The 127,079-nt window shown below is 39.2% G+C and overlaps 1 protein-coding gene and 1 long non-coding RNA gene across 2 annotated transcripts; one reads left to right on the forward strand and one right to left on the reverse strand.

Annotated features, from left to right (window-relative positions):
- Window positions 1-17,238: 17,238 nt before the first annotated feature.
- LOC124798233 (mediator of RNA polymerase II transcription subunit 18) lies at window positions 17,239-70,468 on the reverse strand. Its single transcript, XM_047261548.1, has 5 exons — window positions 70,247-70,468; window positions 69,941-70,145; window positions 31,529-31,627; window positions 31,286-31,452; window positions 17,239-18,375 (listed from the first exon to the last, which is right to left on the reverse strand). Exons 2-5 carry the CDS (start codon window positions 70,140-70,142, stop codon window positions 18,190-18,192), a joined length of 654 nt encoding a protein of 217 aa, XP_047117504.1. The 5' UTR covers window positions 70,143-70,145; window positions 70,247-70,468; the 3' UTR covers window positions 17,239-18,189.
- A 479-nt stretch (window positions 70,469-70,947) lies between these two features.
- On the forward strand, window positions 70,948-71,429 carry LOC124797900. The gene is made up of 3 exons (XR_007016900.1): window positions 70,948-71,001; window positions 71,126-71,263; window positions 71,370-71,429. It is a non-coding gene; the product is annotated as an uncharacterized LOC124797900 (long non-coding RNA).
- The last annotated feature ends 55,650 nt before the right edge of the window (window positions 71,430-127,079 follow it).

Here is a 127,079-nt window from a genome sequence, read left to right on the forward strand (position 1 = left end):
ACACAGCAGATGACACAGTAAATGCAAGTCACACAACTTTGCCATGCTTTTGTTCACTGACGAAAAACTACAAATTCGAGACAAAACTTCTCTCAACTAGTTGTTCAGGCTCGTGACTTAAAACAACTGTTCACAACAGTTGAAAACTAAGTCTAACTTTGAGTTGAAAACAGTTGTCAACTGAGTTTTTGGAGTTGGTTTTCAGGGTGAAGGTACCTTTAGAATGAGGAAAGAGAAGAAACAGGGACATCACACAAATTATACAGAAGAATATGACGATTCCAGATTTATATAAAAATTTCGTACGACTACTACTACTATTTTTCGATCTCTTACTTGAGAAATGGAGCATATGAATGAAATGTGGAACTATTTCCTAACATAAAACTTTTTGCTTTTTAGTAGGCCTAACTGGTATTTGATATTGGTACTTCATGATCTATATTCTGTTGTGATATCAATGTAAATGTGGTAGATAAAAATGACCATTTGTGCAAAACAGTCAAACTTATTTCGCGTGTCTTACAATTGCTACAATATTAGAAAGGCCTGTTTCGTTTTATCTAGCAGACGGACAAAATATACACAATCAACCACACGTCTTAGGTACTATTCGTATTAAAAGCTCTTTCACTATTAAGACAACTACATTTTTATTCTTTCGTAGAAACGAAGCACGCCATATAGACCTGTAGCAAGATTAGAGAGAAAAAGCTGCTGGGATCTAAGTATTGGAGAAATGTGTACTGTTTTTTGCCTTTACTAGTTTTATATTTCCCATATTTACGTTGCGTAAAAGAGAAAGTTATTAGCCAATAGGGAATAAAGAGTGCAAATTTTCTGTGGAGCTATTCTCCCAGTCACAAATAATCCCTCCTAGTATTTTATCTTAATTTAATTTTTTTAAGGGAGTGTAGGACATCAAACTAGCCGAATGGGAGCAGAAGGAGAACCACAGGGTATTTTAATTTCCGCTGAATACCGGTATGCCTGCTTTCATTTCAAAATATACACGTTTCACAGTGCGAAATACAGTGACGTGCGATACAAGAATGTTATGAGTAGAGGCGTGGCACTGGACATTGGCACACTAAATCAGTATCAAATAACCATATCAAATAACATGCCTTACATTTCCTCGAACATAAATGTTTTATATATCAACCTCTTCAGAAAGATGGGTGCTGCAAAATGATCAAATTTTTGAAAAATCGATTTTTACAAAATTTTTGACGTCCCACCTCAAATGCACGAGGGGGGTGGGGGGCGCCACTACCAAGTTTTTGCCCCGATTCGGAAATATCGTAGATACGGGGCTTCACGTGACCCGCATTTACGTTTCGTGTTTTTGCTGTTCTCTCTTTCGTTAACATCTCTAACGTAAGATGAAAACAAAACGAATTTCTGTGGCTAGGAGCTATCATGTGGATTAAAATACATTCTCGTACTTATGGAATACTAAAATATGTTGTTAGCTTCATTTTTTTTTACAGGATATTGACAATCATGCATTAACCACTTTGCAAATCAATGAATTTATTTTTGTCGGTTTGCTAAGGAAATTTGGCTTTTATTCACCTTTTCCGCACAGGCAGTCAATGAAATCTGCACTGGCAGCAGAAAAAAAGTTATTTTCTAGAGTTTGTAACGTCTCTACAGGCGCATACTTTTGCCAGCCAATTCTAACATAAAATTATTATTACCTCCTCCAACGAATTACAATAGCCTGAAATCAGGCCATCCTCTGAAATCTTTCAGAGTGTCGCGGAAGATGGTTTCATACACCTCTCATGATCCTTTAAAGCCGTTTTTGCATGATCAAAATTCATTTGTACGATGACGTTGGCAACACTGCGCCGACGCGGACTCTTCGAGTATTTGCTGCACTAAATAATTATAAAAAGCGTTGTTATTAAGCTATTTTTAAACGTCTACAGGTGTTATAAATATAATATAAGTGTTGTTAAATTAGTGGAAGTATTAGTGAAGTATAAAATAAGATTAAACGGTGTAAGAAGCGTATTTTTCTTCTCGCGTCTGTAGCACGAATCCTAGGCCTAATTTCACGCGCGCGAATCTTAAGTAAGCAGTGAATTAAACTTATAGGTAAACGTTTCCAGTTGGTATAAATATATTGTAAGTGTTGTTACACTAGTGTGTTAGTGAAGTGTTAAATAAGATTAAACGGGGTAAGAAATTTATTTTCTTTCTCGCGCCTATAGCACAGATTTTAAGCTTAATTTCACGCGCGCGTATCGTAAGTAAACAGTGACTTAAACTTATATGTAATCACCAGTTTTTTTATCATTACTCTTTCAATTTATTTATATCTGCCTGAATAGTTTCTAGGGTCCTTTGTTTACGTATTAGTCAGTACTTAAATCAGTTTATACGATTTCTGTTTATGCCATGAGTGAGAAGTGTGTGACATGCCGTAGGATCGTTAGTTCCGGGGTATGGTGTGATGGGTGTTGTAGTTTCTTTCATTGGGGCGAATGTAGTGGCGTGGGAAATGGGGACATAAATGAGACTCACCAGTGGTATTGTAGGATCTGCATTAGAGATAGGAAAATACTGGAACAGGAAGGGAAAATTGCAGCTCTTCAAGCTGACCTAGACAAGGCAAGGGAGGATCTGGAGAGGTTAAAGAGAGAGAAGGGAGAGAGAAGTGGCAACAGGTAATAGGGGGTACAGGCAAAGGAGAGCATCAGATAGCTTTGTGATAAATCTTGAAAATAGATTTGACCTGTTGCCTCAGTCAGATTCGGATGAGCCTATGTAGCTGAAGCTGCAGAAAGGGCACAACAAGCTTTCAAGGACTTGAAAAAGGTAGGGAAATTTGTAAAGAGAAAGAAAGTTCTGTTGTTAGGTAGTTCCCAAGGTAGAGGTGTTGGCCAACTACTGCAGGAAAATCTAGTTCCAGAGTACCAGGTCACAAACTTTTTCAAGCTTACTGCAGATCTGGGTCAGGTAACAGAGGATATAGTATAGGTTCTTTATGCAAGGATTTCACGAAGGAGGATGCCATGGTTATAGTGGGTGGTCCGGGAAACAGCATTGACAGAGACTCTGAATATTCCATAGAGAGTGACCTGGTGAAGATAGCAACAGCAACGAAGGATACGAGTGTGGAATTTGTGTCTGTGTTGAGACGCCATGATCGGCCTCATTTGAACTCTTCTGTAGGGAGGGTGAACTTGGAGTTGGAGTGGCTGCTTAGGACAGATATAGGGTCCCATATTGGTTTGATTCCTGTGGATGCTATTGATAGGTGGGACTACACTAGGCATGGCTTTCACCTCAATAGCAAAGGGAAGGGAAAACTGTCTGGGTTGATTGCAGAAAACTTAAGGGGGGGACACTGTCACAAGTGGTAAAATACCAGTGGTCACAGGTGTCAGGGGGATGCCTTTTTTAGGATAGGGAAGGGAGATAGAAAACGAGTTTTAAGAGAGACTGACAGACACACTCAGTTTGAGAAAACAGATGAACAGGAGTCAGATTTTAGCATACAGCTTCCATTTAAACAATGTTTAACAGAAAGTAAACAGAAACTGCCAGTTCATCTTCAGCTAAGCAGTTATAATCCCATTAGTATGCAGTATCAGTTATCTTTATTACACCAGAACATTCCGGGACTCAGAAATAAAGTTGATGAACTACTCATTTGTATCGATGAAATGAATTCATCTAACCAAATTGACATAATCTGCCTCTCTGAACATCAAGTGACCACTGGTATAGATATGTTAGACATTTCAGGATTTAAGTTAGCTTCCTATTTCTGCAGAGTAGATATGGATGGAGAAGGAGTTGCCGCATTTATTAAAAACTGCCATAAATTCAAGAACATTGACATTAATAAGTTCTGTTTAGAGCAGCATCTAGAAGCATGTGCAACAGAAGTAGAGTTCCATAACAGATCCTATATAATAGTAACTATTTACCGAGCCCACCTGCAGGAAATTATAATCTATTCATAAATCATCTAAAATCTCTTTTGGGTTATTTAACAGGAAGAAACAAAGAAATTTTGATTGCTGGTGACTTTAATACAGATTTTGTAATTCAATCTTCCAGTAAACATTTACTGAAGTTAGTAATGTTGTCTTTCAATCTAACTCACACTGTAAACTTTTCAACTGGGATCACTAAATCCTGAAGGACAGCCATTGATAACATTTTTATAGACAAATAAAAGGAACAAAATCATGTCATAAAACCTGTAATAAATGGACTATCAGATCATGACATGTAGCTCCTTGCTTTAGATGTAAATTCTAAGCAGATTATCAAGACTGCTAAATCTGAGTACAGGAGAGTATTCAATCAACCAAAAATTGAGTGTTTTAGAAAACTGTTCAAAGATTTGAACTGGAAAGATGTTTATAGTGCTCATGACATGAATGAAAAATATAACACATTCATGAACAATGTCAGTACCATGTTTGAAAACTGTTTTCCTCTAAAAGTTACTCAAATTAAACAGAAGTCTATAATAAAACCATGGATCACACAAGGAATAAAGATTTCCTGTAAGACAAAAAGGAAAATGTATCTGTCGACCAAGAATAGCTCCAATGCTGATGATTTAGCTACATACAAGGAATACTGTAAAATATTAAAAAAAAGTAATTCAGACATCTGAACAAATGCACTACGAGAAGAAGATAACAATGTCAGGGAACAAAATAACAACGATATGGGATATAATGAAAGAGGAGACTGGTAGAACCAGAAAGGAACAGGAGCAAATAGCACTAAAGGTAGATTACACATTAGTAACTGATGGGCATAGTGTGGCAAATCTATTTAACAAGTACTTTATATCCGTTACTGATAGAATGGGATTTGTAAATAATGCCCTTGAATATCTGAAATTAGCCTTTACAAATAGCTTCTGGTACCTGAATATGTCGCTCACTTCACCAAAAGAAATAACTTCCATAATAAAATCTTTAAAAACAAAGCATTCTAGTGGTTATGAAGAAATATCAACAAAGTTAATTAAGGCATGTTCTTGTGAGTTTAGTACAATTCTAAGTTACTTGTGTAACCAGTCAATTATAACTGGGACGTTTCCTGACTGGCTGAAATACGCAGATGTTAAGCCTCTATTCAAGAAAGGGGATAAAGTGATGCCATCAAACTACAGACCGATTTCTCTTTTGCCAGCATTCTCAAAAATTTTAGAAAAAGTAATGTACAGGCAGCTTCTCAACCATCTGACCGCAAATAACATATTATCAAGAACACAGTTTGGATTTCTGAAGGGTTCTGATATCGAAAACGCTATTTACATCTACAGTGAAAATGTACTTAATTCATTAAATAACAAGTTACAAGCAGCAGGTATTTTCTGTGATTTGTCAAAGGCATTCGATTGTGTAAACCACAACATCCTTTTAAATAAATTAGAATTCTATGGTGTCACGGGCAGTGCTGCAAAATGGTTCAAGTTATACCTAGCTAACAGGAAACAAAGTGTGTCAGTGCAAGGGACTAGTGAATTAAGTCATCTGTCATCATCAGAATGGGAAGAAATAACATGTGGTGTCCCACAAGGATCCATCTTAGGGCCATTGCTTTTTCTTGTGTACATTAATGATCTCCCATCAGTTACACTGTCAGAAGCAGAGTTCGTTTTGTTTGCAGATGACACAAGTATTGCAATAAATAGTATGCCGAGTGTAGTTCTAGAAAGATCTGCTAATGATATTTTCATGGATATTAATAAATGGTTTAAAGCCAACTCACTGACATTAAACTTTGAAAAGACTCACTATATGCAATTCAGAACCTGTAAGAGGTTTCCACCCAGCATATGCATAAAGTACGAAGAAGAGCAGGTAGAAGAGATTGACAGTCTTAAATTCCTGGGATTACAACTTGATAATAAATTAAGTTGGGAGCAGCATACCACAGAACTGCAGAAACTCCTTAACAAATCTGTATTTGCAATTTGTGTGTTAGCAGACATAGGCGACATAAAGCTTGCATACTTTCATTCCATAATGTCATATGGTATAATATTTTGGGGTAACTCTTCAAGTCAAACAAAAGTTTTCAGAGTCCAAAAGTGTGTAATACGTATTATTTGTGGAGTAAACTCACGGACGCCTTGTAGAAACCTCTTCATAGAACTGGGTATACTAACTACTGCCTCTCATTATATTTACTCCTTAATGAAATTTGTCCTAAATAATATATCTCTTTTTCCAACAAACAGCTCAGTTCATACATACAATACCAGGAACAAAAATGATCTGCACAAGGACTTAAAAGCACTTACTTTAGTTCAAAAAGGGGTCCACTACTCAGGAACACTCATCTTCAACAATTTGCCAGCAAACATAAAAAATTTAGTTACAAATAAAGATCAGTTTAAAAGGAGCCTGAAAGACTTACTAGTGGCCAACTCCTTCTACTCCATTGACGAATTTTTTAATAGAAACAAATTATGTATTGTATATATTCATACTATTAGTATTATTTCAGCTTAAAATAAAAAAAAGTGACATCTTCCACATCCACGAGGATCTCCTCAACACGGATCTATGGAACGAAAAACTAATCTAATTTAATCTAATCTAATCATAGAAACCATTATTAATTTACAAGATTAGAAGCTGTCCTGTGTGTAGCCAAACAACCACCATTTAAATGTATAACAAAGGCTGCTTCTTTTGAAAAGTTGTTTAATAATTAACTGAGAAGACTGCAAAAGGCATTGACTTCCTGTGAGGCATAATCTAGAAAACACATATATTTTTAGCACAAGTAACAGCTCTTGATAAACCAATATGTTATTATAACTGCACTGGCATCATACGTATCTCAGGAAATAAAAATTATTGGCCTTAGCACGACACTATTCTTAACAGTTTCTTTTTTTCCCCTAGTATGAGCTGTGTAATCGACAGCAAATGCTATTTCTTGTACACAATGGCAATGTTTAGCTTCTCTCTACGGTTATACATCATGGTTTACGGAATGTATTATGGAAATACTGCATTTATTGTTTAGGTGTATTCGTGACGCACACCTTTTATGCTACCTATCTGGTCCTCGACTGAATAAACAGATCAGTCATCATAAACCATCATGCATAACTGTTGAGAGAAGCTAAACATTGCCATTGCTTACGAGAAATAGCATTTGTTGTCGAGTACGCAGCTCATACTGGGGGAAAAAACAAACTGTTAAGAATAGTGTCGTGATAAGGCTATAAATTTTCGTTTCCTGGGATACGTAAGATTCCAGTGCAGTTATAATGAAATATTGGTTTACCAAGAGCTGTTACTTGTGTTAAAAAATAGATATGTTTTCTAAATTATGCCTCATAGGAAGTTAATGCCTTTTGCCGTCTTCTCAGTTAATTGTGAAAAAAACTTTTCAGAAGAAGCAGGCTTTGTTATACATTTAAGGGGTAGTTGTTTGGCTATACATAGGACAACTAATCTTTTATATTAATAATAGTTTCTATGATCATACAAATGAATTTTGATCATGCAAAAGCGGCCTTAAAGGATCATGAAAGAAACCTCCAAGGGCAACATAAAATTCTTTAAAAAACTACTTCCTGTGTTCATTATACCACAGTTAAATTAGTAAGAATACTTGTGTGTTGTGCCATGCAGTGTCACACAAAAACTATATATGATTTAAGAAGAATGGGTAAATAACTTGACTGCATAAGAAACAAGGCAGTTTGCTATGGGGTGCATAGCTCACTCAGCAAGAAAGAAGAGTAAATGACAGGCTGTGTTACAAAGAGTGTTGTCTTAAACCTTTCACATTATTTCCACTTTCATGGCAATGTAACTATGCACAATTTATAGCTGAATGAAATATTTCATTTTGTATATGAATCCAGGTCATGTGGACTTTCTTCTCATGTGGCTGTGACTTCAGTTTTGGAAAATTTTACTAAAAATTTACAAACAACAGAACGCTATGAAGCTTTACATAAAGCATTCTTGTAACCAGTCTTACTGTGAGAGCATATAAAAATTAGTTCTGCACCCCTCCAGTATCACAGTACATTTACATTTTGCACCACATAATGCAGAGTAACTGTAGATTTGATTCAGATGTTTTTACTAATGCATCTGGTATCGTGTAAATAATAAGATAATCTGATACACTACAGTCTGACAAAACGACCAAATTTAAAGAGACTACAGTAACAGCTATGTTACATTAACTGTGATTAGGAAGACAGGCTACTGTTTGCCTTACAGATAACACTGAAAGAAATTCATTTCTGCTGCCATCTGTAAATTAAGTAGCAGTCTGACTTCCTATTGAGATAAAGCCATGTGTTATTTAAACTTGTTGTTGATGCTGTGATACATACAGGTTCTGAATTTTGAAAATTCCAGTAACACTTCAAAATTCCAGTAACACTTCAAATTAAAGTAAATGAGACATTGGTAACAAATGCATGTAGTGTTGCAAACTTCTTAAATAGGTACAGTACTTTGTATCTGTTACTGACAGCTTCAATTTATCAGGTTCAGTTAACAGTGCAATTGAACATCTGAAACCACTCCCTACAAATAACTTCAGTAAAATGGAAATGACACTCACTTCTCCCTAAGTAGCAGCATCCATCATAAAATCCTTAAAGTATTCTAGTGAAGTTTTTCAAAGTGTATTCATGTGAGTTGAGTTGTACCTCAAATTATTTGTGTAATCAATCTCTTATCAGTGGAATATTTCCAGGCTGGCTAAAATATGCCTAAGTTAAGCCTCTGTACAAGAAGAGCGTTAAAGAGATACTATCAAATTATTGATCGTTTTCAGTTTTGCTGGCGTCTTCAAAAATATTTGAAAAGGTTGTGTCTAAGCATCTTCTTAAGCATCCGACTGCAAACAATATATCATCCAAGTCACAGTTTGGGTTCCTTATGCTTACTGATATAGAGAAGGGTATTTGCACATACAGTGGGAATAATTCATAAGAAAACAAGTTAGAGGCTACTGGCATTCTCTGTGACCTGTCAAAAGCCCTTGACTATGAATCACAGCTTTCTCTCAAGAGAATTAGAATATTGTGATGTCACTGGCAGTGCTGCAAAATGGTTAGAGTCTGACCTAACTAAAAGGAAACAAGGGTGTCACTGCAAATACATGCAGAGTAAGCAAATATTCTTCGTCTGATTGGGAAGCAATTACATGTGGTGCTCCTCAAGGTTCCATCTTGACTCTGTTGTTTATTCCTGTCTACAGTAATGACCTCATCTGTTAAATTGCCAGATGCTAAGTTTGTTTTGTTGGCACATGACACAAACATTGCAACAAATAGCAAGTCAAGTACAGATTTAGAAATTGCTACTAATCAAATTTTCACTTACAATAAATGGTTTAGAAGTAATTTACTGTCATTAAACTTTTGGAAAGACCCACTATATGCAGATAAGAACCTGTAAGAAAGAAGCAGTTGACAGTGTTAAATTTCTCGGGTTACAACTCAGTAATAAATTCAGTTAGGAAGGGTGTGTACCACAAAATTGCTGAAGCACCTAAACAAGTTTGTATTTGCAATGGGAATGATGTCAGATGTAGGAGATAGAAAAAAAAAAAACTTGCTTACTTCATTTGCTTTCATATTTTGAGGTACCTCGTCAAACCGAGCAAAAGTTTTTAGACTGCAGAAGCATGTAATAAGACTCAATTGTGTTGTAAATTCCATATAATCATGTACAAATCTGAGCAAGGAAGTGGGTATTCTAACCAATGCTTCAGTATATTTATCCCTTAAAGAAATTGGTTGCAAATAACATGTTTAGTTCCAGACAATAGCTCAGCACATAGTAAAATACTAGGAACAATAAGACCTAAAATTGCTTACCTTGGTCCAAAGAGGAGTCCAGTTTACGGGAACACACATTTTCAATAAATTGCCAGCTACCATTAAAAAGTTTGTTTCAGAAACAGCACAGTTTAAACAGAGTTTGAAAGATTTTTAGGCAGGCAGCTCCTCTATAAATGAATATCTTAGCAGGGACTGTTAGACCAGCTTAAGTAAAAATGTCTTAGATTTGGTTTTACAACAGTTAAGATTAGGTGTTGTGTGTATGATAAATTTGTTAAAAGTGCATAACTGTTTCATTCTGAGTGTATTAATTCTGTAAACGTTGGCAGTCCCAGTTTATCTGTTATGTATTCACATATCTTTAAAGTATCCTGACGTGATCAGGGAAGTGTTATATTCAGATGGTCTTTGTTTTTTTATGTTGTACTTTGACATATTCCATATCCAAGAAACCTGTCTATAGAATGAGAACTGAATCTAATGTAGTAAAATCCATCTGAAGATGTTAAACATGGCTTCCATTATCAGCATAGATGTGTAGCCGTTTCAGTTGCTAAGATGAGTACTTAAAGATACCAGTGATATTTATTATGGGTTTATTATGCTAATCATACCTGTGTACACCCAATTCAATTGATAATCAACTCGTATGGCTATAATTTATATGTAAAATATTGTCAGGATAGAGCAATTGTCATATCCAATCGCTCAATGAACATTACTTTTATGTCAGGTCTTTCACTCCACTGTTGAATCTTCGAATTGTGTGTAATGAACTGGCAAGAGCTACAGACAGTGCCATGATATACAGCCAAGCATTTTAAATGCACGTTGAATCAGAGCTTGAAGATGATACTCATTAGTTAAAAACCTTTGTTGAATTTGTATACCGTTACTTTAATATTTCCATTCCCCTCAAAACATTGGTAATACAAATCACAGTAAGGATTGTACACTAAATTAATTCCTCTGCAACAGGAACAACACCCCTTTAAACATACATCTGCAAGTCGTGGTTTCACCTTCTACAATACTTCACTCCCGGTCTCACTCCCTTCCCAAGGACTGCACACTTTTCATGTCTTTACACATTACTGTTACATCAGTGTGCAAATTTTAGTCTTTGTATTTTATCCTTGCTACCTTCAGAATTTCCTAGTGTATAGTCCAGCCAACAGTGTCAAAAGCTTTCTCTATATCCTCTTGTAAGATTTTTCATAGGACCAATACTGCCTCATGTGTTGCTACTTTTTCCCAGATACCAAAGTAATGTTTCCTGAGGTCAGTTGGCACCTACCAGTTTGTCCACTATTCTTTACTTAATTTGTGTCAAACTACAACCATGACTTGCCACACTGATAGTTCTGTAATATTTCCAACTTTCAGTGCCTGGTTTTCGTGGAATAGGAATTATTTCTTCCTTCTGAAATGTGAAGGTTTTTCACTTGTCTCTTATCTTGCATACCACAAGAAATAGTTCGACTTGGCTGTCTGTCTGAAGGATCTCCACAAATGTGAGGGAATGTCTACTCCAGGTGCCTTGTTTGGGTGCAGGTCTTTCATCACCATGTGAAATTATTCTCTTAGTCTATCTCCCACCTAGTCTTCATCTGTCTCTTATAATATTGTACTCTAATTTCTCTTGTTATAGTAAACAGTTTAAGTAAGAGCCCGTATTTACTCTTTTGATGAATTTTATACACAATCTAATGTACCTTAGGTTAAAGGTAAGTTAAACAATCCCCATTCTTCCTGCTACAATAAAAATATTCAGAAAGAATATGTACAATCTGAATGCCTTGACACAGTGTATTTTTTGGAAAGTGGTCCATACATGAAGGTAGTTACCAGTCCTTTGTGCATTTAATAAAGTTTTTTCTGCTCTGTTCATACAACACTAAGGTTTTTGGTTAGTCTATCTCTACAATAGGATGCAGCTGGCTGAAATATCCAGAAAGGATATGGAAATAACTTAATCCAACAAAAGTGACTGCTTATGGCAACCTTTATACTTTTGGGGAACCCTGCCTCCTTTTCACGAGTTTGTAAATGACTTTTTTCTTAATCTTTCTTAATGTGGCACAAATCAACTCTTCCATCATAACAGTTACCAGCAACAACAGAGTGAAACTGAAATAAGGTTGTGATACATAAGGAATAGCAGTCACATGTTACCTATGTGGATTGCTAGTGTTTGTAACAGAAGCCTCTTTAAGAAATTTAATAAATCTAAAAGGAAAACTTAGCAGCAGAGTGCAAAATCACATGACATTCAAGGCAAAGGTTTCTTAGTTGCATGTGAAACATACCTTGAAGAATATACTTTCCTCCTGCTGATCTAAACCACTTAAAGGGTTCAAAGTTGTACTGAAGTATCACCATTATGTAGTACTACTACTGAATGCAGCCTGTTTTGTCGGCTTTGGTGAATAATAGTCAGTAAAAACCTTACTAATTTATATGAAGCTGGTATCTGTACAGATACCATTGGTGATCTTGCAGCTCTCTAAGAATGAAATTATAATGAAATCCAGACCTTTAGCCACTTACAGGTGTTGATAATTAGGTATATTCTGCACACAATTTCTGATCTGTTATTGCCACATTTCCCATGAAATGATAATATCTTACACACACACACACACACAACTCAGGTCACCAAGCTACAGAATTATTATACAGAAACAAAAAATATAAATATCAATCTATTTTATTGGGCATTTACATATTATTACACCTTACTACAATCAATGTTAAAAATATTACATGGACATAAATCCATCTGCCACACAGCAAAAAATAAGCTTAAATGGATAATTCAGAATTTAACTTGACACAGAATAGCCTTAAAAATTGAAATTGTATCAAGTGTCATCAGTGAAGAACTAAACATTTTTAATTGTTGACACATGAACTGCAATCCACCATAATGGGTTACAAATACTCAGTTTAAGAATATAAAACATTTCTCCAACCACAGTTTTACTTCACTTGGCTCATACTGGAAGGAAATCCTAGGTTTACCACCTGACAGTGGATCAATATTGTGGCTATGGCAATCTCTTCCACAATCACCAACTGAGGAACTGTTTATAGTTTGTACAGAAAATTTGAAAACTGTTTTTCATATCAATCAGGACACTCATTTCTAAACCACTTCCTTTAACTGTCTCAAAGATAGCTGAAACACTATCTCTCTGCTTCTCCAGCAAATCAGCACACACACATGCTAACAACAGCTTGTAAAGGAAATACAAATTCAGGTGCACAATGGAATGACATCATACAGCCAATAATTTGGCTCTAGATACATTTATTGATAATTTCACTGGGACACACATACCAGGTCTAATGAATACTACATTTTACCCCACTGAAAAAAATTATATTAACACATATTGGACCTTGTAATGTACAAATAAAGCATTGTTTGACGAGACTAGATTGCAGAATCATGCTGACGAGTGGCACAAGGAATAAAGCAATCACATGATTTATTACAAACATGGTATAGGTGCCAATGGAGGAGTGAAACCATCACTTTTTCTATCAGAGCTGTTAGCAAAGAGATCTTTCGAAGAAGTACAGGGATAGTTGTTATATGCAACATACAAAACCACAACACATGATATGCCTTTATTTTTTTATAGCTGTAAAGAGTAATGTGGGTTATTTGGTTTTCTTTTTCATTCAAGTTGAAAATGCGAGATCCATTCATGAAGCACTAGCCATTTTCAAGGATTGGAATCCCACCTACTGTGTTACTGATTTCTTATAGTCTGAGATAAACGCAACTGATCAAGCATTTCCTCAGACAAAAGTTTACTTGTGCCTTTTCAGTCAAACAGGTTTGAGGAAGATGGCTGAATAAATACCAAATGACATGAAGAGATTTCTGGGCATGTGGCAAGAAATTTGAGAATCACCATTTACAGATCATACAGAAGAGATAGTGAGGCTTCTCAGAGAAACGAAAAGTGAGTGGAAGCTTATGAGGACAAGGGCAATTTTGATACCATTGACATTACAAGTGGAGTTGACGCCATGAACAAGATTGTAAACATTTTTTTTTCCTAAAATGGAACACAGATGGGACCTTCAATGGGGCTACTAGGGATATAAGAAATCAATTTCTTCCAAGCCTAATTAGAAAGTACTGTCTGTAGAATTCTGCCATCAAATCATAACAGACATGTTCCACTGTTTTTTCATTAAAAAAAAAAAAAAAAAAAAAAAAAAAAAAAAAAAAAAAGCAAGTTTGTGAAACATGTCATGCAGTGATATGCACCGGGGAAAGTTGAATTAACTGCAAGATTAGTGAATGTGAAGTTGGACAATGTTTTGTATGGAGAGTACAATGTTCAAAGACTAATTATGTTGTAAGCTTTGCTCTGCCAAACTGCGCATGTGAAGATTTTGAGATATATAAATACCCATGCAAGCATTTCTGTGCAATCTTTATTTTCTATCCAGAGTGGGGTTTTGATAAAATACCAGAAAGCTGCAGGAATAGCCCATTAATCTGTCTTCACGAGATGTACAGATTTGGTTTCAGAAGTGTGTGTGCAGTAATTCCACATGAAGACAGTAGCAATGAGGACACAGTTGAGGAGACACATATAGAGCATCACACCGATACCTTAACCATTTCTTTGCAGCAATTTGAAGTGAAGGTGTTGTTCAAACAGGTTTATAATCTCACATACAACTGTATCAATAGTGAAACATTATGAAAAGTACTTGAATCACTCAGCAACTGTGTGCCAGATTTGCAGTTAGCAAACCCTGAAATTTGTGGTCTCCCCACAGCTGTGCCATCAAATTCCCAACAATAATATTAAGTAAGATGCCATTACTTTTACAGGGCCTGGCATAAAGACCCCTCTCATTGTCATGTTCATATATTTGTGCCTTAATGGATAATTAACTACTAAGGAATAGATCACATGGAGGTCATAGCATTCCATTTGAAGGATCAAACAATAAGAGCTACCTAAAAAATACAAATAAGGGAGATCTTTATGCCAAGTTCTGTCAGCAAACTTTGTCACACATTTGAATTTTTAAGTAGCAGTAGTGAAAAATGCAGCGTCTGACCCGGAGCGGGCGGCTGCAAAAGGCGTCTGTATCCCATGTTAGGGGCGGCCTCCAGAACTGCGGAAGGCAACGGAATACCACCGCAGATTATCTTCCCTGCATAATGCAGTCTCCATTTTATGCACAAAAAATGGCTTCCTCTCATGTTAAATCAGTGTCCGGAGGTAAATTAGTCCCCCATTCGGATCTCCGGGGGGGGGACAACTTGAAAGGAGGCAAAAAATCAAAACGAGAATTGGTACCTGGAATGTCAGAACTCTGCTACAAGCAGGAAAACTTGAAAACCTTAAAAGAGAGATGGAAAAGAATCGTATGGATCTCGTAGGAGTTGCTGAAGTAAGATGGAATGGACATGGAGAGTTGCAGTCAGATGAATATGTATTCTACTACTCAGGAGGAGAAGTAAAAGGAATTAATGGAGTAGGAATGATTATGACAAAGGAATTGGCTAAATGTGTGGAATATGTAGACTATGCAAATGACCGGGTTATTGGTGTAAGGCTGAAAGGAGCACAAAAAGATTTACTGATTGTCCAGGTGTATATGCCAACTTCAGAACATGATGACCAAATTGTAGAGGAAACATACAATGTAATAGAGAGAATAATGGACGAAAATAAAAAATGCTGCAAAATAGTAATGGGAGACTGGAACGCCATTGGGAGACTGGAACGCCATTGTGGGAGAAGGGAAAGAGGGAAACATAGTAGGCAGTCATGGTATTGGAAAGAGAAATGACAGAGGTGAATGGTTAATTGACTTCTGCAGGGAAAGGCAGCTGATAGTGGCAAACACATGGTTCAAGAACCATAAGAGGAGGCTCTACACTTGGAAATCACCAGGGGATAAATATAGAAACCAAATCGATTTTATACTGGTAGAAGAAAGATACAGGAATGGAATCAAGAAGGTGCACACATTACCAGGTGCAGATATTAATAGTGACCACAACTTACTTATGGCAGAAATAGAAATAAGAATGAAAAAACTGAAAAAGGCGACAATGGTGAAGAAATGGGATCTAGAGAAGATAAGGTCCAACAAAGAACAAATTACAGAAATGCTGTCTCGGGACTTTCTAATCACATTACGAGACAAAGAAGCACCTGATAATGCCAATGAGTACTGGAATATGCTGAAAGAAGGAATCATTAAAGCAGGACAGCAAAATATAGGATATGTAAAAGGGAAAAGGTCAAAAAAAACCATGGGTCACCCGAGGAGAAAGGCAGTTCCTCAGAAACCACCTGGCCGACTCATACCAATTTCACCAGCCGAAACGCCTTTCCAGTGTGTTGGAATTTACCTCCTCAGATGATTTCCAATGTCTGCTAAAGGCAATAGATAGATTATTGTTTGCACTTATTATCTGCCACGCTATGCCATTACAAAAGCCATGAGAACAGCCGAAGCATCTGAGGTAGCCAAATTCATCATGGACGACATTGTATTAAAACACGATGCCCCAAGGTCATTAATTATGGATCGAGGGAAAGTTTTTCAATCAAATCTTGTGACAGAGAAACTGTCGTTGCAACATTACTCATCACATGATGACTGCCTACCAGCCGCAAACTAATGAGCTTAATGAATGCCTTAATAAGACCTTGGCCAACATGCTATCAATGTTCGTCAATGTTGAGCAGAGCAACTGGGATGAGGTGCTACCTTTCGTGACGTTTGCCTACAACTCTGCCAAACAAGACACACCAGGATTTACGCCATTTTTCCTGGTGCATGGGCGTGAGGTGACTACAATGATGGACACTGTGTTTCCGTTACATCCTGATGACGTGGACGACAACTACTTTGGCCATGTGTTAACCAGAGCTGAGGAAGCTCAGCAGTTAGCTCGACTCCGCACACTGCAGGCTCAAGAAAATGATCACTGAAGGTATGATGCGAGCCACCATCCTGTTATCTACCAGCGTGGTGACCTCGTCTGGATCTTCACTCCTTTTCAGAAGGTTGGTCTCTCAGAAAGCTCCTCAGGCACTACTTTGGACCTTATAAGGTTGTAAGACAGTTGACTGATGTTACTTATGAAGTTGAAGATTTCACGCCCGACACAAGATAACGAAAGATCAGAGATACGGTCCATGTCCTTCAAATGAAGCCCTATAAGGATCCTGCAACCCAGGTTAAATTTGAAGTTCCAGTGACAGGCAACAAGTGGAAAGGTGACAAAGAGCGTAGCGGCGAAAAAAGTTCTAAGAAGATCACCGCCAGGGCGAGAATCGTCATCAGGAATTGGAGTATGCAGGACTGATGACTCGTTCCCGGACTAGGAGGACGTAACACCGAGATGCTGTTCACTTAAGGAGGGAGCAATGTCGCAGAAGAAGCTGAGTAGCACCGTGGTTTAGTAGTTATGATACTAAACTGTCGTATGGAGGGACGTGAGTTCAAAACTCACCTAGACTGTACAATTTTAATTTCTATATTCAGCCTGAGTGCATTCTAGAAGTGTTCACAAATGTCAAGAATCATTGTACTGGAATGTTCTGTAGCTGTATATATACTGTGTGTTCTGATCAGAGGCAGTTCGCTCCGCACTGTTGTATGTGCAATGCTGAATAAACCTTCATTCGGTGAAGTTAAGTGTTCATCTTTCATCTATCTAATCACACCTTCTTCTACATGACAATATCACCTGCAGTTACATTTTACCAAAGAAATGTATGGAAATTTCCAGCCGGACATACAGATGAAACCTATCACTACACACGCAGTAAGGTAAACTTTCAAAAGCACTACAATTCAACTGAATCATCAGTTTAAAAATTACCCAATTGTGATAAACACAACAAAGCATTACAGTAAAATGAACCATGGAAAACAAGGGCTGGTTACAGACCTGAAAAAACTATGAATTTAGTGTTTGGAAATTAAGCACCGAGCAAGCATGTGGATATAAAGGTCGCACACATTTTGCTGGGGAGTGAAAAAAGTCATTTTGGAAATAATCCCCTAAGCTGATGCTAAGTCATCATTTCAGAGTATCCTTTCTTCCAGTAGTGCTAATCCTGCAAGGTACACAAGAGAACTTCAGTGAATTTTGGAAGATAGAAGAGAACTTGCAGGACATCACACATGTTAAAAACCTTCCACACAAGCTTGAAGACTACTAAGTCAAAAAAAAAGTATAGTGATACATTATCATCACAAATATTATGGCACACCATTTTTCAGGAGACAAATTAGACAGTCAATTAACATCATTTTATCAACATATCTTACTGTGATAACCCTGTAACCAAAAGTAAACCACTTCATGGTAAATGCTGTAGTCTTTTGTAATCCAGTTTCTCAAGCTGAACAAGGGGCCGTAACTGTTCAGCAAAACTCCGCATATCTTCTGCAATGGCTTCTTGTCCAGCAGGAGCCAAAACACTAAGCTCTACAAGATATGATTGTGACATAGGTTCTACACTTTCTAACGTCTTCCCTTGGCCAACCTAAAGTAAAGAAGGAAAAACATACTGTTACATTTATGTTCCAAAGATTTCTGAAAGTGACAAGTAAATGAGACAAAATGTAATAAATATAAGTAATATGTCTTTCTGATACACAGGGGTAGGTGGTTACACTCAGTATCACAATTTATCAGAAATTTTGTCATTCGTGATATATATTTCTTATTCTATAACTCTCAACAAAAAAGATGCCACCAGACACTGATAATGTAATATCCAAAGATCCTATCATCAAAACATCCATTTCACACACACAAAAATATCCTCCTTGAAATATGAGATAGCCATCACTCACTGAAGTAATGAATCTTGAATACTTAAGAATACAAGGAATGTTCAGAATTTAGAAAAAGCATATCTGAAAACATTACAGGATATTGTTGATACACTTTTTGACTATAGTGCATGTGGTGCAGCATGGCACAAGCTTCTTTAGGCCCTCCTTGAAGAACTCTGCAGCCAGCTCCTTCCCCCACTTCTGGATCTCTTTCTGCATCTGCTCATTGGTTGAAAATTTAATTCGACTCATGTGTGCCTGCACAAAGGTGCCATATCAGGGGAATGGATAGGTCATTCACAACATTCCTATCAAATGAGTCTAAGAGTACCTTGGTGGTTAAGGCTGTGTGGGGACACACATTTTCATGCAAAAAGCACTCTCTCTTCTCATCAGCATAAATCTCCTTTTGTTTTGAACACTTCTTTTGAGATTTTTTTTGGATCTCACAATATCATTGTGCATTAACGGTCTCCCCCTGAGCCATAAATTCAACCAAAATGATGCCTTTTCAGTCCCAAAACACTGAGGATACTTTTTTTGCCCAAAATTGTGGCTTTTAATGTTTTGGCAGATGGGTGAATTTTTTGGCTGAAGGGGAATTCGGGTGATGCCACTGTGACGACTGGATTGCAGAATTAAAACAAGAGCAACATTGGCTTAAGCTGAAACTAAGTGTTTTAATAATGGAATTCTTTAAAGATATTTATTATGGACACGTAAAAGTTCATCAGTTAATAGCACAAAAAATCCACGGATTAAAAAAACCACAAATATTCTTCATACAATAAATAATTATGCTGGTGATGATTTGGGAAAGGATGCACAAGATTTGAATCTTTGGAGTCTAGGAACTACTGTAGTTAAAATAAACAAAAATGAAAGCCAAAAAATGGCATGATAAATGAAGACATTAACCAGTGCTTTTAAAGGAGTGTATATTAAAAGAAATAATCATCACATAACCAAATGGGTAACATAATAACATACATGCATAGTCAATGAAACAAAAAAATTGAAAAAGACACTCTGACTCACATTACAATCTACTTGCAGACAATTTGAACAGTGTTGTGGATTACACAGAGAACTTTAAAACCCTTTACATATTCATTTCATAAGCAACTAAAAAAGAGGGCACGTCTCTAACTCTGCAGCTGCTCTACTGCACTCACATCCTGTTAAATCGTGGTACACTTGATACTGTCATTCAAGCATCACATGCAAATGGGTTCTCCACCAATAAAAGATGCCAAAATTTATGTCCTATGCAAAGCCTAATTAATACTATCAGAATGCTGAAATGACATTTTATATAGTCAGGTATCTGGATTTATTAAAATGATCATTGTAGATCTATGCAAATAGCAAACATAAAAAGTACTTGCCAAAAGATTCAAAACACTTTTTTAATTCATGTTAAAGTTTTTAGCATAGTTTTCCAGTAATTTTCTTCAAAAGGTATAGGTTGAATTATGTTGGCATTAAAAGCTTAATGAGGACCAGTATAGATAACAGAAAATACTGGTATTCACATGGATGAAAGGTCCAGACTGTAAACAAGATCTCACATAACTCTCCTGAGGAATCCAGCAAATGAGCTATGAGTTAACAGTTTTTATAATCCTGTTGGATGAATTGATGGAAGATGTCTACATCTTGTGAGGATGCTGCCAGCAAAGCAACACGGCATCTCTGGCTGACCAGTCACGTGAGACTAGCTAGGAAGCAGATTTAAGCACAAGTGACTGTGAGCTCGCTCTCATTCTGTGCAAGTCAGCTGAAGCCACGTTCTGATCCAACCAATGCTTCCCTAGATGGCAATGCATTTACAGATTCTGTCAGATGGCAAAGCAGACTTTTCTTATTGTTGTGCAAGTCGACTTCGCCTGTGTGTGAGATTGCTAGAGCAAAGTTACTTTTCAGTGCCTATCGACTAGTACTCTTCTTCGGTCAGGTGAACAAACTAGTTTCCACCACTGTGTAGAATATCGCCACGCTCCTGTTACAACGCTGCAAAGTGGCCTGTACTCAGTTGTTGTGTGCTTATGAACATGTAATAAATAACTGGTGCCACAACAGAGTGAGTCACAAAAGCAGTGTGTACAGGTGCAATGCTATGAAGCTTTTCATCAGGAAAGATCCACATTGTCCACTGCCCTGTAAATTCTCTATTCAATCGAGAGATTTTGTTTTATCGCCAGTGACAATCTTACAAACATGTGCAGCAGTATCTTTACGGAACCTGCCCAGCATTTATTCACACCATTCTCCAGACATACTGTATTATCTGACTGTCAAAGAGTGAGGCACCATTGACGATGAAACTGTTCTGGCTTGAAGACAGACATTGAGTATTCAGTACATAACATCACTTTGATGTCCTTGAGTGATATCACCATTACAATAATTTTCTTCACAACTATTTTTCCTGCATCACTGCAACTGGAAGTTCATCACCAGTCAATGAACTCCCTGCACCTGTAATAATCCCAAAACCCACAGTAAAGAGAAAAAAATACTTGAAGCTTCTAGGTTCATTTAATCCAGTTTTAAAATCACCAAACAAGTTTTCCCTGTTTCATAATGATGGTGAATGGAACATATCACAGACCACCATTATCAGCCACATTCATAGGAACTGAAATAATAGAACAAATCATAGCTTGTCAAAAATTTCATATTCTTCCTCACACCTCTTATCTCACATTACACAACAATGGCCAGACAACTGGAGACAGAGAAACATCAATTTTCATGGCATGCACATGTCTGACTTCTCTGATGATGAAGCTACCAATCATTTTCTTTCATTCCAGCATGTGCTGACTCCCAGTAGAATGACAAGGGCTTTCTTTGATTCCCTCCCATATGTTGGGCATAATGGTTTGGGGCCCAAAACTGTAGTAATTACTTGGAAACAACTAACAGCATTAGCGGCAAGTTTATTTTCTCACACCAAAACCAGATTTATCCACTAAGACCATTTTCAAGTGGTTGCTGATAAGTCTGCCTATGTACCCCCCCCATGAACCATGGACCTTGCCGTTGGTGGGGAGGCTTGCGTGCCTCAGCGATACAGATAGCCGTACCGTAGGTGCAACCACAACGGAGGGGTATCTGTTGAGAGGCCAGACAAACGTGTGGTTCCTGAAGAGGGGCAGCAGCCTTTTCAGTAGTTGCAAGGGCAACAGTCTGGATGATTGACTGATCTGGCCTTGTAACAATAACCAAAACGGCCTTGCTGTGCTGGTACTGCAAACGGCTGAAAGCAAGGGGAAACTACAGCCGTAATTTTTCCCGAGGGCATGCAGCTTTACTGTATGATTACATGATGATGGCGTCCTCTTGGGTAAAATATTCCGGAGGTAAAATAGTCCCCCATTCGGATCTCCGGGCGGGGACTACTCAAGAGGATGTAGTTATCAGGAGAAAGAAAACTGGCGTTCTACGGATCGGAGCGTGGAATGTCAGATCCCTTAATCGGGCAGGTAGGTTAGAAAATTTAAAAAGGGAAATGGATAGGTTGAAGTTAGATATAGTGGGAATTAGTGAAGTTCGGTGGCAGGAGGAACAAGACTTCTGGTCAGGTGACTACAGGGTTATAAACACAAAATCAAATAGGGGGAATGCAGGAGTAGGTTTAATAATGAATAGGAAAATAGGAATGCGGGTAAGCTACTACAAACAGCATAGTGAACGCATTATTGTGGCCAAGATAGATACGAAGCCCACACCTACTACAGTAGTACAAGTTTATATGCCAACTAGCTCTGCAGATGATGAAGAAATTGAAGAAATGTATGATGAAATAAAAGAAATTATTCAGATTGTGAAGGGAGACGAAAATTTAATAGTCATGGGTGACTGGAATTCGAGTGTAGGAAAAGGGAGAGAAGGAAACACAGTAGGTGAATATGGATTGGGGGACAGAAATGAAAGAGGAAGCCGCCTGGTAGAATTTTGCACAGAGCACAACATAATCATAACTAACACTTGGTTTAAGAATCATGAAAGAAGGTTGTATACATGGAAGAACCCTGGAGATACTAAAAGGTATCAGATAGATTATATAATGGTAAGACAGAGATTTAGGAACCAGGTTTTAAATTGTAAGACATTTCCAGGGGCAGATGTGGACTCTGACCACAATCTATTGGTTATGACCTGTAGATTAAAACTGAAGAAACTGCAAAAAGGTGGGAATTTAAGGAGATGGGACCTGGATAAACTAAAAGAACCAGAGGTTGTACAGAGATTCAGGGAGAGCATAAGGGAGCAATTGACAGGAATGGGGGAAAGAAATACAGTAGAAGAAGAATGGGTAGCTTTGAGGGATGAAGTAGTGAAGGCAGCAGAGGATCAAGTAGGTAAAAAGACGAGGGCTAGTAGAAATCCTTGGGTAACAGAAGAAATATTGAATTTAATTGATGAAAGGAGAAAATATAAAAATGCAGTAAGTGAAACAGGCAAAAAGGAATTCAAACGTCTCAAAAATGAGATCGACAGGAAGTGCAAAATGGCTAAGCAGAGATGGCTAGAAGACAAATGTAAGGATGTAGAGGCCTATCTCACTAGGGGTAAGATAGATACCGCCTACAGGAAAATTAAAGAGACTTTTGGAGATAAGAGAACGACTTGTATGAATATCAAGAGCTCAGATGGAAACCCAGTTCTAAGCAAAGAAGGGAAAGCAGAAAGGTGGAAGGAGTATATAGAGGGTCTATACAAGGGCGATGGACTTGAGGAAAATATTATGGAAATGGAAGAGGATGTAGATGAAGATGAAATGGGAGATACGATACTGCGTGAAGAGTTTGACAGAGCACTGAAAGACCTGAGTCGAAACAAGGCCCCAGGAGTAGACAATATTCCATTGGAACTACTGACGGCCGTGGGAGAGCCAGTCCTGACAAAACTCTACCATCTGGTGAGCAAGATGTATGAAACAGGCGAAATACCCTCAGACTTCAAGAAGAATATAATAATTCCAATCCCAAAGAAAGCAGGTGTTGACAGATGTGAAAATTACCGAACTATCAGCTTAATAGGTCACAGCTGCAAAATACTAACACGAATTCTTTACAGACGAATGGAAAAACTAGTAGAAGCCAACCTCGGGGAAGATCAGTTTGGATTCCGTAGAAACACTGGAACACGTGAGGCAATACTGACCTTACGACTTATCTTAGAAGAAAGATTAAGGAAAGGCAAACCTACGTTTCTAGCATTTGTAGACTTAGAGAAAGCTTTTGACAATGTTAACTGGAATACTCTCTTTCAAATTCTAAAGGTGGCAGGGGTAAAATACAGGGAGCGAAAGGCTATTTACAATTTGTACAGAAGCCAGATGGCAGTTATAAGAGTCGAGGGACATGAAAGGGAAGCAGCGGTTGGGAAGGGAGTGAGACAGGGTTGTAGCCTCTCCCCAATGCTATTCAATCTGTATATTGAGCAAGCAGTAAAGGAAACAAAAGAAAAATTCGGAGTAAGTATTAAAATCCATGGAGAAGAAATAAAAACTTTGAGGTTCGCCGATGACATTGTAATTCTGTCAGAGACAGCAAAGGACTTGGAAGAGCAGTTGAATGGAATGGACAGTGTCTTGAAAGGAGGATATAAGATGAACATCAACAAAAGCAAAACAAGGATAATGGAATGTAGTCTAATTAAGTCGGGTGATGCTGAGGGAATTAGATTAGGAAATGAGGCGCTTAAAGTAGTAAAGGAGTTTTGCTATTTGGGGAGCAAAATAACTGATGATGGTCGAAGTAGAGAGGATATAAAATGTAGGCTGGCAATGGCAAGGAAAGCGTTTCTGAAGAAGAGAAATTTGTTAACATCCAGTATTGATTTAAGTGTCAGGAAGTCATTTCTGAAAGTATTCGTATGGAGTGTAGCCATGTATGGAAGTGAAACATGGACGATAACCAGTTTGGACAAGAAGAGAATAGAAGCTTTCGAAATGTGGTGCTACAGAAGAATGCTGAAGATTAGATGGGTATATCACGTAACTAATGAGGAAGTATTGAATAGGATTGGGGAGAAGAGAAGTTTTTGGTACAACTTGACCAGAAGAAGGGATCGGTTGGTAGGACATGTTCTGAGGCATCAAGGGATCACCAATTTAGTATTGGAGGGCAGCGTGGATGGTAAAAATCGTAGAGGGAGACCAAGAGATGAATACACTAAGCAGATTCAGAAGGATGTAGGTTGCAGTAGGTACTGGGAGATGAAAAAGCTTGCACAGGATAGAGTAGCATGGAGAGCTGCATCAAACCAGTCTCAGGACTGAAGACCACAACAACAACAACATGTACCTCAATGACATTAGGCTCATAACCATTTAAAAATGGGCTTGGTGGCTGAAACCAGCCTCATGTCAGAAAATATACTTGCAATTGGTGCTGTTATTTGTTATCCAGAGCTTTCTTTGAATCTGTAAGTACTGTATTCTGTACAATTCTGTATGCTTGAAAGGAACAAAGGTTAGGCCTCAATCTGCAGGGCCTAGCAGGGATCTGAACCCCATCTACGATGGTGGTTTGGAAAGTAGCTGCCATTCTGGCCTGGTACCACTATTTGGCACAGAGTGGCACCATTGTCACATCTGCAAGTTCTCTTATTCAGTAAGCATCCAGCTGTGAAAGTATGAATCTCATTCTTTGGCACATTTTTGTTACAACCTCAAAACATGAACACTGTAATAAAAAGTCTCTCAAAATGTGTAGTTTGAGTAGAGTAGTAATAAGATTTCTTTCAGGGCCAAACATTTCACCAGCAGACATTCATCACTAACTGTGTACTGTACATGGTTCAAACCTTATGAGTGAAGTTGTGCTGCAATGGGTAGTGGTTAATAAACATACAAGATGAAGAGAGGAGTGGTAAGCTTTCTGTTCTGATTAATGATCTTGCTCACAGAATTGATGAACAGTTTATGAAAATTGAATCATCATATCTGATTGATGAACAATTCCCTGAAATTTTTGTACAGTTGTGTATGAGGCCATCACCAATAATTTAGGATACTGAAGTTTCAGTGTTCAGTGATTACCTAAATTGCTCAAGAGGCCCACAAAACCAAACAAATGGGCTCTGCATTACACTACACTATGATGGGGAAGGGGAAGGATGTTTGAAGAGGATTGAAATTGGTGATGAAACTTGGGCGGCACATGTAAACACCGAAACAAAACAGGGAAGGAGAAGGATTTTTGAAGACGATTGAGATTGGTGACGAAATTAGGATGGCACAAGTAAACACAGAAATGAAACCACTGTCGATAGCTGGGGGCCATGCCAATTCTCCATGCAAGCTGAACAAAGTTCATCAAACTTTATCATCGAGGAAGATTATGGCTACAGTTTCTTGGGATGCTAAGGGAGCTTTCCTGGTTGAATTTATGGCGCATGGAACAACTATCACTTCAGAAGTCTACTGTGAAATTTCGAAGAAACTTAAGCGAGCCATTCAATACAAACATCACAGTAAGTTGATTTTCAGTGTCGTGCTTTTGGAACACTGGCTACACACAAAAGCATTAGAATTTTATGAAAAAGGAATTTGTAAATTAGTGAAATGCTATGACAGATGCTTAAATTTAAATGGTGGCTTTTCTTGAAAAATAGCAAAAAGGCGTAGTTTCAATATGTATGTAACACTTTTTATCTTTTAAGACAAGTCCTTTATTTCCAGCCAAACAGAGGTTACTTTTCAAACCGCCCTCATATATTCAGGGTTGCCACAAGTTTACCCAAGTGAAATTCCCTGATTTCCGGACAAGTTTTAGCATTTTTCCCTGACAAATTTTGAGATCTCAAGAGTAAGTTAAGACATAAGCTCACAATCTGTCTTTGCAGCTACAGTATAAGAAACAATAATGCAAACTGGGAAACACATTAGAAAAACTTGCAAGCAGGTGGCATTTACTGATGTGAGCAAAAATCTTAGGTACTACATCAACATCTTTAGTAATGAACTGTTTTTAGATGGAAAAAACAAGCCAAATGGCATGTGTGTTTCATTAAGATCACTGATGTTATTTTATTTCAATAAAATAAAACACATTTGGTGACAAAAATATGCATTTCCTTGGTATAGCCAGACAGATTTAAAATACCTTCACTGATTTCAGAAATAAGCTAAAAAAAAGTAAGCCTCTCGAAAGAAGTGTATAAAGCGGAAGAACTGTGTAAACCAACCGTGTAGGCGACCACCAATAAAATGTTGGTTCTATTGTCAGTTATTACCCATTGTGTTGTATCTGTTATTGTACAGGTATTGTATGATCTTTCTTTCGAGAAATATATGAGTACATAGCATACAAACCACCAGCAACTGACACAATTTTATTCTTCTTATTGCCCTTACTTTCTAACATATAAACTACTTTTGAAGTGTCAAAATGTACTTGAACAAATAAAATGTCTATAAAACACCACACTGTACAATGCAGTTGTGGTGAGACACTCACAATTCCTGAAATCCATCGCCCATGGCCTCTGGCCTGCTGAGGAGCACCACAGTCCTGGGTCCATGGATAAACCACGAAAATCCGCTGCATTACCCCACACACAGACAGACCCATCCTGCAGGCAGCTCGGAGAGATTAGATCTGACGGACAGGGCTTGCACATGAGTGGAAAAACGAAGGGCTTCAGATTGGATGACCCAATTCATTACAGATACCCCCAGAAATGGCCTGCAGTTTTGGCCCATCATGGAAATCCAATTGTGTGGCCAGCTATTCACGTCACAGACAGCATGTTGATGAAATCAGATGATGGTGATCAATCCATGCAACAGATAACGTGTTAAAATACTCTGAGAATCCATAATAATGAGGACAGGTACGAACCCACTGTAAAGATGATTCCCAAGCTGCAGACAGCCACTCAAAAAAGACAATCATACTCTCACAACTAAATTTTCAGCCATAGCTCTAGTCAGAAAACGAATGCACACAAACATGCAATAGTAATGAGGGGAGTAGCGAAGCGGCAAACATACTAAGCTGCACCCAACCAATGACGATGCATGACATCTCATCTCAGTAAACAAACCATTTCATTTACTGAAACAAAAACAAGATTTTTCCAGTGTTTTTATTTTTTTTTTTAATTTTTTATTTCCCTGATGTGTTTGCAATTCCCTCATCCCCAGAACCTGTGGCAACCCTGATATTACTAAACCGCTAATCTGGGAGTTACTGACAGAATTATAATTTTTTTTAAATTCAGTCATGATCTAGGCATTAAGAGTTATAATCTTACATCAAAGATTTAGGACAATAAGTTCCGTATTACAGTTAGAAACTGTGTATATGTTTTTAGGCATGTAAATTACCCAGACTATATTCATCCAGTATTTGAGAATGAGAGCACTTGCGACTTCCAACAAACTTTACACATAATTTCAGAGTTTTAGGAAACTTTTTCTCCCTGATGTGCCTGACAAAAAAATGAAATGGAAAAAGTTTATAACTTAGTACATTTATGTTGCTCATGCAGAAAAACTGCAGCATCAGGCAAGACATTCCAATTTATTACTTCTTTACTATTAACTCTATTTGCAACACATTTTACAGACAGTATCCATATATACGACTGAACATACCTGCAAAATTATATATTGTATGGCACATATTTTGTGAGAGATGATGTCTTATACATGGGAAATTGATTCTTTAAAGAATCAGGCTGGGGATTACTGGTTCCTACCCAATAAAGGTCTAGAATCTTAAACACTGTACCTCATCACTAGTTTTGTTTAATGGGTACACTTTCATTATTGATTGCAAAGCACACTAGGAATCAGCTCAAATGGTGGGGTTTGAAACAGAGTAACCTGACAGCTGCTGCAGTGCCCACAGAATAGTTTGTACTCCTTCATCACATACCATACAAACAGATATGAATTTATATGTGTGAAAATGTTATCATAACTACTTGTAATGCATTAATTAGCCTATGACTTTTCCATCACCCACCTCTGTAACCAAACAAGTTTCACTCACAAGCAGCTCAGTGCTCAAAGTTGCACCAGCGTTCTATGTTAAATTTCAAACATCTCTGCAGTGTCTTCTGGAGTGAGAGCACGTGGTGACCTGTTCATCAGACGAAAATGACAAGATTGGCAGGTCCCTTGATGCTATTTGAGAGGAGTTGGACGTGTGTTGGCATAGAGTTATTACCCCCCCCCCTCCCCCTCTCTATCATTATCGTCATCGTCATCGTCATCGTCATCATCATCATCATCATCAACAACAACATGAGACTAAAATTCCACAGGGACTTATCAGTCATCTACTCTAGGGAAAGGTGCCAATGTGCGCAAAGAAAGAAAAGTTTTCCAATTAGATGGCTGAACCTGTCCCAAAGGTCTCAGTTAACAGTGCCATATGATTCTTTTTCTTTTAAGAAAAGTACCTTTTACTTCTTATTTCTTCACCTTTATCAAACATTCAAAGATGCACATGTACACTGATGTAAAAAAAAGTCGCAACACCCAAAAATATTTAATGTAGAGTAATGAAATTTTGGGAATACATTTGTCTAGATAACACAACAGGTGATTAACGGTGCAAGATCACAGGTTAATGTAAGCACAAGATAAGCTATTACAAATGTTAAATACTGGTACATTAATAACTGGAGTAACAGCCGGAATGTTGAATGTAAGCATACCAATGTACATACATTGTGTTATACAGGTTCCAGATGTCAGTTTGCGGGATGGAGTTCCATGCCTGTTGTGGTTGGTCAATACGGGAATGGTTAATGCTTGTTGTGGATGATGCTGGAGTTACTGTCCAATAACGTCCCATATGTTGTCGACTGGAGACAGATCTGGTGATCAAGCAGGCCAAGACAACATGCCGACACACTGTAGAGCATATTGGGTTCCAACAATGTTATGTAGGTGACTGTTACCCTATTGGAAAACACCCCGTGGAATGCTGTTTATGAATGGCAGCACAGCAAATTTAATCACCAGACTGACGTATCTGGGATAACCACGAGTGTGATCCTGCTGTCATATGAAATCGCACCCCAGACCATAACTAAAGGTGTAGGTCCACTGTGTCTACAACACAGACAGGTTGGCTGCAGGCTCTCAACTGGCCTACTCCTCACCAACACATGGCCATCACTGGCACAGAGGCAGAATCAGCTTTCATCAGAAAACACAACACACCTTCACCCTCCCCTCCAATGAGTCCTTGCTTAAAACAAGTCACAAATGGCAGTGCTTTGGGGTCAGTGGAATGCACACTACAGGGTGTCTGGCTTGGAGCTGTCCTTGAAGTAACTGATTTGTAACAGTTCATTGTGTCACTGTTTTGCCAACTGCTGCTCAAATTACTGCTGCAGATGCAGTGACACACCCGTAAGTCAAACATTGTTGCCTTCCCTCTAGGTAGTGCCACATGGCCATCTGGAGCCCAGTCTTCTGGCAATTGGACATTCTCGTAACCACCAATGGCAGCAATCATGTACAGTGGCTACATATCGGCCAAGTCTTCCTGCAGGGTCATAGAAGGAACATCCAGCTTCTTGTAACCCTATTATATGACCACATTCAAACTCAGTCAGGTGTTGATAATGGTGTCTTTGTTGTTTATGTGACTGGTGTGAAGTCTTAAGAGACTTGATATAGATTTTATGTCGCACAACTCCTTCTGAGTGTTGCAGTTTTTTTTTTTTTTTTTTTTTCCTTTATTGTATTTCCTCCAGTGTATTTCAGTATTTATTTGGATCTTTTGCCTGTTTTGTAGTGATGGGAGATATAACACTGGTGCTGCTCTGTTTTATATGTTAAAAGTTTTGCCTTTTGTAGGTGATACAAAAGGCTACATAGCAATACGACACAGACCATGTGCTGTTGAAATTAACTGTTGATGTGGCATTCTATCACACAGCAACTGTTTGGAGATTCAGTTGAGCTAAGTTCAATATTAGAACACCAAGGATAACTGACAATGAAAGAAAAATGCACCAATAGGGCATGATTTGCACCCTCTTGTGTCAAAATAACACACATTACAAGCAAAAGAGAAATGATGACTAAGAAAAATCCAATCCTTGCCCATAAATATTATTAAAGCAATGCTTTCTTTTCTTTTGAATAGTCACTTTTTTCTTAACTTTTGGATCAGCTTGTATTCCAGTGATATTCAAGTTTTCTCAGTTGCTGTGATTTCTTTCAGTTATCCTCTTAGAACCACTATTTTTATTTTCTGTCCATTTCAGCCAAACAAAACCACAAAAAATAATGCACCAGGGCACCAAGTCATTAAAACAAGATAGCAACAACTTAAATTACACAATCCAAATACTCAGAAACTTCTATGGTGACCGATACGGTCAAGAACCTGCTATTTACGGTTTGCCTGAGGTAGATTATCTTGCTCCCTCCCTCCATCAGTGTGCATTAATTGTTTTAGTGCTGCACTGTATCAGGGAAAGTGTACTTGTAAGCTCGTGTGCTATTTACGCATGTTTGTGCGAAATGGTTTGGTACAGACACTATGATAATTACCCTCCACAAGTATGTGGCACTGCCAAATACAACAGTTGCTTACATAAAATAAGTAAACTTATGGTACTAACCTTAAATATTTTGGATACAGTGATTTTCATGCGACCTTTCCGGAACATATAGCCTCTCACAATGTACTCAAAATCCATTCTGCAGCCCAGTTCAGTTAGAAATTCAACCACAGATGAGCTTGTGCCTATATCTATGCTATTTCTCACAATTGTGGGTCTTGATTTATCTGTAAATTATAAATTAAATACAACAACAAAACTCTTTCCAACAGAACATCAAGAGTATTTGTAACTCATGCTCACCTATTTCAGGTTGACCAATGTAACGTAATTGAAATGGCATATCAGGATAATCCAGGGCCCGTCGAACTCTCAATAGTAATGGCTGAGCACTTGTTCCACCTGCAAAAATTTATGACTAGAAGTTCAATGCCACAATACTTTTATATAAAACTTTCACAATGGTAACCTACTATGCATTCAAAACTCCCCAAGAGATTGAAATGGTAATGGACTGCAAATTGAATGTAGGCTGTTGAAGTTGTGAAGGCAGGTTTTGACTGTATACATCAGTCAATAACAACATTGCCTGTGAGAGGAACAGTTCCACATTCAAGTCCCAACCCCACACACAGCATAAACCTATGAAGAAGTTGAATAATGGTGCACTCACTGCTGTTGAGTGGTAGACTCATTCTGGACACTATTTATTCGGGAAAGAAAAAGAATACTTATTGCTCTTGCCACTACTTTTGGCCTGTATTGCTGTTGCCCCTACTTTTGGCCTGTATATTAATGATGAACAGTTCTGTTATTGTATCAATATCATGTTCCATTAAAACATAACATCTTCACATTTTGGAATACAATTGCAAAGTGTAGCACACTCAACTTTAGATACTGTGCCAATGTTTTCTTCTGCATGCTGGTTGCATCATACAATGGAAATAAAATGTTTTTTTGTAATTGTTATTTCAGTATACCTCAAATGAGTTTGGCTACGTGTTTTTGCCCATTAAATTTTAGGCATGTAACTGCAGAAACCCTATTTTACCTCCTTGGCCATATGCATTACAGCTATCTTCAGAATGAGATGACATACTGAAGCTACAGCATTTTCGCTGTGTTTTTAAAAAATGGACCACACCACAGTGCTTGCAGGTAGCAAAAACGGTGCATACATTGAACCCGTGGCTAGGTGGTCTACCCATGCTGGGATATCAGTGTATCATTGTGAGCTGCACTGTAGTAACATCTTTGTGAGTTTACTAAAGGAAGCAGCAGATTCAATGATTTGTCCAGGTTGAAACTGCTATCTTTTCTATTATTATTATTATTATTATTATTATTATTATTATTATTATTCACCAAATGAATTTCAGTTGGTTTTTTCATACTGCAAATAGTGACCAGTGTCAATGCCGTGCTCTCCCACAACTGATGTATTGGGCCATAAGAGCTGGGTGTATCTACTGTGTTCCATGCATATTTCATTGACTTTACAAATCACCTGCCCAATGTAAAACGGGGCACACTTGCAGAGGAGCTTGTAAACCCTAGCCTTGCAGACCTTCAAGTCATCTTTGATGGAACCCAAAAGTATGGTTGTCTTCAGTGAAGAGTGAAAAATCACTTTTCATTGAGCTTGGTGGGGATCTCACCTATTGTTCTGACAGACTTCCCACATATGACATGAAAGCCTTGGATTTAAATGTCTCTCTGTATCTTCCACTCCTTATTTCCAACTTAGATTTTCTTCATAGTGCCTTGTCTCTACTGTGGAGAAAACCATTTGCTTCAAGAACTCCCTTTAAGATTAGAAACTCATCCTGCAGACTGCTCTCATCAATATGTGCTTTGTGAACCAAAGTTCTGAGAACACTCATTACCTGGTAAGGGTGGTGGCAGTTATCTGCATGTAAATAAGAATCCGTACAAGTTGGCTTCCAATAAACTGTGAGTCCCAAGGTGCCATCATCATTACAATAATATAAAACATCCAAAAATGGAAGCTTTTCAATTTAAATTGTAAACTGAATTTTACTGTGGATGGAATTTAGAGGGTTTAGAAATTCCGGTGGTTACTCCTCACCATGGGGCCACACAACAAATGTGTCATCAACATATCTCCAAAATATTGTGGGATTCAAAGTTACAGATTCCAGTGCCCCTGAAGTTCACAGGCATAGCATTCCTAATAAGCACTGTGTGGTGTCACCGCCAGACACCACACTTGCTAGGTGGTAGCCTTTAAATCGGCCGCGGTCCGTTAGTACCGTGTTTACTCGAATATAAGCCGCACTATTTTTTCCGGTTTTTGCAATCCAAAAAACCGCCTGCGGCTTAGAATCGAGTGCAAAGCAAGCGGAAGTTCTTAAAAATGTCGGTGGGTGCCGCCACAACTTAGTTCTGCCGTCGAAAATATGTAGTGCTACACAGGCATGCCATGTAGGCACAAAGATAAATACTGGCGCCAAAACCTCTGCGTCAGTAAATAAATTAAAAAAAAAAAAGGTGGAAGACGAGCTTTTTTTTCTCCGTGCCGAGTTTCGACCACTGCATTTTTATACATTATCCAACGAAGTAAATACAAATTCCGTATTGTTCATCTTCGAATGTAGCAGCAATTCAATGTACTACGAAAACCTGACTGGCAAGAATGTTTAGAATGTTTGTCAATCTGGCCAACTCTACGTTCTGAATTTTTTCGTATCTGTGAGAAGAGATGGTTGCTAATAGGAACTTTTATAAATTGTGAATCACATGCAGTATTCTCGTCACCATAAGAATAATACGAATATAAACATTTTGCCATGTATTGTTTCGTGTTTGCTGCTATCTCATTTAAATCATGTCTGCGTAATAAACCACAAAACTAGAGTGAGACAACAGCAAACGCGGAAGAATATACATATCATGTCATGTTTATATTCGTATTATTCTTATGCTAAACAGTGATACAGTCAGAAATGTAGCGAGGCAATTGACTAGATTTTTAAATCTAAGATGACTCTAATTTCTGTGCAGATTGTTTTGTACTAAAGAGGCGCCTGCAAAGATTTTCAAACGGAGAAAAATTTTCGCTAAACTCTAGTTCAGAACATCTTCTATCATACGCAGTCTATTATTTGGTTCTTGTTGATCATAATCAAAGAAAGCAGCAGTGTAAGTAACAACAAGTAGCAGTCTCTTGCCATTGTTTCGCTAGTGAGACGATTCCTCCCTCTCTCTCTCTCTCTTTTTTTTTTTTTTTTTATTTGGAAGTGGCGGTAGCGCGCACAAAAGCAAGCCATGCCGCGATCGGCGACAGGCCGTAAACACACAGTATCAGAGTACGACAAACAATGCATGACACAGTACAGTAATGCATTTTCAGCGTAGAGTGACGTAAACACCTATAACAAAGAAAACTGCGCTTATCAGATCAAAGAAAAATAAGCAAACAATTCAAACCAGATGAAGCACGTGAAAAAGGAAGGGTACCCGTATAAATACGGACGGAGCGCCTGATGCATAGCAATGGCTACCTGGTAAGGCTTAACTGCTAAGCTTACGACCCGAACCAAACTACTGTAGCTGTATCGTCATTCATTCGACCTAAATTGTCTCATATTACAGTGGACCAACTTTGTTTCGATTCGGAGATGTGGCCTAAAACTTTTCTCTCCCCTTGAATTTCGAGTCTCAAATTTCAGGTGCAGCTTAGATTCGGGAAATTTTTTTTCCTTGATTTCGAGTCTCATTTTTCAGGTGTGGCTTAGATTCGAGTGCGGCTTAGACTCGAGTAAATACGGTATACGTCGGACCCGCGTGTTGCCACTATCAGTGATTACAGACCGAGCGCTGCCACACAGCAGGTCTAGAGAGATTTCCTAGCACTCGCCCAGTTGTACAGCCGACTTTGCTAGCGATGGTTCACTGACAAATTACGCTCTCATTTGCCGAGACGATAGTGAGCATAGCTTTCAGCTACGTCATTTGCTACGACCTAGCAAGGCGCCATTATCATTTGCTATTTATCTTGTGATGCATGTACAGTCAGACCGATGTTCACCAATTATGGATTAAAGTTAAGTATTCCAGAAGCTACGTACCTTTTTTGCTAGTCTCAATTCCTTGTCATTTTCCAGACCTCACGCCAGTCTGCGTGAGCTTAAACGCGTGCCTTTCGGCTTCCTGTCATAGTGGATTGGCTGTCTTGCCAGTCCACAACAGTTGGCGACAAGAATTCTGCGTTCGTAACTATATTGCCCTGATCTACTTGTGTAATGGCTTCGCCACAATCTCCAGATGTACTGACCGAATTTTATCGCTTGCAGAATCAGCAGACGCAGGCCTTTATTGGATGCCCTTGGACAGCTCGTCCAGGGTCAACGTGCAATGCAAAACGATGCGGCAGCCGCCGCTCCACCGCTACCGCAGCCACAACATGCTGTTGCACCAACTTTTCGTCCTTTTGATGCTGCACTGGAAAGCTGGATGGAGTGGTCACGCCAATTTGGATTCCATCTCGCCGCCTACAGAATTCAAGGTAACGAGCGGCAGCCTTTTTTGTTAGCATCCGTAGGCATCCAGACGTACCGTGTGATAGTGAAATTATTTCCCCGACGCAACGTAGCAACTCTGTCCTACGACGAAATTTTGTCTGCATTAGATGCATATTTCAAAGAATCAGTCAATGTAGTTGCGAAACGGTATATCTTCTTTCGTACAAAGCGTACGGCCGGTCAGACTAATCGGGAGTGGGTTGCAACCTTGCAAGGCCTTACTAGGGATTGTGCTTTTGAGTGTCAATGTGGACTCCCTTATTCAGATACTATGGTGTGTGATGCAATTGCACAGAACGTTTCTGATGTTCGTATAAGGGAACAGATTTTGAAACTAGTCAATCCCTCCCTTCAAAAAGTGATGGACATATTGGATCGGCAGGACACACATGACTTTGCTCAGGAATCATTTGAAACTTCACCAGCGGTGTGTCACATTAACCGGCCCGCCGGGCGCGCTGCACGGAACAGTAAACAGCCCTCGCGCCCGGCCGCACAATGGCCGCCTGGCTCTCAGCCACGTGTGCCGCGCAGACAAGCAAATGCAGTGCTAAAATCATGCCCGCGGTGTGCTACTAGACATTCGCGTGAGAACTGCCCATCACGCCAGGCTATTTGCTTTTTCTGTAATAAAAAAGGACATGTTCAAAGTGTTTGCCAGAAAAAGCTCAGATCAGACACACATAACCATTCCCGGCCCTTTGCTTCGCGCCGGAATCGAACCAAGAATACTCAGGCTCGTGAACCTTCGCCCATGGAAATTCATGTAGTTCATTCCACTCCGCCCAGTGCCACTCTCTCTACCAGTGACTGTGTTCATCCCACAAATAGTGTGCGTCGACATCGCCGGAAATCCCGTCATATCACAAGTGATTTTGTACCAGTGTCAGTTCACGTTGCACGAAACAGTTGCTCTTGTCGTCAACAGGACAATACACTTTTTGTAGACTTGGACATTAACGGCAAAGTGATACCATTCCAGCTCGATACCGGAGCTGCAGTTTCACTGATCAATCACGACACGTACAAACAGCTGGGCACACCTCCATTGCGTGCCGCAAATGTTAAGCTAACTGCATATTCAGGTCACAGGCTCGCTGTGTTAGGACAGTGCAGCCTTCTTGCAACATACAAAGGACAAACAAAACTTGTGTCATTTTACGTACTTCGTTCTTCTGCTGCAGTGAACTCGTTTGGTTTCGATTTATTTCAGTTGTTTAACTTGTCTATAGTAAATCAGGTCCTATCAGTGAACCGGACTGTGCCTTCAGCCAGTGTTTCTCGCCTATGTGAATAATTTGCAGACATTTTTGCACCGGGCCTCGGTTGCGCTAAGAACTATACAGCACATTTGGAACTGAAAGTAAAAGCGCAACCGAAATTTTTCAGAGTACGCAATGTTCCCCACGCATTGCGTGATGAGGTCGCAAAAACATCACACGATTTGGAATCACAAGGTGTGATTGAACGTGTGCAGGCTTCTCTCTGGGCATCACCCTTAGTAATTTTGCCAAAACCTTCGGGAAAATTGAGACTTTGTGTGGACTTTAAGGCAACAGTGAATCCACAACTAGTGACTGCAACTTTTCCTTTACCCCGCCGCGAAGATCTTTTTGACAAACTGTGCCTGGGTAAATGTTTTTCGAAGTTGGACCTAGCAGATGCATACTTGCAAATACCGGTGGACGAAGAATCCCAGCGCGTTTTGGTGGTTACCACGCATCTTGGTTTGTATCGATTCTAACGACTGCCATTCGGGTGTGCATCCGCCCCTGTATTGTTTCAGCAATATCTACAAACTGTTTGTGCGTCGGTCCCTACTGCAGCAAACTATCTCGACGATATTGTGATCTCCGGAAAGACGGAAGAAGAACATTTAGCCAATTTCAGGTCTTGCGATAAAATGGCCTTCGCTTGCGGAAGGACAAATGTGTGTTTTTTGCTCGGGACTTACCCTACCTGGGCCATGTACTCAATGCCCAAGGCATACATCCCAGTTCAGAGCACCTCCGTGCCATACAAGACTTGCCTTCTCCGCAGAATTTGAAGCAGCTACAGAGTGTGCTGGGAAAAATTAATTATTATCATTGCTATGTGCACCATGCTTCTTCCACTTCAGCTCCGCTTCATCGCTTACGCCATAAATGTGTTCCGTTCGTCTGGACGACGGAATTCGAATGCGCCTTTCGCCAGTTGAAATCGGCGTTGCTTTCCAATACTTGCCTTATGCCATTCGATCCCCGGAAGCCCCTTTTGTTTATGGTGGATGCATCGGATTTCGGGATCGGTGCTGTGCTTGCGCACAAAGATGGTTCGCACGATCGCCCTATTGCCTTTGCGTCCAAATTGCTCTCGTCTGCGCAACGAAATTATTCACAAATTGAGAAAGAAGCATTGGCTCTTGTATTTGGTGTTACAAAGTTTCTTGATTTCTTGTGTGGTCGTCACTTTACCATCATCACAGACCACAAACCTTTGACATCACTTTTTCATCCGACCAAGCCTGTACCTCCACGTACAGCGCAGAAAGTCATTCGCTGGTCTATTTTCCTCTCGCAGTACCACTACGATATCTTGTATCGGTCCATTGCTAAGCACGGAAACGCCGATGCGTTGTCCCGTTTGCCTGTTGCTGAGGATAGAGCATTCGATTCCTCCGAACTTGCTTGCATGTTCATTGATGCGGAAACCGATGACGTGGTCGCATCGTTTCCGATTGATTTTCGTCGTGTAGCTACAGCCACAGCTGCTGACCCTGTCCTTGCTACCATTTTGCGTTTTGTTGCCACGCAATGGCCCTTGTCAAAGTCACGGATCGAGGATCCGTTGGTTCGCCGATTTTTTGCTCACAAGGAGAGACTTTTTGTACGACGTGGTGTTTTGCTGTTGCGTTCTGATAATGATCAGTCCCGGGTCGTGGTCCCACGTTCGTTACAGTCCTCTGTCTTACGGCTTCTCCACCAAGGACATAGGGGTATAGTGAGAACGAAACAACTTGCTCGTCAGCACTGTACTTGGTTCTGAATCGATGCTGCAATTACGAATATGTGCTCTTCTTGCATGGCGTGTGCCGAACAACAATCTGCACTGCCGCGGAAATTCTTTGCAAGGCCAAAAGCCACTTCCCCTTGGCAACGTTTACACATCAATTTTGCTGGTCCATTCTGGAATGCTCGATGGTTGGTTGTGGTCGATTCATTCAGTAATTTTCCTTTTGTTGTCCAGATGTCTCCCACGACGGCATCTGCCACCATCCAAACGTTATCTGCTATCTTTTGCATTGAAGGTCTTCCACAGACTATTGTTTCCGACAATGGCCCACAATTCATGTCCGCCGAATTTCAGTCATTCTGCAAGGCCAATGGTATTCAACATCTGACGTCCGCGCCATTTTCGCCACAGTCAAATGGTGCCGCCGAACGATTGGTCCGGACTTTCAAGTCACAGATGTTGACATTAAAAGAGTCGCATTCTCAGGAGGACGCGTTATTGCTCTTTTTGTCCTCGTATCGCTCTCAGCCTCGAGATGGTCGCTCGCCGACTGAGTTGCTCCACGGTCGTCCTCATCGAACCTTGATGTCTTTGCTACATTCGCCGCATCAGGTTCCTGTGCAGCGGCAGACACCTGCTTTTGCTCCAGGCGACGTTGTCTACTATCGTAACTATCGAAGTTCACGGCGTTGGCTCGAAGGGCGCATTCTTCGCTGCCTCGGCCGCGCTATGTATTTGGTTTTGGGGACCTCTGGTGACGTGCGCCGGCATCTCATCCAGCTGCGCCTCTGTCGTCGCCTGGGTTCTGCCGCTCCCCGTCTGCTTTCAGCGACGGTGCCGTCCGGTCAGCGCCCTGGGGACCCATCTACTGGCTCGCCTCAGACCCAGGTGTTACCGACACTGCCTTCCATTTTGTCCCATGGCGACACGCCACAGCCACCGCCTGTTCTCCCGCCGGCAAAGCCCGCAGTGGACGCTTCGCTGCAGCCGCCGGGCACCTCCCTGGGTCACGCGACGCCGATCACTTCCTGTGACCCATTGTCCTCCGCCATGGACTTCTTGCCCGCTCCGGACCATATGTCGTTTTCGCCCGCCGGGTGCCCCGGCCCGATGGAGGTCGACCCTTCGGCCCCTCCTGTCTCTCTACGGGCGCATACACTGCATGTTGGCGTGCACCCAGAGGCAGGTTTTCAGGCGTTTCCTAGCTCCCCTCGGTCCGAATGGCAGGGTGCAGTTGGCACAGCCTCGCCTGTTGTTAGGCTCCCCATCTCGTCGCATACGCCAACATGGGGTCCTCTCCACGGCGGGCAGAAGCCTTATGCCACAACCGTCCACTGATTTGCGGGGGAGGAATGTGGTGTCACCGCCAGACACCACACTTGCTAGGTGGTAGCCTTTAAATCGGCCGTGGTCTGTTAGTATACGTCGGACCCGCGTGTCGCCACTATCAGTGATTGCAGACCGTGCGCCGCCACACGGCAGGTCTAGAGAGATTTCCTAGCACTCGCCCAGTTGTACAGCCGACTTTGCTAGCGATGGTTCACTGACAAATTACGCTCTCATTTGCCGAGACGATAGTGAGCATAGCCTTCAGCTACGTCATTTGCTACGACCTAGCAAGGCGCCATTATCATTTGCTATTTATCTTGTGATGCATGTACAGTCAGACCGATGTTCACCAATTATGGATTAAAGTTAAGTATTCCAGAAGCTACGTACCTTTTTTGCTAGTCTCAATTCCTTGTCATTTTCCAGACCTCATGCCAGCCTGCGTGAGCTTAAACGCGTGCCTTTCAGCTTCCTGTCATAGTGGGTTGGCTGTCTTGCCAGTCCACAACACACTGTCTGCAGGATGAGCTCATACACATAAAGGCAGTTTTTGAACCAAATTTCCATCTCACAACAGAGGCGTAAGGCACTATGAATAAAACCTGTGGTTGACACGAGAAATGTGGAAGAATATAAGGAGGGATTAAAATGCACAGCTCTCTTGTAATATGTGGGAAGCCTGTCATAAAAAAAAATAGATCAGATCCTCATCAGCCGCACTTCTGGGTTCCATTAATAATCACTTGAAGTTCTGCAAAATCCCCAGCAAGTGTGACCTTTTGTACATCGTGCAAGGCTGGAATTTATAAGATCTTCAGCAGTTGTGGCCTTTTGTACATCGTGCAAATGATTCTTAGTCCATGAAAGCTGCATTGAACACCATAGGTACACTCACTCAGTTCTTACAGCCCTCTAAATCAGCTGTGACTGACCACTGAATTGATACAAGTCACTCTGTGCAGTATGAGAATGTTTAAATACTAGCATTTATATCATCTATTTGGGACTCAGTTATGAAAGAAGCAGCTGAAATTAATTTGGCAAAGAATTTAATTAACAGAGATATTGGTTTCAATGTCAACAAATCATTGAATTTGACATGTTCTTTAAAAGCTCACAAAGACATCAGTAGACTGCAGTTCTTAGTGATACATCAATATCCCAACATGAATCAATCACACACCCACAGGTTCAATTTATGCACAGCTTTTTGCTGCCAAAATTGTCTCTCATGCTTGTGTATCTGTGGCTGCATGTGCTGTGGTGTGGTCCATGGTTTAAAAGGACAGTGTGAGGGCTGTAGCTTCAGTCTGTTAGCTCACTTTGAAGATGGTCATAAGCAGTGATTGATTTTTAAAAAAAAAAAAAAAAAAATTTGCTTGGTTTATACATTTTATAAAACCAGATTCCTTGAATAAGATTTTTAAAAAGGCTGGTTCTGTTGCCATCAAGGAGAAGATCTATTTTACCCATCAAAAGCTGGACTTGGTTTCTGAACAAATGAATCACCTGGATCTGAACATGTCTGTGGAGTTATCATCCATTTCATTGGACTGTGTTGTTGGTATGGCAGGAGCTACTGGGTTTCTGTACAGTAATGAGACTGGTCGCCAAACAGTGCTCCAGTCTCCAGTAGTGAGCTCCCCAGCATGCGATTTGTGATCTTCTTTCTTTTTTTTGTAGGGTAAACTATGCAATACACCAGGCACCAGTCACTTCCAAGCGCTGACTCGGTGAGGATCATGTGTGGCACAAAAGTTGTTTCTGAGTTTTTGTTATGGAAGAAAACATGAAAAATGGTCACTTCCAAGCGCTGACTCAGTGAGGATCATGTGTGGCACAAAAGTTGTTTCTGAATTTTTGTTATGGAAGAAAACATGAAAAATGGAATGTCAGTTGAAGCATCACTGTGCGATTAAATTTTGTTTTCACCCACGCAAAACCGCTTCTGAAATGCTTGCCTTGGTTAACGGAGCTTACAAAGATGATGCCCTGTCAAGGACCCAGGTTTTCTGGTGGTTCAGTGACTTTAAGAATGGACAGGAGAATCGTCGAAGACATGGGGCGATTTCAACAAGGCATAGAGCGACCTAGATGACCTCCAACGAGTGATTTGGATGAAAATGTGGCCATAGTGGAAAATCTCCTGGACTCCAACCATTGTTTGAGAGTAAGATTAATTGCCGTAGACCTCAACATGTGCAAAGCAATGGTTCACAAAATTATTTCTGGAAATTTGAACATGTGGAGGGTTTGAGTGAAATTGGTGCCAAATGTGTTGAGTGATCGACAAGAACAGCAACAGAATGATGTATCCTGTGAGATATTTGAGCAATTAGAAGGTGATCTGGACTTTTTTAGACAATAAAATGGCAGATGATGAGTGATGGGTGTTCCAGTATGGGCATACCTCATACTCCCTGCACCCTAAAAATGAGAGGATGCCAAAACTAAAGTCAATGTTCACTCTCATTTTTGAACAGTGTGTGTGTGTGTGTGTGTGTGTGGGAGGGGGGGGGGGGGGTGCACAAAGAATATGTACCTCCAGAATGAACTATCAATGCTGTTCCTACAAAGAAGCCCTTGTGTGCCTGCACAGAACTGTAGAACTGTCATATGCAAATTTGATCATCAGAAGTTCTACTACGACAACATCACAGAGCACACCGCCTTCGTTGTATTTATCTACTGGCTCAGATAGGTGCTGCAATCTTGCGGAAACCACCGTGCACTCCCAATATGAACCCACCAGACTTCTTTCTGTTCCCAGATCTCTAGAGGAACCTGCAAGGTTACCATTTTGATGAAGTTCTTGCCATTCAATGGGTCGTCAGAGTCTCTGAAAGGGGTTATAATAGCTGACTTCTAAGGAGCCTTTGCTCTGTGGGAATCACATTGGCAGCAGTCATCGATACCCAAAGAGAGAGATTTAAATGCAAAGGTTTCCGGAGGTATGTGGAAAGACTCTCAAAAAATTATGTTGGAACGTCATCAAACACAAAATTAAAGAGACTATTTTGAAGAATTTTAACAATATGAACTGATCAAATCAATAAATTATATTTACAAGGCCCAGTCTCATTACTTTACAGACAAACTCTGTATATCTGTGTTCCAGAGAGCTGCACTATGTAAAATTTGCCAGAATACTCAGATGGTGGAGTTTAAAGCTGATAAAAGCAATGCCTCTGTTTTAATGTCTCATGATAGTTATCATCATAAAATGTTTAGTTTACTCAATGATAGTACACACTGGAAGATATGTAAAGACCCCATTAACCAAGAGTTAAGGAAGACTGCTGCATTTCTGAATGCCTCCCCGTTTCTGCCAGGAGCTGTGTGAAGACTGTGATCATAAGGTAGATTTCCTATGTGATCAACAGTAAGCAACACTGGCTCTCCAATCAACTACCAAGACAAGCACTTACAGGTAGCATGATCATTAAGACCTTTTGTGGGAAGATGTGATCATCACATATGCAACTCTGCGGACTTCATTGATAAAATTAAATCACAGACAGGACAGTTCTGATTTATTAGTCAGCTTTGATATGGTTGCCTTTATTTTGTGAGATTTCCCTTACAAAATCTTTATCTCTTACTCGCAACATTTTGATAAATAGGTTACAGCTTTGTTCAAACTTGTTATGATATCAACTTACTCTTCATTTAATAATGAATTTTTTGAACAAGTTCATGGTTTCAGCAAAAGCAGTCCTTTGTTCCACTCGATGGCCAATTCGTTTATGGGGGACTTAGAGAAAAAGGACTGGAATCTGATTGTTTGAAGCCCACAGCATTTTCGAGATATGTTGATGACATGTTTGTAATGTGGCCTCATAGTTAGGATAAATTACAGGAATTTTTAAAACATTCAAATTCAAACCACAATGAAATTCAGTTTACAATTTATATAAAAATGAGGGATGCTTCAATTTTTTGATGTTTTAGTTTACCACAAAAATGATGTCACCTTGAGACATGCAGTTCACCAGAAGCTGACTAAAACATCTACATATAAATAGCTGCCACCACCCTTCCCGGACAATGAGTGTTCTCAGAACTTTGGATCACAAAACACACAGCATTGCTGACAAAAGCAGTCTGCAGGATGAGCAGTCTCCAAAGTAGGCAAGTAAAGCACTATGAATGAAACCTAAGGTGGACACAAAAAATGAGGAAGAAGACAGAGAGAGATTTAAATGCAAAGGTTTCCTGAGGTATGTGAGAAGACTTGACAAAATTATGTTGGAACCTCATCAAACACAAAATTAGAGAGATTTTTCACACTCCTCCAAAGATAGCAACATTTTTGTGTTCTGTCAAAGTCGGGGTCCACAAATTCCCTGTGATTGTGGTCTTTGTATATTGGACAGACAACCTGTACATGCCATAAAACATGTACAGAACACTGTAGGTACACCCAGCTCTTACAGACCAATAAATCTGCTGTGGCAAAGCACTTTATTGACACCGGCCATTCTATGGAGTATAAAAATCTCAAAATTCTCACATCGGCTTCATTTTTTGGGATTATATCATGAAAAAAGCAGTTCAAATTCATTGGAGAAGAATATAATTATCAGACATATTGGTTTCAACCTGGACAATTAATTAAATCTGCTGCTTTCTTTAACAAATTCACAAAGATATTGCTACAGTGCAGCTCATAATGATACATCAATATCCTAGCTTGAATCGACATACAGCCATAATTCAATTGATGCACTGTTCTTTGCCATCGAAAAATGTCGCTGGCTCTTTTGTATCTGTGGCCACAAGCATAGTGGTGCAGTCTGTATGTTTAACAAGACAGAGGAAGTACTGTCGCTTCAGTCTGTTGGCTCACTTTGCACATGGCCGACAGATATACGATTGAAATATTAGAACAAATAGGGTTTCTGCAGCTGCATTCCAGAAATTTAATGGACAAGTCTGACTATGTTTAAATCCAAGCACTAAGAAAGCAATCAAAGAGTTTGAAATCCTGCTATGGCAGTGATAACATCAATTTTATATGTTTTGAATCTGTCTTGTTGCTTTTACAATGGAGTGCAGTCCTGCTTTGTACATAGCTCATGAAGCGAAATACCCATTGGTGAAAGTTGTTTTATCATTTCCTCTCTGAGAAGAGATGATACATTATAAATTAACTTTAACATTATGATACAAAATATTATAAGTCACAAACTTAAAATTATGATGTGAAACATAATAAATCAGTAACACTATGTTTGTTGGGAGGTTTTGACTTATTTCTTAAATTTTTCGAAGTCCTTGTCTTTGTGATAAACAGATAATGTCCCACAACTTAAATAACAATAATGTGTTTTGTCCAAATCCATTATCAACACAAGCAAACATGATAGTTCATTTTTCCTCAAAGACTGATGCTACTACATGCATGAGGAAAGACAGGTCACCGGATTACGGTCATGCAGTTCCCTCCTCTGCAGGTCTGCGAACTGAACAACCACTGAGGTCCCGACTCTCTCAACATAGTGTCAAATGTAACTTCAGGGTCTTTCACCATGTTATGCTGACCTTTCCACAGCTCGCTTTATGAATCATTGGTGACAATGCACAGACATGCCGGGGGCATGTTTATTTTACACAAATTCTGATAATATAGGGTGTATACATGGACAAGGAAAAAAAAATTCCCGGATTTTTCCTGGATTTCCCGGTTGAAAATACACTTTCTCCCGGGTGAAAATACAATTGTTCCGTGTTAAGTGGCAGTTTTTTTTTTTCCTCGGCACTGTAAAACTTATCAATCCTTAGAATGTTTATGGTTTCCTACACAGACGTAGAATTTGCCCGCACTTTAGAAAACGAAACCCAGGGGGAAAAACACGTTTTGTAAAGATCTTTGATGTGCAGCAACATGTACGCTGTATTTTTTCGTGTTACGGAGGTATAAATTCGAATTCCACCCAAAGCGGCATGTGTTCCGAAGCAATGAAATCGAGATTTCGACGCGCTTTTGTAAGCCAGTCACAGCTCATGCCACGTGATCTCGCCACCTGATGACAGCATAGGACACGTGATGTAGTCAACCAATAGCAAGATCACTCTTAAGTAGCGCGAACACACAAAAAAGAAAAGTTAATGGTTTAAATCAATATACATAGTGTTGCTACAAGAAAAACAAAGCTTTCACAAATAATTCGAAGATTAATAAGCTGTAAGAGAAGCTAAGCTTCCACACATAATGCGCGTGTTACACTCTAGGAGACATTGCACAAATGTGCCAGTAAAATTTTTAATAACGACGTAAATGTCTGATCTTATGGGCTCGAAATTCTTCTAGATGGTCGTCCTCAAAGACTTGACTTTTAAATGAGAGTCAAACGCTCTGCGATTTAAGAAATTCATCGTACATTCTCGCGCATATTTCATCTTGCGTAAAAGGAAATTTACTTTGAAAGTAACACTTTTCAAACTACCATTCTCAATATTTTCCTGTGACCTGTTAGAAATTTGTTCGTTGCAGCAGTTGCCAGAGAGCGCCAGGTAACAGGCGTCACTGCATCTGCGCAGCAACGATGACGCAAGAAGCCCGCATGTTCGTACGTGTAAAACATTAAAAGATCTTGCATTATGTCATAAAAGAAGCAAGACATCAAAGGATACTTCAAGAGCATCGGAATTTCGTGGACCATACTAAAATGCATAATTCGGCTTAAAGTGCACAATCGTATGTCCAGATTCGGATGTAAATTTTCTTGAGTACCAGTACTGTATTATCTCATGTTTGGTTCTTTAATATGGGATAAAGGATCAAGTAGGTAAAAAGACGAGGGCTAGTAGAAATCCTTGGGTAACAGAAGAAATATTGAATTTAATTGATGAAAGGAGAAAATATAAAAATGCAGTAAGTGAAACAGGCAAAAAGGAATACAAACGTCTCAAAAATGAGATCGACAGGAAGTGCAAAATGGCTAAGCAGGGATGGCTAGAGGACAAATGTAAGGATGTAGAGGCCTATCTCACTAGGGGTAAGGTAGATACCGCCTACAGGAAAATTAAAGAGACCTTTGGAGATAAGAGAACGACTGGTATGAATATCAAGAGCTCAGATGGAAACCCAGTTCTAAGCAAAGAAGGGAAAGCAGAAAGGTGGAAGGAGTATATAGAGGGTCTATACAAGGGCGATGTACTTGAGGACAATATTATGGAAATGGAAGAGGATGTAGATGAAGATGAAATGGGAGATACGATACTGCGTGAAGAGTTTGACAGAGCACTGAAAGACCTGAGTCGAAACAAGACCCCCGGAGTAGACAATATTCCATTGGAACTACTGAAGGCCGTGGGAGAGCCAGTCCTGACAAAACTCTACCATCTGGTGAGCAAGATGTATGAAACAGGCGAAATACCCTCAGACTTCAAGAAGAATATAATAATTCCAATCCCAAAGAAAGCAGGTGTTGACAGATGTGAAAATTACCGAACTATCAGCTTAATAAGTCACAGCTGCAAAATACTAACACGAATTCTTTACAGACGAATGGAAAAACTAGTAGAAGCCAACCTCGGGGAAGATCAGTTTGGATTCCGTAGAAACACTGGAACACGTGAGGCAATACTGACCTTACGACTTATCTTAGAAGAAAGATTAAGGAAAGGCAAACCCACGTTTCTAGCATTTGTAGACTTAGAGAAAGCTTTTGACAATGTTGACTGGAATACTCTCTTTCAAATTCTAAAGGTGGCAAGGGTAAAATACAGGGAGCGAAAGGCTATTTACAATTTGTACAGAAACCAGATGGCAGTTATAAGAGTCGAGGGACATGAAAGGGAAGCAGTGGTTGGGAAGGGAGTAAGACAGGGTTGTAGCCTCTCCCCGATGTTGTTCAATCTGTATATTGAGCAAGCAGTAAAGGAAACAAAAGAAAAATTCGGGGTAGGTATTAAAATTCATGGAGAAGAAATAAAAACTTTGAGGTTCGCCGATGACATTGTAATTCTGTCAGAGACAGCAAAGGACTTGGAAGAGCAGTTGAATGGAATGGACAGTGTCTTGAAAGGAGGATATAAGATGAACATCAACAAAAGCAAAACAAGGATAATGGAATGTAGTCTAATTAAGTCGGGTGATGCTGAGGAAATTAGATTAGGAAATGAGGCACTTAAAGTAGTAAAGGAGTTTTGCTATTTGGGGAGCAAAATAACTGATGATGGTCGAAGTAGAGAGGATATAAAATGTAGGCTGGCAATGGCAAGGAAAGCGTTTCTGAAGAAGAGAAATTTGTTAACATCCAGTATTGATTTAAGTGTCAGGAAGTCATTTCTGAAAGTATTCGTATGGAGTGTAGCCACGTATGGAAGTGAAACATGGACGATAAATAGTTTGGACAAGAAGAGAATAGAAGCTTTCGAAATGTGGTGCTACAGAAGAATGCTGAAGATTAGATGGGTAGATCACATAACTAATGAGGAAGTATTGAATAGGATTGGGGAGAAGAGAAGTTTTTGGTACAACTTGACCAGAAGAAGGGATCGGTTGGTAGGACATGTTCTGAGGCATCAAGGGATCACCAATTTAGTATTGGAGGGCAGCGTGGAGGGTAAAAATCGTAGAGGGAGACCAAGAGATGAATACACTAAGCAGATTCAGAAGGATGTAGGTTGCAGTAGGTACTGGGAGATGAAAAAGCTTGCACAGGATAGAGTGGCATGGAGAGCTGCATCAAACCAGTCTCAGGACTGAAGACCACAACAACAACAATGCCATACGAGCTAGAAGATGGAAATCGTGCACTTGAAATGCAGAGAACAGTTGAAACTAGCCAACAGTGTGAAATTAAACACTTCGTTTCAAATAAATTGACTGCCTCAGCGCAAAAGATTAATAAAAGCCAAATCTCTTTAGCAAACCGAGAAAAATAACTACATTGTTCTGCAAGGCGATTAATGCTTGACTGTTCAGAAAGGTGGAAATAAAACCTGAAACTAACACCATATTTTAGCCGTCCGTAATTATGCGAACGTATTTTAATTCATTTGGTAGCTCCTGACCGCAGAAATCCGTTTTGTTTTCATTTAACATGAGAGCAAAAAACGAAGAGGAAACAGCAAAATCACTAAACGTAAACACAGGTCACGTGCAGACTACCCACCTCCCCACCACAACTCTGACTGCTCTGAGCATCAGACCCGGATCTACGACATTGCCGAACCGGAGCAATTTAGATAGTGGCACCCAGCCGCATATCTGTAGCCAGAAGCGGGAGAAGGTACTACTCAACTGCGCATGCGCCCGAGCCCGCCCGCAACTTCTCAAATGAATGTAATGTAAACAGCTGTCACGTCACGCTCATCGGAGGCAATTTGTCGTTAGGAAGCACTGTATATTCTTCCTGAAGCCTTTGACGCACTTTGGTTGGCAGACGCTTGTATGAGCACTGTGTTTTGTTGTATATGGCGCATTTCCTTTACAATTTATGTTTTATTTTCGTTATTTTTTTCCCTCGTTCATGTTTTGTTGCTGCAGTATTATAGGGATACAGTAATATCCTTCGTTAGAGTTCTTACCAGTCAAAATCACAAAAATTTAACTGGTAACTAAAACAATGAAAAATTCCCGGAATTCTAAAAAATTCCAGGGTTCTTGCCGGTTTTCTCCCGGACGAAAAAATTCCCGGATGTCCCGGGTCGTGTACACCCTGTAATACTACATGGAACACAAAAAGGAACACTAATAACACTAACATAAGAAACACACATGGACAATTTTACCTAAAAATATGCGCACTATTATTCTACACTGCTGGAAGGAGAAATTGATTCTTAATCATCCTGAACAGCGGTTGTAATCTTCTTCCGAGAAAGGCGACGACACCCCCCCCCCCCCCCCCCCCAACAACTGATGCACACGTTTCAGTTCACAGACAGACTATATCTCCCCAGCAACACCTGTCCAGGGAATAAAATAAGGGGTGGTGCATAAAATATAATATATAATGGAAACTGATTAAAAATTGCTGCTTAAATAATTAAAAGGGAAATTGTAAAAGAATAACTGAAAGAAATAGGAAGGCACACACATCCTGAGTGAACTCTAATATCAACAGACCTTCAATATTCAATACATTTAAGATCAACATTCACCATTTAATATAGAAAAGAAAATAATAATAATAAGAAGAAGAATTGCAATTGCCCCCCACCATGCACTGACATCATACAGAGGTCCACAGTGTCCGAGCTTATTTCTCTTTTTATGGGTTGATAACTCTGGCTGGTATGGGCATACTCTTTATTTTTCGGCCCTCTGAGTTATCCTTTATAGTTAGCAATTTATATCGGCATGTCAGCTCCCATAACACCCACATACATAAGTTTTCCTTCATAACAAAGTGCTTGCTGTAACCACATAGTCTCATTATTGTCCATAAGTACATGCCCACCTCAACGCCCATTACCGTCCCTACTCACTTTCACGTGTTTAATACAAAGTCAAAGTGACCATGTCGGCGTTGACATAGTCTTCACTGCACAAATTCATGAAGCTCGTGTTCAGCGGCGTGATCTTTTGTGAAATCTTCGATGCGTTGACAACTGATTTCCTTATCAGTGGCCCGAGGAATGTATTTCAACTCGTCACTCGCACTTATTCAGTGGGGACACCAGACGTACATCCAACATATGCCGACAAGGTAAGTTTCTTGACACTTCTACGATGTTGTCGAATACAGAGAATTCATGTTTTTATGACCTTTAGTTCCGCGGCGCGCACTCACTCACTCACTCACTCACTCACTCACTCACTCTCTCTCTCTCTCTCTCTCTCTCTCTCAACACTTAAAAGGCAGGTTTCGTATGTTTGTGCATCTTTCATATCGTTGCATTACCCAAAATTTCTGCAGTGCCCTTTCCACATACTATACACATGACAAAAAGATTAAAAATACAACTACAAAAATAAACTTATCTTATTCATTTGCTGACATGCCATCATCATTGCTTATATATATTACAGTCTGATTATCATTTTGTTTAATACATTTTGTTAAATTATAATTTTGTTACACTGTTCAATTCAAATTATATGAGTACACTTTTTGCTCTCGTTTGGTTTAACATTCTTTACATAACATTCATACAATAATATATTCTTTTTTCCTTTATCGCATAAGTTGACACACATTTCATTCCAATTCACAGTGACTTCTTGTCGCAGCATATTTATCAATTTCAAAGAATTAAAGAAGTAAACAATAGTTGCTACAAGAGATTCTACGCGCTGCTTAAATAACAACACATGGCCTTGCCTCTCTAGCATTGTCCAGGAAGGATCTACACACTACAGATTTGAGGAAATTTAACGGAAAGGCATTTATGTGCTCAGTTACGTCTCATTGCTAGACTTAATTGTGACCCGCAGAACAAAATAGTTTGTTTTTTATATACACAACGCAAACCTGATGATACCAATCGTATCGAATACTTATTCAGTATTTAAAGTGCACCTCAGCATTTACTTGTTATGTTCACTGTATAAAGGAAAATCATTTCATACACTGAGGTATACAGAGTTTTATCATCAAGATGTTATGTAAAACAAGCGTAAAATCGTGTTTATGTAAGTAGCAAACGTCTATAAAAATTTCAATGCAAATCAGGTGTTGGACACTTTCATGAGTAGTCAACACTCACAGTTAGTTAGGTTTTGATCCTTCTACACATTATCACATTCATACAAATCATAAACTTACAACTATATTTACATGCGGTGCAGTCCTTTCTTATGTTAATAGGTACCTAACACTCGACAAGCTAAGTGTATAGTGGCCCAATGGCCACTAATACCTCTTTCATATATTCAACCATATATTAATTTACTTCAGTGTGCAGTCGTGCTATCACAAACTCATTTAATGTCATGAGTGTGTCTTTACTTGTAAATCTGAAAGATAAAGTGTATTATAAGCATGGTGCAACCTCTTATTCAGTTTGCCACTTATATTGTACTCTCTTGCTTACCTGCAGCAAGAGTTTTCTGGTCCCTCAATTATGATTAGTGCATGTACTTTCAATACTTAAATTTGTAACTATATAGATACAATGTACACAGTAGCATAACTTTAGTAAATATTTCGTAGTTTAGAATCCCTATCCGGGTATATAATCCCTTAGCTTATTTCTGTTTGTAGTGTAGATAGTCGTAGTAGTATAGATTCTCCATTAATTTTCTATTTCCCTTTTTATGCAACAGCCTTTAAAAATGCTGGCGCAGGCTGTAGCTCATAGGGTTGGTTTGGTTTGTTTTGTGCGCTCAGACACTTACAGCTGCGTCTGTCTGGCACACACACACTTGCGGTTGGTTGACTAGCTTTCTCCCCAATGCACATGCGCTGTGTCGCTCTGTTACCACTAATGTCACAGCTAGCTGTGTAGTGCATTGCATGCTACCGTGCGTTTCACAAGTTTGTTTATTCATTTACAACTGGGCTACGCGCAAGGCAAAGTGCTGTGTTCAAAGTATCATTGTATCTAGACACATAAAAGTAAAATTCTTCCTTGTTACATCCACTTACCTAATTATTTACACATCTAACATATAAGAAAAAACAAACAAAAATTTTCCTTATCAACTAACAACACAAATCTGGAATGGGTTTTACAGCATTCTAAATCTAATATTATTATGCATATGTACAACTTAGAGGGTATGCCTACCTTGATCGTATCTGATAAAGCAAGTGTTGATCAAGCTCATGCCACCACTCCCCTCCAAGGTCACAGAATGGGGGCCCACCGTGGCTGGTTCAAGTTTTCTGGCATCACAGTGGCATCAGTCTCTGGGTTAGGCGTAACTTCCACTATGTGGACTGTTGGTGATTGATTACGCCAGCTAGTGTCCTGAGAGTCTCTCAACTGAAATTCTCTTTGCCTCTGCGTGTTCGGCATATGCGAGTTACTTTGCTGGCCGAATTCTGTCTGTGGGTTATTCGGTTGTCTGTTATTGTTTTGTGTTTGCAACGTGATCGGCTGATTATTGCCAGTAGCTTGTGTCTGTAAATATTGTACAGGCTGCCAATATGCTCGTTGTAGTTGTTTTTGCTAAATCTTTGCCCATTTCTTTTATATCCATCTTTGTATTTACAGCTTTCTCCATTGCCTTTGTGATTACCGCTACCATTATCATCATAGGTCTGTGTGGGGTTGCCATCCATTTTGTACTAAGAATCTGTTATTTACTTGTTGGCCCGTAAATCCCAGTGTCGCTATCGGCATATTAACAGGCTTGGGTTGTACTGGTCTCTCTTTGTATATTAAATCTATTGAGTCCAGTACAGATAGAAAGTATTCGGTGTTGTGTTCTGGGATGGTAATGAGTTTTTCTCTAATGTGGGCAGGAAGATGGCTCTTTAAAATTTTCAGCACATCTACTTGAGGTATCGGGTTCATCCAGTATCTGTTTTTATTCAAATATTTTTCAAAATAGCCCCTTAAGCTTCCATACTTGCTATTGAATGGAGCTGGGTTCAATACTTCATGTCTGAGCATCTTTTGTATGGCCTCAGACCAATACGTATCCAGAAATGCTCTCTCTAACAGTTCATAATAGTGGCAACGATCCCCCATGTCTGTAGCCCATAGCAGAATGTCACCCTGTGTGTATCCACCAACAAATCTAATTTTCTCGGCTTCAGTCCAGGTAAGAGTTAAAACATTTCAAAGTGCTCTGATACAGACCATAGGGTGTGTTCTTTTCCCATCAGAAGCAAATATCGGGAATTGTTGATGCCTAAGTAATCCATCATCTGCAAGTAATGTTCATAAACACGCCGCGCTGTCAGTGACAGGCGTGTTTATGTTTGCTTGTGACGTAGCGCATGGCAACTGTGCTTGCTCGACAGGTGCAACTGCCGACAAGTGGTGGTGTATTGTGCAACCTCCACTATTTTCCTTCAACAGGCTAACCCTGTATTGTGAGTAACCAGTGAAGGTATCCAACTTTTCTAAAAGCATAGGTTTGCCGTCTGTCATAGGTTGTTTTGGAATGTCGGTAGTTTTGACAACACTGCCTGGTAACCTTTCCTCTGCTTCCTTTAAACCCGAGTCTATTTTAGCTAGGAGTTGATATTCTTTCTCCTTTAGAGCTTCTTCTACAGTATTTAAAAAAATTTTGCACTCTGACACTACTTTTCAACAAGGGTGCTGCCCTTATCCAGCATTCCAGCTTCAGCTTTTTCAGTTATTTCCCTTACATCTGCACATAACTTATCTCTCTATTTTTTGGCAAATTCTGACTCCACACTTAGACTCAACTTATGTATTTCTGTAGGTATGTTTTTGCATATTTATACTGCGGAAATTGTCGGTAATTACTCCTTGTTTTAGTTGTTTACCAAGCTCTGACAACTTCCCGAATAGTACGTCAAATAACTCAGTGCATATAGTTTTGCTCACTTCACTGAACTGTTGACTAATACTATTCTTGAAATCGCTGAATGCCTGATTTTGCTGTGTAAGCTGTTGCCCTATATTTTATTAATGTTTTGTGAACTGCTGTGTAAACTGTTGTGTTGCATGAGTTGAATCAAACTGTATGCTCCCCAGTATTTACACTGCTTTTATGAAACTGAGCAAATAATCAAAGGAGTTTTTGCTGTTGCGAGCTTCAGTTCCATTATTTGAAAAAAATGTTTCCTGAAGATAACTGACAAAATGTTCCATCGATCATCATAAAAGAGACATCATGATTAGTTATATTGCCAGTGTCATCATTTTTTAATAAAGTGACGCCAACGTGGTTGTTTTGGTAGCTATCAGCCAGTTCACGAGTTGGCATGTTACTTTCAACTGTTGCCAAGCTCTGATTTATGATATCTTGGCATATAGCATTTTGTAATGAGTTTACAACAAAGGCCATTTCCTTTGACTCCATTGTGAACAGTGTTTAACAAAATTTTGAAAAGAAAAAAGATTTTGTTTGTATTGACACCTTTCAATTAAAGCAGATTTATTTGCGTATTCATTAACAAACCAGATATTCTCTGATACAGTCTTACAGAATTTGAATGAATTATTTTGCACTTTAATGTTGGCTTTACACAAATTTTCATCTTTCCTATAGAAATGCACTTTCCATAAAGGATATTAATTGGAAGGAAAAGAGATTATTTACTGCAAGAGAGACGGTGCCATGCGTGGCCATATGCATACAGCATAGCAGCTGCCTATCTTTACAGCTGAAATCCGCTTTCCCGGTGCATCTCGTTTGTAGGCAGCATTTAATTTTAATTTTCTGCTTCAAGTTGTTAATAGCTCCAATCTTACGGACATGTAACAAATGCAGCATAGGCCTCATTAGTTTCTTGTAATGAGAAAATGGATCATTTATCTCAAAAAAAAAAAAAAAAAAAAAAAAAAAAAAAAAAAAAAAAAAAAAAAAAAAAAAATTATCTCAACAATTGAAAGATCTGTTCATACGGTCGCCAATGAATAGTGGCTCTGACGGGGGGTGGAGGGTGGAGGCAATAAAATAAGGGGGCGTGCATAAAATATAATATATAATGGTAACTGATTAAAAATTGCTGCTTAAATGATTAAAAGGGAGATTTTGAAAGAATAAGGGAAGTAAACATATCTTGAGTGAATATTAACTGGCACTAATATCAACAGACGTTCAATATTCAATACATTTAAGATCAAATTTCACCATTTAAATTTACGTACTTCTCATTATCGCTATTGTGCACAAAGTTGGTTATGACGATTGCCCCTCCTCTGCTTACGCAAATTTCTCTTGTTTGCTTCGATCCTCTTGATGCACGATTCTCAGCACAGGCAAAATGATGAACAGATGGTTTTTTAATAAACTTGGTCTCCCAAATAATGTTTGTAACACTTCTTTAATGTTCGATTAGAATACACATTTCTGAACAATATTAATGCGGTGGAACACTTCAGATGTCAGCCCGCTACCACTTATAGCGACGAACAGTTGAATATAAAGAAATTAAAAAATTGAAGAGCATATCTCTACTTGTTTTGTTTCTATGCCAATATTATCTATGGTACAGAAAAGAACGAGGGAGAAAAGAAAATAATAATAGTAATAGTAATAATAATATGATACATTACACCAGTATTGTGAGCAGACAGAATTACCTCACTGATCTCGTATTTATACTGGGTGTCCCATGAGGAATGGTCAATATTCAAGGCTATGATAGGAGCAGTCATTTTTAGCAAAAAAAAATTCATATGGGCATATTTTCTATTCCAAATGGTTCTAAGATAGAATAAATTTAATGTACATTTGTTTTTGGGCTAGTGGCGCACACATGTCTCTCACATTTTACTTAAGTCAAGTCTACCCCATTGTTTCTCATCTTTGCTTATGATGTCTCTCTGCCATTAATCTAGCCTGTTGAGCATGTGGCTGTCCATGGTGTGTTTAATTGTGTTTGTACACTTGCTGGCAAAACTGCCACACATCTACACTAATGAAGAATATGCAGGTATAGTGTATGCTTATGGCTTCGCGATGTTAGTGGTCCTGCTTCTGCCAAAGAATATCATCAGCACTTTCTGGCACATTTAATTCCTGATTGTAATGTGTTTACCATAGTTTTCAACACACTGTATGAACTGGTGTTCTTCCAAGTTCGCATTTTTCTTTGAAAGGTGTAATTAACAACCTGTGCAGGAAAAGCATCCCATTGTTGAAATGGTGCGATGTAGTCTTACTACAAACCCACAGTGACTGGCTGCTTGTGCCAATGTCCCACGAACACATTTATGAGTCAGAGGTTAATGTGATAAAAGTATGTATTTTTCAATTGATACTTTGCAAAATGCATGTTGTATTGTTTACTAACTGTTGTAAATGTGCAAATATGACAATGTATTGAATAATACAGAAAATAAATAATAATGTACATTAAATGTGTTCTATCTTAGAAGCCATTCAGAATAGGATGTATGTCCATACTTCCTATAGAAGTATTTAGCTTCAAATGATCGCTCCCGTCATATCCCTGAACATTGACCATTCCTCGGACACTGTCAATTCTCTACAAGCCTGAGGAGCTTGCCCCATGTGTAACATGCTGTTAAAATGTACGAGGGTTGGAACTTAAATAGTGGCAACTATTTATTCACACCCAATACAAAAGAGTTACATGTTTGCACCTGTTGCTGTCCTTCAAAGTAGTCACCAGCATTGTGTAGCACCTGTTGCCAGCACCTGTCGAATCTCTGGAACAGTTCTGAAGCGAATGCCACGAAGTGGTTCCTTCATCTTCAGAATCATATCAAAGTCACAAGGACTTAAGTCCGGGTAGTATGGTGGATGGTACAGTACTTCCCAGTCCCACCGACTGATCAGAGCAGCCACAGCTTGCGCTGTATGCACCCGCACATTGCCGTGGAAAATGATGGGTGGGTTGTGCAGAAAGTGTCACCGCTTTTTTTGTAAAGCTGGTCACAAGTGATGCTCCAAAAATGAACAGTAATACTGCGTAATGACGGTCTGCCGTGGAGAAACGTAATGCGTTAGGATAACACCATCACAGTCGCACATGAGAATCACCATAATGTTCACCATACTGGGCTCCGACGCACTTTCGACTTTCGCGGCAACTCATAATGATGCCATTCATTGGATTGGTGTTTCATTTTTAGCTCATACAATGTGGCCCATGTCTCATCCAGTGGTACGATATGGTGTAAGACAGCCTCTCCTTCGCGCTCAAAGCGCTCTCAATGCGTCTGAGCAGCATCGTAATGCACCCATTTCTGCATTTCCGTCAAATCATGCGGAACCCATCGTGATGCAATTTTTTACATGCCCAGGCGTTCCTTCAGGATGTGAAACACAGTTGTATATGATAATCCGGTTTCAGGGGCGAGCTCACAAATCGTATGGCGTCGATCACTGTCAACTAACATGGTAACAGCCTGCACTACTTCTTCAGAGACTTTAGGACGACCTGTCCGATGCATGTCTGCCACAGTTTGCCGATCTTCATTGAAGGCTTTTACCCATCATGCCACTGTTCTGTACAGCAATGCCGATTCCGTGCACACCTCTTGAAGGCCTTGATGACACTGTTGTGCTGTATGACCTCTGGCACATTCAATCTTGATCCAACTCCATTGTTCCTGTTTTGAAAACATAATTTAGACTGCTCACTCACTAGTGACTGTGTTTCCCCTGATTGTGCGCACGCCGGTGACGTGGGACGGGTGAGTCCATATGCTCAGAGGTAAGGTAGGTATGTCAACAACGTGTGCTATCGGCGATAATAGTAGGTTCCATTGCATAGTGTCTCCACAGCAGTGTTGCCACTATTTAAGTTCCAACCTACGTATAAGAAAACATTGATTTGACTATCTCCATGTCTGCAGCTTGTGGTCTAGTCGCTAGCATTGCTGCCTCTGGATCACCAGGTCCCGGGTTTGATTCCAGTCCGAGTTGGGATATTCTATGCCCGGGGACTGGGTGTTTGTGTTATCCTCATCATTTCATCACCATCATCATCATTCATGACCGTGGCTAATTGGACTGTGTCAACATTGGAACTTTGTACGGGCTCTGAAGGTCACACAGTTGAGTGCCCCACAAACAAAACATCATCATCATCAAACTGTCTCCACTATAATTATCTGGAACACTTTTCACAGCATAAGAGGTATCTAATGCATCACCCCAGCCTCAGCTTTCCATACATCTGAAGAGGCCCACAGGCTCCTAGTGGCTCCCTCCATAACAAAAGTACGTCACCTAGGTGATATGGAACTACAGATATTTCGTCATAAGTCAAGCAATGCATTATGGCAGAGACTGTTCTAGACTTGAACATGCTCATGCTCTGCCTCATTCCATCACATACATTCACAACCACCTAGCTCCGCCCATTGCACCCTCTGTCTACAGGTGCCAGCAATTCCTGAATGGAAGAGGTTTATATTGTCTTTGGTGACAGAAGTGTAGTGTACCTTTTCGGTCATTCATTAATTCAATTTGTGGTAAGTAGCTCCACCCATTGCACCCTCTGTCTACAGGTGCCAGCAATTCCTGAATGGAAGAGGTTTATGTTGTCTTTGGTGACAGATGTGTAGTGTACCTTTTTGGTCATTCATTAATTCACCACCAAGGGGCTGCAACATGTTTATTTGTCAATGATAGACACAAGCAAATGCCACATTTACCAATCAAATCCGTTTCCCAACAACACTACATAGCTCACTAACAATATAAGACTTAATTAAATGCTTCTACACTATTTTTACAGGAAATGTATTTTTCATAAAAGCCCACTTAAAAACTGCATATGATTACTCACTTAATGAACTGAAAATAACTCCACTACATAAACACAAGATGAGTGAAGCTATTGTCTACTTGCACATGAGAATGGGACAGGAAACTGTGGGATGTATAGTCTGAAAAGCATGCAGCATTCATGATGGGGGAAGTCACATTTCACAGAAGAACACTATGACTGCCATACAGGATGACTAGGAATGTTTCTCTATAAGCAGTATGGAATAGTGTGAAGAGATTTATGTAGAACCTCTCCATATGCATTTCTTGTGTTAGTATTATTAGTAACTCATATCTGCATTCCATGTAGTACTAACGGACTTTAAGGAAAATAAACGCACCCAGCACAAGTCTGTGCATTGTGCCGCCAGTGAGCTGCAGAAGAATCAGTATAGCACTTTGAAACACCCTGTAGTTGGTTCTTATGACATAGTGAGGTAGAGAGAGTAGGTATTCACTTGCTTACTTTTCATTTTGCACACCTACAGAGAAGGGGAGCGCATGACCACATCCAGCGACCCGCTTACTATCACTTCTCTTATTCTCCACCACTCCTTCTAGCCTATCACACCCGCAGAACACCAATTATCCCTTAAAAAGGTTCTACTGCACTTAGATCGGGTAAACACTTTTAATATTTATTCTTCATCCACCTCATTGAACAATGATAATTAATTTTGCATCATTAAAACTACACTCTTAATAATCTGCAATTTTCCCTTTCTCTGCAACACAGAAACTATTAGCCCAAGAGAAAAAAAAATGAAATTAACCTTTTCTGTAGAATACTTAATGTAGTTTAATTTTGTACTGAGAAACATTTTAACTAGAAGCTGAAGTTTCCAAGTTATTCAAGGAAAACATATAGAAGTGACCTATAAATGTCCCTCCACCCTGATGCTCACGCCCCACAGGCAAGGATTTTTATTTTGTAGTTTATGGCACACCTTACTAACACTACAAAAATTTGCAAGTACACAAATTTTTCCCCTAATTGACCTTTTTTGTCCAAGTTGAATAGGCTACTTGTGCTTATCATCACGTCAAGAATGACCTACTGTACGTGATGAGTGCAAGTAAATCTTTTCCCCATAAACATGACAGATTGTCAAGATGGACAACCCGTTTTAACTAGTGAAATGTTCTTGCTAACAAAATGAGTATTCTGGAAAATGATTGTGTGCAATGGGACACACGATTTTCTTGCATATTATCCCTCTCAACTCTTGTATGAACTGATACACTGTAGTAAGTATGAGGGCGAGTCAAATGAAAACCTTAAATTTGTAATAACAAATCGAAATTTTGTGCCATTATCCTGTAAGTTGGTAAGTGTGCTACAAACAGTGTGCAGAATGGCCTGTAGGTGGCAGCATAGTGCAGATGCACACATACCATTGCAGTATCAGTATAAAGATGGCCGCCCCACTTGCGACTTGCACCAAGGAAGAACAGCTTTCTGTTACTCGGTGTTTGCGTAGTGAAGGTGTGAAACCTATTGAAATTCATCGACGAATGAGGGTTCAGTATGGTGATGCATGTTTGTCACAGCAACAAGTCTACGAATGGAGTAGGAAGTTCGCAAATGGTGTGACTTCAGAGGAAGATGCTCCTCGTCCAGGTCAGGCACAACAAGTTGCGACTCCACAGAGTATTGCAGCAGTTGAAGCCATAGTGAAGGAAAACTGCCGATGACACTGGATGACATTGCAGCATGTTTACAGATTAGTCATGGGCCAGCACACCACATTGTGCATGATGTGCTCCAGTTTCACAAAGTGGCTGCAAGATGGGTGCCACGGCAGCTGACTCCTGAAATGAGAGAACGACATGTTGATGTTCGTGAAGAACTTCTTTGGCACTTTGAACGAGAAAGTGATGGCTTCCTTGCAAGAATCGTTACTGGGGACAAAACCTGGGTTCACTTCCACCAACTAGAAATGAAGAGAACAAGCAAGGAATGGCGCCATTACTCATCACCAAAACCAAAGAAGTTTCGAACAGAACCATCAGCAGGGAAGGTTATATTGACTCTCTTTTGGTATGAAAAAGGCATCATTTTGGAGAATTACATGCCTAGAGGGACCACTGTCACCAGTTTCTCATACACAATTCTCCTAAAAAATCATTTGCAGCCTGCAATCAAATCAAAGCGACGTGGATTGCTGTCAGCAGGTGTCCTTTTGCAACATGACAATGCAAGGCCCCACACTGCCCGTACAACAGTTGCAACCATCACAGACCTGCATTTTGAGTGTCTTCCTCATCCACCATACTCACTAGTACTTGCCCCAAGTGATTTCCATATGTTTGGACCATTCAAAGACGCAATTGGAGGAAAGAAGTTCCGTTCTGATGAAGAGGTACACCACGCGGTGCACGAGTGGTTGCGTGGACTACCAAAAGAATTTTTTTCTAAAGGAATTAATGCACTTTGTAAGTGCTAGAGGACTTACATTGGGTGTGGGGGAGATTATGTTGAAAAGTAATACAGCTTTGTACCACTTCTGCACAATAAATAATATTTAAAAAAAAAAATTCAGGTTTTCATTTGACTCACCCTCATATAGTTTTTAAAAATATATCAATATACATTTAGAAAGCATTCAAACACTCCCTTCAATGCTGGTGCTGAAACTTCCCACAAAAGTGAAAGGCAAAGTGACCGAAATTGTCTACCACACTGTAAACAACCTCCTCCCCTCCCCCCTTTCCCCCCCTCAAGAGCACTCTGTTGTATGTAGCAAGAAGATGTGACTACACTTGTAAGATAAAATGTATTTCCTTTTGGCTCTACTTGATATATGACAGCTACAGGGTCAACTATAATTTTTGTAAATTGGAATATAAGCTAACTTCTAGCTTAGCGAAAGCAGCTTAAGAAAATTACTTCCAATGTCTGTTTATTCTCATGTTTAAGTGAGCAGCTTTTGTGGAAACAGCAGCTTTATGATCAAGCAGTTTTCCATTTAAGTCAATCCTGTGTCTCCTTATTTGTCATCACTGAATTAGTGATGTCACTCATTCATTAATTGTAATAAAAAAGAAACTATTATATTAAATTCTGACTTCGCTAAAAAATTATCTAACCTGTCTTTGCATGGAGATGCCAGAATGCCTCTTACAGGAAAAACACATATTCTGAGGTAACCGTCACTAAATACAGGGTGAAAAGTATTTAAACTGATAAACTCTGGGAGGTTGTAGGGGACATCAAAACAAATATTTTTCCCTAATGTCATTTTTTTCCTATGAGGAGTATTTAAACCAGTAGAGGAAGATTTCTCTAGCGGCAAATTAATTAAACCAACAAACACTTTTCCATTTTCTTATGACCAAGAGACAACACATTAACACAACCCAATTTCAATTACAGTAGATTTTCAAAAATGCCTCCACTGACATGTTAACAAAAGGTTACACCATCAGATCACGTTCTGTCTGACACGGGCAAAAACCCCAGGAGTATACTGAATTGTTCCTGCTGCTGCTACTATCTGGGCAACCAGATCCTCTTCTGATGCAACAGGAGTTGTGTAAACAAGGTTGCACATTTCTCCCCACACGAAAAAGTCCAGAGGGGACATATCTGGGGATCGAGCAGGCCATGGTACAGGACCACCTCTGCCAATCCACGTTTCTGGGAACCGTCGTTCCAGTAATTGACGCACATGACGACTGAAATGTGCCGGCGCCCCGTCACGTTGGAACCACATGCGTTGTCTTGTAGGGAGCGGGATGTCTTCCAGCAATTCTGGCAAGAAAATTGTAATAACGCCTGCCATTTCATGGCATAGGTAGCAGATACAGCCCAATTAAACAGCCCCCAACAACACCGAGCCACACATTAACGAAGAACCGCACTTGATGAGCGCTAGTAACTATGGCATGTGGGTTATCCTCACTCCAAACATGTGAATTATGCATGTTGAAGACTCCATCACGCCCAAACATTGCTTCATCGGTAAACAACACAGAGGATGGAAATGTAGGATGCATTTCACACTGTTCCAGGTACCACTGCGAAAACTGTGCTCTGAGTGGATAATAGACTGGTTCCAGGTTGGGGACATGCTGTAAGTGAAATGGACGTAACAATTGCTCTTGAAGGATTGTTCTTACATTCGTCTGATTTGTCCCCGTGTTACATGCAATTGCACGAGAGCTGATTGAAGGATCCTGCATGCTGCAAGACAGCTTCCTCAAATTGCAGCATTCTTATCGTGCGACGGCGTCCCTGTCCAGGTAATCTGCTAAATGACCTGGTCTCATGCAGACGTTGGTACACAGCAGCAAAGGTCGTATGATGCGGGATACGGCGATTAGGATATTGCTGGTGATAAACCCGCTGTGCAGCTCGTCCCTTGTGGTGCACAATGTAGTACGCACCAACCATATCAGTGTACTCACTCCAGGTGTATTGCTCCATTAGTAAACAGAGACAATGCACTACTACACTGGTGGACAGCAGTTGCTTACAACAGAAGAGCGTAATACGCCCTCTAACAACTGAAGATCGTAATATGGCCTCTAACAACTGTAGAGTGTAATACGCCCTCCACCGGTTTAAATAATCCTCATAGGAAAAAATGACATTAGGGAAAGATATTTGTCTTGATGTCCCATACAACCTCCCAGAGTTTGTTGGTTTAAATACTTTTCATCCTGTATACTACATCAAATTGTAATTAAATGGAATACACAAGATAAAGCTGTACAGGGTAAAAACTATAGAGAAAAGCAGAGATTAGTCTGTATTCAACAAATAATTGAGGATGTGGGGTGCAAATGCTACTCTGAGATGAAGAGGTTGGTACAGGAGAGGAATTTATGTTGGGCCACATCAAACAAGTCTGCTTTTCTCAATAAAACATCTCTGCACTTGACTTAAGCAAGTGCTCATCAAACAGTACACATCTGCAACTGCCATTCAGTAGATAGATGAACAGATAATATATCAGTGGACCACATGGCAGCCAATGCTGTGGTGATTTATTGGAACATTTCATTAGGCATGACTGGGACTCCATTGCAGACTGCATCAGTGAGTGCTTGCCATAGAAAGAAATCAAGAGGAGTCAAGTTGGGGAACCTTGCATACCCTTTTACTGGACCAATCCATCCTATCCATGGCCAGGAAAGTTTTCATGCAATAACTGCATTACAATGGGAAGGGTAAGCTAAACAGCCATCACGTTGATATACTGCACTTGTTCAGAGATATTTCTTCTAGAAATACACTCCTGGAAATTGAAATAAGAACACCGTGAATTCATTGTCCCAGGAAGGGGAAACTTTATTGACACATTCCTGGGGTCAGATACATCACATGATCACACTGACAGAACCACAGGCACATAGACACAGGCAACAGAGCATGCACAATGTCGGCACTAGTACAGTGTATATCCACCTTTCGCAGCAATGCAGGCTGCTATTCTCCCATGGAGACGATCGTAGAGATGCTGGATGTAGTCCTGTGGAACGGCTTGCCATGCCATTTCCACCTGGCGCCTCAGTTGGACCAGCGTTCGTGCTGGACGTGCAGACCGCGTGAGACGACGCTTCATCCAGTCCCAAACATGCTCAATGGGGGACAGATCCGGAGATCTTGCTGGCCAGGGTAGTTGACTTACACCTTCTAGAGCACGTTGGGTGGCACGGGATACATGCGGACGTGCATTGTCCTGTTGGAACAGCAAGTTCCCTTGCCGGTCTAGGAATGGTAGAACGATGGGTTCGATGACGGTTTGGATGTACCGTGCACTATTCAGTAACCCCTCGACGATCACCAGTGGTGTACGGCCAGTGTAGGAGATCGCTCCCCACACCATAATGCCGGGTGTTGGCCCTGTGTGCCTCGGTCGTATGCAGTCCTGATTGTGGCGCTCACCTGCACGGCGCCAAACACGCATACGACCATCATTGGCACCAAGGCAGAAGCGACTCTCATCGCTGAAGACGACACGTCTCCATTCGTCCCTCCATTCACGCCTGTCGCGACACCACTGGAGGCGGGCTGCACGATGTTGGGGCGTGAGCGGAAGACGGCCTAACGGTGTGCGGGACCGTAGCCCAGCTTCATGGAGACGGTTGCGAATGGTCCTCGCCGATACCCCAGGAGCAACAGTGTCCCTAATTTGCTGGGAAGTGGCGGTGCGGTCCCCTACGGCACTGCGTAGGATCCTACGGTCTTGGCGTGCATCCGTGCGTCGCTGCGGCCCGGTCCCAGGTCGACGGGCACGTGCACCTTCCGCCGACCACTGGCGACAACATCAATGTACTGTGGAGACCTCACGCCCCATGTGTTGAGCAATTCGGCGGTACGTCCACCCGGCCTCCCGCATGCCCACTATACGCCCTCGCTCAAAGTCCGTCAACTGCACATACGGTTCACGTCCACGCTGTCGCGGCATGCTACCAGTGTTAAAGACTGCGATGGAGCTCCGTATGCCACGGCAAACTGGCTGACACTGACGGCGGCGGTGCACAAATGCTGCGCAGCTAGCGCCATTCGACGGCTAACACCGCGGTTCCTGGTGTGTCCGTTGTGCCATGCGTGTGATCATTGCTTGTACAGCCCTCTCGCAGTGTCCGGAGCAAGTATGGTGGGTCTGACACACCGGTGTCAATGTGTTCTTTTTTCCATTTCCAGGAGTGTAGATGAAATAAGTTCCCACATTCAAATTTTCCACACTGCCACAACACTCATTGCTGTTGTACCTGGCAAAGCTAGCTTGGGTTTCCTGCTGCCCAGTAGAGCATGTTCACAAATTTAAATTTCTGCAGTTAGCCAGCATGGCTTTATCAGCAAAGAACTAGAGCTTCAAAAATGTATCATGATCTCTCAGACATTGCAAACAAACAGAATTCTAGACAATGTTCGGCATCACATCCTTTGACTTCTCAATGTAATCTGAGATGAAAGGTGTGGAATGTATGATGATACAAGATGTGACTGGCTAAAGAGAATCATCTGGATAATCCTATGTTCCTTGGTAATACATCTCATGGCATCATTTAGACTGATAAGCATCATAGCCAGAAAAGCTTTTTTGTTTGTTCCATCAGTTGCAGTCTTCTTCCATGTTCAGCTGTCCATTCACACTAATGTCCTAATAATTTGTGCAAGAGCCTCACACATTTGACATCGATGATCAGGATGCAGACACATATCAGTTTCCTGAACTGATTTTTTTTTTTTTTTTTTTACACTCAATATTTCAGCATGTCTAACTTCTAGTCATTGGAGTTCATGTCTGTGAGCAAGAAATTACATGAAATGATCTGTCAGTTCAGCAGTGAAGATAAGCAAACAGTCTAAAAGCTTGACACGACAATTTAGCATGGCCTGAGAGCCTCATTTGCATGTGATCACAGTGCCGTGGCCAATTCAAGTGCTTTGCCTTTCAATGAAATACCATAGTTTTTTTGAACATTTGTACAGACAGTATCAATTCCAACACTGTCTCAGTGTGCTCATCTTGTCAAAAGCTTTTGAATGGCACTAAGTTGTATATAATTCCATTTAAAAAATCATAATTGCTTCAATATATCAATTCATACAAGGCTTAAAAATTATGTGCCCCTCCGTATACTATCATTTGCCAAAAATCTTGTTTCGATATTGGTGTTACATCTTATATGAATAAGCCTCTATCTATATATCAGCCCCCCCCCCCCCCCCCAGTATTTCTGTACTTCTGAATGTCTCCTAAACAATGTGCGCACTCTTTGTGAATATCTTTCTTTTCTTTTTAATAGTTTCTGCTTCCTTGTCAACCATATGGGTTGACTCACACTGTGTTTCAAGATATGCATGTGTGAATTTTCTGAAGGTTGTAAGTAATTTTAGGCGAAGCAGGTATAATGAAATACAGACGTCTAAAAAATGAGGTTGAGAGGATATTTGCAAAATGGGAAAGTAGCAATGGCTAGAGGAGAAATGCAAAGCTGTAGAAGCTATGGGAACAGAAGCTTACATCTGCCTATGCAAAAATTAAAAAAAAACTTGACAAAGAGGACTAGTACTAAATCAAGAGTTCAGATGGTAAATGATTACTAAGCAATGAAAGGGAAAATGAAGTGAGGGAGGAATGCAAGAAGGGCTATATAATTGAAATAAACTTTAAAATGATATTATGCCAAGTGAAGAGAAAGTAGAAGAAGAGACGGGAGATATGATGCTGCGAGATGAATTTGACAGCCCACTGAAAGACCTGAGGTAAAATGTGGCATCTGGAATAGACAATATTCTCACAAAATTATTGAGATCCTAGGAAGAACGTACAGTGACAAAACTATTCCATCTGATACGTAAGATATATGAGACACAAAGTACCTTAAAGCTCCAAGAAGAAAGTAATAATTACAAAAACAAAGAAGGAAGATGCTGACAGATGTGAATACTAAGCAACAATAAGATTAATAATGGTTCCAAAATACTGACGCAAATTATTTACACAAGAATAGAAAGACTGGTAGAAGCAACTTGAGAAAGATCAATTTGGGTTCCAGAGAAGTATAGGAACATGTTGAGGCAATAGTGAACCTATGACTTACCTCAAAAGACAGACAGAAGAAAGGCAAGCCCAAGTTTACTGTAATTGTCACTTAACAGAAAAGGTGCAAAGATAAAATACAGGGAAAGAAAGGTAACCTGTAACTTGTACAGAAACCAGACTGCTGTTATAGGAGCTAAATGATATGAAAAGAATGCAGTAGTGGAAAAGACAGTGAAACATGGTTGTAGCCTATCACTCATGTTATTCCATTTGTACGTTGAGCAAAGAGTAAGGCAAATGAAAGAGAAATCTGGAGTAGGAACTGAGTTTCCAAGAGAACTAATTAAAAATTTAAGTTTGTCTGACGACATTCAAGTGTAGATGGTAAAGGATATGGAAGATCAGTAACTGGAAAGAATGGGGGGGGGGGGGTTCTTCAAAAGCTGCTATAAGATGAACACTAACAAAAGTAAAACAGGTTAATGAATGTGATTCACTTGAAACAGAAGATGCTGATGAAATCAGAGCAGTAAATGAGCCACTAAAAATAGTCTGTGAGTTTTGCTATTTGGGCAGCAAGCTAACTGACAATATATAATTTGTTGGATTGTAGCTTTGCACAGAAGTGAACTGCAACAAGCAGTTCAGATATGAAGTGAATACGAGGTCTCAAAATGTGGTGCAACTGAAAAATGCTGAGGCTGGACAGGTAGAACTATTAAAGTGGTACTGAATAAAATTGAGGAGAAAAGTAATTTATGGCGTAACGTGACTAAAAGCAAGTACTAGTTGGTTTGACACATCATGAGGAAGCAAGGAATTGTCAATTTTGTAATGGAGTTAAGTGTGGTGGTTAAAAAAATGAGGGAGACAAAGGCTTGACTAAAGTAAGCAGGCTCAAACTGATGCAGTTTGCAGTGCTTATGTTCAGATAATGAAGCTTGTATAGGAAAGACTAGTGTGGATATTGTAAATTCAAAGAAGTAAATAAAAAATGTCATCGATCATATTGTTCGGTGATTACCACAGTCATCCACTTACTAAACACATTGTGATGTCTACTCTGAAACTCAGACAGAGATCATTTTGTAGGAGCAAGGTAATGTGCCAGTGTCAACTTCGGGAGTGCAGCATCGCCGTGGAGCACCACAGTCCTGCCACCTCACGGTGAAGGTAACCATTTCTCGTAGTCTTTGTGTAACTTGGGCAAACGGTTTGTGCGATGGAATGTGACAGTTCTTCCATTTCCTCAGCATCGCCATACACAAGGAGCACATCTGTGTATTCAGCAAATGTGTATTGCACCATGTTTCCTCTATTGGCGATGCACAGGTATTGACTCAGTCTCACAGTAAAGCAGACAATAAGTAACATCTGGGGATTGTTTGACGTAGTACACGTCATCATGTCTACCCTGTTGCATACCAGTACAGGGGATTCTTGAGATGTTTCTCTTGCCCTAAGCTGACGTTGACGAGGTACACATCTGAATTGAAACTGTAGTAAAATGGAAATGATACGAATCCGGACATGAGTTCCTGTTGAAAATATTCTGTACTCATTATCCTCTATATGTCCTAGAAGTTTGTAACGGGAATTTCTGACCACCCTGTATAATAAAACATGTATTGCAGCATGGAGTAATATGAATATACCTGCTACGAATGAATTTCAAATGATCTCATCGCGTACAAATAATTATTTCAGAAGCTTGGCAAACAATATTTATATACACAGTAGTGAGCATGGAAGTTACGTGTTGCTGTAGAAGCCACGTAGAACTTCTGTGACAAGATTGTTGCTAAATATAATTATTTTTTTCTAGACGCGTCAACAAATGTGTGCTTTCGCTAAACAGTCAATAAACTATTACCACATGTTCTCTCCATTCTCCCAAATGCGAAGGGTTAAGCGCGTTCGCATATTTACTTTGTAATATGTTTCTCGAAGCAGTAAAGTTTTCTGTAATGAAAATCTTATCGAAGACTATTTCACAATGTTTCCCGAGTTTCAAACTCGAGACGAAACTGAATAGTAATTTACGCTCACTTACGAATACTGAAGCACATCTCATGATCATCGAACTGTTCTGGGCCAGAGTCGACGTTGTCACAAAGTCCTCTGAGACGGTGTAGCAACACTTCTACAGCTGAATCTAGCACGCTACCTTGTAACAGATACTCTTGACTAGGAACAATGCTGCTATTCATCGCAGCCGTAAGGCTTTCCATTGCTGTGCTAAGGGGTTGTGCCATTTTCTGTAATAAAAGAAGTACAGTTTTACTGAAATAATGTTGAGCGAGAGAAAGCATTGCACAAAAACAAAATCGATAGCCACAAAAGGTTAAAATTAACTTACACAGAGAACAGGCAACGAATGCTATTTTTCTTTTTAACCTAGAAATCTGACATACATTCTTTCATAACAACCCACAACATAAACTACACCAGATAGCCGAATAGTTTACAACGTCAAACATTATAAACTCGAAGAGACAACATATACATCTAGGCACGAGAGATATGCAGACCACAACTACTGGACAGGCGTCTAAAGCTAGCGAAATGAGGGATGCTCAACTACCGGACCTACCGATAGATGACTCTACCAGCTGATTACTGTTGTCTGTATTGCCCGCCATATTCGAATTTGGCAAGAACTAAGAAGTTTCTCTCGGTCTGTACGGTGTGTAAGGAATTAAGGATTATGGAAATGGTAATTTCTTGTTCCACTTTCAATTCTACGAAGCGATGGAGTAAGGAAGGTGACTTACCATTTCACAGGTAATAGGACTACTGATACAATACAGACTTAGTGCGTTTGCTAATTAGATGTTTTTGAACAGGTTTCCTCTAAAGCACCCAGAGCTGCTGAAGAAGTGGATTACTTCCGTGAAGCGGAAATGATTTAATCCTACGTCTTACAGTTTTCTTTGCGGAAACCATTTCCGACAAGAGGATTACGTAGTGAGCCCCGGAACGTGGAAGAAACGTCTCAAACCCGAAGCAGTGCCATAAGTTTTTGACTTTCCGACACATTTGATGCCACCAAATAAACAGCCACGACGACATGTTATTAGGATTGTGAGTGACAACGATGCTTCTCCATTTGAGGTAGCTAATTAATTTCCTTGCTATGTGTGTGCTTTTTACATTTGTGAACTTATTTTGTACGGACGCAAATGGGCTACATAGGTCTAAGCAATGTTGTAATACAGGTCCAAATTTTTGTTTTTAGCGTCCTGTCATGGAATCCGTGCTCGATTTGCCCACTGTAGAAGCTACTGATTGCGTGGACAATGTTGTCAATGAGAATTATTGCGTGGAAAGCATGACCCATTTATCTAATGCAGAAGCTGCGAATTGTGTCGAAAACGTTAGTATAAGGATGTTTTCACACCCCCAAAGTTTTCTTATAATATTTTTTCATCATGCCTTGAGTTATTTCAATCATATATAACGAAATTATTTCTTTATTTCAGAGTGCAGTTGCTTCTTCAGTAATTGATTGTGGTATGCAGTCGAAAGTAGGAATGGAAGACAAGGCGACCGTAATTTGCAATTTTTTCTCAGACATTGTGCACGAATTAAAACGTAAACTGAAGTGCGTCCGTGAAAAACTTCGAAGAAGAGAGAAGAAAGTGTTTTCCATGGATGACATCATAAGTTCATTGAAGGAGGAGGGGCATCTTCCTGAAAAGTTACATAACTTCCTCAATCATCAGAAAGGAACACAAGTGGAATTAGTGTGCAATTAGTGAACAACTCTCTCTCATCAAAGGGTAATAGATACACAACAAATGTGAAAATGTTTGCGATGACTGTGTACTTTTATTCACCAGCAGCATATGCATACCTGCAAAAATTAATGCCTCTGCCCCATAAATCATTGATTTTCAAATGGGTGGCAAGTGTAGACTGTGAACCTGGCCTCTTAAAAGATGTTTTTAAGTTCGTTGATTTGAACCAATTGTAAGGGACCAGTTCAGCGATTCATGTCTAATAGTAGACAGTATGGCAATTAGGAAGCAAGTAGTTTGGGACCAAGGAAGTAAGTGATACACAGGTTTTATGGACTTTGGTGTGGAAGTGCCTCAGTCAAAAGAAGTAATAGAGGTATCTGAGGCTCTGGTTTTCATGCTTGTTTCTATTAAAGGCAAATTTAAATGCCCAATTGCATATTTATTTATCAGCGTTGTACAGGCAAATAATCAGGCCACACTGATAAAATCTGCTTTAGAGAGGCTGCACAGTTCTGGCATTAGGGTTTGGTGTGTTACATGTGATGGCTGCAAGGTAAATATAAGCACTTTATGTTCACTTGGCTGTACTTTAAATTTTTCCAAGGGTGATTTTAAAAGCCACTTTCCTTGTGGAAAAATACAATGTTCATTGTATCTTGGACATGTGTCATATGATTAAGTTAGCCAGAAACGCTCTAGCAGAAGTATCTGTTATTGAGTCTCCAACTGGCATTATTGGATGGCATTTCATGGAGCAATTGAACAAGGTACAACAAGAAGGTATGACATTTGCCAACAAACTATCAGGACAACATATAGCCTAAGTTATGTAAATAGAAAAATGAATGTTTCATTAGCTGCACAGACTTTGAGTTCTAGTGTGGCAGATAGTATGGAGTTTTTGATGAGGGTTGGTGATCTAAATTTTAAAGGAAGTGAAAGCAACAGTAGAATTTTTGATATTCTGAACTCCAGAAATCCATTAGGTAAAGGGTACAAGAGCCCCCTGAGACTTGACAACAATTCTTATTGGCTTGGTATTTTCAGAGACACTGAAAATTATATAAAAAGCTGAAAAATCATAGGTGTTCCGTTGCTGCTCCATGCAAGAAATACTTTTGCTTTTTGGATAATTTTCAATGTGCAATCAGTCAGGCACATAGCTCTGGCAAGTATGTTTTGTGTTGAATTTCCTCTGAAGTATTTGCTAACATATAAACTGTCACAAGACCCGCTGTCTTCTGTGGATGTAGGCTGAACTTCAGTATTGATCTGAATGATACATTTTCTCATGGTAATGGATGGCTAACTGTTGCTGTTGTACGAGGTGGGACAGGCGTACCCAATGTATCTGGACTTGAAAGCTTTGTCGACCGTGACGTCATAGCCTACCGCACATACAACGTTTGTGAAAATGCAAATAAAGACTTTGGCAAATCATCATATATGTCACCCTCACCCTTTTCCTTGTATACCCGCAATAGACGTAAGATATCTGTTAATGAGACTGTATTTATTTGGATCAAAGGTAAAGGAACATGTGAATATGTAAAATTTGTTGGAGATTGTACTTTGTATTTTCATAAATAAATTGGTCTGTAGCGTAGCTGAGAACCGGACAAGGGTACATCTAGAATCTGTCGACATAGTCTCCCCCCCCCCCCCCCCCCCTGCATTCGGTCCAGAGGTGGTTGGAACAACAATCCAAATGCGTACCAGTTCAAATGTGCCAGGAGAAAGTTGCTCTTTGGTAACAGTGTCACTGCAATGAATGGGAATTGCTCAAATTTTAATGTGTGTTGTTTGCCACCTGTTTGTGATTTTCATGCAAGAAAGCATGTAGCAGAAAGCGATGAAAGTGCTGCAGAAAATGAAGTAGAAAAGTGGTGTGCACTTCTTGATAAGATTAAGTTCTCATTTTACAAGCAAAATATACTCTATTATATTGCAGGGTATGTGTCATTGCACCTTTCAAGGCAGAGTACATGCAAAGACTGTCTTCGCATACTGAAGCCACCAGTAGTTAAATCTGCATTAGAATGTGATGCTCTCCAAGCTTTTCCCAATATGGCCAATAAAAATGCATTTGTAAATTTTGTTAACCGGGGAAAACTGGTTAAAACAAGTGACTGTGTGTACTCTGTTATAGAATACTCAGAGAAACTGTTTCAGATGTTTGTGATTGCTGGGGATAGGCGACAGAAATATATACAGGCCAAGATTTTTCATTGTGTTAAAAATAAATTTGTAGTTTACCCATTTCCTGCTCTTGGCCATGATTACTATTATGAAATTGGGATTGAGGACTTACATCAGACTCAACTTGTTTGTAAGATTGCATCCCTGTACTCCTGCATATGCTTAAAAACATATGGAAAAAAAGTCTGCTGAGAAAATTTTAAACAACAAATCAAGTATAAGGCAGAAGTTAAATAAACTCATATTGTTTAATCATGTATAGTGCTCAAATTGGAAAAGATTATGTAATGGGACATTCCATGCAGATGGATGTGACATTTTGACAGATTTTTTAAAACTTTTTTGTCCATAGGTTTGTTGTTGTGTAATGATGAACTTCAAAGGATGAATCACATTGAAGTAAAATTAACTCTTTACATCCTGTGTAGATATTGTAACAAAATTATAATTGTTTATTATATAAGCTTATTTTAAGATGTTTGGTGTTACAAAATATGCACTTGCATTAAAAACAGGTGATTTGTGTGAAATTAATGAAAAAAATGTTCTGAGACTTATTTGACAGATGGCTTTCAGTGTGAGAAAATATTTCCCTCAATAACTATGTTAACTTGAATTTTTCACTTTAAGAAAACAGTTTAATCCCAGGATGGGTGTGATCTAATGGAGTACGCAGTAGCCCTATGTTTCAAACAGTAATGTTTGGTGGATAATCTGCAACATAAGAGCAATAAAATCATTACTCTGTTAATTCTTGTTGTAATACTTCCTAGAATGAACACAATGTTCCAATTGATCGTAAGCATTCTTATTACTTTAGAACCATTCTAGAATAATGGGGCCTGAGTAAGGCAAAACCTAATTTTCTGAATTTTGTCTTTATTTTGCTAGGAGGTCTTCCTATTATATGTTCCTGTGTAGGGGAGGGGGGGGGGGGGAATGCAAATAATCATATAGAATTATCTTTGTAGCACCACAAAGTACAGAATACAGTGATTACAGTTACACTTGGAAATCTAGGAAATTTCAGTCTTCATGTTACATGCCTAATTTTCATCAACATTTACCTTAATTATACAGTTACACTTTTTGCTGATCTGAAGTGTGTACTACATGTTAAAAAGATTTTGTTTGGTCATAGTAATAAAAGCATTTCATTTTGTTAGTTCATATGTCCCATACGGACCTGAAATTATCAAGTTATGATGACAAAGGAAGGAATTAACATTAAGGAGTCTTACTTCACAGAAATCCTGTAACAATGGTTACACTTTTTGCTAGTTAACTTTAACATAAACCATTTAGTTTTCCATTAACAGTGAAAGCAGTTGCACGAGTCACGTAAAGAACAAAGTTTCCCATAGGGAGCTAAAGTATTTTACATTTGAGTTATTGCAGACCCAAAGTATTGTGCTCTTCATATTTCTATTTAAAAAAGTTTGTAACTCATTCACAGACATTTTGGAATCTGAACATACATGTGTGTAGCAAGGTACTTTTCATGTGCCATGTGGAACCTTTAATTTTCTGGTTCAAATATAATTTATTTCATGAATTATCTTTAATACCAACCATGTCTGAATGCATTATTTACCATTTAGAAGAAGAAATATTAGTATACAGAATAACAAACCTCATGAAAAAAGTGAGAGATTGTTCAGTACAGAACTTGGAATGGCTCTTTATCAATAGCAGGTAAAAATGCTTCTATTAAATGTTCAAATAAACCAGTCAGTACCTCTTAAGTCACCATAGAGTTGATACAGTAATAAAACAATTTACTTTTTCAGAATTTCTGCTAAGTATTGAAAGTACGAAGACCTATTCAGTTAGTATTTGCTTTACCAATAACCTGTAGTACAAGCACTCATATAAGAAGGTAATTATGGGAGTCAAGAGTTATGTTAAAATTAAAGATACTGACTGGTATTACTTGCTCACAAAATGTTGTAGTTGCTGTACAGTTTATGCTCAATGTGGTGTACCCAATGTGATTCCTGGAGGACATAATATTCTGTTATCCTATGGGAGTGCACTCTTACCACACCTATTGAAAGAAAGTTTTGCTGTGGAATAGTTGTATCAGACGTCTGTACCAGAAAACATATCTCCACTGTGACACTCTCATGTTCTTGGTATGCTATTAGCTATTATTACAGGAATACTCTTCATATGGAGAAGGGAGGGAGGGAGAGAGAGATGGGAGGAAATCATGTTCTTAGGAGGAGCAAGCTTTACAGCAGCATATGCTGTTAAAGCATAGTGAGATTTTCTTTTTCATTTCCAACATTGTACAGAACTTTCTTGCACTTTTATGTTATTACATTTTCCCCTTGAGAATGGAGAAGAGACAGGGGGGAAAAAAAATTAAGTGAGCTTTTATAAGAACTGAAAACTCTACTTGTGTCATTTGTTATTTTCAAAATGTTACTCTCTTTCCAAATACTGTTCTATTTCTTCAAACCAATTCTGAATTTTTCAGGTTATTACATATTATTTACTGTACATTGTCCAGCAATACTTCTGTTGTTACCGGATAGTTTGTAATTTGGCACTACCTTTGTGCCACTGGTATTGACTAGTGTACTTTTGCAGAGAAGAAAATCGACTGGACTAGAATGTGCCGTCAGTATAGGACAGATTCAGGCAATATGGAATTTTTTATACTAAATTTGCAATATAATGTCACCCTTGTCTCGCACAGATTGTAGCAGCCATTGGGGTGCCTGTCTGGCCAGCTTCTGCAGCTTTCGCTTTCAGGTTTGTTTTTTGCTTGGGCCCTATACTGACAACCAGTCATTCCAGTGATTGACACCATGTCATAAACTGGAACCAAGATTCACAGAAATAAAATTCCATGTTGTAATTCACAGTGTAATTAATTTTGCCCACAGACATGTTTTGAATTCAATTTTAAAATAAAACCATGGTACCAGTCATTGTTTGGGTGTCAGACTGGAAAATTACAGTTTTAAGACACCCCAACCTTAAAACTAAAAGCTGTGATCGATGTTATTTTCAACAAGTTCCTTCACTTTCTACATCATCATGGATCAGTTCAGTATCATATTATTACTAGACTTAACTTCTAAATGATGCAAGTCATGCATTTAAGAGGAGCCTTAACGTTGGCCTTTATGTTTGTCTCATGTAAATGTATTTCTTGTCTTGTATCAAAGACTGAAGCACTGTCAAACACTGGTGCTTCTACCTTATTGCTCAGTTAAAATACACCATGCCACGTACAGGCGTTAATAAAATCATGGCATTTACATTTCTGATCAAAGAGAGGGCCACATTCGTAAGTGCATGTTGCAATTAGTGTCAGCATATATGCAGATCGGTAATGCATCACTTCAGATAAAGAAAAATAACAATTTTTCCGTTTATACGTAAGTAATACTTTAATAGTTCAATTGTAATTTCTGTTGTCAGTAAAGATACCCCTAAGCAAACTATGTCACCTTTTTTTTTTTTTTTTTTTTTTTTTTTTTTTAAAAAAAAAGAGACGTCTTCACTGTTTTCCAAACTTGATTTTCCGAATTATACCTGTAGTTAAAAGCTTTGGGAAGTAAGGTAATTTGTTGACCTCCATTGAATCTTAAATAGTGTTTGAATATGGGCAAATAAGTACTCATAAAATTAATAGTAAACGATTTATAGGTCAGCTTCTCAAACTTCCAAAACACACTCGAATTTAGGAATTTCATAGCAGAACTGTCACTGTTTTTTCTCGCTAGATCAGAAACACTTCATTATGTTGATGTGTAGATGTCTAGAACATCCAATACAAAAAGACTTATGAGGGCGCAGAACGAAAAACATTTTCATCCGTGTTTTGACACTTCGTTCGTTGCCAAATTCAGATATGGCGCACGCCGGACACTAGTGATTTCTAGTGGGAGGATGCTAAGTTCACCCAACCTGGATATGATGTGACGTCATTATGACGTATACACGCTTTAGTCGATTAACGCACCTATCGACTCTTACGAACGTTCGAGATTCTGAACTGTCGTCAGCTAGTGGTTTGTTTTGACACGTGCGATTCTGAAAACAGCTCAGTGTGGCAGCGTATATGTATTTCGCCAAAATAAAAGAGCTGGATATTAATAGAAATATTCCTGAACGTGGCCTTGAAAACACCACGTAAAAAAGTGATGTCTTCTTATGCCCCGACCAGATTAGATTGTGTGATTGTTGTATTGAATGCTTACGCCGAAAATAATATTTGTTTATTATCAACATTTTAGTCTGGTTTCATACAATTGGTCTTGTCAGTACATATTAGATTGTAGCAGCATACTCTTGCTGACATTTTTTTCTTAATTTATATAGCTGAAAGAGAACTCGTGCAAGTTTGTTAGCTAAGTAATTTATATGTCCATCCCAAGATAGTCTTTTATGAACCATAATTCCACGTAATTTTACACTCGGACCGCAGAGACAGGTACCTTAGTGTCCAGTAATGACTGATGTGTAGAATGATTGAATTTCAAACTTAAAAAGAAAAATATGAGGCATTGTTGAAGAAAAATCGTCGACCGGGGATGAAATACGAGGGGAAGTGGATTTCTCAATGTAATCTTAACCAAAGGTTAGTGTCTAGTACTGATTGACGTATGAAATGATTGAATGCAGTGTCAAAACATTCCATGGTGGTAAGCTTTTCTCTCATTAGTCTCTCGAATGCTGAACACATAATTAGAGACAAGCAAACGAAAAACAACGCACAGGACACAGACACAGTACAATACACGATTTAAACGCAAGGAACGCAAAACACATCTAAACGAATGGCGCAGAGCACAGCGCTACCCTGTCACAACCTCTCGAAAGTTCACAAAAGTCGAATAGTCGATATACGGTTTCTATCGTTTTCGATGTAGCGTGTATACGTCATAATGACGTCACATCGTATCCAAGACCGGTGAACTTATGCTCGGTTTACACTAGCAAGTTATCGCAGCAATTTACTTGCGTAGAGGAACTTGCAGCGCGATTTGCGAGTGTAAACATATCACCAAGTCGACTTGCGACCGTCGCAATTTATTGCGGAAGTGACTTGCTGGACGTTTTCCGCTTCCAGTGTGAACACCACGCAAGAAGTATCTGCAAGTAACTTGCAGGTTTTAGGATTTAGTTCTATTTCCTGCAAGTAGGAAGGGCAAGTTATAGTATGTCGTCTGCATAACACTCATATTTAACATTTTACTTAATGTGTGGCTTAATTTTATGCAAGCATCTTACGTATTATATGCAAACAAATTTCAGAAATGAAGGAGAAACGGGAATGGATGAAGCAGGATACAGAACATTTTATTGAAGCCGTGGAGAGCTACCACAAAATATGGAACGTGCATAACCGAGGCTTTAAGGATAGACTGAAGAAGATGAATGCATTAAATGAAATCTCGTCTATATTCGACTCATCTGTGAAAGAAGTACAGAGACAGTAGCATAACTTGAAGACACAAGCCCCTTTACCATCTGCATCCACTCGCTTGTTGTTTCAGGAGTCTAGAAAAAGACAATGTGTAATTATTACATGTTCTATTTAATTAGCTTGACACTTTCCATTTTAAGAGCATTAGAAAAAAAAACATTTTTATAAGCATATCATTCTGTAAAATGCAGTTTATTTCATAAAAATTTAATTTCATTGTTGTGTTTTCACATACCTTCAAATAATTTTTCCCTTTTCAAGATGTTAAAAATGGCTCTACATACATCGGGTACGATCAGAGCAATCGTGCTGACGAGAATATGAAACAAGTACATTAGGGACTTGTATGAGTCTCCTACAAAGAAGAGATTTGAAAATTCAAACTTTTTTTGGTCGTATGTTTCACATAAATAAATGAAATGCCTATTTTATTCGTAGCTCACCGATAGCTATAAATCGTAGAGTGACTAGCAAACGTTCCTTTGCTGAAATAGCAGTACAGAAGTTTGTGTCTCGTTTTGATATGACGAGCGCTATTAACATCAACAAATATTCCAGATCATTTGAGGACATTCTGCAAAATTTTTCAAAAGTATCCATGCTCTCGATACTAAGTTCTTGCAAAAGGTTATTATAGGCACCATTTTGCGATCTTCTCATTATCTACTCTTTATCTTTTTCACGTTTTGCATTAAAATTACAAGAGCTGCAGCATACCTCACTTGCCTACTTGTCAATTTACATTTCGGCTGACACTCATAGTGGTACTGAAAGCATATGTAAACAGTATCAGCAAGTTGTTGACGCAAGTTCCTTGCCAAAGAACTCGCGGAAGAATCTTGCTTAATTCTTGCGCTGCTGTGTAAACACAGCTGCAAGCGGCTAGCAATAACTTGCAGCAATAACTTCTGCAAGCGACTTGCTAATGTAAACCCAGCTTTAGCATCCTCCTTTCTAGTGAACACTCAATGATATAATCTTTTGCCGGCACGCGCTAGAGCCATCTATCGGTAGGTCTGGTAGTTGAGCATCCCTCATTTCGCTAGCTTTAGACGCCTGTAACTACTGGAGGCAACGATTTCATTATGTTTAGACTGTGACTAGATCATGTCGAGAGAAGTCGTATATCGACTTTTGTGGTCGTTCAAGACGTTTCGCCAAGGTGCCGCCAAAGCGTCATCCATTCTTTGTCGTGCTTCTTATTTGGGTTATATCTGCTATCTTTTCTGTGAATATGTCCGCAACATTTGCGATCATAATGAGAAAAAAGCTGAGAGATTTCAGCATCGATAATAAGGGCCAGTTTTGTGGCTACTGTGGTACCCAAGAAGAAATTGAGGAACTTTTGGCGCAGCTGAAGTGCATTGGGTATTCATATTCAGCGAGGAGAAGCTTTCACAAGCAAAAACATTCTGATGTATCCAGAAGTAAGTGAATAAGAGTGATATTTTATTCTGCTTTACTGCCCTGTGTTGCTCTCAGCGAACAAATATGGTTACAATTGTCTGTTATCTCAACACTTTATAGGTAGGGATACGCGCCGGTACTCCTACCAAGTGGCCACGAAAACTAGTGTTCTGATTGTAGAAAGCAAGTTTTGCCTTACTTTCCGACCATTTCGTTGTAAACATTGTTTTTACGTTTGCAGGTTGTGAAAGATTCTTCTTTAGCGTTAAGAAAGGGAATGTAGCGATAAGATTTTTCGGATGCCCGTTCATAGTAGAAACTGTGAGCCACTGGGAGTGCGTACTCGGCCGCAAGTACCAAGAGAAAAAAGAAATTGCTGTTCTGGTTTGTAGCATGTTTTTCATTTCATTTATCCATTTGTAAATAATTGGTAAGATGTAGTACAATGTTACATTGTATGGTTGCAAAACAGTTTACATTAATTCTTAAAACTGATTTTTACATAAGTCCTATCCTTACTGTTAACTATGTTATAAATACAGTTAATTATGTTTGATATAATGGGTGTCTTCGAAGTGTTTCTAGTTGAAACACAAATAATAGTCTTAAGGATACAGGGTATATGGGTATAAATGTAAAAATCAACACCTACTTCTTGCAGCCACTGTTTGTAATGTATATGTTATACAGATTTTTTGTTGATATCAGGTAATGCAGCACACTTTCTAGACAAATTAGAAGTATTTTTAATATTTGTGGACCTGCATAGGATTATTAAAAAAATTACAAAGAAATTAATGCATTTTCTTCCAATTTGCTTCCTCAAATTGAGGTACCATTTAATCCAGTGTTATACATTTGAAGGAGACCAAATTTTTACCAGATATGCGTGACATGGTGACAAAGGTACTAGACCTATTTAAGGTAAGAGCACCTATGATTGACAGGTCACCTAAAGTCGACATACAATTTTAAAATGTTTGAAATAAGGAAACGAAGCAATATAGAAGGCTGTACTTTTAACATACATTGTTGTTATACATTGTTTAACTGTGGTATCTACAAAGTCATAGAAAAAGTATCGTGGTTTTGCGAGGGAAAAGCAACATTTGTTATTGTTAAAAGAAAAGAAAAAATTCATTGAGGTCTATGTTTATGTGTTGCTCCATGACTCTGCTGTCAATATCTTTATTCTTTGCTTGTATGTAACATCTGTGTTTTCTTTCAGTAAATGTGGTTTTTTTTCGTATCCAGAGTGTAATTATAAAGTTAATAAAATGATTTCTTGCCTTTAAAATAATATTTTTCATCAGGTTATGGGCCCAGTACACGTGTAAAGGAAAACAATATAGTTTAATTGAAACAATATATGAAATGAGCCCATGTCTGTAAAGAAACATGATTGCTAGCGGCGATTATAAGGTCAGCGTTGATAAGCTTAAAGGACCTGACGACTGGACGAAATGGAAATGGCATATTTCTATGGTGCTGCGTTCATATGGACTAGAAGATATTATTAACGGTACGCGTGAACGTGTAGAGTTGCCGCAAGATGCGACAAGTGCACAAAAAGAAGATTTGAACATAGCAGTACTCAGCGTTTGAATATGTTGATTGAAACATTTTTCCGTGTTAAACGTGATGAAACGGAAGATATTAGCGCACATGTGGCCAAAGTGCAAACGTTATTTGTGGACCTGAACGATGAATTAGCAACACATGAAGAAAATATGCTATCTAAAGGAATCTTAAATGGTCGAATTTTGTCTACATTGGGAAAAGACTAAGACAATTTTAAGGATCTCTGGGATACGATACCGACAGAAAAGCAAAGCTTTAATTTATCAATTGAAAAACTCTGTACTACTGAACTGCGTGAACAAGACATTAATGGAAGTGCAGCTTTCATCGTTTCTGAAACAAGAGAATGGAAAACAAGTAATCAACAAGTAAAGATGACGAAGTCACAATTAAAACAGAAGTTTCCGTGTAATATATGCAAACAATTGGGTCACTGGACAGCAGAGTGTCCACAGAACACTCGTGACAGCAATAAAAGAAAAAAGAAGAAGCGAGGAAGTGAACATGCTGCATTTACTTCATACACTGTGGGTGTCTGTACCAGTAATCACAGTGACCCAAATAAATGGTATTGCGACAGTGGCACAACAAATCATATCTCTCACAACGAATAGCATTTTATTTCATATAGTGAATTTGATGCTCCTCAAGTAATTTCATTGGGAAAACAAGATGTCAAAATGTGTGCGTACGGTCAAGGAACAGTTTACATCCAAATTCGACGAAACAATAGATGGTACAATGCTAAAATGGACAATGTTTTGTACGTCCCTGGTGCAATTGCTAATCTGTTGTCTGTGAGAGCCATTGCCTGCAGAGGCTACAGTACTAATTTTAGTTATAATAATGTCTGTGTTCGAAAACAAGTCAATGGCAATATTGTTGTGACAGGTTATGTGAAAAATCGACTTTATGTATTGAACTTGCATGTTGTTAGAAATGCAAAAATGAATCATGTGAACTTGATGACTTCATCCGAAACATTGCAAGTGTACCATGAAAGGTTTGGTCATCAAAATAAACAACATGAGAAGAATATTTTAAAAAGAATGAACATTAATGTGGAAGATGCCAGGAGTGAATTATGTGACAGCTGTGCAATTGGAAAGATGCATAGGCTGCCATTCAAAACACGAACATTCCGCTCTACTAGTACTGGTGAATTAATCCACGTGTATGTCAATGGACCAATGAGCACGAAATCTTTTGGAGGTAAACATTATTATGTATGTTTCAAAGACGATTTTAGTAAATTTCGACGAATTTTCTTTTTAAGACACAAAAGTGAAGTGTGTACTGTGCTTAAGCAGTTGTTAAATGAAGCACGAACTAATGGACATGTTGTCAAACAATTTAGATGTGGTGGTGGCAAAGAATTTAACAATAAGAATGTCAGTGAACTGCTTGCAGACAGGGGAATAGAGCTTCTGATTCCTCCTCCTTACACTCCTGGACAAAATGGCGTGGCTGAATGGGAAAATAGTACCATTGTTGAAGCTGCCCGGTCAATGCTAAATCCGAGTAAATTGCCTGAAGTGTTGTGGGCAGAGGCATGTAACAAAGCAGTCTACCTAATAAATCGTACTGGAAAATCTTCAGTTGAAAATAAAACCCCTTATGAACTATGGTTTAATCGACCAGTAGGACGACTTGATCATCTCAGAATTTTTGGCACAGGCTGCTGTGTTCACATTAACAAACAATTCCATTCCAAGTTTGATGATAAGGCAGTTTTTGGACGACTTGGATATGTTAATGACAAGGATGGGTTTAGAGTTTGGATTACATCTAAAAGAAAAGTGGTGTTGAGCCACTATTTAAGCCAGAAATTTTTTGTGATTTACATAGTGATCATGTTGAATTTAAAGTCCCTCGGGAAGAATTTAATGATCCGAATTCATCTAAAGATGAGCAATGTAAATCTCCTAGTCTGTACACTTCTGGTGGAAGTCAAACTCAAGAAAAAATTGACACTCTCGATTCTAGAGAAAGTCAAGAGTCGAGTGAATCTGATGAAAATAAGGAATTAACAGAATTTCTAAAAGCATAAGCTGCTGAATCTTCTAATGAAGAGAAACAGAAGAATAAAAGACAACGAAGTAAACCAACCTGGATGGAAACTGGTGAATTTTGTATGGCAACAAAATTTGATGCACTTGAATACAAAGATCCAAACTGTTTTTCAGAAATATTGCAGTCAAACGAGAAGGAAGAATGGATGCAAGCTATCCGTGAAGAACTTCAATCACTAAAAAAAACAATACCTGGGTGCTGGTTGACCGTCTGAAGAAAGCCAAAGTATTGCAAAACCACTGGGTTCTACGGCGAAAGGTCGCAGTCAATGGAGGTACTCGCTTTAAAATCAGATTGGTTGCAAAAGGCTGTATTCAGAAAGCAGGCATTGATTATAACGACGCCTTTAGTCCTGTGGCACGTTATGACACCATACGAACTCTGTTGGCTATAGCTGCTTCAAAGAAAGTGCTGCTGGAAAAATTCGATGTAAAGACATCTTTTATGAACGGAATACTTGAAGATTAATTATATATGGAACGACCAGAAGGTTTCGAAGAGTGTGTTTCTTAAAAAGAGAGTTTCATGGGTTGAAGCAAGCACCACGCTGCTGGAACAAACGTTTTGTTGAGTTCATGAAGAAAGCTGGTTTTTTAAACATTGATGCAAATCCATGCCTATTTTATCGTAGACAAAATGGAAATAGCCTTTATGTGGCAATCTACGTTGATGATGGCCTGATTGTCGGCAGTAACAAGAAAGAAATTGCTGTTTTTATGGATGTTTTACAACATGATTTCGAAATAACAACTGGCAGTCTTGACAATTTTCTTGGCATAAAAATAAAGCAATATGAAGATGGAGCAATAATGATAAGTCAAGAGAAATACACAGAAAAATTTCTGCAAATATTTAGAATGGCAGAATGCAATACAGTCTCAACTCCTATTGGATGTGAGGAAAATAATCAAAACGAAGAAGTTTCGTCATCTGTACCCTACCATGAATCAATTGGTTGTCTCATGTACCTTTCAACAGTAACTCGTCCAGACAACACTTTTGTAGTCAATAAAGCTGCTCTAGCTATGGAGAAACCAACCGCTGAAGACTGGAATACAGTAAAGCGCATTTTCCGGTATTTGAAAGGGACCTTAAATTTTGGAATTGTATATAATAAAAAAGAAGAGTTAAAGATTTACGCCGGTGCAGATTTCGCAGGTGATAACCGGACAAGGCGCTCAACAACTGGAATTCTTGCGAAGTAGTCAGGTGGTGCAGTGTCATGGACAAGTCAGTTGCAGAAAGTAGTGGCCACACCCACAACCGAGGCGGAAATAATTGCAGCTAGTGAAGGAGCGAAAGAGTTAATTTAATTACACCGTCTGCTATCAGAATTAGCATAAATGTCGGGCCAGCCTCCAGTTCTTTACATTGACGATGCTAGTGCATTGAAGTTAGCAAAAAATTCAGAATATCATCGACGCTCTAAACATATAGAGGTCTGACATTTCTATGTTTGTGAAAGATATCTGAAAGGTGAGATTTTCTTGGAACACATTGATGGACACAACCAGTTGGTAGATATTTTGACAACACCCCTTGAACAAGTTCGATTTAATTTTCTATGTTCAGATATTGGCATGCAAGAGACAAAGCAATAATTTCATGATTTTTTTCTTTTGGAGGAAGTGTTAAAAAAAAGAAAAAAAAATCATTGAGGTCTATGTTTATGTCCTGCTCTATGACTTTGCTGTCAATATCTTTATTCTTTGCTTGTGTGTAACTTCTGTGTTTTCTTTTAGTAAATGTGGTTTTTTTGTATCCAGGGTGTAATTATAAACTTAAAAAGGTTTCCTTCTCTTTAAAATAATATTTTTCATCAGTTATGACCTGCACTGCAGACAGAAACAATAAGGAAACCTTAAGGAAATCGCAAGCAGGTAAGTTTCATTCAGTGTGTTTCAACTTATTTCTGTATGTGTTAGATTAATTTTAATTTTTTGTGTTACTGAAAAGACTTTATTATTGCATTTGTTTTGTTGAGCGTGGGATAAAATTATTACTTTAAGCATTCACATGTATGTCAACTATTGGTTCCTTTAATTTAGCATAATGTTAAATATGACGGGGATGCCAACTTTAGATTTCCTATTACAATTTGAGTTTTAGACTGTATCTGAAAGTAACTTTAATGCCATTCATAATGATATTAGTTTTATTAGGCTATGTCACTTAGAACCCATAATTGACATAGGGTGTCAGCTTTAGGTATTCAAGTGTCGAATTAGGGAGTACTATCTGATAATTTTAAATCGTTTATTTTCTAGTATCAGTATTCTAAATAATTGTTATTTTTAACTGTGTTTTCCAGAAACGTGGGTCCAAAGGAGTATCAAGAATAATCACAAGGGTCTTTGATCGAGGCCATTGATGCAGTGAACCATGGTATGAGTTATTCTTCTGCTTCAAAACAACTAGGGATTCCAAGGGTAAATTTGATGGGGAAACATAAGGGGCAGGTCCCATTACAAATGAAAATGGGAGATTCTACAGCATTTTCAGCAGATCAGGGAAATTTGCTAGCTGAATGGGTAATAATGATGGGGAAAAGAGGGTTCCCTGTTTCGAAACAGACATTATTGTATTCTGCCAGAAAGTTGGCTGACGAATTACAGCTTAAAGTAAAAGTGTATTTTCGCAGTAAGAAAAGGTAGAATGACTTTATGAAAGGACATTACAATTTAAGCTCAAGAATTTGCCAAAATTTAACTACAAACTAAAGAAATGTCACTCAAGTTAATATTAAATTTTGTTTCAAGGAGGTTCATAGTTATTTTGAGGCGAGGGGGCTAATTTCAGTGTTTGAGAACCCAAGTAGAATTTTTAATGGTGGCGAAACTTCCTTCTCCCACAATCCAAAGCGTGGAAGGTTCTGGCTGAACGAGGATCGAAGATAGTGTATTAAGAAGCTAGAGATGATGAAAAGGAGAACATGACAACACTCATTATGGGAAATGAAATTGGGGATCTTATTCCACCAATGATTGTGTTTAGGTAAATAGTTTTACCTGTTTATTAATTTTTGTATCTGTGTTCTCTAGCAAGCCTAGTTTACTTTCTGAACATTTTCTTTCAGGTACACCAGAATACCAGCAGCTGTAGCCACTGCAGTACCAAAAGAATAGGCCATTGTGTGTAATGAAAGTGGGTGAATGAACCACAAAAACTTCTATGTGTATATTGCCAACATTTTCTACCGATGGTTGGTGAAGAAAGGATTTCAGTTCCCAATTGTTTTGTTTCTGGATGGTCATACATCACACATGTCAGTCCCCTGAGTCAGTTTTGTGCAGAGAAGGGCATTGAAATAGTGGCCCTATATCCAAATGCAACACACAATTTGCAACCTACAGATGTTAATGTGTTCTGTACTCTAAAAATGTCCTGGAAGCAAAAAATGCAGGAATGGCACATGGAGAACGGACAATTAAATAAACAAAACTTTGCACACATGTTCAGTTCATCTCTAGATGGTATAACACACGAGATCCTTCAGAATGGGTTCTGTAAATGTGGATTATTTCCCTGGAATGCAGAAGCTGTTGTAGTTCCGTTATTAGATGTAACTCAGCCACAAGTGGCAACAACAACAACAGCAATCCCACAGTCACAGTTGAAAAAGCACGTAGCTTGGCTCGAATATCAAATTGGACCAGAGAGACTACGAACTTTTGTGGACAATGAGGGAGACTGGGCAGATTGGGCAGAAGATTTGTCCCTTTACAACCTTTGGAAGAAAGTAGGTCAACAAGCTATACATGATCTGTCTCAGCAAACAACCTCACCAGCACCGTCATCTGCATCACAGAATGCCTTGCTGATCTTGCCTCACGTTTCATCACCAGAACAACCTTCTCAACTTCTAGAATGCGAAATACAACACAGTCAGTGACACTTCTTGAACTTAGCACTCCACAAAAATCCATAATGACAACAAATAAGTCGAAACCATCCAGTAGTGTAGGATTTGTACCATCACCCTTTAAAGAGCTTTGTTTTGGCCTAGTCATACCGCTTCAACTAGAGTAAAAAGAAAGAGAGAGAAAATTCCAGCTGTTGTCACATCTCCTCAAATGATAGATTACTTCCTAAAAAAGGAGGAAATGAAAAACAAACTAGAAATGGAGAAACAAGAAAGGAAGAAGACTAGAGAGGACAAGGAACTTATTCAACAAAAGAAGAGGGAAGAAAGACTAGGCAACAAAGGGAAAAAGAAAGTGGTGGTGTCCGATTCAGATGAGAGTGAAGTTCCTTGAAAATAATGTGAAAGAAGGGGATTTTATGATTGCAAAATTTGTGGGAGGAAAACGAAATACGTCAATCTTCAGTTACCTTCACTTTGTTCAGTAGGTGTCAAATGATCTGATAAAAGTTATAGGACTGAAAAGTATTTATGTAAGTAAGACCGAGTTTTTAGCAAATGAAACTGATATTTCCCCTATCTCACACCATCAAATAGTTGATGTTGTAGAGAAGCCTGAACTGTCAGTGACAGGGGGAAAGGATCAAATATGTTGTCAAAACGTTGCTTAATGTGAAAGAAAAGTAAGCCATACAATGGTTTCTGGCATTCTTTTGTAAACATTAATTTTCAGCAGCAAGCTCCTTTCTGAATTTCCAGTTGCTTTTACTCATCTGTTTAAAGAAAGTCAATTATTTGGCAAGGAATGTTAATTTTTAAGTACTATATTTACAAGCACTTCAGGAGATTTACACCTACTGCAAATGTTTGCAGTTAAATTTAAATAATAAAAAAAAGTTTGGTGTGACTAGCATTGCAGTTTTCTTTCCATCCTTGTCTAACTTTGGCAATATGGAAATTATGTCGACTATAGGTGCCAAAAATGTTAACTTTAGGAGCACTGCCATTTTATGGTGTCTATTTTAGGTGCAATTCAAGGGTTCACATTTCCTTTCTTTTAGAAAGACATAGAATTTCATTTTTACAAGACATGATATTGTAGATGAAAGCTGAGACTCTGAAGTTCCAGAAAATAATTTTAGAACCTATAATTATTTAATAGCATGGCCGTAATATTAAACAGTAGGAAAAAATTTTCTTAAGCTGTCGACTATAGGTACTCTTACCTTAATTCCATCTATTGTGTATATTATAAGGATAAAAATAGCACATTTCACATTTTAATTATTATAAGTTTTTTCCTAATAAAAATGTTATTTTTCTATAATTTAGTTGATTCTGCTATAAAGCTTAGGTCTACTACATGGGTATGTACTGTTGCAAGTTAGAGAAAACAATTAGAGCGATCCTTTATAAAGTTTAGGAAATATTTTTACTGAATTCTGAAAAATACAACTTGTTGGAAATTGCGAATGAAGATAAGAGTCTAATTAAACTGTGCCACAGGACATTCCTGAAGCATAGTCTTCATCCTGCAGCATTTCTTCATCATCAAGCTTCCTCTTGGCATTCCTTTTAGCACTTCTTGCCTTTTTGCTAACTTGAAGAGCGAATCTCTCAACTTCATGCACCTGTTGTCTGTCACATGCAAGCAGTTGATGTTTCATGTTAGAGCCACATTTTATTAGATTAGATTAGATTAGTTTTTCGTTCCATAGATCCATGCTGAGGAGATCCTCGTGGATGTGGAACATGTCAATTTTTTTAAGCTGAAATAACAATACTAATAGTATGAATACATACAATACATCATTAGTTTCTATTAAAAAATTCGTCATTGGAGTAGAAGGAGTTGGCCTCTAGGAAGTCTTTCAGGCTCCTTTTAAGCTGATCTTTATTTGTAACTAAATTTTTTTATGTTTGCTGGGAAATTGTTGAAGATGAGTGTTCCTGAGTAGTGGACCCCTTTTTGAACTAAAGTAAGTGCTTTTAAGTCCTTGTGCAGATCATTTTTGTTCCTGGTATTGTATGTATGAACTGAGCTGTTTGTTGGAAAAAGAGATATATTATTTAGGACAAATTTCATTAAGGAGTAAATATACTGAGAGGCAGTAGTTAGTATACCCAGTTCTTTGAAGAGGTTTCTACAGGACGTCTGTGAATTTACTCCACAAATAATACATATTACACGCTTTTGGACTCCGAAAACTTTTGTTTGACTTGAAGAGTTACCCCAAAATATCACACCATATGACATTATGGAATGAAAGTAGGCAAAGTATGTAAGCTTTTTCATTTTCATGTCGCCTAGGTCAGCTAACACTCGAATTGCAAATACAGATTTGTTAGGACGATTCCTGCAGTACTGTGGTGTGCTCCTCCCATCTGAATTTATTATCAAGTTGTAATCCCAGGAACTTAAGACTGTCAACCTCTTATATCTGCTCTTCCTCATACTTTATGCATATGCTGGATGGAAACCACTTACAGGTTCTGAATTGCGTATAGTGAGTCTTTTCGAAATTTGATGTCAGTGAGTTGGCTTTAAACCATTTATTAATATCCATGAAAATATCATTAGCAGATCTTACTAGAGCGCCTCTCGAGTACTATTTATTGCAATACTTGTGTCATTTGCAAACAAAACGAACTCTGTGTCTGGCAGTGTAACTGATGAGAGGTCATTAATGTACACAAGAAAAAGCAATGTCCCTAAAATGGAACCTTGTGGGACACCACAATGTTATTTCTTCCCATTCTGATGATGACTGATGACTTAATTCACTAGTCCCTTGCACTGACACCCTTTGTTTCCTGTTAGCGAGGTATGACTTGAACCTTTTGCACCACTGTCCGTGACACTATAGAATTCTAATTTATTTAAAAGGATGTTGTGGTTCACAGAACAAATGCATTTGTCAAATCACAGAAAATACATGCTGCTTGCAATGTGTTATTTAATGAATTAAGTACATTTTCACTGTAGGTGTAAATAGCCTTCTCGATATCAGAAACCTTCAAAAACCAAACTGTGTTCTTGATAATATGTTATTCAGATGGTTGGGAAGCTGCCTGTGTATTACTCTTTCTAAAATATTCGAGAATGCTGCCAAAAGTGAAATCGGTCTGTAGTTTGATGGTATCACTTTATCCCCTTTCTTGAAGAGAGGCTTAACATCTCCATATTTTATCCAGTCAGGAAATGTCCCAGTTATAATTGACTAGATAGACAAGTAACTTAGAATTGTACTAAACTCAGAAGAACATGCTTTAATTAACTTTGTTGATATTTCATCGTAACCACTAGAATGCTTTGTTTTTAAAGATTTTATTATGGAAGTAATTTCTTTTGGTGAAGTGAGTGACATATTCATGTACCTGAAGCTATTTGTAAAGGCTAGTTTAAGATATTCAAGGGCATTAATTACTGATCCTGACAATCCAATTCTATCAGTAACGGATATAAAGAACTTGTTAAATAGATTTGACACACTATGCCCATCGGTTACTAATGTGTCATCTACCCTTAATGTTATTTGCTCCTGTTCCATTTTGGTTCTACCAGTCTCCTTTTTCACTATATCCCATATTGTTGTTATTTTGTTCCCTGACATTGCTATCTTCTTCTCGTAGTGCGTTTATTTAGATGTCTGAATTAATTTTTTAAATATTTCACAGTATTTCTTGTATTTAGCTAAACCATCAGCAGTGGAGCTATTCCTGATCGACAGATACATTTTCTTTTTGGTCTTACAGGAAATCTTTATTCCTTGTGTAATCCATGGTTTTGTGATAGACTTCCGCTTAATTGGAGTAACTTTTAGAGGAAAACAGTTTTCAAACATGGTACTGCCATTGTTCAAGAATGTGTTTTTTGTTTCATTCATGTCATGAGCACTATAAACATCTTTCCAGTTCGTATCTTTGAGTAGTTTTCTAAAACACTCAATTTTTGGTTGATTGACTAGTCTCCTGTACTCACATTTAGCAGTCTTGATAATCTGCTTTGAATTTACATCCAAAGCAATGAGCTGCATGTCATGATCTGATAGTCCATTTATTACAGGTTTTATGATATGATTTTATTCCTTTTTCCTAAATTTCTCAGGACTTCCAGCTCTCCTGTCACTCGAAAATTGAAACCTTTCACTGCATCTAGTACAACAACTTTTAATATATTTAGTCATACAAAAATATTCTTGCATAATCGTTCCCATATACAATTGTTGAAACTTTCATTTGTATTCTGAGTGCCCCCATGAAGACATTTACTAAGCAAAACAGGGTCACTCAGGTCTCTATAATCTGGTTTTGTTTCATTAATAATAGGCTCAGGAAGAGAATGCTCATGATGGTATATTTGATCTCTTTATTTTGCTTTTTGGTAACCATACCACGAATCTGCTCCTTTAGGGCAAAGTCTGTGAATTGAATGGTAATCTGTGGACAACTTATGAAAGTAGGTGGCCCAGACAGCTTTTCTCATTGCTGTAACATCATTCAGAGGTGCAGTTCATCTAATTGTCAGTCCATAATAACTCTGAAGGGGGTCTATTGCAGTTTCTGTCAATCTACATCGGCCACACAGAGATTTCCATCAAATAGCAACACTCCTTTTATTTCTCTTCGTATCTTTCTCAAACTGGCACCCATTGTCTTTTGCACATGTTTTGTTACCAATGTATCACCATAAACATTGAACTCATTATTTTGTTGAAAGCTTTAGAGTCCCCATCGCCAAGGTATTTATTATATCTAACATTATGAACGGGCACCGAACTCTGAAATATTTTTAGAGCTCCATCACACTTCATACCTCCACTGTAACCATCATAATTCTTAGAAGACTGATGTTAATTATGTCCTTCAGTGTTACCGTGGCAGGTGTGGCAGTACTTAGATAAGCACTCAACATCAAGAACTTTTCCATTCTCCAGTGAAGTAGCACTTACAACACCATTCAAGGAACGATGTCCTCGACATTCCCATGTCCCATCAAGTGCAACAGCAATATCCCTGGTTTCACTAATATTTACAGATCCTTCTACTGCATGTTTCATAGATGCTTTACACACAACTGTCAAGGCACCTAAAAGTTTTTTTATGTACTTGCTGAGCCTACTCGGAGGAGGAGGACGGTCCATCAAACCACAAAACCTTTGAGCAACCTTTCTTCCTTTTCCTATTGCACACAATGCATACACTTTCTTCACATTCACATCATTCGAATTATGCACAATGTTCGAAGTAATTTTCGAGGTATATTCATTGGAGGATCTACATAGAATAAATAAATTTGACGCTAAACCGGTCCTGCTACTTTGTTGTTCAGTTATTTCCAGACATTGTTTTTGATTAGCCACTCCATTTATCAAAGAAGATAGATGCCCACATCAATAACAAATCCACTACAAACAGCATCATTGTTAACACAAAAATTTGAGTCACCTAGAGGCATGACATGTGGGAGTTTCTTCCCTGAAGAATTGATACGTAGGTTACTTTCAACAGTTTGGCTTGCTTTATTTGTGAACTCGTTATCACGGGATTTTCTTTTCTTGAATTTCTTGATGCATGGGATAGTTCGTGCTTATTGCACACTAAAGGATATGTACTTACACAAATATATGTACCACTTGGGCAACAAACATTCAGTAACACGTGCACAAACTGTTTCACCGAAACAAAAGTATATTCTAGCAAAGGTAATCATTTACAGACACTAGAAACCTGCACTGTTAGCAACATATACTATGTATCATATGTATAATCGGTAGAAACAGAAAGTTCACAGTTCTTTTCAAAATAATACTGGTTTCTGTAACAGAAACAAAGGGGGCATGGTGGCATATGTGGCTGCAACTTTAAAATTTGGTATATGTAGGTCATTTTATAGTGTGTATATCAATTTAATCAGGAAAGACTATAGAATTTGATAAAGTCATAAAAATGTTTGATTTTTCCACCATTTATAAGTACCCGGTATCCATAATGTATGTTGTTATACTGCAGTTACATTTTTGTATTGCTTATGCTAACAATATAAAAGAGTAGTTCACATATAATTTATAGTATTACTGAACAGACTAACTATTCTTCTGTAATACAGACATTGATTTACTTTGTCTTATTTTTTTATGAAAGTTTATGAAAAATGTGTTTCCATTAAATAGTGCACTGTTTCTAACTATAGCTTTGATTTTCTATTAAGGTGTAAACAATAGTAAAATCACGTCTCACAGAGTCCTGTTGACTCTTTCAGTTTTGCTATTTGTTTGCAGATATAGTGCAGTAATTCGTAGCTCGTATTGCACCAGTCAGCAAAATTGCTTCAATAGTGCAGTTGTGAAGCTAGTGCCATCATCTGTTATGACACTCTCTGGTATTCTGAATTTTAACAACTATTGGTTAACCATAGCCTGTGTCACTGTTTCCGCCAGTAATTTGGTGTGGTGATCATGGCTAAGTAATAAATGATTAATTATAGTTAACACATAGTAATTCCGTGCAGGCATTTGTGTGAAGCGAAATGTAGTGTGAGGAGGGCTATGCGAGAGGCGTTCAATGAATTCGAAAGTAAAGTTCTATGTACTGACTTGGCAGAAAATCCTAAGAAATTTTGGTCTTATGTCAAAGCGGTAGGTGGATCAAAACAAAATGTCCAGACACTCTGTGACCAAAATGGTACTGAAACAGAGGATGACAGACTAAAGGCCGAAATACTAAATGTCTTTTTCCAAAGTTGTTTCACAGAGGAAGATTGCACTGTAGTTCCTTCTCTAGATTGTCGCACAGATGACAAAATGGTAGATATCGAAATAGACGACAGAGGGATAGAGAAACAATTAAAATCGCTCAAAAGAGGAAAGGCCTCTGGACCTGATGGGATACCAGTTCAATTTTACACAGAGTACGCGAAGGAACTTGCCCCCCTTCTTGCAGCGGTGTACCGTCGGTCTCTAGAAGAGCGTTGCGTTCCAAAGGATTGGAAAAGGGCACAGGTCATCCCCGTTTTCAAGAAGGGACGCCGAACAGATGTGCAGAACTATAGACCTATATCTCTAACGTCGATCAGTTGCAGAATTTTGGAACACGTATTGTGTTCGAGTATAATGACTTTTCTGGAGACTAGAAATCTACTCTGTAGGAATCAGCATGGGTTTCGAAAAAGACGGTCATGTGAAACCCAGCTCGCGCTATTCGTCCACGAGACTCAGAGGGCCATAGACACGGGTTCACAGGTAGATGCCGTGTTTCTTGACTTCCGCAAGGCGTTCGATACAGTTCCTCACAGTCGTTTAATGAACAAAGTAAGAGCATATGGACTATCAGACCAATTGTGTGATTGGATTGAGGAGTTCCTAGATAACAGAACGCAGCATGTTATTCTCAATGGAGAGAAGTCTTCCGAAGTAAGAGTGATTTCAGGTGTGCCGCAGGGGAGTGTCATAGGACCGTTGCTATTCACAATATACATAAATGACCTGGTGGATGACATCGGAAGTTCACTGAGGCTTTTTGCAGATGATGCTGTGGTGTACCGAGAGGTTGTAACAATGGAAAATTGTATTGAAATGCAGGAGGATCTGCAGCGAATTGACGCATGGTGCAGGGAATGGCAATTGAATCTCAATGTAGACAAGTGTAATGTGCTTCGAATATACAGAAAGATAGATCCTTTATCATTTAGCTACAAAATAGCAGGTCAGCAACTGGAAGCAGTTAATACCATAAATTATCTGGGAGTACGCATTAGGAGTGATTTAAAATGGAATGATCATATAATGTTGATCGTCGGTAAAGCAGATGCCAGACTGAGATTCATTGGAAGAATCCTAAGGAAATGCAATCCGAAAACAAAGGAAGTAGGTTACAGTACGCTTGTTCGCCCACTGCTTGAATACTGCTCAGCAGTGTGGGATCCGTACCAGATAGGGTTGATAGAAGAGATAGAGAAGATCCAACGGAGAGCAGCACGCTTCGTTACAGGATCATTTAGTAATCGCGAAAGCGTTACGGAGATGATAGATAAACTCCAGTGGAAGACTCTGCAGGAGAGACGCTCAGTAGCTCGGTACGGGCTTTTATTGAAGTTTCGAGAACATACCTTCACCGAAGAGTCAAGCAGTATATTGCTCCCTCCTACGTATGTCTCGCGAAGAGACCATGAGGATAAAACCAGAGAGATTAGAGCCCACACAGAGGCATACCGACAGTCCTTCTTTCCACGAACAATACGAGACTGGAATAGAAGGGAGAACCGATAGAGGTACTGAAGGTACCCTCCGCCACACACCGTCAGGTGGCTTGCGGAGTATGGACGTAGATGTAGATGTAGATCCTGGCATTTGGAATGATGTATCCATCTTGGGTAACTTTTATAACTCTGATTAGAATTAGTTTGTGAGTGGTGCATCAGTGAGTTGTGTGGTTGGGACCAGTCACCAACCAATCGTTAAATCTTTCTTGAACTCTGCATGCTGACTGTGTTGCCTGTTTTTTTAGATTAGGTTAGATTAGTACTAGTTCCATATATCATGAATACGACACTTCATAATGATGTGGAACATGTCAGGTTAATAAAAGGTGTCTATACAAGATATTACATGACACTCAATTTTTTTGTGGGTGTTGGGGAAATTACCCACTTACTATATCCAAAAATTCATCAAATGAGTAGAAGGAGTTGCCATTAAGAAATTCTTTTAATTTCCTTTTAAATGCTATATGGCTATCTGTCAGACTTTTGATGCTATTAGGTAAGTGACCAAAGACTTTTCTGTCAGCATAATTTACCCCTTTCTGAGCCAAAGTTAGATTTAACCTTGAGTAGTGAAGATCATTCTTTCTTCTAGTATTGTAGCCATGTACACAGCTAATACTTTTGAATTCGTTTGGATTGTTAATAACAAATTTCATAAATGAATATATATATATATATATATATATATATATATATATAATATATATAATATATATTGTCAGGCTACAGTGAAGATCTCTAGCTCTTGAAATAAGTGTCTGCAGGATGATCTTGGATGAGCTCCAGCAATTATTCTGAATACACGCTTTTGTGCAATGAATACTGTTTCACTCAATGATGAGTTCCCCCTGAATATGATGCCATACGAAAGCACAGAATGAAAATAGGTGTGGTAAGCTAAATTACTCAGATGTATATCTCCAAAATTTGCAATGACCCTAATAGCGTAAGTAGCTGAACTCAAACGTTTCAGCAGATCCCCAGTTCATCCTCTTATCAATGCATACACCTAGAAATTTTGAATATTCTACCTTAGCTACCGATTTCTGATCGAAGTCTATATTTATTAATGGTTTCATTCCATTTATTGTGTGGAACCGTATATACTTTGTTTTGTCAAAATTTAATGAGAGCCCATTTACAGAGAACCACTTAATGATTTTCTGGAAAACATCGTTTACAATTTCACTAGTTAATTCTTGTCTGTTGGGTGTGATAGCTATACCTGTATCTTCGGCAAAAAGTACCAGCCTTGCATCTTTGTGAATATAGAATGGCAAGTCATTAATATACACTCCTGGAAATTGAAATAAGAACACCGTGAATTCATTGTCCCAGCAAGGGGAAACTTTATTGACACATTCCTGGGGTCAGATACATCACATGATCACACTGACAGAACCACAGGCACCTAGACACAGGCAACAGAGCATGCACAATGTCGGGACTAGTACAGTGTATATCCACCTTTCGCAGCAATGCAGGCTGCTATTCTCCCATGGAGACGATCGTAGAGATGCTGGATGTAGTCCTGTGGAACGGCTTGCCATGCCATTTCCACCTGGCGCCTCAGTTGGACCAGCGTTCGTGCTGGACATGCAGACCGCGTGAGACGACGCTTCATCCAGTCCCAAACATGCTCAATGGGGGACAGATCCGGAGATCTTGCTGGCCAGGGTAGTTGACTTACACCTTCTAGAGCACGTTGGGTGGCACGGGATACATGCGGACGTGCATTGTCCTGTTGGAACAGCAAGTTCCCTTGCCGGTCTAGGAATGGTAGAACGATGGGTTCGATGACGGTTTGGATGTACCGTGCACTATTCAGTGTCTCCTCGACGATCACCAGTGGTGTACGGCCAGTGTAGGAGATCGCTCCCCACACCATGATGCCGGGTGTTGGCCCTGTGTGCCTCGGTCGTATGCAGTCCTGATTGTGGCGCTCACCTGCACAGCGCCAAACACGCATACGACCATCATTGGCACCAAGGCAGAAGCGACTCTCATCGCTGAAGACGACACGTCTCCATTCGTCCCTCCATTCACGCCTGTCGCGACACCACTGGAAACGGGCTGCACGATGTTGGGGCGTGAGCGGAAGACGGCCTAACGGTGTGCGGGACCGTAGCCCAGCTTCATGGAGACGGTTGCGAATGGTCCTCGCCGATACCCCAGGAGCAACAGTGTCCCTAATTTGCTGGGAAGTGGTGGTGCGGTCCCCTACGGCACTGCGTAGGATCCTATGGTCTTGGCATGCATCTGTGCGTCGCTGCGGTCCGGTCCCAGGTCGACGGGCACGTGCACCTTCCGCCGACCACTGGCGACAACATCGATGTACTGTGGAGACCTCACGCCCCACGTGTTGAGCAATTTGGCGGTACGTCCACCCGGCCTCCCGCATGCCCACTATACGCCCTCACTCAAAGTCCGTCAACTGCACATACGGTTCACGTCCACGCTGTCGCGGCATGCTACCAGTGTTAAAGACTGCGATGGAGCTCCGTATGCCACGGCAAACTGGCTGACACTGACGGCGGCGGTGCACAAATGCTGCGCAGCTAGCGCCATTCGACGGCCAACACCACGGTTCCTGGTGTGTCTACTGTGCCGTGCGTGTGATCATTGTTTGTACAGCCCTCTCACAGTGTCCGGAGCAAGTATGGTGGGTCTGACACACCGGTGTCAATGTGTTCTTTTTTCCATTTCCAGAAGTGTATATTAAGAACAGCAGAGGACCCAAGACCAAACCTTGCGGCACCCCATTCTTGATTGTTTCCCACTTTGAGAAATCACCAGTTTAATGCATATTATGTGAACTGTTTATTTCAACTTTCTGCACACTTCCAGTTAGGTATGATTTAAACCATTTGAGCACTGTCCCATTCATACCACAGTACTTGAGCTTCTCTAGAAGTATTCCATGATTTACACATCCAAAAGCCTTTGATAGATCACAAAAAATCCCAACGGGTGACTTTCGGTTACTCAGAGCATTTAATATTTCGTTAGTGAAAGTATATACAGCATTTTCCGTTGAAAGACCTTTCTGGAAACCAAACTGATATTTTGTTAAAACTTTATTATTACAAAGGTGTGAAGCTACTCTAGAATACATTACTTTTTCAAGAATTTTGGATAAGGCAGTCAGAAGAGAGATTGGGCAGTAGTTGTTGACATCAGACGTATTCTCTTTTTATGCAGTGGTTTAACAATGGCACACTTCAGTCTATCTGGGAAAATACCCTGCTTCAGAGAGCTATTACATATGTCGCTAAGAATCCCACTTATTTCTTTGGAACAAGCTTTTATTATCCTGCTGGAAATGCCATCAATTCCATGTGAGCTTTTATTCTTGAGAGAGTTTATTACCTTCCTAATTTCAGAAGGAGAGGTGGGTGGAATTTCAGTTGTATTAAATGGTGTGGGTAACGCCTCTTCCATTAACTGCCTTGCTTCTTCTAACGAACATTTAGATCCTATTTTCTCTTCAACATTCAAAAAATGATTATTCAAAATGTCTTCGACTTCTGGCTTGTTGTTTATCAAGTTTCCATTCGCTTTGATGGTGATGCCATCATCCTGTACTCTTGGTTGCCCTGTCTCCCTTGTAATAATATTCCAAATTGTTTTGATTTTGTTACCAGAGGTATTAATCTCAGACATGATGCACATGCTTCTGGACTGTTTAATAACCTTTCTTAATGTAGCACAGTAATTTTTATAATATTTGTAGCTAAATAGTCTACATTGAAATCCGTGTGCAACTCATCTTCATCTGGCACTTAGATATCAGTGCACGTCTTGATAGCTGGAACTCATGCAAAACAAAATTATTTACACTGACAAGCACTTGAAAGCTTCCGTCAATTTTATTGCACAAAAGACGAACTTAGTCTTGTCAGAAATTGTCTGATCTAGTTCATTCTCTGGCAAGGGTTATTCTACACACACAGTATTAATTGGTGGATGAACTCCTGTGTTCATCCAGAGCAGCCTTCCTGTACCTTTTGGTATTGTATTCCTGTGAGTCGACTGTGAGACTACATACAGGTGTTCCTAATGACAGTTCATTTGATTCAGCAGCAAAACCAAGATGGAGTGATGTCACATCCAGATCCTTTGTGTGATGTCGATAGACTTTTATGCCTATGCTAGGGAGAATTTCACACACACACACACACACACACACACACACACACACACACACACACACACACACACACACACACACACACACACAGAGAGAGAGAGAGAGAGAGAGAGAGAGAGAGAGAGAGAGAGAGAGAGAGAGAGAGTGAGAGAGAGAGAGAGAGAGAGAGAGAGAGAGAGAGAGAGAGTGAGAGAGTCATGGTCTTCATTATTATCATTTTCATTATGCACATTCTCTGGCTTAGGGTTCAGATATAGTAGTTTTGTTAAGTCTCTGTGTTTCAAGGTTGACATATGCCTTCCACCTGCATATTTGGGCTCTAGATTTCACAAGGTATCTATAAAATGCGGTGAAATAACAAATTGTGGTTTCTGTCAAAGCAACTTGAAGTAAATGGTCGCTTCCCATTACTGCAATGAAAAAGTGTTACTTTAAATAACATTTCGTGGCAGCCTGCTGAAAACATCATTGTAATATTCCTGAAATGTACAATGTTATGACTTACATAAACTTTTGGTTTGGTTGTGTAAGTAGGCTGTTTAGGTTTTTATATTGGTAACGCCACGTAGCGCTCTGTATGAAAATCACTGACTGTGCTGTGAGAAGGCTGTGGTTGGTTTGCATTGTTGGAGTAATATTCGCCTTTGTAATGTTGGGCAGTTGGCTGTTAACAGCGCATAGCATTGCGCAGTTGGAGGTGAGCCGCCAGCAGTGGTGGATGTGGGGAGAGAGATGGCGGAATTTTGAGAGCGGACAATCTGGACGTGTGTCCATCAGAAAGAGTAAATTTGTAATATTGGATATCACGGACTGATATATATATTATGACTTTTGTTGAACACTATTAAGGTAAATACATTGTTTGTTCTCTGTCAAAATCTTTCTTTTGCTAACTATCCCTATCAGTAGTTAGTGCCTTCAGTAGTTTGAATCTTTTATTTAGCTGGCAGTAGTGGCGCACGCTGTATTGCAGTAGTTCGAAGATTTTTGTGAGGTAAGTGATTTGTGAAAGGTATAGGTTAATGTTAGTCAGGGCCATTCTTTTGTAGGGACTATTGAAAGTCAGATTGCGTTGCGCTAAAAATATTGTGTGTCAGTTTAGTGTTGACCAGAATAGGTAAAGAGCGAAATGTCTGAGTACGTTCAGTTTTGCTTAGCTGTTTGAAAATCAAATAACGTAAGGGGTTTACCAGCACAGTTATTTATAGTTTTTCTAGGGGGACGTTTTACATGTGGACCCTTAGCCGAGGATACCTCACTGGAATCTTCTGATTTTTTTTTTCTTGTAGTTTCTGTAATTAGTGTAGCTATTGTTTATTGCTAGCGCGTAATTATAGAGAGAATTTCATTTGTAGTTGCAGTCTTTCATTGTTGTACAGTAAAACAGTTGGGGTATGCATGTAGATTTGCACCAAGTATTTCGCAGCTGTGCTTGCAGTTAACTAGATATTATTTTCAGTGCTATGTTAATGTGTTTTCTTATTTTGCTGTTCAAATTGTGCTTGTCTGTGTTATCGTGTGAAATATTGTGACAATAATGCGTGTGAAAAAAGTAACACTAGGCTCCAAAGTAATCTGAGAAATAATACTGACGACGAGCGTAGCTTAGCAACACCACTGTGTAATGAATTAACAGACATTCAAAGTAGTAATTTGGTAACTGTGCATAGGGAAATGGAGCGGGCGGCAAATAATGGCGTAGACAGTGAAACAATTAGTGAACAGGGAAGCATTATCGATCGATCGGTCGGCAATAGCTCGCCTCAGGAATCCGAAATGACAGGACACAATCTCGCAAATACTGTAGATTCAGGTTTTGGGTCCTCATCGTGTTCTTAAATAAGTCAAGAGACGTTTTCTGCTTGTAAAAATGTGAATGTTGGCGGTGCAAATGCACTGTGGAAAAGCGTAGAGGAACAGATTCCAGACACAAATACATTATTATTGCAATTAATGCAACAAATGAAACAAAATCAAAGACAAACACAGCTACAGTTAGACACAATGAAACAAATTCTTCAAAAGTTAGACACAATGGAACAAAATCTTCAAAAGTTAAACACAATGGAACAAAATCGTCAAAGGTTAGACACCATGCTTGAACAAACACTTGAAGATTTAACTACTGAGTTACATAACATGGAATCGAAATGTCAAAAAGTCTGTAATGACGTAAAAACACAAATTTGTAAGCATTTTCAACCTATTTTTTCGTGGCTTGAAAATGCATTACAGAATCACGAAGCAGCCACAAAAGAACTGCAAACTGTTGTTCATAAAAATCACGAGACCTTGCCGGCTAAAATTGACTCAGTTGCATCTACCGATTCGGTTACACTACTTGCAAAACCTCAGGAAAACTTAAAGACACAGTAGAAACTCTGAAAATTGGTTCAGAAAGACACACGGAGGAAATTAAATCATTATCAGAGAAAGTAGTCGAACTTGCGGATCAGCTAAATAATTTATCTACGAAGGTAGATGTTTATCTGAATGACACAAGACTGGTAGTCTTTAATGATACAGAAGAGTACGAACAAATTAGGAAATTCAAACAAAATCAGAATCAAATTAATACACAAGACCAAAGAGAAATCCGGGAAGTACAAGATCAGTTGGCACAGATAACACAAGAATTACATATTTCAGAAGACACTCGCGCTCCAATACGGGAAGAGGGACATAGAAATACGGAACAGCCACAAAATAATAACACAGGGCACTTCGGAAATTATGAAAGAAATTGGCAAGGCGCACTGAATTTAGAGATGGAACCGCCGAAACGAAGTAACAATGACCGATATGCGACTCGCCGACATGATTATTTTGACTATAAGCTGTTCATTACTACACGTAAATTCAAAACATTTAAGAATTCCGGCAACGACATTCATCCACAAGCGTGGCTTCATCAATTGTCTCATTGTTTTCTTCCCAACTGGTCATTAGAGCACAGATTAGAATTTATGTGTGGCTACTTAGAGAATGAACCAGCTGTAAGAATGCGATCGGTCATTCACGATTGTCACAGTGAAGGAGAATTTTATTATGCCTTCCTCTCAGCATATTGGTCTCAGGCTACACATGACCTAGTAAAACATAGCATCATAACGATGAAACATTTCGAACAATCTGAATTTTCAAGTCATGTCAAATATTTTGAAGATATGTTACATAAGAATCAATATCTTTCAAACCCATACAGCCCCTCAGAACTCACCCATATTTGCTTAATCAAATTGCCTGAACATTTACGACATATTATTTTGACAGGACGTTGCAAATACGACATTGAAGCTTTTCAGGGACTCTTACAAGAATTAGAAATTGACACAGACAGTCGCGGGATGCGAAAACAGGAAAACAATCATTACAGGTCACGTCTGTCACAATTCCGTGACGACAGAAACAATAACTGGACACGACAAGGCTATTCTTACAATGCAAATCGTGACCAAAACAGACACCATACGTATGACAACCATTGGCAGAGTAAAAATAATTACAGAGAAAGATCGCATTTCCATATTAATGAATATGACAGAGACAATCATAGAAACAGACAATATGGCAACCAGAACTATTGTTATCAAGGGAGACAGAATAACTTCAGATGCAATGATCCAGTTACGATTCCGGGAGAAATTCTCCACCACATGACCAACAATGTAAACTACCGACAGAACGACAGACCTGAATTTCATCAGAACTGGCGCGATTCAAACAGGGCAGGGCCCTCTCGACAAGGTAAATTTTTGGAAGTTAGGTCTCCTAATCCCAATAACGACGCGCACCAACAAAGAGACAGACAATGACTCGCACCGCAGGCAGCCACGTGCGCCGGCTGGGTCAGAGAAAAATAACAGAGACGCTAACCTTGAGAAAAATTTTAGCTTTCCTTACCAACATATACAACATGATAATTGCTTTCAAGCTGAAACTCTGTGTACTAGAAAGGGCAAAAGATTGCACCACATTTCACATGTAAGACTGTTTATTGGGAGGTAATCTGCTTTTTAACTTAGACTTTGCTATAAAATTTTTCACTTTACATTACTAGTATGCTTTGTCAGACTTAGAAACTGTTAACATGCAACAATGTTTGAAGTTAAATATCCAGTCAAGAGCCAAGAGAACTTATTTAAACAGAAATTACGAATGCATTGTTGTAGTGAACAGACGACACAGTGTTATTGTGTGTGTACATTCTTGCTTGTTAGCTGCACGATTACGTAACGACTATAAGGCTTACATACTTAGAACATATACTGCTAATGAGATTTTAATGCAACATTTTGGTTTACTTGAAAAGACATTCTTTATTTGAAATACTTTCTGTGAGATTAAATATGACTTAGTGTTTGGTTTCTTCGACAGCTACACGACTATATCACGACGCTACTAATGTCTGACACAATTTAGATTGTTGCTTTTGTGCTGTATCTACTTTATATCTGCACAGTTTTTCTGAATTCTTCTGGAAAGTAAAACATGTTTTAGTAGTAACTTTTGTGGTATAGCCACAATGAGACAGCCTTTTCTTTAGCACAACAATACGTTACAGTGTAGTGCTTTCTTGATCACGGAATTGTTCGTAATAACTACGATATCTATACGCATAGCATTACGAGGTAAGTACATTGACTTCCATAGAACTTTGCTTACGGACGACGATAATTACGACACTTGGCACATTTTTTACCCTTAAGTAATGACAGAGATTATGTTACAACAAGACGCACAATTTTGCGCAGCAATACACGTATTTGAGTGATTAATTTTGTACTTAAAACATTTATCTTTAAAGATTTTTGAATTACAAAGAAAGTTTTCCGTGATACATTTCATTCCATTGCTGTGATCTGTAACACCTGAGGGTATAAATACATTAATCCTCAGGGGGGTACATGCTTACTTTGTGTACCATGTGTTTGGCAAGCACAAGGAGCCTTAGCTAATGTGGTATTTGCTTATACAATTTTACACAGCGGTACCATATTTCTCTAACACAGAATTACACAGCTATCTGATTTTTTGACAGAGAAACAAACATTCTTTTTACTACGTCAGTGACACATGTTTACGTAATTACACAGTTGGTCAACTTCACACTTATGTAATTGTATTTTGTCTGCACTGTGTGAACTGTTCATATTTTTTGGAACCATTGTGATACTATGAGAGCTTTGAATGATGTATTCGGTATGGGATCATGATTTTTAAAGTACGTTTGAAGTAGGTGACATTATTGAAATGAGCAGAGAATTTTTTTACGTTTTGAAATTATTCCAGAAAGCTACGACGTTTTTGAGATTTGGCTGAGGTGTTAGGATGTTGTTATTACGATGACTATGTGTATTATGCTGTTCAGGTATGTTTATGATCAATAAGCTGATGCTGTATGAGGAATTTGATTATGCTACATACACTCCTGGAAAATGAAATAAGAACACCGTGAATTCATTGTCCCAGAAAGGGGAAACTTTATTGACACATTCCTGGGGTCAGATACATCACATGATCACACTGACAGAACCACAGGCACATAGACACTGGCAACAGAGCATGCACAATGTCGGCACTAGTACAGTGTGTATCCACCTATCGCAGCAATGCAGGCTGCTATTCTCCCATGGAGACGATCGTAGAGATGCTGGATGTAGTCCGGGGGAACGGCTTGCCATGCCATTTCCACCTGGCGCCTCAGTTGGACCAGCGTTCGTGCTGGACGTGCAGACCGCGTGAGACGACGCTTCATCCAGTCCCAAACATGCTCAATGGGGGACAGATCCAGAGATCTTGCTGGCCAGGGTAGTTGACTTACACCTTCTAGAGCACATTGGGTGGCACGGGATACATGCGGACGTGCATTGTCCTGTTGGAACAGCAAGTTCCCTTGCCGGTCTAGGAATGGTAGAACGATGGGTTCGATGACGGTTTGGATGTACCGTGCACTATTCAGTGTCCCCTCGACGATCACCAGTGGTGTACGGCCAGTGTAGGAGATCGCTCCCCACACCATGATGCCGGGTGTTGGCCCTGTGTGCCTCGGTCGTATGCAGTCCTGATTGTGGCGCTCACCTGCACGGCGCCAAACACGCATACGACCATCATTGGCACCAAGGCAGAAGCGACTCTCATCGCTGAAGACGACACGTCTCCATTCGTCCCTCCATTCACGCCTGTCGCGACACCACTGGAGGCGGGCTGCACGATGTTGGGGCGTGAGCGGAAGACGGCCTAACGGTGTGCGGGACCATAGCCAAGCTTCATGGAGACGGTCGCGAATGGTCCTCGCCGATACCCCAGGAGCAACAGTGTCCCTAATTTGCTGGGAAGTGGTGGTGCGGTCCCCTACGGCACTGCATAGGATCCTACGGTCTTGGCGTACATCCGTGCATCGCTGCGGTCCGGTCCCAGGTCGACGGGCACGTGTACCTTCTGCCGACCACTGGCGACAAAATCGATGTACTGTGGAGACCTCACGCCCCACGTGTTGAGCAATTCGGCGGTACGTCCACCCGGCCTCCCGCATGCCCACTATCTGCCCTCACTCAAAGTCCGTCAACTGCACATACGGTTCACGACCACGCTGTCGCGGCATGCTACCAGTGTTAAAGACTGCGATGGAGCTCCGTATGCCACGGCAAACTGGCTGACACTGACGGCGGCGGTGCACAAATGCTGCGCAGCTAGCGCCATTCGACGGCCAACACCACGGTTCCTGGTGTGTCCGCTGTGCCGTGCGTGTGATCATTGCTTGTACAGCCCTCTCGCAGTGTCCGGAGCAAGTATGGTGGGTCTGACACACCGGTGTCAATGTGTTCTTTTTTCCATTTCCAGGAGTGTATTTATTGTGATGAAATATTGAAGAAGTGTCGACGAATGGCGGAAGAGCCATGTTTGTGTTGCCTAGAAACCTCTGGAATGGAGGCTGATTACCAAGGTCTGGCAGTTGTCTTGTCACTCGGTCACGCTGTGCAAGCTTCCTGACGCCACAGATTGTTGGCACTCAGATAGAGGCCGACGGAGAAGCAGATGGCGTCTGCTGACTTTTGGGGGCATTGTCTGGCAGGCAGACCATGGCTGTGACCTGATTTTGGCTCTGGGCTGCTTTTCATGCTGCCAGGGCTTTAGGACACAAGTTTTTTAAGTAACACTTAAGAAAATAGAATAATAAGTGATGCAGTGAATAGCTGTAAAGTTTTTTGTTAAAGTATTACCAGTATAACATGTGTAAATTAATTGTGGTCTTTGTGAGCACAGTCATACTCCATAGTAGGAAGGTTAATGTAAGTTGAGAAACTTATTGGTTTAAAATTGGGAAGTATGAACAGGGTTTTCCTAGTTGTGTCCACACATTTCTCTTAGGCAGGAAACTTTTTATGTTTTAATTAGTTTACTGTATTATTGTCCACGTGTATCTCACCATATGCCGATAACTCTTTTAAATTTATAACCAAAAACCTCCAAACCTTCAGTAGCTGTGTCATTGGATGTGCTATATTCGCATAACCGGTGATGAATCGTCTGTAGAAATTTGACAGTCCCAAGAATGATTGTAGTACTTTCAAATTCTGTGGTTCAGGAAAATTCTTTACACCTTCAATTAATTTTGGATCAGGTCGAACACCTTCACTGGTTGTAACATAACACATATCTCCTAAAGTGATTCCTCCCTCTTCTGTATGGATTCGTTATATGGTTATGGCAGGTAGTAGTATGCAAAAATCTCCATCAGTGAGAAAGTAATAACATGGGGTTAATTCAGCATTTGCTGGATGAGGTACATAAAGTCAGAGCTGATAAAGCTTTGCATAAGATAATAAGTCATTCAAAGGGTGAGAGAAGAGAATGATCATCTTCTCGTGTGTCTCCACCCACCCTTAATGCTAGTACTGTAACCTTGGTGGCCGCATTTCTGGGTAAATCTGGGGAAACATTTTTGTCTTTTTTGATAATTTACATACAGCCATGAAGTTAGGTAACTGGATTAGTGAGCATTTAAAATTAGTAGAGGATGCTAGTATATATGGGGCGAAGAGAATCTAACGCACACTGTTGCCACGTTTGAAACTGTAACATGTATGCGTGCTCCTGACATCTGTTGAGCTTACTGTGAACCAGCTTTATCAGAGCTCTACCCCTATACTGTATATATGAACATCTACGAAAAGTTGTCTCTCCAATTCTCTGATATTCATTTCCATATGGGCCCAAAGCAATTTTTTTCTTTGTGTAGGAATGCTCACTGGCTTCACTGACACCCATTTCTTCACAAAAGCTGGAAGCTCTTTAAGGAATGCGCCACCATAAATTCACGTTTCACAGTTTCAGCATTCCAGTCTGTAAAATGGACACCAAGGATATCAGAACCCTTAAGAGTGTTACAATTATTACTACTGAAACGTCCCCTTAGAAAACTTAATGAATTACTATGCAGATAACCCTCTTACATTATTTGCTTTTCAGACAGCTGAGCAAAACTGAACGTACTCAGACATTTCGCTCTTTACCTATTCTGGTCAACACTAAACTGACACACAACATTTTTAGCGCAACGCTATCTGACTTTCAATAATCCCTACAAAAGAATGGCCCTGACTAACATTAACCTATACCTTTCTCAAATCACTTACCTCACAAAAATCTTCGAACTACTGCAATACAGCGAGCGCCACTACTGCCAGCTAAATAAAAGATTCAAACTACTGGAGGCACTAACTACTGATAGGCATAGTTAGCAAAAGAAAGATTTTGACAGAGAACAAACAATTTATTTACCTTAATAGTGTTCAAAAGTCATAATATATATATCGGTCCGTGATATCCAATATAACAAATTTACTCTTTCTGATGGACACACGTCCAGATCGTCCACTCTCAAAATTCCGCCATCTCTCTCCCCACATCCACCACTGCTGGCGGCTCGCGTCCAACTGCGCAATGCTGTTGTTGTTGTTGTGGTCTTCAGTCCTGAGAGTGGTTTGACGCATCTCTCCATGCTACTCTATCCTCATCAAGCTCCTTCATCTCCCAGTGCCTACTGCAACCTACATTCTTCCGACTCTGCTTAGAGTCCTACCAACCGATCCTTTCTTCTAATCAAGTTGTGCCACAAACTTCTCTTCTCCCCAATCCTATTCAATACTTCCTCATTAGCTATGTGATCTACCCGTCTAATCTTCAGCATTCTTCTATATCACCACATTTCAAAAGCTTCTATTCTCTTCTTGTCCAAGCTATTTATCGTCCATGTTTCACTTCCATACATGGCTACACTCCATACAAATACTTTCAGAAATGACTTCCTGACACTTAAACCTATACTCGATGTTAACAAATTTCTCTTCTTCAGAAACGCTTTCCTTGCCATTGCCAGTCTACATTTTATATCCTCTCTACTTCGACCATCATCAGTTATTTTACTCCCCAAATAGCAAAATTCCTTTACTACTTTAAGTGTCTCATTTCCTAATCTAACTCCCTCAGCATCACCCGATTTAATTCGACTACATTCCATTATCCTCGTTTTGTTTTTTTTTGTGTTCATCTTATACCCTCCTTTCAAGACAGTATCCATGCCATTCAACTGCTCTTCCAAGTCCTTTGCTGTCTCTGACAGAATTACAATGTCATCAGCGATCCTCAAAGTTTTTATTTCTTCTCAATGGATTTTCATACCTACTCCGAATTTTTCTTTTGTTTCCTTTACTGCTTAATCAATATACAGATTGAATAACATCGGGGAGAGACTACAACCCTGTCTCACTCCCTTCCCAACCACTGCTCCTCTTTCATGCTCCTCCACTCTTATAACTGCCATCTGGTTTCTGTACTAATTGTAAATAGCCTTTCGCTCCCTGTATTTTACCCCTGCCACCTTCAGAATATGAGAGAGAGTATTCCAGTTAACATTGTCAAAAGCTTTCTCTAGGTCTACAAATGCTAGAAACGTAGGTTTGCCTTTTCTTAATCTTTCTTCTAAGATAAGTCGTAAAGTTAGTATTGCCTCACGTGTTCCAACATTTCTACGGAATCCAAACTGATCTTCCCTGGGGTCCGCTTCTACCAGTTTTTCCATTCGTCTGAAAAGAATTCGCGTTGGTATTTTGCAGCTGTGACTTATTAAACTGATAGTTCGGTAATTTTCACATCTGTCAACACCTGCTTTCTTTGGGATTGGAATTACTATATTCTTCTTGAAGTCTGAGGGTATTTCGCCTGTCTCATACGTCTTGCTCACCAGATGGTAGAGTTTTGTCATGACTGGCTCTCCCAAGGCCACCAGTAGTTCTAATGGAATGTTGTCTACTCCCGGGGCCTTGTTTCGACTCAGGTCTTTCAGTGCTCTGTCAAACTCTTCACGCAGTATCATATCTCCCATTTCATCTTCATCTACATCCTCTTCCATTTCCATTTTTATGACTAAATATATTAAAAGTTGTACTAGATGCAGTGATAGTTTCCAATCATCGAGTGATAGGAAGGCTGGAAGTCCTGAGAAATTTAGGAAAAAGGAACAAACTCATATCATAAAACCTGTAATAAATGGACTATCAGATCATGACATGCAGCTCCTTGCTTTAGATGTAAATTCTAAGCAGATTAACAAGACTGCTAAATGTGAGTACAGGAGACTAGTCAATCAACCAAAAATTGAGTGTTTTAGAAAACTACTCAAAGATACGAACTGGAAAGATGTTTATAGTGCTCATGACATGAATGAAACATATAACACATTCTTGAACAATGGCAGTACCATGTTTGAAATCTGTTTTCCTCTAAAAGTTACTCAAATTAAGCGGAAGTCTATCACAAAACCATGGATTACACAAGGAATAAAGATTTCCTGTAAGACCAAAAAGAAAATGTATCTGTCGATCAGGAATAGCTCCACTGCTGATGGTTTAGCTAAATACAAGAAATACTGTGAAATATTTAAAAAATTAATTCAGACATCTAAATAAACGCACTACGAGAAGAAGATAGCAATGTCAGGGAACAAAATAACAACAATATAGGATATAGTGAAAAAGGAGACTGGTAGAACCAAAATGGAACAGGAGCAAATAACATTAAGGGTAGATGACACATTAGTAACCGATGGGCATAGTGTGTCAAATCTATTTAACAAGTTCTTTATATCCGTTACTGATAGAATTGGATTGTCAGGATCAGTAATTAATGCCCTTGAATATCTTAAACTAGCCTTTACAAATAGCTTCAGGTACATGAATATGTCACTCACTTCACCAAAAGAAATTACTTCCATAATAAAATCTTTAAAAACAAAGCATTCTAGTGGTTACGATGAAATATCAACAAAGTTAATTAAAGCATGTTCTTCTGAGTTTAGTACAATTCTAAGTTACTTGTCTATCTAGTCAATTATAACTGGGACATTTCCTGACTGGATAAAATATGGAGATGTTAAGCCTCTCTTCAAGAAAGGGGATAAAGTGATACCATCAAACTACAGACTGATTTCACTTTTGGCAGCATTCTCGAATATTTTAGAAAGAGTAATACACAGGCAGCTTCCCAACCATCTGAATAACATATTATCAAGAACACAGTTTGGTTTTTGAAGGTTTCTGATATCGAGAAGGCTATTTACACCTACAGTGAAAATGTACTTAATTCATTAAATAACACATTGCAAGCAGCATGTATTTTCTGTGATTTGACAAATGCATTTGTTCTGTGAACCACAACATCCTTTTAAATAAATTAGAATTCTATAGTGTCACGGACAGTGGTGCAAAAGGTTCAAGTCATACCTCGCTAACAGGAAACAAAGGGTGTCAGTGCAAGGGACTAGTGAATTAAGTCATCAGTCATCATCAGAATGGGAAGAAATAACATTGTGGTGTCCCACAAGGTTCCATTTTAGGGACATTGCTTTTTCTTGTGTACATTAATGACCTCTCATCAGTTACACTGCCAGACACAGAGTTCGTTTTGTTTGCAAATGACACAAGTATTGCAATAAATAGTACTCGAGAGGCGCTCTAGTAAGATCTGCTAATGATATTTTCATGGATATTAATAAATGGTTTAAAGCCAACTCACTGACATCAAATTTCGAAAAGACTCACTATACGCAATTCAGAACCTGTAAGTGGTTTCCATCCAGCATATGCATAAAGTATGAGGAAGAGCAGATATAAGAGGTTGACAGTCTTAAGTTCCTGGGATTACAACTTGATAATAAATTCAGATGGGAGGAGCACACCACAGTACTGCAGGAATCGTCCTAACAAATCTGTATTTGCAATTCGAGTGTTAGCTGACCTAGGCGACATGAAAATGAAAAAGCTTACATACTTTGCCTACTTTCATTCCATAATGTCATATGGTGTGATATTTTGGGGTAACTCTTCAAGTCAAACAAAAGTTTTCGGAGTCCAAAAGCGTGTAATATGTATTATTTGTGGAGTAAATTCACAGACGTCCTGTAGAAACCTCTTCAAAGAACTGGGTATACTAACTACTGCCTCTCAGTATATTTACTCCTTAATGAAATTTGTCCTAAATAATATATCTCTTTTTCCAACAAACAGCTCAGTTCATACATACAATACCAGGAACAAAAATGATCTGCACAAGGACTTAAAAGCACTTACTTTAGTTCAAAAAGGGGTCCACTACTCAGGAACACTCATCTTCAACAATTTCCCAGCAAACATAAAAAAATTTAGTTACAAATAAAGATCAGCTTAAAAGGAGCCTGAAAGACTTCCTAGAGGCCAACTCCTTCTACTCCAATGACGAATTTTTTAATAGAAACTAATGATGTATTGTATGTATTCATACTATTAGTATTGTTATTTCAGCTTAAAAAAATTGACATGTTCCACATCCACGAGGATCTCCTCAGCATGGATCTATGGAACGAAAAACTAATCTAATCTAATCTAATAAAATGTGGCTCTAACATGAAACATCAACTGCTTGCATGTGACAGACAACAGGTGCATGAAGTTGAGAGATTCGCTCTTCAAGTTAGCAAAAAGGCAAGAAGTGCTAAAAGGAATGCCAAGAGGAAGCTTGATGATGAAGAAATGCTGCAGGATGAAGACTATGCTTCAGGAATGTCCTGTGGCACAGTTTAATTAGACTCTTATCTTCATTCGCAATTTCCAACAAGTTGTATTTTTCAGAATTCAGTAAAAATATTTCCTAAACTTTATAAAGGATCGCTCTAATTGTTTTCTCTAACTTGCAACAGTACATACCCATGTAGTAGACCTAAGCTTTATAGCAGAATCAACTAAATTATAGAAAAATAACATTTTTATTAGGAAAAAACTTATAATAATTAAAATGTGAAATGTGCTATTTTTATCCTTGTAATATACACAATAGATGGAATTAAGGTAAGAGTACCTATAGTCGACAGCTTAAGAAAATTTTTTCCTACTGTTTAATATTACGGCCATGCTATTAAATAATTATAGGTTCTAAAATTATTTTCTGGAACTTCAGAGTCTCAGCTTTCATCTACAATATCATGTCTTGTAAAAATGAAATTCTATGTCTTTCTAAAAGAAAGGAAATGTGAACCCTTGAATTGCACCTAAAATAGACACCATAAAATGGCAGTGCTCCTAAAGTTAACATTTTTGGCACCTATAGTCGACATAATTTCCATATTGCCAAAGTTAGACAAGGATGGAAAGAAAACTGCAATGCTAGTCACACCAAACTTTTTTTTATTATTTAAATTTAACTGCAAACATTTGCAGTAGGTGTAAATCTCCTGAAGTGCTTGTAAATATAGTACTTAAAAATTAACATTCCTTGCCAAATAATTGACTTTCTTTAAACAGATGAGTAAAAGCAACTGGAAATTCAGAAAGGAGCTTGCTGCTGAAAATTAATGTTTACAAAAGAATGCCAGAAACCATTGTATGGCTTACTTTTCTTTCACATTAAGCAACGTTTTGACAACATATTTGATCCTTTCCCCCTGTCACTGACAGTTCAGGCTTCTCTACAACATCAACTATTTGATGGTGTGAGATAGGGGAAATATCAGTTTCATTTGCTAAAAACTCGGTCTTACTTACATAAATACTTTTCAGTCCTATAACTTTTATCAGATCATTTGACACCTACTGAACAAAGTGAAGGTAACTGAAGATTGACGTATTTCGTTTTCCTCCCACAAATTTTGCAATCATAAAATCCCCTTCTTTCACATTATTTTCAAGGAACTTCACTCTCATCTGAATCGGACACCACCACTTTCTTTTTCCCTTTGTTGCCTAGTCTTTCTTCCCTCTTCTTTTGTTGAATAAGTTCCTTGTCCTCTCTAGTCTTCTTCCTTTCTTGTTTCTCCATTTCTAGTTTGTTTTTCATTTCCTCCTTTTTTAGGAAGTAATCTATCATTTGAGGAGATGTGACAACAGCTGGAATTTTCTCTCTCTTTCTTTTTACTCTAGTTGAAGCGGTATGACTAGGCCAAAACAAAGCTCTTTAAAGGGTGATGGTACAAATCCTACACTACTGGATGGTTTCGACTTATTTGTTGTCATTATGGATTTTTGTGGAGTGCTAAGTTCAAGAAGTGTCACTGACTGTGTTGTATTTCGCATTCTAGAAGTTGAGAAGGTTGTTCTGGTGATGAAACGTGAGGCAAGATCAGCAAGGCATTCTGTGATGCAGATGACGGTGCTGGTGAGGTTGTTTGCTGAGACAGATCATGTATAGCTTGTTGACCTACTTTCTTCCAAAGGTTGTAAAGGGACAAATCTTCTGCCCAATCTGCCCAGTCTCCCTCATTTTCCACAAAAGTTCGTAGTCTCTCTGGTCCAATTTGATATTCGAGCCAAGCTACGTGCTTTTTCAACTGTGACTGTGGGATTGCTGTTGTTGTTGTTGCCACTTGTGGCTGAGTTACATCTAATAACGGAACTACAACAGCTTCTGCATTCCAGGGAAATAATCCACATTTACAGAACCCATTCTGAAGGATCTCGTGTGTTATACCATCTAGAGCTGAAGTGAACAAGTGTGCAAAGGTTCGTTTATTTAATTGTCCGTGCTCCATGTGCCATTCTTGCATTTTTTTGCTTCCAGAACATTTTTAGAGTACAGAACACATTAACATCTGTAGGTTGCAAAATGTGTGTTGCATTTGGATATAGGGCCACTATTTCAATGCCCTTCTCTGCACAAAACTGACTCAGGGGACTGACATGTGTGATGTATGACCATCCAGAAACAAAACAATTGGAAACTGAAATCCTTTCTTTACCAACCATCGGTAGAAAATGTTGGCAATATACTCATAGAAGTTTTCGTGGTTCATCCACCCACTTTCATTACGCACAATGGCCCATTCCTTTGGTACTGCTGTGGCTACAGCTACAGCTGCTGGTATTCTGGTGTACCTGAAAGAAAATGTTCAGAAAGTAAACTAGGCTTGCTAGAGAATACAGATACAAAAATTAATAAACAGGTAAAACTATTTACCTAAATACAATCATTGGTGGAACAAGTTCCCCAACTTCATTTCCCATAATGAGTGTTGTCATGTTCTCCTTTTCATCATATCTAGCTCCTTAATACACTATCTTGGATCCTCGTTCAGCAAGAACCTTCCACACTTTGGATTGAGGGAGAAGGAAGTTTCGCCACCATTAAAAATTCTACTTGGTTCCTCAAACACTGAAATTAGCCCCCTCGCCTCTAAATAACTATGAACCTCCTTGAAACAAAATTTTATATTAACTTGAGTGACATTTCTTTGGTTTGTAGTTAAACTTTGGCAAATTCTTGAGCTTAAATTGTAATGTCCTTTCATAAAGTCATTCTACCTTTTCTTACTGCGAAAAGACTCTTTTACTTTAAGCTTTAATTCGTCAGCCAACTTTCTGGCAGAATACAATAATGTCTGTTTCGAAACAGGGAACCCTCTTTTCCCCATCATTATTACCCATTCAGCAAGCAAATTTCCCTGATCTGCTGAAAATGCTGTAGAATCTCCCATTTTCATTTGTAATGGGACCTGCCCCTCATGTTTCCCCATCAAATTTACCCTTGGAATCCCTAGTTGTTTTGAAGCAGAAGAATAACTCATACCATGGTTCACTGCATCAATGGCCTCGATCAAAGACCCTTGTGAGTATTGTTGATACTCCTTTGGATCCATGTTTCTGGAAAGCACAGTTAAAAATAGCAATTATTTAGAATAATGATACTAGAAAATAAACGATTTAAAATTATCAGATAGTACTCCCTAATTCGACACTTGAATACCTAAAGCTGACACCCTATGTCAATTATGGGTTCTAAGTGACATAGCCTAATAAAACTAATATCATTATGAATGGCATTAAAGTTACTTTCAGATACAGTCTAAAACTCAAATTGTAATAGGAAACCTATAGTTGACACCCCTGTCATATTTAACATTATGCTAAATTAAAGGAGCCAATAGTTGACATACATGTGAATGCTTAAAGTACTAATTTTATGCCACACTCAATAAAACAAATGCTATAATAAAGTCTTTTCAGTAACACAAAAGAATTAAAATTAATCTAACACATACAGAAATAAGTTGAAACACACTGAATGAAACTTACCTGCTTGCGATTTCCTTAAGGTTTGCTTCTTGTTTCTGTCTGCAGTGCAGGTCATAACTGATGAAAAATATTATTTTAAAGGCAAGAAAACTTTTTTAGGTTTATAATTACACCCTGGATACGAAAAAAAACACATTTACTAAAAGAAAACACAGAAGTTACACACAAGCAAAGAATAAAGGTATTGACAGCAGAGTCATAGAGTAGCACATAAACATAGACCTCAATGAAATTTTTTCTTTTCTTTTAACACTTCCTCCAAAAGAAAAAAATCATGAAATTATTGCTTTGTCCCTTGCATGCCAATATCTGAACATAGAAAATTAAATCGAACTCGTTCGAGGGGTTTCATCAAAATATCTACCAACTGGTTGTGTCCATCAATGTGTTCCAAGAAAATCTCACCATTCAGATATCTTTCACAAACATAGAAATGTCAGACCTCTATATGTTTAGAGCGTCGATTATATTCTGGATTTTTTGCCAACTTCAATGCACTAGCATTGTCAATGTAGAGAACTGGAGGCTGCCCCGACATTTATGCTAATTCTGATAGCAGACGATGTAACCAGACAAACTCTTTCGCTCCTTCACTAGCTGCAATTATTTCCACCTCAGTTGTGGATGTGGCCACTACTTTCTGCAACTGACTTGTTCATGACACTGCACCACCTGACTACTTCGCAAGAATTCCAGTTGTTGAGCGCCTTGTCCGGTTATCACCTGCGAAATCTGCACTGGCGTAAATCTTTAACTCTTCTTTTTTATTATATACAATTCCAAAATTTAAGGTCCCTTTCAAATACCGGAAAATGCGCTTTACTGTATTCCAGTCTTCAGCGGTTGGTTTCTCCATAGCTAGAGCAGCTTTATTGACTACAAAAGTGTTGTCTGGACGAGTTACTGTTGAAAGGTACATGAGACAACCAATTGCTTCATGGTAGGATACAGATGACGAAACTTCTTCGTGTTAATTATTGTCCTCACGTCCAATAGGAGTTGAGACTGTATTGCATTCTGCCATTCTAAATCTTTGCAGAAATTCTTCGGTGTATTTCTCTTGACTTGTCATTATTGCTCCATCTTCATATTGCTTTATTTTTATGACAAGAAAATTGTCAAGACTGCCAGTTGTTATTTCGAAATCATGTTGTAAAACATCCATAAAAACAGCAATTTCTTTCTTGTTACTGCTGACAATCAGGCCATCATCAACGTAGATTGCCAAAATAAAGGCTATTTCCATTTTGTCTACGATAAAATAGGCATGGGTCTGCATCACTGTTTAAAAAACCAGCTTTCTTCATGAACTCAACAAAACGTTTGTTCCAGCAATGTGGTGCTTGCTTCAACACATAAAGACTCTTATTTAAGAAACACACTCGACCTGTACCATCTCCGAAACCATCTGTTTGTTCCATATACAGGGTGTTACAAAAAGGTACGGCCAAACTTTCAGGAAACATTCCTTACACACAAACAAAGAAAAGATGTTATGTGGACATGTGTCCGGAAACGCTTATTTTCCATATTAGAGCACATTTTAGTTTCGTCAGTATGTACTGTACTTCCTCGATTCACCGACAGTTGGCCCTATTGAAGGAAGCTAATGTTGACTTCAGTGCTTGTGTTGACACGCGACTCATTGCTCTACAGTACTAGCATCAAGCACATCAGTACGTAGCATCAACAGGTTAGTGTTCATTACGAACGTGGTTTGGCAGTCAGTACAATGTTTACAAATGCGGAGTCGGCAGATGCCCATTTGATGTATGGATTAGCACGGGGCAATATCCGTGGCGCGGTACGTTTGTATCGAGACAGATTTCCAGAACGAAGGCGTCCCGACAGGAAGAAGTTCGAAGCAATTGATCGGCGTCTTCGGGAGCACGGAACATTCCAGCCTACGACTTGCGACTGGGGAAGACCTAGAACGACGAGGACACCTGCAATGGAGGAGGCAATTCTTCGTGCAGTTGACGATAACCCTAATGTCAGCGTCAGAGAAGTTGCTGCTGTACAAGGTAACGTTGACCACGTCACGGTATGGAGAGTGCTACGGGAGAACCAGTTGTTTCCGTACCATGTACAACGTGTGCAGGCACTATCAGCAGCTGATTGGCCTCCGCAGGTACACTTCTGCGAATGGTTCATCCAACAATGTGTCAACCCTCATTTCAGTGCAAATGTTCTCTTTACGGATGAGGCTTCATTCCAACGTGATCAAATTGTAAATTTTCACAATCAACATGTGTGGGCTGACGAGAATCCGCACGCAATTGTGCAATCACGTCATCAACACAGATTTTCTGTGAACGTTTGGGCAGGCATTGTTGGTGATGTCTTGATTGGGCCCCATGTTCTTCCACCTAAGCTCAATGGAGCATGTTACATGATTTCATACGGGATACTCTACCAGTGCTGGTAGAACATGTGCCTTTACTAGTACGGCACAACATGTGGTTCATGCACGATGGAGTTCCTGCACATTTCAGTCGAAGTGTTCGTACGCTTCTCAACAACAGATTCAGTGACCGATGGATTGGTAGAGGCGGACCAATTCCATGGCCTCCACGCTCTCCTGACCTCAGCTCTCTTGACTTCCATTTATGGGGGCATCTGAAAGCTCTTGTCTACATAACCCCTGTACCAAATGTAGAGACTCTTCGTGCTCGTATTGTGGACGGCTGTGATACAATACGCCATTCTCCAGGGCTGCATCAGCGCATCAGTGATTCCATACAATGGAGGGTGGATGCATGTATCCTCGCTAACGGAGGATATTTTGAACATTTCCTGTAACAAAGTGTTAGAAGTCACGCTTGTACATTCTGTTGCTGTGTTTTTCCATTCCATGATTAATGTGATTTGAAGAGAAGTAATAAAATGAGCTCTAACATGGAAAGTAACCATTTCCGGGCACATGTCCACATAACATATTTTCTTTCTTTGTGTGTGAGGAATATTTCCTGAAAGTTTGGCCGTACCTTTTTGTAACACCCTGTATACTTCATCTTCAAGTATTCCATTCAAAAAAGCTGTCTTTACATCGAATTGTTCTAGCAGCATTTTTTTAGAAGCAGCTACAGCCAACAGAGTTCATATGGTGTCATAACGTGGCACAGGACTAAAGGCGTCGTTATAATCAATGCCTGCTTTCTGAATACATCCTTTTGCAACCAATCTGGCTTTAAAGCGAGTACCTCCATTGACTGCGACCTTTCACCGTAGAACCCAGCGGTTTGCAATACTTTGGCATTCTTCAGACGGTCAACCAGCACTCAGGTATTGTTTTTCTTTAGTGATTGAAGTTCTTCACTGATAGCTTGCATCCATTCTTCCTTCTCGTTTGACTGCAATATTTCTGAAAAACAGTTTGGATCTTTGTATTCAAGTGCATCAACTTTTGTTGCCATACAAAATTCACCAGTTTCCATCTAGGTTGGTTTTCTTTGTTGTCTTTTATTCTCCTGTTTCTCTTCATTAAAAGATTCAGCAGCTTCTGCTTTTAGAAATTCTGTCAACTCTGTATTCTCATCAGATTCACATGACTTTTGACTTCTCTAGAATCGAGAGTTCCAAATTTTTCTTGAATTTGACTTCCTCCAGAAGTGTACAGACTAGGAGATTTACATTGCTCATCTTTAGATGAATTCGGATCATTAAATTCTTCCTGAGGGACTTCAAATTCAACATGATCACTATGTAAACCACAAACAACTACTGGCTTAAATTTCACATCGTGACTCAACACCACTTTTCTTTTAGATGTAATCCAAACTCTAAACCCATCCTTGTCATTAACATATCCAACAAGTCGTCCAAAAACTGCTTTATCATCAAACTTGGAATGGAATTGTTTGTTAATGTGAACATAGCAGCCTGTGCCAAAAATTCTGAGATGATCAAGTCGTCCTACTGGTCGATTAAACCATAGTTCATAAGGGGTTTTATTTTCAACTGAAGATTTTCCGGTATGATTTATTAGGTAGACTGCTATGTTACATGTCTCTGCCCACAACCCTTTAGGTAATTTACTCGGATTTAGCATTGACCGGGCAGCCTCAGCAATGGTCTCATTTTCCCATTCACCCACACCATTTTGTTCAGGAGTGTAAGGAGGAGGAATCAGAAGCTCTATTCCCCTGTCTGCAAGCAGTTCACTGACATTCTTATTGTTAAATTCCTTGCCACCATCACATCTAAATTGTTTGACAACATGTCCATTAGTTCGTGCTTCATTTAAAAACTGCTTAAGCACAGTACACACTTCACTTTTGTGTCTTAAAAAGAAAATTCGACGAAATTTACTGAAATCGTCTTTGAAACATACATAATAATGCTTACCTCCAAAAGATTTCGTGCTCATTGGTCCATTGACATACACGTGGATTAATTTACCAGTACTGGTAGAGCGGAATGTTCGTGTTTTGAATGGCAGCCTATGCATCTTTCCAATTGCACAGCTGTCTTCCACATGAATGTTCACTCCTTTTAAAATATTCTTCACATGTTGTTTATTTTGATGACCAAACCCTTCATGGTATACTTGCAATGTTTCAGATGAAGTCATCAAGTTCACATGATTCATTTTTGCATTTCTAACAACATGCATGTTCAACACATAAAGTCCATTTTTCGCATAACCTGTCACAACAATATTGCCATTGACTTGTTTTCGAACACAGACATTATTATAACTAAAATCAGTACTGTAGCCTCTGCAGGCAATGGCTCTCACAGAGAACAGATTAACACATGCATCAGGGACGTGCAAAACATTGTTTATTTTAGTATTGTAGCATTTATTGTTTCCTTGAATTTGGATGTAAACTGTTCCTTGACCGTATGCACACATTTAGACATCTTGTTTTCCCAATGAAATTACTTGAGGAGCATCAAATTCACTATACGAAACAAAATACTGTTCGTTGGGAGTGATATGATTTGTAGCGCCACTGTAGCAATACCATTTATTTGGGTCACTGTGATTACTGGTACACACACCCATAGCATATGAAGTAAATGCAGCGTGTTCACTTCCTCGTTTCTTCTCTTTTCTTTTATTGCTGTCACGAATGTTCTGTGGACACTCTATTGCCCAGTGACCTAATTGTTTGCATGTTTTACGCGGAAACTTCTGTTTTAATTGTGACTCCGCCATCTTTACTTGCTGATTACTTGTTTGCCGTTTTCTTGTTTTAGAAACGACGAAATCTGCACTTCCATTAATGTCTTGTTCACGCAGTTCAATAGTACAGAGTTTTTCAATTAATAAATTAAAGCTTTGCTTTTCTGTCGGTATCGTATCCCAGAGATCCTTAAAATTGTTGTAGTCTTTTCCCAGTGTAGACGAAATTCGATCAATTAAAATTCTTTGAGATAGCGTATTTTCTTCATGTTTTGCTAATTCATCGTTCAGGTCCACAAATAACGTTTGCAGTTTGGCCACATGTGCACTAAGATCTTCCGTTTCATCACGTTTAACACGGAAAAATGTTTCAATCAACGTATTCAAACGCTGAGTACTGCTATGTTCAAATCGGGCGCGTAATTTGTCCCATATTTCTTTAGCATTCTTTCACGTTAAGAGGAGTTCTGCAACACAGGTTTACTTAGCGCACTTGCTATAAGACTTGCTGCCTTTGCGTCGTCCTTGTGCCATTCCACATACGCTTCTTTTTGTGCACTTGTCGCATCTTGTGGCAACTCTACACGTTCGCGCGTACCGTTAATAATATCTTCTAGTCCAAATGAACGCAGTACCATAGAAATATGCCATTTCCATTTGGTCCAGTCCTCAGGCCCTTGAAGCTTATCAATACTGACCTTATAATCGCCGCTATCAATCATGTTTCTTTACAGACATAGGCTCATTTCAAATATTGTTTTAATTAAACTATATTGTTTGCCTTTACACGTGTACTGGGCCCATAACCTGATGAAAAATATTATTTTAAAGGCAAGAAAACATTTTATTAACTTTATAATTACAATCTGGATATGAAAAAAAACACATTTACTGAAAAAAAACACAGAAGTTACACAAAAGCAAAGAATAAAGATATTGACAGCAGAGTCATGGAGCAGCACATAAACATAGACCTCAACTTTTTTTTCTTTTATTTTAACAGGTTGCCTTTATATAAATGTTTTAAATCAGTTATGTGTGGGATGTTTGACATTGTTGAACAAAGCCTTTGGTCACCTGCAGTAATCATTCCTTATAGTGACTTCCATGTTGGTATTCATACACATGAAAGGCAACTGAGAACTATTGTTCAAGAAATGTCTGTTTCATTTGACATTTGTGACCTTCAAAAGAGACTGGTAGAAATTGGGCCCTTTCCCTAATAGCTCACACTTGGATGATTTATGATCAGTTTAAAACTGAAATTTATTTGCCATGTGGTGCAATGTAACATGAATAAAGTTTTGTGTTTTATTCAAAAGCAAATTGTTCATAAATTATGCCCCCTTGGCAGAAACACCCACCAGCATTGGCAACATTAAGAAGTAGAACTTTCTCTCTCTGTGTGTACTTTTTAGATCACAGAAAACTGAAAGTAAACATTAAGTTAAATATATGCTAATGTTTATTGAAATGAAGGACTGTGAACAAAATGGAATTTGTAGTTACGATATGTTGTATTGTGTGAAATTTCTGCATTCAGATTAAATACATTTGCGGCACAAATCAAATAAAAAACACAATGGAGTAGGTAATCAAATTGCACATTCATCTTCTTTGGTGTATTTTACCATCAATTTATTTTCTTCGCCATTTGATTAAGGAGTATAAAATATTAGTACACATGTCACCAAACTCTTTCATTTGTGTCACTTTCCATTTCCCGTAATAGTGTTATATGAGTTGACTGTTACATGACCAACTGTATGTGCTTTACAGTACATTTATTCTCCGATCGCCTTTTTTCCCCCCTTCTTACTCAGTCTACTATTTATTTAATAAACTGAGAGCAAGTACATAAAATGCGTTAAATAAATACTTCAAAGTGTCACCAGTAAGAAAAACTGTGCTTTAGGTCCAGAAAATAAATAAGCAGAAATAGCAGAAAAAAGGACGAATTAGCAGGGATATAATAGCTAATGTGTGGCAAATTCGGTGTTTTTCGGACACTTGAAAAAGTACTAGCGTACTGTCAAGTCGTTTTGCAAGACTATCACTGCAAAAATGTACGTCAGGCTCTGTAATACTATAAAGTGACGTATCATACCGAAAACTACCAAAAATCGAGTGCATCTGAACTGTGACACCTATGGCAAAGAAGCAGAATGCAATATCACTTGCCCTTAAAAGTTACGTAGCTGATTTATTCCCGGTATCAAATGGATACTATGAAAATGTATGCACAACATATATAAATAATCCACAACACGTACAAAAAGAATCCGTCTGTATTAGGTATGTAGTGACATTCTAAATATACAGGGCGCTAACGCTATTTTGTTGAAAGTCGACATGTTGAGAAACGTGGCTGTTGTACTTAAGGTTTATAATTTATATAAAAAAACAGCTACCAGCCACATGTGGCTGGTAGTTTTTTTTTTTTGTATACAGGGCGCTATACGGACAAACACACGACATCCCGAGGACATGTGACCAGGCTGGCAATGTATGTTGACAACACAAAATCTGTTCTGCGCATGTGAATGCTCACTCCAGAGATTTTTACTCTATCACTGAGGCACAGCATGCCATTGTCACGAATGTCGCTTTTTTCGGCTTTTCTAGCCCGAGGGTGCTATTCTCCAGTTGACGTACATAGGTAAACTGAATTACGGGATACAAATTTTTTGAATGTCAGTCTTTTCCCCTTCGATAGTAGTAGAATCGACTGAAATATATCGTAGTTATTACTATTGCTAGTGAAGGCAACAAAAGCAACAACTGTAAAATTTATATTCTGTACTGCGATTTGACGAACCCTGCTTCAAGTCTCCCATACTCATGAGAATATCTGAACCCATACCTGCAAACGAAAATCAAGAAGTAAAGACTGTCCAAAATGAAAACTATTCTTTCAAAACATTTGAAACTCACTAAGAGTGAAAATAAGTGCTGACTGAATTGGAATGAACAAGTTAGTTAAATTAATGCAAGCTACAAGAATCGTACACAATGTCTAGCCCTGTGTTTTAAAAACACATTTATTTATTTCAATTTACAATGGTCACACCTCGCCACAGAAGATTACCGATTTATAATCTATAGTTCGTAAATAAGGACATTAATATCTAAGAGTAATTATGCAGTCATTGGTCAAAGCAGACAGGTTGTATCCCATTCTTCAGTTGATGCAGTAAGTTGATCAGTTAAAATGATTGCAGCTAGACTGTCAAATTTTCTCATAGAATATAATGTAATTTCCAATAATGATTGTCTATCAAAGTTGCGTGGTGCAAACGACAGATATCGAACAAGCCATTGCAAATCGATCATGCGACTCTGGTGGTGGGCGTTATGATCAATTATTTGTGGTCGTCATTTTTATCTGTTTTCTCTCGTTCCCTTCTTTCTCTAAATTACATACCTCTGTGAATTAATTGTGAGTTTCTACGGGAACCTGTACGATTTACGTCGGTAGTGAGTGGGATGTCTGGTGTTCTTGACGTTTCTTCGGCGGATTCTCTCACATGGAAATCCAGCGTATAAAAGTGTTTGACTTTTTGTAGCAAATATGGAGTACTACTCGACGAAGAAAGGATGGACTATGTAGACTGTGGTTGTGCGAAATGTGTAAAACTTCGTAAGAAAAGTTTCGATGCTGAAATACCGTTACAATTTCATTGCGCGCAATGCGGAAAACGAGCATCAGGAAGAATACGTGGTTTGACTCTTCTAAATTATCCATCCAGACCAGTGTAATACTTCTGTCTTGATGGTTTCGAGACTACACCTTCCAAGCAACAGCATCGGAAACTGACTTATCTGATAAATACCGTGTGAGACTACTTTGGATTTTTAGAGAAGTGTGTTATGTGGTAGTGACGAACGACAGTGTACCGATTTGTGGACCGAGTAAAGTTGTTGAAGTGGACGAATCTCATATAGGTAGAAAGAAGAACCAGAGAGGACGACCTTCAAAGAGTGATTTCGATCATATTTGGGTATTCGGTGGAATACAAAGAGAGTCCCGGAAGTGTTTCGTTGTATGAGTAGTGTCCAGAGACAAGGTCACTTTAGTGGATCTGCCTGGTACTAAAGTCATTACAGACGGGTTTCAGTCCTACAAGACACTCAAAGCAGAAGGATTCGACCACGAGTTCGTCAACCACTCTTCGTGTCTTCGGATGACCCCAGTGTGCCGGCCGATGTGGCCGAGCGGTTCTAGGCACTGCTGCTAAGGTCGCAGGTTCGAATCCTGCCTTGGGCATGGATGTGTGTGATGTCCTTAGGTTAGTTAGGTTTAAGTAGTTATAAGCCTAGGGGACTGATGACCACAGATGTTAAGTCCCATATTGCTTAGAGCCATTTGAACCATTTAACCCTAGATTGCACATGCAGGATATTGAGTGGCTATGGAAATCTGTGAAGTCTTCCATTAAACAAGAAGGGCGTCCAGATCAAAGAGACAAACTGTACTTGTTTCAGTACCTCTATTTCCAGAACTTGCGTTTGCAGGGAAAAGTTAATGCATGTGACACACTACCCATATTCTTGCATGACATTACTAGAGTTTACCCAGGCTATGGCAAAAAGGGAATTGTCCCCATAACGTACACATCACATAGACTTTCACGTAATGTCAACACCGATAACGAGTAAGGTAAGTCGTCTCCTGCGTAATTACAAGTATTTATGTAACGCTCTTCTTTTGTTGTTGCTGCAGTGGCCACCGTAAACAT

The sequence above is a fragment of the Schistocerca piceifrons genome, chromosome 5 (genome assembly GCF_021461385.2).
Source record: "Schistocerca piceifrons isolate TAMUIC-IGC-003096 chromosome 5, iqSchPice1.1, whole genome shotgun sequence".
Lineage (NCBI taxonomy): Eukaryota > Metazoa > Arthropoda > Insecta > Orthoptera > Acrididae > Schistocerca > Schistocerca piceifrons.

Coding starts and splice junctions, on each gene's coding strand:
- LOC124798233 (XM_047261548.1), bottom strand. CDS start 70,142: ATGGCACAACCCCTTAGCACAGCAATGGAAAGCCTTACGGCTGCGATG. Junction 31,453..31,528: donor CATTGGTCAACCTGAAATAG/GTGAGCATGAGT, acceptor TATAATTTACAG/ATAAATCAAGACCCACAATT. Junction 18,376..31,285: donor CTGTATCCAAAATATTTAAG/GTTAGTACCATA, acceptor TCTTTACTTTAG/GTTGGCCAAGGGAAGACGTT.